Source organism: Coturnix japonica, chromosome 1 (genome assembly GCF_001577835.2).
Source record: "Coturnix japonica isolate 7356 chromosome 1, Coturnix japonica 2.1, whole genome shotgun sequence".
Lineage (NCBI taxonomy): Eukaryota > Metazoa > Chordata > Aves > Galliformes > Phasianidae > Coturnix > Coturnix japonica.
In genome coordinates this window covers 69392119-69527287 of record NC_029516.1, presented here as the reverse complement: position 1 = coordinate 69527287, position 135169 = coordinate 69392119, and the positions used below count along the sequence as shown (strand labels likewise).

The 135169-nt window shown below is 49.1% G+C and overlaps 11 protein-coding genes and 1 long non-coding RNA gene across 37 annotated transcripts in view; 5 read left to right on the top strand and 7 right to left on the bottom strand.

The window, feature by feature from the left end:
- Positions 1-2802, bottom strand: part of P3H3 (prolyl 3-hydroxylase 3) — an 8326-nt gene extending 5524 nt beyond the window's left edge. The window contains exons 1-5 of one of the 2 annotated variants that reach the window (XM_015872804.2): positions 2329-2802; positions 1912-2064; positions 1386-1575; positions 1130-1261; positions 248-381 (exon numbers count right to left, since the gene is read on the bottom strand). In XM_015872804.2, coding sequence (XP_015728290.1) covers positions 248-381; positions 1130-1261; positions 1386-1575; positions 1912-2064; positions 2329-2748 — 1029 coding nt within the window. In that variant the 5' untranslated portion in view covers positions 2749-2802. The remainder of the gene's footprint in view (positions 1-247; positions 382-1129; positions 1262-1385; positions 1576-1911; positions 2065-2328) is intronic. The other variant, XM_015872797.2, reaches the window with a different exon arrangement.
- Positions 2803-3921: 1119 nt separating this feature from the next.
- GPR162 (G protein-coupled receptor 162) lies at positions 3922-10177 on the bottom strand. Of its 3 annotated transcripts, XM_032447020.1 has the most exons (6): positions 8960-9531; positions 8729-8863; positions 6683-8425; positions 5633-5822; positions 4956-5107; positions 3922-4793 (listed from the first exon to the last, which is right to left on the bottom strand). In XM_032447020.1, exons 3-6 carry the CDS (start codon positions 7517-7519, stop codon positions 4266-4268), a joined length of 1707 nt encoding a protein of 568 aa, XP_032302911.1. In that variant the 5' UTR covers positions 7520-8425; positions 8729-8863; positions 8960-9531; the 3' UTR covers positions 3922-4265. The 3 variants fall into 3 exon arrangements, with proteins under 3 accessions (XP_032302911.1, XP_015728325.1, XP_015728336.1); XM_015872839.2 differs by lacking the exons at positions 8729-8863; positions 8960-9531 and adding an exon at positions 9987-10177; XM_015872850.2 differs by having other exon boundaries at positions 8729-9531.
- A 3905-nt stretch (positions 10178-14082) lies between these two features.
- Positions 14083-23046, bottom strand: LOC107318700 (T-cell surface glycoprotein CD4-like). The gene is made up of 10 exons (XM_015872856.2): positions 22566-23046; positions 18493-18624; positions 17643-17816; positions 17414-17557; positions 16902-17177; positions 16147-16509; positions 15791-16033; positions 15586-15704; positions 15271-15338; positions 14083-14451 (listed from the first exon to the last, which is right to left on the bottom strand). Exons 2-10 carry the CDS (start codon positions 18551-18553, stop codon positions 14436-14438), a joined length of 1464 nt encoding a protein of 487 aa, XP_015728342.1. The 5' UTR covers positions 18554-18624; positions 22566-23046; the 3' UTR covers positions 14083-14435.
- A 4089-nt stretch (positions 23047-27135) lies between these two features.
- Positions 27136-32648, bottom strand: LAG3 (lymphocyte activating 3). Its single transcript, XM_015872870.2, has 8 exons — positions 31201-32648; positions 30864-31035; positions 30511-30737; positions 30034-30291; positions 29579-29872; positions 29167-29457; positions 28766-28881; positions 27136-27790 (listed from the first exon to the last, which is right to left on the bottom strand). The coding sequence occupies exons 1-8, from the start codon at positions 31247-31249 to the stop codon at positions 27683-27685; spliced, it is 1515 nt and encodes a 504-aa protein (XP_015728356.1). The 5' UTR covers positions 31250-32648; the 3' UTR covers positions 27136-27682.
- Positions 32649-39872: 7224 nt separating this feature from the next.
- PTMS (parathymosin) lies at positions 39873-43251 on the bottom strand. Its single transcript, XM_015872882.2, has 5 exons — positions 43010-43251; positions 42396-42467; positions 41621-41702; positions 41391-41455; positions 39873-40862 (listed from the first exon to the last, which is right to left on the bottom strand). Exons 1-5 carry the CDS (start codon positions 43055-43057, stop codon positions 40812-40814), a joined length of 318 nt encoding a protein of 105 aa, XP_015728368.1. The 5' UTR covers positions 43058-43251; the 3' UTR covers positions 39873-40811.
- Positions 43252-45711: 2460 nt separating this feature from the next.
- On the top strand, positions 45712-51646 carry MLF2 (myeloid leukemia factor 2). Of its 2 annotated transcripts, XR_001557457.2 has the most exons (9): positions 45713-45866; positions 46005-46080; positions 47574-47700; positions 47783-47818; positions 48743-48796; positions 49504-49629; positions 49973-50132; positions 50219-50459; positions 51050-51646. XR_001557457.2 is itself a non-coding variant. In XM_015872898.2 (8 exons), the coding sequence occupies exons 2-8, from the start codon at positions 46031-46033 to the stop codon at positions 50395-50397; spliced, it is 732 nt and encodes a 243-aa protein (XP_015728384.1). In that variant the 5' UTR covers positions 45712-45866; positions 46005-46030; the 3' UTR covers positions 50398-50818. The 2 variants fall into 2 exon arrangements, 1 of the variants encoding a protein (XP_015728384.1); XM_015872898.2 differs by lacking the exon at positions 51050-51646 and having other exon boundaries at positions 45712-45866; positions 50219-50818.
- Positions 51647-55990: 4344 nt separating this feature from the next.
- Positions 55991-59110, bottom strand: COPS7A (COP9 signalosome subunit 7A). Of its 5 annotated transcripts, none has more exons than XM_015872958.2 (8): positions 58852-59110; positions 58672-58747; positions 58180-58268; positions 57902-58104; positions 57331-57436; positions 56882-57033; positions 56541-56606; positions 55991-56270 (listed from the first exon to the last, which is right to left on the bottom strand). In XM_015872958.2, the coding sequence occupies exons 1-7, from the start codon at positions 59011-59013 to the stop codon at positions 56567-56569; spliced, it is 828 nt and encodes a 275-aa protein (XP_015728444.1). In that variant the 5' UTR covers positions 59014-59110; the 3' UTR covers positions 55991-56270; positions 56541-56566. The 5 variants fall into 5 exon arrangements, with proteins under 5 accessions (XP_015728444.1, XP_015728464.1, XP_015728453.1 ...); XM_015872978.2 differs by having other exon boundaries at positions 55991-56221; XM_015872967.2 differs by having other exon boundaries at positions 56549-56606.
- A 4595-nt stretch (positions 59111-63705) lies between these two features.
- Positions 63706-76027, top strand: PIANP (PILR alpha associated neural protein). 3 transcript variants are annotated; one of them, XM_015872934.2, is made up of 7 exons: positions 63706-63876; positions 64150-64290; positions 70320-70389; positions 70497-71059; positions 71375-71456; positions 71589-71816; positions 71995-76027. In XM_015872934.2, the coding sequence occupies exons 3-7, from the start codon at positions 70373-70375 to the stop codon at positions 72014-72016; spliced, it is 912 nt and encodes a 303-aa protein (XP_015728420.1). In that variant the 5' UTR covers positions 63706-63876; positions 64150-64290; positions 70320-70372; the 3' UTR covers positions 72017-76027. The 3 variants fall into 3 exon arrangements, with proteins under 3 accessions (XP_015728420.1, XP_015728396.1, XP_015728404.1); XM_015872910.2 differs by having other exon boundaries at positions 63708-63876; positions 70494-71059; XM_015872918.2 differs by lacking the exon at positions 63706-63876 and having other exon boundaries at positions 63977-64290; positions 70494-71059.
- Positions 76028-91154: 15127 nt separating this feature from the next.
- Positions 91155-113626, top strand: ZNF384 (zinc finger protein 384). Of its 15 annotated transcripts, none has more exons than XM_015873006.2 (12): positions 91155-91402; positions 91758-91806; positions 92665-92824; positions 95522-95588; positions 95720-95960; positions 96296-96626; positions 99881-99958; positions 107041-107265; positions 107911-108093; positions 108908-108986; positions 109775-109933; positions 110084-113626. In XM_015873006.2, the coding sequence occupies exons 3-12, from the start codon at positions 92772-92774 to the stop codon at positions 110357-110359; spliced, it is 1692 nt and encodes a 563-aa protein (XP_015728492.1). In that variant the 5' UTR covers positions 91155-91402; positions 91758-91806; positions 92665-92771; the 3' UTR covers positions 110360-113626. The 15 variants fall into 15 exon arrangements, with proteins under 15 accessions (XP_015728492.1, XP_015728509.1, XP_015728559.1 ...); XM_015873023.2 differs by having other exon boundaries at positions 92635-92824; XM_015872998.2 differs by having other exon boundaries at positions 91384-91458.
- On the bottom strand, positions 113146-118246 carry LOC107318846. The gene is made up of 2 exons (XR_001557538.2): positions 118101-118246; positions 113146-116737 (listed from the first exon to the last, which is right to left on the bottom strand). It is a non-coding gene; the product is annotated as an uncharacterized LOC107318846 (long non-coding RNA).
- A 9-nt stretch (positions 118247-118255) lies between these two features.
- Positions 118256-127724, top strand: ING4 (inhibitor of growth family member 4). 2 transcript variants are annotated; one of them, XR_001557528.1, is made up of 9 exons: positions 118256-118358; positions 124595-124666; positions 124851-125017; positions 125194-125308; positions 125614-125722; positions 126040-126187; positions 126564-126625; positions 126854-127027; positions 127121-127724. XR_001557528.1 is itself a non-coding variant. In XM_015873120.1 (8 exons), exons 1-8 carry the CDS (start codon positions 118322-118324, stop codon positions 126891-126893), a joined length of 750 nt encoding a protein of 249 aa, XP_015728606.1. In that variant the 5' UTR covers positions 118256-118321; the 3' UTR covers positions 126894-127724. The 2 variants fall into 2 exon arrangements, 1 of the variants encoding a protein (XP_015728606.1); XM_015873120.1 differs by having other exon boundaries at positions 126854-127724.
- Positions 127725-134721: 6997 nt separating this feature from the next.
- ACRBP (acrosin binding protein) overlaps positions 134722-135169 on the top strand; it is a 13923-nt gene continuing 13475 nt past the window's right edge. Inside the window, exon 1 of the mRNA XM_015873147.2 lies at positions 134722-135169. This exon is cut by the window's right edge and continues 560 nt beyond it. The gene's annotated coding sequence lies outside the window, so the exon portion shown is untranslated.

The window sequence follows — 135169 nt, the reverse complement described above, 5'->3', positions numbered from 1 at the left end:
CAAACCTATCAATGTCCAGGGCAGAAATCTTCCCCAACACACAACCCTGTGCCATGAGAACCAATTCTGCCCCAGAAGAACCCTGCCTGGTATACACTATAAGAAAACTCAGCTTCCACTTTCTTCATTCCTGAGCTTGGAACACATCCATTGTAAATCACATTTCCTTTTGTGTTTGCTGGATCTGTAACCCTGTTGTGTGGGACAGGGAAGGGACCAGAAAGTACAGACCTGGGGTTATAACTACCTCTCTTGCTGTGACAGCTGTATCTTCTCCAAGTTCTGCACGGTACTGTTTCATTTTCTCCAGTACTGGCTCATCCGTGGGATAGAAGAGCAAGTAGGAAGCAGCACATTCAGCAGCCAGAGCCTGGTTCCCAACTTGGGAAGGAACAAAACAGAACAAACAGGTATGACTCTGAAAGACTCGGTGTTAGCAGCAGAAGCACACTGACCAGCAGCAGCTGATCCTGGTCAGAATCTGGCAGTAGGAGGCCTGACACCGAGTGCACATCAATCCCTGCCCAGCTGTGCCCAGCTCTACCAGTAGGCAGAAAATATAGGGAATGCAGTGCACAAAGAATAGGCTCGCCTCCTGTATTTAGTGGAAGCTCATTTAGAGGAGTCAGGAGGGAGTGTAAGTGTCCAAGAGCTGAAGGACAAGCGACAGAATGACCAATGTCATGGTAAGCACCAGTTCAGTTAGAAGAGGCAGGGCTGACTTAGAAAGAGCATCACTGTTGACTTGAGATGCATTCACACGCTCTAGATAAGACATAGAAGTCTGATCTGGGGCCATGTACTGAAAATGAACGAGTAAAACATACAGCATGGACAGCTGCAGAGAGGACTCGAAATGAAGAGTGCTGTAGGAAAGATTTGTCCACACACAGTAGAAACAGCCACATTACCAATGCTGCACATGGATACTGAAGTAAAGCATGAGACCCTTCCCAAGCAAGCAAGCAAAGGGTGGTTCTGGGCAGAGCAGGGTAGATGGGAACAGAAGGAGAGCAGAGGCAGAACTCAGGTGAGTGTGCCATTTCTCCATGACGTGCTGCCCTCCAAGAAGTAAGTGGAAAGTTAAGGGGTGCCACAGCATCACCCACTGGTTTGTAGTTCTGCTCACCTTGATCATATGCAAACTGCAGTAAATCGAGATGAGATGGTATGAAATCTTCTATGGCAGAAATCCACCCTGGCTTTGTGGCAATTTCCAGGACGCACTGCTGCCTGCACTTCAACACCTGAATATAATGGGCTGCAAGAAAGAGAGGCATGAAAGCCAGTAGCTCCAACAGCCAGACAGGAGCACTGGAAGATGAGGCAAGTCCACTGTAGGAAGAATGGCTTTCTTACCCATCCCTCTGGGCCTCTAACACTACCTGCAATAGCTTCATACAGGCCAGGCTGCAAATCCTCCTCCTCCTCCTCTTCATCCTCCAGTGGCCCTTCACACAGAGCACGACACTCTTCAAGTGCTGACAGTGCCTCTCTGAGTGACTCCTCCAGTTTGTCCACAGCCTGCAGGTACTCATCCGCATTGTAATGCTGCATACCAGCCTCATATGCTTCCTGCAGAAGACAGATCCAGGCTTCTCATTAGTGCTGGTGACACCAAAGGACTCCCTGAGACTGAGTCACTCCCAGGATGGTGCTGACACCTAGGGGCCCGCCTGGATCACAAACAGCCCACCATGCAGTAATAGCTATTCCACTGGACTGGGGCCAAATGTACTTCTCCAAAGCCCCACAGCTTACAAATACTGTCACCACACAATGTCTGTGTCATAACTGCACACACATCTCGTCTCAAGCCATGGACCTCGTGTGGGATCAGATCAGGGCCGCACACTGGTCCCTACAGTGTGGTATGAAATGCTGATGCCTGGTTCTGCATCAGACCCTCACCCAGTGCGGTGCGGCCTCTAGATCTCGAAAATTGTCCGACTTCACCCCGGACATACGCCGGTATTTCTCTATGTCCTCACGCATCTGGAGGTGTTGGGGATTGGCCACAAAGAACGTGTGAGCAGCAGACACCGCCTGGTCCAGTTTCTTCAGCTGCAGAGACAAAAAGGTTGTGCACATCACTCCAGCTTCTCCTCGGGCCCACCCCTCTGCACAGCAGCTCCCACTGACCTCAGTGACAGTGGCACCAGGCTGTCACCCACGTTTGCCCACACTGCGAGACACCCTGTGTTGCCCTCCCACAGTGTGCAGGGTGCTGGGCATCTCCACCCCGCTCCCCAAGCCCGGCTGCGGCACCACCTATTCCCTATACCCTATACCCTATACCCTATTCCCTATTCCCTAGGGCAGGCCCACCTGGAAGAAGGCCACCTGGAGGTAGTTGTAGGGCTCTCTCCGCTCGAAGTCCCTCTGGATGACAAGGCTGGCGCGGTGCGCGGAGGGCGCCGCTCCCAGCCGGCTCCCCATGCAGTGCTGCAGGCAGTCTGCGCGCTGCAGCACCCGGTCGAACAGGGCGGCTTCCCAGGGCCCGTTGGCCGGCGGTGCGCCGAGGAAGGCGGCCTCTCGGAGGCAGGCAGCCCTGCAGGCTCGGCGGGCCGCCCGCAGCCCCGCGTAGCTGTGCAGGGCTCGCTGCAGCAGCTCGGCCGCCCGCCCCCAGTCCCGGGCGAAGTAAGCCCGCACGCCGTCGGCGTACAGCAGGTCGTAGGGCACCAGGCGGCCCGAGGCCGAGGACGTGGCGGCGGGGAGGAGGAAGAGCAGGCAGACGAGCGAGGCCATCGCCGAGCGGGAGGAGGAGCGGGACGCCGCGGGGGTCTGCGGGCGGGTGGAGGCACTGGAGGCCCTGGCTGGACACACCCAGGGGGCCGGGCGGGGAGCGGGCTGCGGCGCTGCGGGACGGGGAACGGGGCAGGGCACCGTGCTGGGCTCGCATCGTGCTTGTGGTAGCCGAGAGCCGGCCGTCGCAGAGCTGCGGCTTCCCACTCGTGTCAGGCCCCGGGAGCGGTGCTGCAGACTTGCCCGCTCTGCGAGGACCAACCCCGAGCTGGGCCCGTGCTGCCAGCAGTGCCCTGACACGGCCTGCAGCCGTTCTGTGTCCGCGCATCCACCAGGCTATGGGGTAACCGCTAACCCTTCCTTCAAGGACCTCGGCCCTCTGACAGAAAGGCACTGGAGAGGTCATGGGGTATTGATCAGAATCTCTGAAGGACACACATCGACCTGTTACAGTTCAGAAGCTGCCATTGTGTAGTGGAGTGCTTGGCTGGTGAAAGACAACACACCTGTCACAGTGTCTCCGATGCAGCCATCCCATTCACTTGTGGCTGCAGCTACAACCAGCATGAGGAAGAAGTCTCGTCTCCAACATCCCACCACACTTCTCTTCCAAGAGTTTTGTGTCTAGAAGGAGCTTGATTTAGCCCTCACTGTTCCCAGCTTTGGTGCTGTGGAAGCCTGGAGCCCTGCCATATGGAGGATCTGGCAGCTTTTTTGAGCTGGCTGCCGCCTGGCTGAGAAGTTTGGCTACAGTGTTTTGTGCAAAGTCATCAAGTTTGCACTGGAATCAACAGATGGCACCAGTGGAAACACTACCTTATGAGTCAGGGTCTTTCAGGAGAGGATTTAAGTTTTCAAAACAACGCTGTTTCAAAACTCACAGAGGCTGCTCCTGTTTAGTTGTAGGCAGCCTAGGTCTGCATTGCAATGGAGAGGGAATCTTTTCACTCCCTCTCCCAGTGATGACTCTTCAGTATGAGTGCTGTACCCTCCCATGGGCTGCAGGGCATCTGCTGCCTCCCGGATACACTAACAAGAGAGGAAGCGTGCCTCGCACATTTGGCATTTCCCTTCCAGAAGCCAGTGAAATTCATTAAACATCGGGCCATAGAATAATTTTTGTTTCCATAGAAACAAAATTATTACTAATATATTATTTTAAAAACAGACACACGGTTGACACTCCAAATATAGAACTTTAATACCATTCCGTGCTTGCCTCGTCTCTTAGGGCAGAGTGAAAGCAAAGGTGGAGTTCACAAATGGACAAGACTGCCAAGGGTGCCAAGTGGCCATTGCAGTGGTGGGTGTTTGTAACCTGAGGGCAGGCACAGGCTGTCCGTGTCCGTGGAGCTCCATTCGATCTGCCGCACTTCTCTTACCATGGGGTGCCATGTTTCCTGCCTGCTGGCGAGAAAGATGAACATGTCAATTAGTCATCAAGGTCCCGGGATAAGGAGAAGGTTTGAAGTTTTATTTAAAAATCATGATGGCACTGAATGTTTTTCTGACACTGTCTCTCATAGTTTGGGATCCTGGAGGGCCTGTGCCTCACAGGCCTCAGGGGTCCTGTCACGTGGAGCCTGCCCCTCATCCTGCAGACGCCAGGCCTCGCTGCCAGCCAAAGAGCACCACCGTGGCCGATCAGTGCTCTCCTCCTCCCTGCTGCCGAGTGAGAGGCGGCGATCACGGCACGCTGCAAGTGGGAGACGGGAGTGCCGTGGGCTGCAGACTGGGGTGGGCTGTGGCGTCTCATCGATGAATGTGGTGATCTCATCTCGGAAGAAGCAGGCGCTGGAGCTGGACCCCCGGGGCACCAGCCCGCCCTCTAAAAACTGCCGAAGGGATGTCAGCTCATCTTCTGGAAGCTGCCGGCGGTGCTGGTAGTCGTGCAGCTGAGGTGGCAGGAATCCAGGGCCTCCAGGCTTGCGGAGGGTGGAAATGCGGATGTCATCAGATGAAGACCACTTGTGTAGGAAGGATGGAGCAGAGCGGTGGGCGGAGAAGATGTTAGTCTCATCATGTGACATCCTTCGTGAGATAGGGACCTGTGTGATGGAGAAGAAGGCAGGAGATGAAAGACTTGGCGCAAAGACAGGCCAGAAGGGGAGTATTTGAGGCCTGATGAGAGAAGAGTCTAAAGGACAAACATAGGAGACAGACAGAGAATGAAGTAGGTTATGGGTCTGCACTACTGGCTCTCAGCTCACCTGCAGATAATGCACCTTGTCCTGGGGCAACAACATATGGTGCATTGGTAGCAGTTTGATGTCCCGAGAGTCCCGCTTCACAGCTGCAGCACCGTTGGCATCAAATCTCACTTTGCAGATCCTGCCATCCCCATAATCATCACACACACCATCTGTTGGCAAAGAGGAGTACGGCAGTCTGAAGGTGAACATTATCAGTACACACGAATGCCATTCTAACACCTGACTGTGCCACCCTACTTGCAGCTATCAGGACTGATGTCTGAACGAGGACCTCTACTTTCTGCTTCCAGCAGAATGGACACGGAGACCACCTCATTTCATCTGTCTCACTTTGGAATCTTTCCCTGCCATGACTTGAATCTTTGGGCCAGCTGGTTGGCTTGAGGGCTGCTGTGTCTTTCACTATGGTTTGACAGCTACATGTCACTCACATCTACTGCACGTATTTTTGGGGATGCTAGTGAGTGCTAAGGCAGCAAGTAAATGTCAGAGCCTTCTCCAGAATACATTTTCTCACAGTTGTTGCCTTTAGGCTCTAACACAAATCCCATATACCCACCCATCTCTCTCCCAGTGCCCTTATGTCCTTTTCCCAAAGGAGGCAACTTTCTCCTCTGTAGTCTTTTGAGAATGGGGTTACTGATAAGGTGACTGAGGGGTGGTGAGGGCCTTACCATCATCTCCATCTTCCTCAGACATGATAGCCACACACTGCTCCCAGATGGTGCGGAGATCTGCTCGGTAGCGCTCGCAGGACCAGATAAAAGAGGGGAGAAGCAGAGTCTGCACCATGGAGCACCAGAGCACAGCCAGGACCATCCAAGTGGGCGCCGTGTCATAGCGCAGGCTAAAAAAGCTCACAACCTTTGAGAGAGAAGGGAGAAACAAGATTGTGAAAGAAGACAGGCATGTAGATAAAAGGAGGGGGAAAACAGGAGTCACCTCTGTAGTAGAATATAATCTGTCATTAAAGGGCTTGTCAAGTTAGTACGCATACGCCTTTGAAGAAAACGTTCCTGGGTTTCTGCAGGTTTGCTGGAGCATACTCTGAGCTGTGATCTCTCTAATACGAGACTTGGTGTTAGCATCCCTTCTTCCCTATGCTAAGAGCTTGAGCTAAATAGGCACAAACAAAGGACACAGCCACAGGAAAAAAAACAAACAAACAAACAAAAAACAAGAGAAAAAGATAAAATCCTGTGACTAAGCCTCTGTTCTCTTAATGGTTCCTATTGAGAACTTCCTCCGCTCTCCAGTTTTGCAGGGAATAAACCCGCCAGTGAAAACCTGAATGCTGACTGCAAACATAGCAGAAGGAAAATAAACCTCTCTGCACCAGCTTTTAAAGCTGGTGCATCGGATTTCCAGAAACAAATTGGAATAAAAGCAATCTCATCCTTTTTACCAAGGTAAATTCCCCGGTACATTTACAGAATGATTTCCTCTCTGGTCTCCTATAGGCCGCTTAAAACTCTCACAGTGGCTTTAGCTGTGGTGTGGTATATATTCCCCAGGCTCAGACTTGTCTTAAATAAATGTTCCTGTGGAAGGGTGAGAGAACTACTGCAACCTTTTTCAAACTGTCCCTCTGAATAGCACAGATTCAGATATGGTGACGCTTTGGCTGGTGGATGGAAGATGGAGTTTCTTCTTTCAAACCTGAGAGAAATGGAAATCTGGTTTAACTACATATTGTGAAGGGAAAGGAAGAACCTGCTGCTTACCAAGATGGGCACCCCCGTGAGCGTGTCGTACAGGAAGACAATTGCGCTGATGAGGTTGGTCATCTGCAAGGAGGTCTTGGCTGACTCGGAACCATCCAGCGAGGACCTCCTTTTGCCTCGTACATCCTCCACCACGATGGCTGGCACATTGAAAGTGTTGTGTGCTGATGAGCAGGACGATGCTTCCTCTGGCCTCTGATGGCAGCACTGCCGTCGCCTTCTGTGCGCCCACAGGGTCTGGTAGAAGGTGATCCCTACGCACACCAAGCCCATGACGATTCCTCCAAGGAGCAGGAGGCTAAAGCAGACGCCAAAGCCCAGACCTATCTTGCTGACAATGAACTGGCAGCCACGAGCGTAGTACCGCTCGCCGTTGTTGTGCCAGCCAATGGAGGGCAGGGTGGAGAGGATGAATGATACCATCCAGATCCCCATGACTGCATGCAGAGCCTGCTTCTTGGCATTGCTCAGCCGGTAGTTGACTGGCCACCTCACCATCCACATTCGGTGGTAGGAAAGGGAGGCCACAGTAAAGCAGGTGGCCAGCGCCAGGGTGTAGTATGTAGACACAAAGACCTTACAGATGCTCTCATTCCAGTCATAGTTAGAGGACTCACGCCGCAGCTGCACCACAGCGTACGTAGTGAGGGGCACTGCTGCCATGAGGATGTGAGTCCCAGCAAGGAAGCACAGCAGCAGCTCCAGGGGCTTGTGTTTCTGTTGCTTGGCCGTGATGCTGAGGATAATCCAAGAGTTGGCCAGCAGGGCTAACATCCCACATGCCAGCCACCACAGTGAATTGTTGTGCAAGGTGGACTCTGATTCAGAGTCCCCCATGCTGTCCCCCTGCTAGGCTGCACCTTCTTCCTGCCTCTGGGTTACTGTAAGAGAATGAATGAGACTTCGCACTGGGGGAACCACGTCCCTCCTCATCTGCTGCTGTGCTGATGCAAGGCGTATGCACACTGCAGGACCTCCTCAAGGCATTATCATCAGGCACGAGGCAGAACAGCCTGCATCTCTGTCTCACTCCCAGTCCTCCCTTTTCCTTTTGTTCGTTTATATTACTTACACTTGATCTCTTTCTCCTGTTTTTTTCTGTTGTTCTCTTTCCTTTTCTTTCTTCCACCTCCTTTCTTTCTCATGAAAGCTTGCCAGCGCTTCTTCCCTCAGTCTCTCATGCTCACTTTTTCTTTTCCTCCCCATCTATTTCATTCCTTTCCTCCACTCTTCCCCCCCCAAAAAAGGCTCTCCTTACTCTGTGTGCTTCCCAGACACCTTCTGTCTGAGGGAACACCTTCTCCAGGGACTGGTGAAGGCCTCAAACAAAACAAGGGCTGCTGGGGCTCCAAAGAGTTTGACAGCAGCAGGCACCTTTAGCCCAGTGGCTAATAGAGAGTGTCAGAGAAAACAGGAAGCAGGACAAAGGTCCCACAGAAATAGTGGGAATGGTGCATGCACGATGGTGTAAAACCCTTCAGTAAATGGTACACCTGTGGCCAGATGCCTGCTAAGTCAGTCAGAGAGCCATCAACAGGGTGAGGAGAAGGATTCCGAGAGCTCCCTAAGGAAGCCCCTGTGGCACTCTCACTGCATTGTCTGTTTCGCTGCCCTCCAGGGCTCAGTGTGCTTTTTCAAGCTTCCCTGTGAAGCGAAGGGCAGAGCTGACGAACAATGAGGAGATGGCAGGGAGGGGGCAATCCTTTACAAAGGTTCCCTTGGAGATTCAGGGTATGAGGTTCCCTGTAGAAGAAAGAAAAGAGAAAAAGTAATTTAAGATCATACTATCTCCTCAAATCTCCCTTTCTCTCCTTGCTCACACAAACACGCTGTCACGATTTAAGCTCTGCAGAGCTCTCCCCCTTGCCTTTCAGAGAACAGAGGGCCCAGATTGGTGCCAGTCCCTCAGCTGAGACTGGCTGCCAGACACTGTGCTCCCTGCTATTCCAGTCTTAGGCTCCCCACCCAAAACATTAATAATGCCATTCTTATAACCGACGGCCCTATCTGTGCAGCTCCCTGCCGTTCCAGTTTTGCTCTCCTCACACATCTCTCACTCCTGATGTACAGCTCCCAAATCCACGCCAGTCTTTAGATCTCCACTCTCCTCTGGCAGCAGCTGTCCCATCCCACCGAGGGTTGCAATCTGTGGCTCCAGCACCTCGCTGCAGTCCCGTGGCCCTAAAGCACAAGTTTCCTGGCCATCACACTTCAAGTTTCTGTAGAACCAGCCTCATTGTCCGGAGCCCAGTTGTAGGTGGCCCTGTGACTGCTCACCTCTGCCTGCAACTCCAGTGCTGCCAGCTCAGCCTCTCTCCTGCCTTCACCTATGGGGTATGCCCACGCAGTGTGCTCTAGGAACAAAGGCCTGCTCTGCACCTTGTCCTATACAGTGCAAACCCAGTCTGCCTGTGGGTGGATCAGTGCCTGAAGCCCAAACAGTGGCTCAATTCCCACCCTTCTCATCCTTCTGGGTCAATGCATTTCTTCAGCCTCTGGACCGACTGAGGCTTTTATTCCTTTTCTCCCTGCTCACAGCAGGTTGTTGTGGCTGGCTCTGAGCTGCTCCCACTTCATCCCATCCCATCTTTTCCCCCTAAAAACTACCGGAGTGGCAGTGAGGCCTGTGCCCTTTGCGTGCAGTTTGGATGTCGGCCAGCCCTGATAATCCCCGGGGAAGGAATCTTCCTGCAGTCTCTCCATCTGCTGCCCTTCCCACAAAGCTTGCTCCAGTGGCCCACGCTGTTCCTGGATGAGGAAGGAGCCCTCCGGCTCCTGCTGGCTCGGGGGCCCTACACCGCTCGGAGCCGTGGTCCTCCAGCATCCGTAGAGCCTCTTAGGATGCGCTGCCGAATGGCCGGCTCTGTAAGCCCACCCTGCCCCGACCAGAGCCGCTAGCTCCACACCGCCCTTCAGCCAAGTCTCTGAGCAGGGGGAGCCGGACTGCGGGGAGAGGGAAACTCGTGGGGCTGTGATTCGGGGAGGGCGAGGCGGGGGGTCTGCGGGATGAGGGGGAAGGGGGGAGAGGGGGGGGTGGAATAATTGATGGGAAGCGCGGCGAAAATCGGAGCGACGGGAGCCAGGTGCCCCCGCCACCTTCTCCTTCGCCCCCCGCCCGGCAGCCCGAGCTCTGCAGCGGCCGGAGGGGCGGAAGGGCAGGTCGGGCGGCCCCGAGCCGGGCCGGGCCGGGCCGTGGCAGCCGCGGGGCCGCGGGGCGCTGCCGTGCCCGGCACCGTTGCCTCGCGCGGGGGCCGAGGGCGGCGGCGACGCGGAGGCGACGGCGGGCAGCCGGGACTCGTCTTACCTCTCGCCGGAGCAAGCGCTGCCATGGCGACGGGCGCCCCGCGCGGCCGTGCGCGCCGCTGCCCGCCTGTGCCGCCCCCGGCCCCGGCCGCCGCTGCGGACGCCGCATGCAGGCGGCACGGCCCCGCGCTCCGGCCATCCGCCAGGCGGGGCGACGGCGAGGGGCGAGGGGCGGGGAGCCGGCAGCGGGAGCTCCGCCGGGCCGAGCAGCCAGGGGGCGGGACGGGACGGGCGGCGCGGCAGCCGCCGCCCCAACCACGGCCCCTCCCGGCGGCCGCCGAGTTGGGCGTGCGGGGCGCCGGCCGGGCCCGGGGCCGCTCTGCCCCTCGCCTACGGGGTGCGCCGCGCTGCCCCGCGTAGCCGCCCCGAGGAGCGAGAGCCGGGCAGCGGGGCTACAGGCGGCGGGCTGCCAGCCCGAGAGGAACAGGGCGCCGGGACGAACGGCAGGCAGCCCTGGATGGGCTGAGCCGCGGCTGCGGGGATGGCACCCGCTCCGACGGGCTGCAGAGCGGTCCCGCCAGCGGGGAGACGGGAGCGGCGCTGGGAGGAGCGGTTCGGTAGTGCCGAAAGGGCACGGCGCTCTGCTGCCGCCTCCTCTCGGGATGGCGGCTGGGCCGGGATGTCCTCGCTACTCCACGGGTACCTCTGCTTCCCCGCTCAGTGCCGTGCTGCGGAACGGGCTGTACCGGCACCGCCTCGCCCTGCTCCTTTCGGGAATGGAGGTATCCCACAGCCCCGTACCTCCAGCAGCGCTGGGCGGGCTGGAGCCCGTGTTTGTGGGTTCGAGGCAGCTGCGTTACAACCTTCCTTTGGATCAGGAACCTGTGGGCAGTTTAGGTGAATTGAACTGGCAAGGTGGACATGCAGAGGGATTGCTGAGGAAGATGTGTGGTCACAGTGCTGGTCTTTGGCAGGAAGGCACAGTTATGGCCTCCTCCATCATTCCTTCTGCACTGCTATCATTTGAGGGAGGTTTATGCCTCAAAGTGAGGTCTGCACCCATAAACGCAAACACATATGCAGCTCCAACTGTCACTTCTATGAATTATTTAATGTACTAACTTCCACGTTACCATCCACTTCTGATTCAGAAGTTAAGTCTCCCCAGCACATTGTTGCCTATCTGTGTGGGTGAGCAGGTTCTCCCATATTACAACAGCAGCTCCATCTTCCGACGCACTCTGCCCTGCCTTCGTGCCTCACTCCCCTCTGGTGACAGCATCCCACAGCCTAGCGGGGCCATTGTAGGTCTAGGTTTAGCTCATTGACCGCAGGTTCAGCTAATCCCGTGCTCAGAGCCTTGGCATGAGCTCAGCCCAAGGTTTGCAGAGCAATGCTGCTGGCAGCTTTCCTGGCATCCCTTCTGGCTCTGCTAGCGGGGTGTGGTTAATGGCTAATGGCAACCCAGCCAAGTAGATCCATGAGCATATTGGTCCTGAAAAGACAGCAACCGCAGTGTCAATTTGTCATACCCAAACCTTAGGTTCTATTTCCAGCGCTGCACGAAAAGATTTAGTGAGATTTCTCTGATAATTCATCTGCAAAATGGGCAAGTGCTTATTAGCTCATCCCAGGAGACAGGAGACCTTGTCTAACACTGGTCATGAGCTGCACAGAAATACTAAAGGGCTCGCGGATGTGAAAACCAGGACTCAGACTTGTGGATGCTTGTTCACAGATGGATGCTTTCCCTCAGGCAGCCGGGTGCGTTCTGAAAGATGCTTCCCTCTGTAACAGATGTAAATATTTGGATGTGATATTGTCCTTGAGAAAAGGAAATTCCGGGGCAGGCTGCTGAGCTACATGGTTGTTCTGAAGCTGTTTGCTGTTCTGCAGAGGTGTCTCCATCCTCCTGCTCCCCTTCTCTTCCTCTTGTTCTTGTCCTCTCTTTTTTACTGACCCTATTTTCATCCCTCCTGGCCTCAGTGATACTCCAGGGCACAGACTTCATCTCCGTAAGGGATGTAAAGATGTCATTTTAGAATGTAATTGTGCTACTTTTTTAGAATTACTGAACGCCCCACAGAGAAGATAACTAGGAGCTCTGGAGCCATTAGTCTGCCATGTCAGGAGGGAGCTGAAATGATTTCTTTGCTTTGGATTTGCAGCACAGAATTACAACAGGCATTTTACTACCTGTTTTCCCAGCTCGACCAAACATGTCTGACCTCTGGAGCCTGAACCAGGCAAGAAGACACCTTATCCCTTCTGATGCCCTGCCAACTGCCGGCCTCTGCCACCAGCCCTTAGTCTGCTGTTCTCTGATTTTTCAGACCTACAGGACTTCCACGCTGGCTACAAAGCAAAGAGGCTCAAGAGCACAGCTTCCTCCCTTCTAGAGCTTGGGAACATGGATGGAAACACACACGGGGTCGTTTGGCTCTGAATGCCGGATTGATGCGAGGCTGCTTTGCTGCAGAGCCTGCGGGGAGCATGAGTCACAGGGACTGCCTCGGCAGATCGGGGCTGACAGCATCCTCCCAGCAGCAGCCTCACACTGCGGTCAAGGGCAGAAACAAGCTGGGAAGCAGAGTGGGGGGGCTTGGGGAGGTTGGGGCCTGTGCTGGGGTTGCTCCAACTGAGCTGGGTTTGTGGGCTGTACTCAGGCGAGTCAAAGCCTCTTTGTCAACACAGATCTGTGGGTCCTGATAGGGACCTGAGGTTGGAGCTGTGTCCCAAGGACTGGAACTTTAGTGCTTCTGCAGTCCAGAAACATGGGAAGCAGCAGTGACAGAAACACCACGACATGGGGGAAAGCCAACGCTTCTTCATTTTTTCCAACCTCTTGCTTTCTGTGAGGTTCCCACACTACTGCAAAGGGCACCGTTGTCGTTTTGTAAGTGTTGCCATATGACTTTCTGAGTCCTGCCATCATCTCAGGGCTGCTGTACTGAGCTGTCACCACTTGTCCTTGTGTTTGTCACTTTGAAGGGCTGTGAATCTCTGTAGCTAGCACTGCTCCACTGCATAGTGTAGACATTCCCTTGTCACACCTACCTTCTGAGGAGGATGAGTGCACAAGAAAGGGGACCAGGTAGGAAGGGTGGGATAGGGCCTCTTGGCTTCTCATCTCTGAAACCATCTAGCTTCCATGCCATATAAGAGCATAAGGTATATCTGCATTGACTAAAATGTTCTGTGCAACTTCACTAAAAATATTTCAAGGTCCCTTCCAATCCCTGACATTCTGTGAGTCTGTAATTCTGTGATCCATTCTAATCTGCTCTGAACCTTCACTCTACCTTGAAGACCACCGTGAAGCTTTCAACCTTCAGATAGAAAGCAAAGCTCCTTCAAGGCTTGGGAGGAGCAGTGGCTGCTACAGCTGTGTCACAGCCCAGGGGCGACCAGTGGTTGTGGTGGGTTTCAAACAGCAAGGGGGATGGATGGGCTTCCTACCAGCTCACAGGTGCTGTCTTGGCCGTTGTCACCACCTGTTTCTTTTAGTGCCTACTACCATGCCATGCTGAAAGGGCTGTGACAGAGAAACCCTCTTCTCTAGCACCAGGTGTCCTGCAGCATGTCTCTGCTACAAAAGCCATTTCTACAGTATTGCATCTGTTTTTGCCTCTCCTCAGCAAGCCCAGACCAATTAGCAACCCTGGATTATGGTCAGTGACAGCTGTGGGACCTTAAGGCCTCTATGACCCATCTCTAGCAGAAAGGAGAATAACTTACATAAACACTTACATAAACACAAGATTTCTGAGCATTTTTGTTCTCTTAGGAAATTTCTCCCCTTTCGCAAGCCTACCTCCTACATCAACATTCACATCTTCTTAAAGCCCTATTTTCCAGAACTTATGGGTATCCTGAACTGCTTTACTGACAAAATGAGTCCTGAATTTATCCCATTGCTTGTGATGTTTTCTTTGTGCATTGGTTTGTTGCAGGTGAGATGAAGGCTACACGCTGTGGTGTGGGGGCTTGAGGGTTCTGTGGGGATGCTGCAGGAAGGGTGTCAAGGGGAGAAGAGGGATAGTGAATTAAGGAAAATTAAGGGACACAGAGCAGAGATTCTACATAGTAGGGGGAAAGGCAGAAGTGAAGATTTGAGCCAGAAGAAAGTGCCTCATAAAGAAAAATAAAAAGTCTAATTTGCAAAAAAACCCAAAAATCTGAAGAAATTTATTGTAGCTCCAGTGGGTAGAAGAAGTGTATAACATCACAAAGGAGGTAAAATTAAGTGCATGAGCAAAATACAAGCATTATATATATATATATATATACTATTCAGTGTCTCTCATTACAGAGCTGGGGCTCAATAATAACCTGTAAGAGTTTCTTGTCTTGTCCATTGGCTCCTCTCCAGACAGCATCCCTCTGTGGCATTACGCTGAGAGAATGATGAAGGCGTAAAGAATTATATCAAACAGGAGAAAGGGAGGTGGGTTCACAGAGCACTATGGGCTGGCAGGTGTTTGTTTAGGCTCAGGCTCAGTCTGCAAAGCTACTTATACATCCGGCTGCAAGAGAAAACATTACATTAGCACCAGGAGTACAGAGATGATACCTTGAAGCCAGACGGCTCATTGTACTTTGCCCAGTGTAGATAAGGACCACACTCCCTTCTGCAGTTTGGGGTCAAGTGATTACTTTTGCATCTACATGGCTGTTTACATTTCAGTTACACTGAGATGCTTGCTTGATAAGGAGAACGGTTGGGCTGAATGATCTTTTAGGTCTTTGCCAACCTTGGTTATTCTATGATTCTATGAACTGCATCATCACTTGTATTGCTCAGATTTGTCTTGCTATGTGTTTATGTAGTTGTATGGGCTTGTCCTTCTTATGCGGATTTTTTTCTAACCTTGAAAAAAAGTCAGTGAAAATTAGGTGAATTTTTCACCATGTTACGATAATCAACTTTTCCCTGCTCATACACATCCTAACTATGGAGCAGTATTTGCCATTTACTCACTGAAACCTCAGCAACAGAGACAAAAACAGGTGATACTCATCAGTTTGCCACTATCACCAGTTAAAATCAAGCAGAAGTCAAATTCTGTATCCATCAATTTATTGAACTACTTCATGTTATTATTTATTCTGTTGTGGGCTCTCCACTTCCAATGATAGTACTACCATGAGTTTGGAGCATAACGGGAAATTCATAAAATATAGCTCATAACTCATCAACGTCACAAGAGCTGAAAACACTGAAATGCAGTTTCAGTGTAGGCAGCAAGTGGGATCATGCTCCATTTCTTCCCACTCAACCATCCAGCTCCCCTATCTTGAAGGCGAAGTACTTGCTCATTCTGGCTGTCCTCATTACCACTTACCGGTGACACTGACATGTCTTATTTTCCAGCAAGTGTTGTTTTGCTTGTGCAATCCTTCTTGCCCGTTTCTACCAAGAGAGAAGGGATAAATAATGATTAAATTGTTTACACTTAGAATGCGTCCCTGTGATGGAGTAGTGAAGTACTTGCTGACATAGCTACTATCTGCAGACTGTTGATCTCTAACCATTTGCTTTAAGCGTAAGGACTGACCTACTATCTATTCTGTCCCATTCACAGACTGAAAATCAAGCTTCTCCTATGGTCTAGGAAGACTGTCACCTCTCCACCTTTCATGGACACGAGGATACTCACCCTTCTCCGCTGCCAGCTCATACCGGTGATTATGCACACGCATGCAAGGCCAATCACCAACACACCGGCTCCAATAATTGCTCCAATTACTACATAGCTATTCCAAACATGAGCTTCCTCTGTGGAAAGAGAAAAGCATTCAAAGGCAGATAGAGAATGTCAAGGCTTTTGTGTGGAGGTAGGGATGTGATGTTAATTTCCATACCCACGGTATAATTAAGGCTGATCTTTCTGTTATTGTCTTCAATGAGGTGACAGTTCCACAGTCCTGGAGCAGTGACGCTCACCTCCACTTTTGTTTCATGCTCTTTTGACTTCTTGTTTTCCGTCTGAGTCCCATTCACACGTTCCCAGAGCAAGTGAGCTTTGGATGGCAGGGGACCAGATACTTGGCAGAGCAGGGTCATCTTGCCCCCTCTGGAGAGTGGCCCAGCAGGGTTAGCAGAGACTGGAAAGATAAGAAAATGTCACATGAGTGAGAGGATGGGAAGATGGGTCCATCCATACTCTTGTGGTGTCCAGATTTCTGCAGCTCCTCATCCGTTGATCCCTTTCTCTCACCTTGCATTACCACTAGTGCTCTCACGCTCTGCATTCTTCTACTGTTGATCTCCAGCAGGCACTGGTACTGCCCAGAGTGATTTAACTGGACTTTGGGGATTTTAACTTCTATAGTACTGCCAGTTTTCTGTTCGGGTATCTCAAACCAAATGTGGTTGCTTTTTTTAGTTTTATGCAGCTCTCGACGTGTTGTGACATTGAAATCAAGCAGCTCATGAACGGCTGTATTTCCCTGTGATTCCCAAATCAGTTTTCCCGTGAAACCTTCTTTCCATTCTATCTTCCTGAAGTTCAGATGCCATGACAAGATCACAGGGTTGCCAACAGTAGTGTACATTATTTCCGAGTGCTCCTCCCCAAAACCTGAATTTAGAAGAGACAAGAACACACAAGCAGGGAAATCTGTGGATTCTCTGAGTGTACCTTTGGTCTTGTGCTCAGTTGAGAGGCCTCGGAGAAAAGCCACAGGGGGGGATAAGCAGTTAGGGACTGAGAATTGGTTTAAAGAGGCAAAACTCTCAAGCTCACCAGAGCTGAGAAGAAGAGACCCTAAGGAGAGGGTGATCTTTTAGGGCCAGCCTGGAGAAGAAAATGGGAAGAAGTGTGAGACAGAGCTCAAGCAGCAGAGCAATCCAGCTGCAGGGTTCCCTGGAACACCGTTATGTGAATGGTGAAAAATGAAATCATGGCTCATGAGCTGGAGGATGTACTGGTTACAGAGTCTGTGTGCAAGCTGTGTTTCTGTTGTCACTTACCTAATACCTTCACATCAAAGGAGATGTTCCGATTAATTGATGGAGAGTCTGAATAAACGTGACATATCCAGGTTCCACTGTCCGTAGCCTTCAGTTGCTTTAGCCTTAGTATGTACTTTTGAGGGGCCTCCTTTGGCAAAATTTCTGTTGTCACTATTTTATTGCTAACGTTAAACAATGTGATGCTGAGATGGGGCTGTGAGTATGATGAATTCTGCATTAAAGTAAGCTCGAGGTCTTCATTTGTGAGGAAGTGTCCATTTGAAGAGTCTGTCACTGTGAAGAGAAAAAAACTAGCCGGTAAATCAACTCCTGTTTCCACAAATGGGAGAAAAGTGTCACAGCAAAGAGGGTACAGAGGCCCTGTGCTCTGGTGATACAAGGGAAATGAGCTGTGATAAATCAGACCAGAAGCAATGGCATCTGGATAAGGAGTTCCATCAGAGTTGTTTCTTGGACCTTTTCTCCTCTCCCCTCACCTCCTTGTGGCTACAATCCCTCCAGGTACTCACATTTAAATACATGCAGTGAAATACTGACTATGGGAGATGGACATGCACAGGTATAGATGCCAGCGTCGTCCAGGCTCAAGCCTGACACCTTCAGCTGTTCACTGTTCGAGATCAGTTCCGATCGATGAGTCATTGGAGCTTTGCCTTTTGAAAAAATAAGCTTGTTTAGGAGGGAAGGAATTTCTCAGCTATACACTGAGGAGAAGGGGTGTCCACTTGGAAGCCTTACCTTTAAGAATCCGTGTTCTAGAAAAGCTTATAATAGTAGAAGAAACTTCTTTATACTTGTACTTCCAAGTACAGGTCACATCTTTGTGATGATTTATGCCTTTACAGCTCAGGATCACCTCCTTTCCTGCAACTCCAGTCTGTTGTTCTTGCTGAGCCATAATGGGGGTCAGACCTAGAAGTCAAATGCCCCCAAATGCCCATGATTATGGCAGATTTACCAAGACAGTTTTATTGAAACAACCTTTTTCCCCACTGAACATGATTCTGTTGTCCTGCTGGTAACAAAGGCAGGACTACGTGTGTCATTCCTCATTCACTCCTTGATCAGGACTTGAGGCAGCACTGTCAAATTTGGTTACCTCTTCCTCCAAATTTTACACAAAGAAAGACTGAAAGCCCAGGGAAACAGGAGGATACAGGACAAAGGATATGAAAAGGAGAAAGGAGAAAGGGAAAAGGAGGAAAAGGAAGGGGTGTAGGAAGGGCAATACAATATTCTCATGGTTTTTTTTCTGTTTGAGAAATGCAGACTTGGCATTATTCAGCCAGTTTCCATTCTTGTAAAAAGTTCACTAAAATGTCCACCAATTGTTGCAATATTAGCAATCAAACTGAACAAGCTGATAACATCACATTTGTAATGGCAAACCTACAGATTCACCCTTAGTAATAGGAGGTGACAACCATTATTAAAAGTTAGTAATTAAAAATATATATTAAAAAATGGAATATTTCAGATGATAAATTATGAGGAGCCTAGAAACACCTAAAATGTTGTGAGGCTTTGGGGAAGGTTGTAAACATTAGCAAGATTCAGTGCTGCTTTTCCAGCACAGCTGAAAACTCACCCAGCTGCAGAACCGAGATGACCACGAGCACACTGCTCACCACTGCTCCACACCTCTCCATCTCCAAGGGAACGCTCTTCCCTGCTGCAAACTGAGGGGCTGGGAATGCTGTCGGTACCAAGGGATGCTAACCTGGAAGACCCAAATGCTCTATTAATAACGGTTGGTGTAGTTTTAGAATCACCCCAAACTGTAACCAGGAGGTTAGAATGGAGAAATCCATAGATGCCCTCCCATCTAAGTCTTTCTGTGTGATAAAGGCCATCTTTAGGGCTCTTCATAGCATTACAGGCAAACTTAGGTTGTAAGGTGGGAAGGGCAAAGCTGAAAATGATTCTAGATGCAAGCGCAGAGCCAGGCAGAGTGCTAGAGTTGCACGGTCTGACAGAGAAAGTGGTGTAAAGAATCACAATGGGACTGAAATCAAAAGGGATATGATAATAACTTAATACTACATATGCAGTATGTGCATTATTATATATATAATATATTCCAATGAGGATACTTTAATATTGAAATTAATGTAAATGATCAGAGCACATGAGACAATGAAAGAGTAGATTAAAGCATCAGTGTTATGTTTACACGTAGATCAGGTCAGCATGGCTGACAAGCTGACAGCTTAACAGCTGAAAAATGCAGCTGCAAGAGCAAGACAGCGGCCGTGTGCACCATCAGAAGAGAAATACATGGCAAAGGCATAGTCAGAGATGATCTGCAGCTTGCCTTGTGCAAAACTAACAACACAAAAAATCGTGCTGGCCCCAGGAAATATTGGCATGAGCCATTTTGTGTGTGGGGAAAAAAAAAAAGCAAAATGAAGGAGCCAGTGCATGCAATTGGACATCATTTCCCACCAGATGCAGTGGCAGTGATCAAGCAGCTATGCTACATAATAACGAGAGGGGCAACAACTAGGCATCTGTATGCATCTCACTAGGAAGAAACATCTATAACTGAGACCTGGCACAGGGCCCTGGGAAAGATCAATATCACCCTGAGACGATGGAAGAAACGTAAGCTCTGCCGTGAATAGTCACATCACCTGTCCAAGTGAGGCCAGAAGGATAAGCCAGCCACCACCCAGTAGTGATATCTACAGATTAACAGTCTCAATGCTGGGCTTCAAATATTCTGAATCTTTATACTAATATTGGAGGGGATAGAATAGATATAAATCAGCCAAATTGCCATCACACCATCATTTTTTACTGCCTGTGAATCTCTGTTTTCCTGTTTCCTGTTGGTATCAGTATGTTCTTCAACCTCTTGCTATCTAACAGGAGAGCAAAACCACACAACTAAAGTGTCGTGGTACCAGTGAACTGCTGACCTTGTGCAGTTTAGGAGCTGCAGGTTGATGCACCTTTCATATGCTGTTCTGTTGTTTCTTATTGTGGTTTCATGCATTTTTCACTCCATTCCTTTTTCATTCAGACTGATCTTCCTATGTCTGTGGCAGATCTCTGTATCATGATCATGACCACCTACATGTTACGAGTCATTGGGGAAAACAGGTTGCCTCCACCTAGAATCTCTTTCATACACTTCCTGTCTCCTTTCTGCTTTTCATTCATGCCGCTTCTTGTTTTTCCTCTGTCTTTCAGCCTCCTGTGACCTTCCAGGTCAGAATGTGGGCAATGATATTCAGAAGTTTACAGATCTCATTGAGTAAGATTGCTACGTCAACTTAGGCAGTGGTTCTTGTCAGCTAATGCTGATAGCAGACCCACAGCTTCCTTACAGGCTTACAGCTCTATCTTTTGGTTGTACTCAAAAATTAAGCAGCGTCAGGGAACATCCCTGGGCACTGGGACACACTCATCAGCCATGTTAAACTGATAGAACATTTCCTGACATCTCTTTGGTCCAGGACAACTCTCCTGCCAAGCAACTCCCAGGATCCATATAAGTGTTAGGATGGGACAGGAACCACTCCCATTAGGCAGCTGTCACATAGCCAGTTCATTTTGGAGGTTAAGCAAGTTTAATAGCCCAGACCATCTCACGCCAGTCAGCCTCTGTGCCAGAAACAGTCTGGGCACACTTGATTTATTAGCGCGCCTGGTCTTCACAGGAGGAGCGGGGCTGCCATCCAAGTGCACATTGATTTCCATTTCATTTTAACTTCCCCCTCTTACTAAACTGCTTTAATTTCCTTCTTAACTCCTTTGAACGATTGTTCTCTCCCATGGGGGTGGGCAGAAGAGAGCTGTGGCAGCAAGTGGCATCACCCAGGGATGACCAAGGACAAGGCCTGCAGGACCAACACTGGCCCAGAAGGCACATGCTCCTGTAGATCCTCACAGGGTGGTTGGCTGCAGGCAGCTTGACACAGGAGGAAACTGAAATCAAAAACAGAGCCCAGAAACCACTCCTCCTGCAGAGCAGGCTATCTCCCATCTCACTGCATTCGTGCACTGCTTTCATGCCGTGCGGTTTCCTTGTTTTCTGCTCTCGCTCTTGCTTGTGGCTGTGCTTTTGATCTCGCAGCAGCAGCAGTGTGCTCGGTGGGGCAAGGAGAACTGGGCAGGAAGGCCTGGGCTGCTCACATCAGGGCTGCCACACCTCAGCCTTGGCTGTTGTCCCCCATTTTTTCTCTGCAGCTGCTTCTGGGCAAGGGCCAAGGGATGCAGCTGCCCCCCGTGGCACGATGCAGCACAGTCCATGCCTTGCTTTCCCCTCGAGCACTCCGGCTGTTCACCAGCCCCTGAGACATGTTGTCACCCTCCACAGCTGCTCCCAGAGAGACATGATGGCGCACGGTCAGCCATCAGCTCCTGAGAGAGAAGAGCCACCTCCAGGACGGAGTTGTGTGCCATGTGGGTGCAATCCAAGTTCCCTTCTGCCACAGAGTCATTGCAATCTGTCTGTGCATCTCAACCCTCACAAATACCACTAGAAATGACTCTATCTCTGCAGCCTAGCCAGTTCCCTGATGGCTTCTGAACCATTGCAACCATTTCAGGGGAAGCCAAGGACTTTCTGTGTGCGACAGGCATTTCAGCATACACTTTCTGAGCTTCCCCCTTCTAACTAGCCCCTCTTTTTTCCTTCTAGGCCTACTATTTTTGTCTCTGTGAGCAATCCTGCACCCCAGCAATCCACAGTTAAAGTCCATGGATGCCTCTCTAGGAGGCTGTGACTAGCAAACAGCACCAAGATGTCCTCTGATGACAGGCCCTTCATTGTGCTCTCAAGCCATGTGCACATGGGATGTGCTTCAGGTATCATTAATCAGCTGCTGAAGTAAGAACACTGAGATCTGACATGAAATGCTCTTGATTTGCAGTCTGCACTGGAAAAGGGCCTACATAAGTATGGGTAACATGCTGCAGCCATCTTGGGCAGCCATCTTTGTGAAACACTGGGGAGGATACAGAAAAGGCTTGTGAACTGAGTTGAGAATAACGCACACGAGGGACTTAACAGGAGTGCTTATTTTATAGTGGTGAACATTAAGAAGTAACCCAAGCTCAACCTTAATGTACCACGTAGGGGAACAATTGGGGTGGCTGAAAAAGGCTGAACAGAATTCACCGTGTGAAAGACGAAAAATTCACCCAGCAATGAAACTGCAGGTTTTACCAGTACAGCAGTGTATGAAAAGGCTAAGGTTTGCAGGTGTCCTTAAACTGAAAGGATTCCTCTTGGTGCATGAAATTCTGCTTACCCTGCCCTCAGCTAGTGGGTCAGGCTGCATTTGCAGCCTGTGTTGCGCAGTGAGTCAGTCAGCCGACATAGTTAGAACAGACCCACTGATCTTCTAGTAGCTCTTTTGCCCCCTTTCCAAGGAAGAATCCAGACTGAAGAACGCTTCTTAGTTATAAATAAAAGGCCTCCAAAACTTGCCCAGCCAGAAGTATTCTCAAGGAAAACATTGCAATCAAGTTTTGCATCAGGACTTTAAGTGGGTTGAAACCTATCTGTCCCTCAGCCTGTCCAAAACAGCAACTTGTGTCAAATCGGAAGGTTTGTGACAACATTAAAAGAAGCCAACACAACAAAACCAGCTTGACCTCTTTTTTTGTTTCTTTGTTTCTCAGAGAAAGACAGAAAGAAAGTTTCCTTACCTCTTTTCCTCCCTCTGTGTTTCTGTCTCCTTGTGTTTGTCACCTGCTGTAAGTGATCTAACGCAGCTCTAACTGAAGGAAGAGAAGAATGAAGCTGATGTTAGAAAGCTGCTCAACAGATGTCGGTCGGCCTTTGTGTCTCCTCCTCTCCAACTGGAACGTCAGCACGGTCTTGCTGCCAGTCCAGGCTGCTGCAATCTCTGAGCTTCTCTCAGTAGATGGTGATGGTCCAAATGCACGCGATCTCAATGCTGGATGTGAACAGAAAGGAAGACCATAATGGAAGGCTATATATAGTGACGCCTGGGAAGAATGAGTGTGAGAGAGAGCCTATTGGCCATTCGGCGGCTGCTGGGAGGCTGTAAGAGAATCGAAACTTAAAAGCAAGCGTTGGAAACCTGTTATGATCTACTGTCAAAGAAAGTCTGCAAATTAATATGTTAGCTGAGCAGATCCAGACTATTCCCAGGCCTCTAACAAGCTGTAAGAGCAAGCTGACCTCCATTTCCTAGCACGTCTTGCTGCTATGAGGAGCCACTTCTGAGGAGTGGGCTGCGGTCCTGCCCCCAGGGCTGTTCGGGGTGGCAACAAGGCTGTGCCTCCAGTTCAGATGGGCCTTGACCACCAGGCCCAGCAGTTTAGAAATGACCATGATTAGGGCCACAGTTAAGGGGAAGCCCCTGAAGCAGTGAGGGTCATCTGTGCAGAGTATGGCTGAGATTTGGTGTGAGATGAGAATATTTTCTTCATCTTTATTCTCTCAGGTAACCTCTACCACTACCGCATCTCAGCTGTTTCCCCTCTCTGTAGAGTGTAGGAGGGGGCTTTTGTGGTTTTGCACCCACATTCGGTATCTTTCTCTCTGAATCCCAGCCTCAGCCAAGGTGACGGAAACCCACTGAGCCCCAGACACAGCTGAGATTTCATCTCTGTACCACCCACTCTTCTCCTCCAAGCAGCCACTTGCCCCTTTGTCTGGAGGACGGGTTGAGAGACACAGAATCAAGCTTTCAAGGAGCAGGTTCAGAAAAACCCTGGCTTGTTTTTGAACAGTTGGTTTATGTCACTGAAAATGCCAACCTGCAATAGCTGAATGGGCCCAGCTTCCAAAACACATTTGGATTTGCTGCAGATTTGCAAGGAGAAACAGGGCTGTTGGGCCTGAGGTGACGAGGCTGCAGGCCCCTCACAGACCTGTTCTTAGTGCAGGGATTGCTCAAAGCTGCTGCAGTGACACAGTGTACAGCCCCTGTCTATCTTGCAAGTGCCTCTAGGATTAGGGGTCACAGCATGCGGTGGCTTGCTTGTATCACTTTCATCCAAGCATCTCAAAGCACTTTGCATGCATTAATTAAACATCAGAATCCAGGAGCGATGAATAGTATCAGTCAGGCAGGCTTTCTTCTAACTGTAATATTTCTCATAAATATTTAACTAGTTTTTAAATTCCACGCAGGCCTGGATCTCACCTTGCTGCCACAGTTGTTGCACTGCATCCGCGGGGAAACTTATTCAGTATCGCACACCAGTCTGGTGACAGATTGGCTTCAAAGATGGGGAGCTTTCTCTTTGCAGTAGAATATCTTCTACCTGTTGAGCTCCTTGAGGGACTTTTCTGCATCCAGACATGGAGAACTAAGAACAAGAAGCAGCCCTCTGGAGAGGAGGCCTGGTGCTTTGCCCCAACAGAGTTATACACCTCAGGAAGAAGCAAGGCTCCTGGATGCTGATGGGGGGAGATCTCTGTCAGCAGGCACTCTGACAAAGCTTAAGCGGGTAAAAGTGAACTCTCCCAACAGATAGTACAAAGGTTGGTGTGCTGATGATGGTGAGAGATCAGAAAGTCTCCAGAGATGTTCTCCACGAGTAAGAGGTCGTGCTAAAGAGGTCATGTGAGGGATGTCCAGTCTGATGGAGAAAGAACAGCCAGATGTGGTAGGATGTCGGAGATGGCCTGGTAATGCTGAGGGACAGAAGGACTGCTGTCAACTGTGTGTCACTGAAAATGAGAAAGACTATAGTGAGCTTAGACATTAACAAGCTACTGTTTTGACATGCCAGAAATGCAACTGGCAGGAGAGAGCTGGCTGCAAGAGCTTTTAAGAATGTGCATAGGGCTGGTCTTTCTTACTGTGTTCACCAATGGACTTGGGAAAAAGAACTGGAGAGAAGCTGGTAATCTGTGATACACAACTGGAGGGCTCTAATCAGTACAAAGAGGGGTCTGGTACATAACAAGTGGGGTGCAATTCAGTGATATAAGCTCTAAAGTGACTCTTCTGAGTAGTAACGATGAGTTTTTGCTTTAAGTCCCTCAGCAAAGAACGTGGGTTTATTAACCAGTCACTGGGTAGCTGACGTGACTGCACAAAAGGATCCAACCCATGATGGACGTACCTGGTATTGCAAGCCTGGTGCAGGAAGGGGGGAACGGCACCGTGCTTGGGCACTAGATGGCAGCATAAACCCGGGCCATGGGAGCAGCTACATCCATCCCACGGCCCCTGTCGATTCTGGAGCACAGGTGATGAAGACTCAAAGTTATCATGCAGCCGGGGCAGGCTGACTTTGGTTGTGAAGTGTCCAAGGACTACAGAATGCTGGGCAGGAGGGTCGTGGTGGGCTGGCTGGTGCTCAGTAGAGCTAGAGCTACCTGTTGGTAGCTTGGTTTGAGGGAACCTTGGAAGACAAATGGACGACCCCAGATGTTTTGACTTTATCCACGACTACATGGGAGTGTTGAAGGAATCCAAGCGGAGTAGTGAGACATGGATTGTACGTCTGATTACAGCAATCAGTTCTTGGTGAGGATTCATGAAGCAAGAGTAATTGGGTTACTGTAGAAAGTCGAGTGCTTGGCTTGAGTTTTGCATCTTCAAAGCGTTCTCAACTTTTCCTTTCCCCCATGGAGCTGTAAGGTTACCCAGGGCAATGAGCTGACCCTGTGCAGTAGCAAGCAAGAAAGCCTTGATGTGTTCCCAGAGCCAGCTCAAGGATGAGAAGCAAGGAGTGGAACCAAGCTGCTAGTTGTTAAAGGCAACAGGGAGCCCATCGCCACCAAAATCAAAGCATGAGTTACGAGTGTTCTAGGGGGTAAGCAGAAAAAGGCCCAGCGTACACGTAACTTGAAGCTATTTAAGTGTATCAGGATACTTGAGAATGACCAGGACTTCAGAGCCATCTAAGAAAACTGTGCTCATCGGTATTAGGAAGGGCAACGAAATTCAGCACCACTGTTGTTAAAGTCACATAGCTAAAGGGAAAATATTAACTGCATAAACACACCTTGGCTTTGGCCAAAGATTAAATAATCACAGCATTTATTCAATATATTACCCTCAATATTCTGCAAGAATGAGAGCTGTGCAAAATCACAAGTTGGGCAAAGCTGAAAACAATCAAATCTGAAAGCAAGAAAATCATGTGAAATAACAAAACTGGACAAATTCAGTAACAGCAAAAGTCACGGCTAAAGGCAAGGCTTGGTGCGTCTAATGGTACTAACTATCCTCAGATAAAGATCCTTGACAGAAGGGAATGGGAAAATAGAAAAAAAGGAAACGCAATAAGAAGCTATAGGTGAAGGACCAGCCAAAAAACTGTGAGTCCCTCTCCTTCCAGTCTTTGTGGTGTGAGAAAAGAAAACAGAAGATACAGCGAGAAACTTTGAATTGAAAACTGTTAATGAGGAACTTTTTCTCCTGCTAAAGAGGAACTTAAATATTCACCATTTGTGAGCTGGGATGTGCTCCTCAGAGTTAACTGGGCTTTTCTCAATCAGTGTGTGTGAAGCTCCTGGGGCAGGTGAGTGCCACACAGTGAGAAGGCTCCCTCAGTTACCTGCAGAGATAATGAAAAGCTGGCCTGGTAGTGAAGTCCTCTAATCAAGGCAAGAAAATCTAACTACATAAATACTCAGAGCTTAAGTATTGTGCTGATGCCTCCTTGCTGGAGCAGCCACATCCCAGTAACCCAGATGAGAGAAGCTATGTGTGAAACTCTGTAAAAGTGAGCCTTTCCTCTGGAGTGGTATACAATGACTACTCCAGAAGTACCACAGTCCTCTTCCATGACCATATAATAAATATATAAATAATAAATAATCAGGTGAAAACTAAACGTATTAAGGATTGTGGGAAATGGGACTTGGCGGACTCACTCCTACATATATTAAGTGCATCACAAGTCTGAGGAGAGTGTTAGAAAGCCCTAGCATCAATGAGAGATCTATCAGGAAAATCTGAGAAATAAGAGAAGGAATAAATAAATCAACAAACAGGAAGAGCCAGACAAGGGGAAAAAAAACAACACAATGAAAACAATACCAAAAGACACTGAATCACAGCAAAAATGAGAGGCTGAATCTGCAATTCTTTCTTCTCTAGTGGCACTTAATTTCCCCTTTCCCCCCATCAAAAATTCAGATATTAACAGTCAACTTCAGCAAAGCCAAACTGAAAGAGAAAGAAAAGGCAGCACAGTCCTTAGAAGCTGCTTCATGCAGGCTGAGATATGCCCAGCACCATCAGGAGGCAGCCTGTACAAAAACACGAAGGGACCAGAGTTTTTTTAATGGACATTTATTTTACATTCTCAAACGATTTTCCAATAAAATAAAATGCTCAAAATGTGTAATATGTGCAGTCCTCTGTAGGATCCCCTCTACCACTGAACGAGTGCAGGAGCAGGGCAGTGCAGGGAGCAGGAGGAGAAACTGGGCAGGGGGAGGAAACACCAACTGGTTGTCAGGGAGCCGGGCTCTGGCTGCCTCCTGCATTAGAGTGCCCAGCAGAGAAAGGCTGGTGGAGAAGGCAGTAAGGAGGGGCAAGAGCTGGCAGAGAAAAGTGAAACTGAAGCAGGCAGTGGCTGCTGGCTCAAATACTTCCAGCAGCTCCAAAGCATCTGTGCTACCTGCCCCCTTATTTCAGTGGTGGCTTTCATCTTGTATTGGCATGCAATTCCCAGCCCTTCTGCAGGCGCAGATCTCCTATGGCCTCCTGAAATGCTCACACCGTCCCTAGACCCTCCTCAGAGGTCTGCATGTGCCCGTCTCTCTTCAGCACAGCACACAGAGCTTCATCCTCCCATGCAGACCAGGCCTGATGCCCCTGCTCCGATCAGCACTCAGTCTGCTGGTTTGTCTCTTTCTGGTTCTCTTCCATCTCCTTTGGCAGAGTGACTGCAACTATCCGTTCAAGTGCTGGGAAGGAAGCTGGCAGACGTGCCTGAAAGAGAAGAAAGGGGCAGCGTTAGGTGTTGGAGGGATGTAGACTGGCACAGTTTGGGGCTTCTCCCTTCCATGGGAGACACAGTCCTACTGCTCTCCACCACAAGGCTCCCATTCCCTCCTAGAGCCAGGGAAGACACACCTGATCATTGTAAGTGTGATCTCACCTAAGGGGAAGGGACTGGGATTTCGCTGGCAGGTTTCTACCGGCCTGTATAGAAACAGCAAGTATAGATCTTCAAAGATCAGCTGTAGCACCAGTTGTTAATGGCATAGAGTGTATGGAAGTGCTGATGTGTGTTGATGAGCCATGTTTGGATAATCCAAAACTGATGAGCCGTGTTTGGAAGAATTAAATGTCACCTAAGACCCAGACATTTCAGTAGAATGGGATAAGGAGATGAAAGATGGTGAGTGAAACCAAACAGTACCTACTGTACATTGGTGGGTTCAGGAGAACAGAACAGGAATGCCTACTGTGTTGGCAAGAGCTAAGGAAGGGATATCTGTGAGCCGCCGGTGTTTGACCAATGCAAGAAGAACAAATGTAGTATTAGAGGATGCCAGAAAAGAGAGGGAGAGAAAGAGAAGATATATATACAAAAGCCTGGAGGTTCACCCGCCTCTACTGCAGTGTGTCTTGATCTCTGTGAGAGTGAACAAAGAGCTTTTCAAGGCTGGGCTGCAGATGTCCCCTAGGAGTTCTGACTTCCCCTTGGATGTTCCTGACACGTACCCAGTCACCAAACAAACCCTGCCTCTCTCCAGACCTGATACCCGCTGTATGACTTTCACCACACATCCGTGCACTTTCAGCACCACAGCCAGGTCCTCATTCCATAGATTTCTCCTTTCATCCTCCAGCTGCTCTGTCCTTGAGACACTTCATTGCTGGCTTTAGGGTACCCAGGGGAAGGTCAGATAAGGGGTGATGTAGAGGAAAACTAACAGAAATGGCATGATGGACACTTACCCTTTTTTGCATCCCCAGAGCCAGAACACAGACCATAAGCAGGAAGATGAGGGTGAGCATGAGCCCAAAAGTAACCTGACCACTGAAGATGGTGGGAGGGCTGGAGACATGGGCACCTATGAGGAAGAACCGCAGTTAGGAAGGAGGCAAAGGTTTATTTTGCACTGGAGCAAGGCTGGACTGCACAAATAGAGGCAAAGTGGAAAAGTATGAAGGGAACTGGAACAGAAAAGTATGAAGGGAACTGGATGGAGCAACAGGGAGAACTGATGAGAGCTAAGACAAGAGGACAATAAGATGGGAATCAGTCAAAGGTGGGTTGAGACCGAGAGAAGAAGTGATCAAGGGAACTGAGCAGGGTGAGAAGAAGGGGCTGGTTTCAGATGTGCGGGAGACGGTACCTGTGATCTGCAGTCCATATTCCACTGCTCCTAGTCTTCCTTCTGGGCCATATACACTGCATTCCCAGATGCCCACATCCTTTTGTGACACTTGGGGTATTTCCAAGGTAGGGCCAGTCTGGACTCGGCTGTCCTTCAGGTTGTGGGAGGTGGCCACAGTCAACTTTTTGTCAGCAGAGGCAGAACTGAGGCGCTTCCACTGGAAATGTTCATGTCCCTGGGGGTGCGTAAGGCTGCAGGTGAGCAGCAAATGAGATCCCTCGGAAACTGGTCCTTGGATGCCTGGGGTGACTGCAGCAAAGGAGAAAGCCACCCTCAGGAAAGTCAACAGGCAAATCCACATCTCTTCCTAAACCCTCCTTTTTCTATTACGCCCCTCAGGGATGATAAACCTGCCTGTCTTTTTTCTCACCTGTTATCACTGCCAAGGTCATGTCCCTTCTGAGCATCTTGTTGTCAACAGTGACAGCACAGCTATATCGCCCTGCATCACCCAGCCCCACCACAGGGAGATGAAGGGGGAAGCTTCTGTTGCTCTGGTTCTGCAAGATGCTCCAGTTCTGCAAGTGTCCTCCTGCAAAGCGGCTCCAATGGGCTTTCACCACATGGATCCCAAAGGCACTGGGCAGGTGGTTCAGGGTGCATGGCAGGTCAGCTGCAGAGCCAGCTGCAGCATAGACCACAGGGTTGGTTGGGCCGTCAAAACCTGAATGAGAGAGAGAGCACAGTTTGGAGTGGTGGCTGGAAAGAGTGCCATCTGGGGAATGAGGACAGGATGAGAGCTGGGAAGCTGTAGCTACCGGGGTTGGCCACACCAAAGGAAGCAACTCAGGGATGCTGGAGCAGCAACACAGAGGCTGAACTCACCTAGAATTTGCAGGTTGTGTGTGGCAGAAACGATCTCATTGTCGGCGTATCTGAGCTGGCAGTGCCAGGATCCTGAGTCACTCACGGTGGGACGGTGGATGTAGAAAGCCCCATGCATGGAGCAGGAGGCCCCAGAGGTGAGGACTGGGTGTCCATTGTGGAACCAGCATGTCTCCATCAGACGGGCATGGTGGCTAGAGTTGCAGCTCAGCAAAAGTGGCTCATTTTCTACCACAGGTCTGGCTGGACTGAGTTTTACTGCAATTAAAAAGAAAGAAGGAAGGTGAAGGCTAAACAGAGAAGGACTGCCAAGCCCACCTTCTGCCCCAGCTTTGTCCTTCCGGCAGCCCTCTCCTGATCTGAGAGCGAAGAGCAGGAAGCTGAGGGCTTTCAGGGGGCTGCTGCCTATACAACAACCCTACCCATACAGCCTCCTAAAATCAAGGTGGTTCTCCAGGGTTTTCCACCTTCTCCTACCTGTAACTACACCCAGCTCCACCCGGCAGCTCCGGATCTCCTTGTTGTAGAACACCTGTGCTTCATACAGACCCGCATCGTCACTCCTGACCGGGTTGATGCACAGGGAGAAGTTGCCGTTGCGTAAGGCAGAGTCCAGGACGGATACCCGTGGCCTCATGGGCAGAGCCGTCTTCCGCAGGCCTGAGTACTCCACCTCCAGCACTACGTGCAGATCCTGGGGGGCACTGGGACAGGGACAAGGCAGTGCTGGTTAGCAGGGAGCAAAGGCCAGATCAAGGGCTGAGGCAGGAAAGAGGATGTGGGAAAGCACCACCCCTCAAGAAGACAGAAGTGTGTTTGCCTGAGCCTACCTTGCCCCATGCCGCTTCCAGAGCACAGATGTCCTCTCAGACAGCTGTTTCCTACCCTTCCCGTGCTTCCTGGGACTCAGGTAGCAGGGCAGCAGAGCTGAACTCCCCTCTCTGGCCCAGACCTTCTGCCCTCTGTTTTCCACCTCTGCTGCTCCCGGTAGGATGCTGCCTGCTGTAATGAGACAAAGGGCTGAGCAAAGGGTGGGGATCACAAAGTAGAGGTTGAAATCCAGCCATTCTGCGGTGAGGACGAAGGGCTTAAATAATGTGGAGGGGACAAACACCCAGGCCCAGACCACCCAGCTTCTCTGCCCTCCCTGCACTCAGTCCCTCTTACCATTGACAGCCAGCAGAGTGAGGAATAGCAGCAGGGGCATCGGCCTCATGGTGGCCTCCAGGAGAAGTGAGACTGGGTCTGCGGTCCGAAGCTTTCAGAGATCAGCAAAAATAGGGTGCAGTCAAGCAGGTGTTGGAGTGGGTGGGTGAACCAAGTGAAGGCCAGCTGGACTTGCTTGCTTCCTTGCTCTGTCTCTCTTTCTGATCAAAGTGGTTCCCTCTACACCCTTATACTGTAGGTGGGCAGCTAATTTCCTCATATCACTAAGAAGATGCGTCACGACCAAGAAACAGGCGTAGGGCTGAGGCATGTGAGGGCAGAGCTGAAGCCAGTGAGAGAGAGGAGGGAGGGACCAGAGTCACTGCTCTAAGCATCTTTTAGTGGAAATTCTTTGGGTCGCTGTTGTTTTTCTTACAAGTTTTGCTTCTACACAGAGAATGGAAAAAGTAGAGAAGACACTTCCCAGCAAGTGCTCTTCATGTTTGTCTTTCATCTCTTTGCCTTTTTTGGTTTGATCTTTCCGCCTCTCACAGCTTATTTCTAATTGTTTCAGGGCTTTTCAGAAGGTGTAATTATTTCTTTTCCTGATGGTTTCCCCTTCCTTATCCTGTTCTGGGCTTTATTTTTCCACTGGTCAGTTTGAAGGCAGGCTGAGCAAAGGGTCTATGGTGAGTTACATGTCCTCAGGGGCAGTCTGTGAGCAAGCTGAGGTGGACCAAAACAAGACAAGGTCATCCATGTGGAAGTGGCAGTAGCAAAAGTGCCCAGGAGAAGTGCCCAGGACTGAAGAGGAGGGGCTGCAAGCTGTGACACTGCGTGGAGAAGACATCCTTTTCCAGGACAGATGTGGAAAACCCACCTGTGCTGGTGCACTGAGGGGACTTGCTCAGGCTCCTACGCTGGGAGAGCACATTTCCACTTAGCTGCCTCACCCCAGGCCCCCTTTTACCTCAGAGAATCCCCACTGTCATGGCTCACACTTTCCAGCAGCCCACTGGCTCTGACTCTTTCGGACTTAATCACCCTTTTGTGTGGGGTGTCAGGCACCCGAGTCCCTCAGCTGGGTGGGCTGTGGCTTTTCCTGGGGCTAGAGGAAGGGAGGTGATGCAGGGTGGCTGCCTCGCTGCTGTGGGATCCTTGCTTACTTTCTAGCTTCCCTCAGCCAGGTGGTGCGGGTGGAAGATAAAAGAGACCCAGTGGTGTGCCTCACTGAAGCAGCAACCTGTTGTGGTGACAGCTCTCACCACTGCTGTCATACACAGCTCTTCTGTCCTCTGAGGAATGCGATCAGTGTATGGGAACTGGGCACAACCTTGTGATCCCTGGGGGAAGATCTGGCAGCCCTTCACACCCTACATGTTACACAGCCCATGGGATTACATGGGAGAGGAGGGGAATCACAGAAACACAGAATGACCCGGACTGGAAGGGACCTCAAGGATCGTGTAGTTCCAACCCCCCTGCCTGGCAGGGCCACCAAACATACACCTTTACTAGATCAGGTTGCCCAGGGCCCCGTCCAACCTGGCCTTGAACACCTCCAAGGACGGGGCATCCACAACCTCCCTGGGCAGCCTGTTCCAGGGCCTCACCACTCTCCTAGTGAAGAACTTCCCCCTAACATCCAACCTAAATCTTCCCTCCTTCAACTTGGATCCATTTCCCCTAGTCCTGCTATTATCAGCCCTTTCGAAGAGAGAAGCTGGGGGCGAACCTGTGATGGTTGAGGGGAAGTGTGTTTTCCTCCTGCTCGAGAAAAGCTGTTTGTGGTGTCCATGCAGAAAGCATCAACACCTCTTTCCCCCAAGTCAGCAGTGTGAGGATGGTATGAGTGCGTGGGTGAGGATGAGAGCGTGCAAGTAGATGGAACTATGGCAGGTTCACGTGCAGCTCCGCAGCCCAGTGCCACCTGGTACCCCTGCCCTGTCTGTATGCCTCTGGGTGTGCTGAGCTCCATGCTCACCCTCCATCTCATCCTACTTTTCACTCCCAGACTCTGCTTCTTCCTCATACCCTGATCCCCCAAAACACCCTCAGCTGAAGCCATGCCTCTGCTCTAGAAAATGCTTCTTTCTGGTAGGAGCCAGCAAAGCATGCTGGTGCTGCTGCCATTTCCCAATAGGCAGCCACAAGGGCTGATGGAGAGCCCTGGAGAGTGGCAGCAGCTGTCTGGTACTGGAGGGGGGCATTATTATGCTGAGCAGGCACGTTGTGAAACGAAGGTTTTGAAGGCACCGTTTTACTCAGCATCAGACTATCTTCAACAAAGACACAGATGACGTTTCACAGATGTTGTTTCTCCCTAACGACCCATTTGAAATGCTGACTTGACTCCCTTGGGTGGCATTTTCGTCATCTCCCAGAACAGGACCTCACAGCAGAAATGACAATGACTGGAGCCAGTTCAGCTCAAGAGTGCCTTCCGAGAACTGCCTGCATGGGTGCCCTGCAGCCTGACCAGCAAAGGGATGGACAGGGGAGGGTGTGGGAAGCCCACAGGAATAAGAGCTGCGACTGCAACAGCCCAGAATGTGGGGCATAGACACCCAGCTCACTAAGTACTCCTCTGTCTGCCTTAGGCATTAACGGGCTTCAGCCAGGTTCTGAGCTTACCCGCAGTCACCTTACACACAACCTTCATACATTGCTTTTCTTGTCTCACTTGGTATATTGCACGGCTGCAAACTGCCTGTATGTTTGGTGCCCCTGCTAGGCAGGGGGGTTGGAATTACATGATCCTTGAGGTCCCTTCCAACCCAGGTCATTCTGTGATTCTGTGATTCTGTGATTCTGTGCCTGTACCATGTAAAATAAGAATAGAAAACACTATTCTGCAGTATCATCGGCTTAGTCTTGCTGAAGGAATTTTCCGTTGCATTTCCAGATTTCTGTAAGATCGTGTTTTTCTCTGAGTGATTCCGCTTTTGCATTTTATTCCCCATAGCACCAAGTCTGAGGCTAGTCATAATTTTCTGCTTTGTGTTGGCTTTCTGGGGTGATCTGTAGTTTATCTATAGATTTTATTTGATCTAAGACATCATATTGCAACTTGATCACTGGGCTATCAACTACATGAGTGGAGATCAGACAGTCTGAGTGTTCAACAAAGGAGCTCATCCTGATTATTGTCTGCCCAGAGCTAAAGCAAACACAGTGAGCAGGAAGAAGTCCCCCACTAATAAGAGATAACCAACACCTCTGAGCGGAGAAGGACAGGTCAGGCAGAGTTCCTGATGTGAGCAAAGGCTGTCAGGCTGATTGGTGCTAAGCAGACAGGCAGTCACTTGCACAGGCTGGGATTAAAACTGGAAGACTTCTGACCCTAAGGTAGAGGCATGCAAAGCAGCCTACCCTGCCCCAAAAGGCTATGGTGATTTCTACCAAGGTGCCAACCCTGAGCAGTGTTGGGTACCAAATGAGGTACTTTCTCCAGTAGCAAGAATATTCCATCTGGCCAGCATTAACTGTGAAGTATATAAACCTGTTCTCTTTCTGAAAGCCTCCAGATCCCTCCTGGAGGAGAGATGGGATGCTGCTGTATCAACTTTGGACACCCGCAGCTACCTGTTGAGATGATAACGGGTACCAGTATCTTGGCCAATATCTAATGAAGGGATATTTTTGATGCTGCAGGATGTGGTTTTGCAACACAGACAGTGATGGGGTCATCTACAAAACTCCCTCCACTAATCTAGGTTGCATTTTGACTCACTTCTCATTATGAAGTTCATACCTTGCTTTTAATCCAGCAGAAGTACATTCTGTAGCCTCCCAAACATCCCAGGGCTGCAGTGAGTTTTCTTTAGAACAAAAATGTGTCCCAGTGCATACAAGAAAAGGGAACTATGAGGACTGGACAGGGCACAGGGGGTGTCTGGCTCTAGGATTAGTCACACATGCCCTGAGGAACTGTGAAAAAGTAGATTTGGGCTTGTGCTTTCCTTCAACAAAACATTATGGCAAGAGTACATGAACATGTTTATGGTACAACGGAGCTCTGGAAGGTGCAGGTAAACTCCACTTATTCATAAAGAACATGCTTTTTTGCTTGCATTCTTAGAAGGAAAGCTAGCGATGAAACAAAATATGAGGTACTAAAAGAGCATGTGATATTATGAAAAACAGTTTGAAGAGGAATACAATCTCTGGGAAGATTCACGTGGATGGTAGCACATCAAGGAGCCCCAGAATATGATTAAGAGAATAAAGTCTTTGGTTTGGTGACCTCCAATCATTTTGCTTTGGACAGCGCTAGGGAGAGAGATGGTGCGTCTTTAAACCGAAAGATGAAAGGAAAGATGGCATCACCTGTTTCTGTAACACCACGTTTATGCTGGATTAACACGATCGTGTGATAGACTGAAATTCAGAGTGTGGTGGCAGCTGAGCTGGTTTTTCCATTTCTTCTCTATTTGGCATCTGATGACAATTAACCACCTGCATTGTCTTGTAAGGCTGCTTCTACTACTGCGCTAAGACCAAAAAAAAAGCAGAATCAAACAAATCCATTTGTTAGTCACAGAATCCTGAAGGATTCACATCGGGAGGGACCTCCATGTGTCACCATTCCAGCTCTGTGCTCCCAGAAGGTAACTCCAAAATTAAATCAGGTTGCACAGGGCCTTGCCCAGGAGAACCTGAACATTTCCAAGCAGGAGGATTTTCCATCATCTCTGAGAATCTGTTCCACTGCTGAAACAACCTTACAGGAGTGAAGTTCATTTGTCACAAATTGTATTTGCTGTTGCCTGTCTTTTCTCTGTACCCCTGTGAGAAGACTGAGGCAGTGTCTTCTCTATAGTGTCTTCTACCCTTTAGGTAGAAGCAGACAACAGGAGTATAACAGGAGTATAAATGAGTTCAGAGGCTAAGTAGTATGTGGAGGATCCATTTCTCACTGGCTTTTGAATATAGTGGCCTGAGTATGACCACCAGCTCAAGATGTCCTTAGCCCTAGTCTACAGGAGGTCCCTATATATGCCTTTTCTCTCATTGCTCTCCTTCGGGATTGCATATTGCCCATAGGTGTAGCAGAGCACTAGGCTGATCCAATACATCCATTTGCATGCTCTTACATTTCCAGACTATCTTTCTTATTTTCCCTCCGTGATGAGAGCATGTGAAAAACAGGCAGGCTCTCTACTCTGATAGATGAGCTTATGCTCATCAAGCAGGGGAATATAACTGCTGAGCTGAGGTGTGTAATCTGGAGGGAGATGGAAGGGGTGGTGGTATGTGCACATGGGGACTTTCCCTTGGGTTTAGCAGGGCTCTGCTGTTTTTTCCCTAACTACAGGTGGTCAGAGGGCTCACTTGTTCCAAGCCTGAAGGAGCTTTAAGGGTTGCTCTTTTTTGATGTTTTTAACTACCCCAATGCGTCGCTTAAAAGCTTCAAATAAAAGTCACTCTGAAAGACTGGGTGACTGCTCTTCGTCTTTCGGTCAAGAATAGACCGACTTGTGCGACGTGATGCCACCAGGGGGCACTTCAGACGGGAAAGATGAAGCCCCGTGCTTGCAGGACTCCGGTCCCTCTCTAATGAACCCGTTTGAAAGGCTTGGGGAAAGCAATAGAAGGTGCACCCTCAAAACCGAAACAGAAATCAGTTCAAGCTACATCTGGTTGTGTTGCCTGTTACCTTCGAATGGTGCTTTGTATCGAGTACAAGCATAGATCTTGAAAGAAGAGCCTGTGTGCCCAGAAGAGCCCAGATAGAATCTTGAGCCCAGATTGAATCTTGCTGGGGGCCCCCTTGGAGGCTTCAGTGATGACAGCACATACAGCACTGAGATATTCTTCTGCATAGCACTGTATTCCTGTTCTAAGATGGCAAAGTCTGCTCATTGTGTTTGCATTCGTAGCGAGGTGTGGCTAAGCTTCCAGGGAAACAAAAAAACAAAAGCAAAAAACAAAGGTTTGACATTCACACAGTGTAAAATGAATTGCTGGGATACCTGGGAAAGACTTCCAGCTGGGATGTAGAGTCTTTTCTTCTGGAGCGGCCTGAAATAGGAAAGCATCCTCTTCTGCTTCTGATGGGAAATACCTTCCATAAGAGCAAAGCTGTATTTGATGACACCAGTCTTGGTCCTGCCCTGCTACGACCTTTGCTTACTAACACCCTGGGTCTTCCCTCACCCTTGTGACCGTCCATGTTTTGCTACAACAGTAAGAGCTCCCCAGGTAATAAGTCCCAAACCTGTCCATTGAGAGGCAATGCTCCAGTACTGTCCTTCTGCAACGTGTCCCCAGTCTGAGCCCACACACGGAAACACAGAATTCGTCCCTAAGAAAACGCACAGGCTGACTCAGCCACAAATGTATCTTTGACTCCACTCTTGAAATAAGGGAGAAGTGGGAGGGAAAAGTACACGGGCTTCTTAAGGATCTGGAAAGGCGAGCTGCATTAGTTTCCCATCTGGCATATGGGAATTGACTGAGAAACGTGACTACTAATCAGAGGGCCTAAAAAGGCCCCTTATCTCAGAGAAACACAGTTGAAAAGCAGTAATGACCTCTAGAGCTATGGAGGCATCTTACCCAAACCCAGCACACTGTGGTGTGTATGCAGCCAGTCCATGCCCACAACCACTGGGCCTTGTCTCCTTTAGCAAGACACACCTTCCATGTATCACCTGAGCTACAGGCAGAGCAACCAACCATCGCAACAAGAAAAGGGCCATTGACACCAAACATCTAGAGAGCCCTAACAACACTGTCATCAGGGCAAGAAAGCTGCTTACAGAGTTGCCTCCTGACAGCAAAACCTCTTTCGTATGAAACCACTAAGGACTTCACTGCAGGCATATTAGAAACTAAGGTCTGGTCTGCAATTGCACTTGGCCCAGCGGTAAGGCCTGACCAAAAGACAAGTCCACCTGGTGTGCATTCCTGCACAGCCAGCCTCCTGCAGACTAATCCCAGTGTGTGCTGACTTCTAGTGTGACCTTTGGACAGCTTTGAGGGAGCTCTGCCCCCAGCTGATCAGGCTTGACAGATGGTGGCAGGAATTAACTGAAATGAGCAGAGGATTAGCGCGGAGCTGAGAAAGGTGGCTCAGGTCTCTGGATGTTATCACTGCTGCTGAGGAATCAGTGGGAAAGATGGGCTTACCTTGTTGGTGCCAGCATGATACCACCACTGATTTTACTGAACTAGGCTCAATGGTGAAAGGCTTCTCTGTGTCCTGAAGCATTTCCCTCAGAGGAAGTGGGGAATGGCTGCTTACTTCAGGGTGATGGGATGGATAGAGCCAGAGATGCTGCTGTTGTACTCATGTGGAAAGCAGGGTCCTCTCCCACTTTCTCACCTGCACAAGCACTCCTCACTACTCAAACGATGGCACCGCTGCTGGGAAGATGCGTGGAAATTGGAAGGGGCTTTAGTAGAGGTTGGATTATCCTCTAATTATCTCTATTTGGTACCAAACAGTAGAAGTCGACTGGTCAGCGAAACCTGAGGTGAATCCTGAAGACTTGCTCCAACGTGAAAGTGTTTTGAAATGAGCAGGGACTGGAATCTCTCAGTCTTTTTTTAAATGGAGCAATAGTAGGAACGTAAAATTGCACAAGTGTGGTTAAATGATACGTGCGGGTTGAATCAGCACATTCATCACAGTGCCCAGGGCGAGTGGGAGCAGGGAGAGGCACTGCAAGTCAGCCTGATGCAAGAGCTACCTGCTTTGGAAATGCTGCTCGCTGGGGAGATGGCCAAAATGGAGGTGGCTGCAGCTGCTGAGCAATCCATGCAACAGGATGGAGCTGCACAAACACAGCCCGTGCAGGTATGACAGCAAAGCACCCAAACACAGAGCCCAGCGTATGGCTTCAGCTGGAGATGGGGCTGTCCCAGAGACCTGTATAGGTGGGAAGAGGGTTGGCAGCAGCTGTGCCATTTGCACCATATCCTTGTCGTTCTGCGTGCCAGTCCTGCAGCCAAACAGGGACGTTTGGAGATGACAATGGCTGCCTTGCATCTCCAGAGACCAGTGGCTGTTTGTACTGCCACTGTCTCATCTGTTGCTGTCATTGGGCACGCACAAAGCCGCTGATGCACAGACAAAAGTTGGTATTATTTACAGCTCCCAGGCTCGGTCACTCATTGTGCGACTGCCAAAACCGGGAGTTTAGAAAGGAAAAAAACAGTAACAGCAACTTTAAAGGTCTCCAAAGATAAAAGACAATTATTTGACAGATCTCTCCCAGGCAGCAGGTGGGACAAAGAACCGAAGCTCTCGCTCTCTAAACACTTCCCTTTCATTCTGTGACTGCTGCTGCACAGGTCACGCTCGATGCCAGCTGGGGCAGGGATGCTGCAGATCCCGCACACAGCAGGCACAGCTTAGGCTCCATTTCTGAGCCACCATCATCCTGTACAGAGGCTCTGTTTGTTCCCAGAGCCTCGTGACAGCCCCAGAGCTTTACCTTAACGTTTGTCGCGCATCCTCACTGCGAGTGCCTGGCAGATGGAGCCGTGTGAGAGGGAGGGAGCAGAAGCCACACATGCTGATCTGCAGCAAGCAGGTGCCATTTAAATAACTCTCACAGGTTTCTAACTGTCTTTCTTCTATCCACCAGCTGCTATCCAAGCCATCCTGGTTTTTCTCTCCACAGACCGACTTGTACTGACCGGAGCATAACCTAAGACAGACACAACCATCCACACAAGCTATCTGAAATATTTTTTAAACGCTTTTTATTTACAGTGCTAAGTTGAAAACAATATATATATTTATATCTATAATCCTCGTGATGTCTGTGCCGTAGAAAATGCTGTGGCTACATTGCCTTTAATTTACAAAAAACAAAATGGTCGCGAGAGAATCTCAACAGAAAAAAATGGAAGTTTGGTCCCCAATTTATTTCTCTCTTGATTCGTTTTAAAAAAGCCTCCAAATTAAAAAAAATAGATCTATGCCGTTCAGATGAAATTCGTATATAAAAACAACCCTTAGCTTCTGAAAAATTCACGAGGGTCAGCTTGCTGTCTGTCATGTAAACTTGGAAAACAAAAGAAGCTTAAGATAAATCCCATCTCTGCATACGGTTTAACAGAACCATTATTTGCTTGTAATATTCTTTTTTACTCATCTCTCGGGGTTCAGTGGGAAAGCAGATGAGAGGAGGCCTAGGACTGGAAAAATGCACCATGAGATCTGTGCCCGCAGCCTCTTGGACTCAGGGAGAACATCTGAGTGACAGCAGGTCCCGGGAGCAGAAGCTGTCAAGAATCTCAGTCATGTTAAGTGAAAAGGGAGGGGTGAGTGAAAAGGAATGAGAGGTGCTTGCCGTGTGAACAGCCAGTCGTATAGGCCTGGCAAGGTTACGCATTGGGCCATGATGGAAAATGATGAGATTCTTGAGGGGAGAGGTTCATTTGTATGTGGGGCACAGCTGGAAGGATGTGGGGAGGTGGGATAATTTCAGGTGGGGAACGTCACAGATGGGCTGGATCTTTGGACGGGAAGGAAACTGCTGTATTCCCTGTTTGAGAGCTTTTCTAACCTTTCCTCATCTGAGATTGTGTGAAGCCAGAGGCTAATGGACAGTGCAAGCACAGGCTGGAATGGAGGAGGAGAGATGGACGGAACAGAGGAAATGGGAGGGGAGGACTCAAGCGGAGGACCCATTTTCTGTCTTCTGCCTCTTTGGATCCACTTCATCCTGAGTATGACAAAGAGAAGGAAAATAAAGTTACCAGCAATCGCTGCACCAGCATATCCAATTCTTACTGCTGCTCTTTCCTCCACGCCAAAATCCACTTAGCCACCCTAAATCCATTCCTCTTGGAAGTACTTTGAGTGTCTGATGACTGCTTTGTTGACAATGGTTAAGACACGGACAGTTTCTTTTGCAGCAGCATCTGCACTGCTGCATTCAGGAGGGCAGAGCAAGCACAGGCTTACACCACTTCACACAGACCCTGAGACCTGGCCTGCAGCCCAGATATTACATGTTTTAAAGCAGGGTCATCACCCCGCACTTTGGCTGGCCCCGGATCCCACCAAAAACCCATGAAGCTTTATGGTTCCTTTGCCACATCAGGTTTGTTTACTCATCTGCTGCTGAAACAGCAATGAGATGCAAAGATGAACTAAGAAACTCAGCAGCAGCAGCATCCTCATGGACTTCATCTGCACACAGTGTGGTCATCTTGTTCCTTCTCACTGCCCTCACCCACACACCACTCACCTCCTCCTCCTCTGCAGATCGTTTTTCTGCATGGCCGTCCTGCTCTTGCCCGTTCTCATCTCCTTCTAAGCACAAGCAAGAGCAGAAATTACAAGTTAATTAAAGTAGCACTTAAGGAAATAAATCTCACAGTCAAAGAGCACGGAGAAGGAACTTCCCCTTATTGTTTATTTCCCCCAAATCTGCCCTTCCTGCAAACCCCCCATTCTTCCTATACTAATCATACCCACCATCATCCTCATCACCACCTTCTTCTTCATCCACATCCTCAGGATTCTCTTCCTCATCCTCTTCAGCTCCATTCTCCTCATCCTAAGCAAAACAAATCAGAGCAGAAACTTATTGTCAGGATGATGTCCCCACATGCTCTTTGCTGCAAGAGCGAGAACATCCCTGCCACCCCAGCCTCCAGCTGCAAGCACACACCAAGCAAGCGATCTCTGCACTGCTACTCGGCCCCTGTCCCTCCCACATCAGCTGTCCCACGCTGCCAAACCCTCCTCCCCTCTTGCCTCCTTGACACAACCAAACGCCCTGTTCCCTCCTCACCGCCGTGAACCTGTGACATGCATGAATTCGTATCACCACACGCTGCTGCCACCTAATTCCAACAACAGAAACATCTTTCTGGTTACAAGCTAACAACAGCTGGTGTCCATCTACTCCAGACCAATCTGTGCATCTCCTTGCGGCTCCCTCAGCCCGAGCTCCTCAAGCACTGGGGATACCCGAGGAGATGCAGCGCCGCATCCCCTTGCTGCCACCTCCTGACTTCCATCTGCCCTGTCTCCGATCTCCTCTTTGATCCTCCCGCTCATAGCACTCACTACACCGAGTTCAAGCCTCGTTCTCTACTATTACCCTTAGTCTCGTCCATCTGCCACCCTCCCTCCGAAGCCTCGCTGCTCACTTCTCTTCCTCTGCCTCCCTTCACTCTCACTTCCCGCAGCGACTTGAGCCGACGACCCTTCCCGAAGCCTTCGAAGGGCTCACTCCACACCTCACCTCTACTATCTCCTTCTTCTTTTCTTTGTGGACCGCTTTCTCCTCTAGTTTCTCCTTCTTCTCCTTCATTTCCTATACGCAAGATGGGGAAAAAAAAACACAACAAAACATGGCAGCGCTCAGCGGCCAGAAACGGAGCGGTGTGAGACAAAGAGGGCTCGGGACAGGAGGGGCGGACGGCACACGGCGGGCAGCCCGTCTCTCGCCATCAGGCAGAGCAACCCGGCTGGAGGCACGCCTCGGGGCCGGGCAGGGCGGCTCCGGTCCAGGGGGCGGCCCTCTAGCGCCGAGCCTCCCGCCCCCGGCCTCCTCCCGCCGTTGCGGGGCGGCAGGTTGTCGGCGCGGCTCCGTCCGTCCCGCTGCCCCCTTTGTGCTCCGGTTCGGTCGGCTGGCCGCTTTTTGAGCCGCCCCTAGAGCACAGCGGAGCCGCCCCTAGAGCACAGCGGAGCCCCCGCGCCGCTCCGCCCCCCCCTTCCCGCCACCCCGCCGAGCGGGATCCCGCGCGCGGGCCCCTGCGCCCCCCGCCCCCGCTGCCCATTGGCGGAGGGGCCGCGCGCCCCCCTGGCGGCCGGGCGGTCGGGGCCGTGGGAGGGGGCGGCCGGTGCCGGGCTCACCTTGGCGCTCAGCTCCGCCGGAGCCTCCTCGACGCGTTTCTCCGACATCGTGGCACGGGCAGCGCGGGGCGGCGGGGACACCCCGAGGAGGAGAGAGAAGGGGGGGGCGGAGGGAAGGTCGGCACGAGGCGGGAGCTCCGAGTCCCAGCGGTCCGGCCGCACGGATCCCGCCCCGGGGCCAAAGTGCCTGGGTCCGCCGCGATGGGGGATACGGCGGCGGAGGGGATTTATACCGCGCCGGGTGACGAGGGAAGGAGGGACCTGGCGAAGGGAGGGGAGAGGGCGGAGGAGGGAGGGAGGGAGGGAGGGAGGCGGAGGGCGGCCGTCGGCGGAGCGGGCCCCGAGAACAATGTGCGGGCGGCGCGGAGCGCGGCCAGTCCGCCTGGCTGCGGGCACACGGCCGGACACGGGGCGGACGGTGGGGGGACGGCGCGGCGGTGCCTGAGGGCCGGGCCGCACTAACAGAGCCCAGAGGTGCGAGGGAGGAGCCGCCCCAGCACGGGGCAGCACGGCGGGGCAGCGTCTGTCGGGCAGCGTGGGCACGGCCCGGCTCGTGCCGCTCCCGCCTGGAATTTTCCACTGTGCTGCCGCCCTCCCCCTGGAAGCGCTGCCAGCCCCGGCTCCTCCCCGCCGCGTCCCGCCGCCACGGGGCCCCAACGCACGGTGGGGGTGGGGCGGGAGGGAAGGAGGGAGGCTGTTTTTCCCGCGCTGTGCGGGCTGGGGGCGGGGCCGGGCGCAGCGCCGCGCGCAAAGCGGGGGGGGAGGGGCGGGCGGCGAGTCCCGCTTCCCCATATAAGGAGGGACAGAGGGCGGCCGTGCGATTGGGCCATTCAAATGAGAGGTTTGCCTGGCAACAGGCTTCCTATTGGTTCTCGGGGGGAGGCTCCGCGCGGGGGAGGGGGCGCTGTAAGAAGAGGGGAGGGCACGTGGGGATACGGGCGCGGCGCGACGACGGCGATGCCGCCATCCGCACGGCGCGGTGATGGCGGGTATCGGGAGCCGTGCAACAGCGCCACCTGCCGGGCAGTGTGGGTAACGCTGTGCTGAGAGCAGAGAGAGGGAATTTCTGGAGCTGAGCTCAAAAACAGGAGGAAAAAAGAAGTTGGTGGATGTTGTCATGGTGTGCTGCTCCTTGGTAGAGATGTGTGACTCACTGCTGTGCTGTGCTGTGCACCAATCCAGCATTTCTGGCTTTATCTTTCCTCAACTGCTGCGCACGCAAAGCTGCTCCATCACATGCTGTACCATAGACCTATCCGTGCTAATACACCAGCAGGCCTCAACGCGAGGTCCTTGAGGAGAAAAAGCAAAGACTATATTTGGTGATGATACTGTTGCCCAAAGAGTCGTGTTGACACAGGCAACGCCCTCAGATGCAAATACACAAGCGGCTGTTTATGAGAGGAAAGTATGTTTCCAACCACCTGTGAAAGGGGCCATTGGGTTCGGTCTGTGACCTCTTCCTTCCCCCTGTGGGTGCTCCAGTTCTCAGGGCTCACAGTATCACAGAATGACCCGGGTTGGAAGGGACTTCAAGGATCATGTAGTTCCAACCCCCCTGCCTGGCAGGGCCACCAAACATACACCTTTACTAGATCAGGCTGCCCAGGGCCCCGTCCAACCTGGTCTTGAACACCTCCAAGGACGGGGCATCCACAACCTCCCTGGGCAGCCTGTTCCAGGGCTCAGTCTTGCTTCTTCCTATTCACACTGTATCCTCGTTGCAGCTTCTACTCCGATCAGTAGATTGTGAACTTTGGCCGCATACCTGTATCCTTCTGTTTTAAACATAGCGTTTATTTACCCACGCCACGTGATATTCAGTTTGCTTTGAAAACGCTGTGGTTGCCCCTTTGGCTGAGTGCGCAGCTAACAGCGCTGGGGACGTTAGGGGGAGGGATGCTGAATGGCAGCGAGTCAGCAGCAGAAGGTGGAGCTCAGGGCAGTGGCATCACTCCTCGCTTCCATTTTGCCCTTGGCTCAGCCTCTCCTCTTCCCCCATTCTCCTCTGCCTGGACTGCTTTAAAAAAGGAAGGGAGGCAGTGTGGGTAATGGCTTTGATTTATGACAGATTCTGCGTTTCTAACAAGGGGGAGCTTGTCTGTGTTGCTGGGGCTTCAGCCACCAGTGAGCCAGATTTGCTTAACTGGTAACATTGCTGGTAACATAGGTTACATAGGTTACATAGGTTACATATAGGTTACAGTGTGCACTCCTGCTCTGTGTTGGGGAGGCAGTAATGCCTGATGCTGTGTATGGAAGCAGCTTTAGGAGCCCTGCCATGTCTGGGGGTGGGATGGCTGCTGGGATCCGTGGAAAGCAGGTCATTTTATCGCAGCCTTGCTCCCAGTCCCATAAATAACGCTTCCATTCTTGCTCTCTCCCTGCCCGTCTGCACACACCCAATGCACCACGTGCCCGCCCAGGGTTGAACACGCCGAGCAGGAAACGCTTTTCCATGCTGGAACAGTCAGACGTGTGACTGAGGCTCACGGAGGGGGGCAGTGATGCCTTGGTGGTGTTGGCAGCGGCTCCGGGTGAGTGTCGGTGCCCACGGGTGCGCTGTGAGCTGGCGGCCCGCTGCCATAGAGCAGCATAGCGGCGCTCGGGCCGCACTGACCGCCAGGGGGCGCTGTGCCCCGACACGGGCCCGAGCGCCGCTTCCTGCCCGGCGAGAGCGCACCGACACACGGCGCTGTGCGCGCATGCGCGGGGCGAGCCGGCTGGAGCGGAAGGGGTGAGCGGGCTGCGAGCCGCCATGGGAGCACGGGAGTGAGCGGCCCGTGTGTGCATCCTTCTGCTCTTCGTCTTCTTCCTGCCGTCTGCCCCTCGGCACCGCACGGAGAAGGGGCACAAGGTGGGGGCGAGCCTGGGGCCGGGGGGGGTGGTAGTGGTGGTGGTGGGGAGGTGAGGTGCGGGTCTGGGGGCGGCCGCCTTTGCGACGTGCGGCCTGCTCAGCGCTTCAACCTCCATCCCTCCATCCCTCCCTCCTTAGAGCCCGCCCCCGGCCAGGGCAGCAGCATGTTCCGGTTGATGAGGGACGGCGAGCCCGAGGATCCCATGTTCGCTATGTGAGTCGGCTCGAGGGGCCGGGGCGCTGCGGCACGGCCTGCACGGAGGGGAGGGGGGTCATGGGGGGATGGGAGCGGCCTGTTTCGTGCCAGCCGAACCACTGTGGCTTTGAGGACACATTGAATAAAGTAGGCCAAATACACTGTGAGTGTGTGAGGAAAGCAGCGCTGGAGCGCCCGACCTTTTGTATGTTTGGTGGCCCTGTGTATGTTTGGTGGCCCTGCCAGGCAGGGGGGTTGGAACTACATGATCCTTGAGGTCCCTTCCAACCTGGGTCATTCTGTGATTCTGTGTGATTCTGTGACCTTTAGCTGTGCTTAAGGATTGCTGCGTATAACGAGTAAGGTTTGATAACATCATCTGTGCCTGTTCGTTTCTACCCCGCCGAAGAATTCATTAGTGGAGCTGGAGGAGGCTGCTGAGGGAGCTGTCACGTTGTGAGGGACTAAATGAGGAGAATTCTAGGCGTTTTAAAACACAAGCCTGAAAACCTGATGTGGGTCCCAATGATGCTTTGCTTTGGGGTTCCTCTTACTGGTTGCTTTTATTTCTATCCCCTGCTCAGAAATGGGTTGCAACTGATGAGAGGTGGCGGTTGTTGCCAAAGCAGTTAAGGACAAGAGTGTTATATGGTAGGAGTTTGTATGAAGTGTGGCACTGCTATACATTAGTTACAATTAATATATGTAGGAAAACAAAGCCCTGCTCTTGCTTATAAAGTTGATTATAAGAATGTTATCAACCATAAACCAATGAGTAGGAGAGGAGACCTGGAAGTCTCAGTCACAGAGTGAGTGTACAGTTCTCACTGATGTGGCAGCTATGAGTCTCGCTTTTATTATGCAAAGTATTCCCAGCAGAAACAGGAAAGTATTGGGTTGTGCTCGGTGCTTTTGTGATCTCAGGAAATTACGTGCTGCTCAGGTTGTTTGTGCTCTGGAGGGATGAATGCAGAACTACCAGATGTGCAGAGAAATGCTGTGATGCTTCTCAGGCTCTTTAGCGTGGCTGCTGTTATTTGGGACTGTCCCTGTTCTACTTTTTCCCTCCTTGCTTCTCCAGCGTGTACAAGTATGTCCTTAAAGCAGAGGCTGCTAATGCAAAGAGTTTTGATGGCTCAAGAGGAAATGAGTATGAGATGATGGTAGCGCTTGGACTGCAGATCTTTTACCTTGTAGAGCAGTGAGGTTTTGGAGCTTGGCTCAAAAGTATTAGTGGGAACAGAGCATGGAGCTGGTGCTGAATAGACATTAGTTAGTGTGTAAGAGAGGTTCTGTGGCATAATACTTTCAGTCACAAGAGAAGAAATGGGATCCAGCCCTAAGGATTAGCATACGCAACACTGTGTGTGTTCTTGAGCTTCTGGATTTTCAGCTTAGAAAATACAGTCACAGTTGCATAAGAGAAACTCCGAGTCAGAATGTGTGTATTATACAGGACTCAGTGTTCTGTCATCCTTTTCTCACCACTGTTCTCTCAATCTTTCCCAAAGGGACCCTTTTGCTATCCACCGGCAGCACATGAACCGCATGCTTTCTGGAAGCTTTGGCTTTGGCCCGTTGCTTGGTATCACTGATGGGACCACGCCTGGGGCTCGCCAGGCTGGCCGTAGGATGCAGGTAAGAGAGGGGCTCTGAGGAGTATCTGGTGTTTGGCTGTTGCAAGATCATCGTTTATTCTGTTTTTCTGTTGTCTCAACAGGCGGGAGCTGTTTCACCCTTTGGGATGCTGGGCATGGTAAGTCCTCTGTTTTTCAGTGTCAAGTTTGAAGATAACTGGTTCCTCCTGCACTGCTATTCCTGAGTTGTATGGTTTTAGACCTTCCACTTCTCCTCATACTTCAGTGTAGTCTGTGGAGCTGTTTTAGAGGAGTCCATTTATACGGGCACCTTGAACAGAGGAGATCCATAAAGCTGTTACAGCATGGTATTTCATAGGAATTGAGATAGGTGATATCTAGGAAGAACGGAGGGTCTCTTAACCTCATGTGTCTAAGAAGAAGCTGTGGATCTGTTTGGAGATTGTTGTGAAACTGTGATGACACATGGAAAAGACTCGGCCGTCATTAGGCAGAGGCGGTAATTGAACTTCCTTTGAAAATGGTTGCAGAATGAAAAGCTAAAAGAGTAATTCAAGAGAACAGAATTGGAGTGAGAATTGCTGGATGTGTGGGAAAATGTTGTTCCTGGAGCTTGTTGATCTCAGTTATCTATTGTAGTAATACAGGGGAAATAAGTTATTCCAGATCCAGCAGCTTTAGGTGCCTTGCTCTGCGGGATTGACTCAATGAAGCATCCTGGAATCATTCTAGTTCAGAAAAGGATTAATAATACAAACAGTTGGACTTCAAAGGGTAATAACATTGCGTGTGAGTTCTGGTCTGCTCTAAACGAGAACAAGAAGCCACTTGAAGAAGGGAAAAAGGAATCAGTGCCTTTAAACTGACACAGTAATTTTGTTTACATATTGCACAATTAATCTGTCAGACCTGCTGGCTGAGTACACTAACTGCAGCCTTTAGCTCTGCCAGATTAAAAACAGTCACGTTTTTAACGTCTGCTTTCCCTATAGGGAGAGTAAGAAAAGTTTGCAGACAGGCTGTTGTAATTCTTTTCTCCCATATCCATCCAAATTGACTCTTCCTGTGCTCTTTTCTCTTAGGCAGGTGGCTTTATAGACATGTTTGGCATGATGAACGACATGATTGGGAACATGGTAAGAACCTTCAATAAATTAATCTGTGTTAAGGAGGGAAGTACTGATGGTGCTTCTACCATCCTCTCTGTTGTCTGCTGTCCTGTTGTGCTGGCTGTGATCAAGCTGTTAGGGTGGTGAAGCTTTAACGTCCTTCTGAGCAGGATGGAGTGACAGAGATGTTGTTCCTGGGGCGCGCCTGCTGAATGCAGGGGGGAGAGATGGAATAGGATGGAAGTATGAGAGTAGACCTCTGCAGGAAACAAGAGTTGTCCTCCAAAAAGATGGACTGATTGGTGCTTGTACTTGCAGAACCACAGAATGGTTGGGATTGGAAGGGATCTCTGAATGTCACTGGGTGTACAAAATGCTAAAGCAGGGACACCTAGAGCAGGATGCCCAGGCCCACATCCAGGTGGTTGAAGGTCTCCAAGGAGGAGACTCCACAACTCCTTTAGGCAGCCTGTCCTGGTGCACAGTAAGTGTGTGCTTCCTGATGTTTAGAGAGAACCTCCTGTATTCCAGTCTGTGCTCTTGGCCTCTGGTCCTGAAGCAAGGCACCACGGAGCAGAGCCTGGTTCCATCTTCACTGCACCCTCCCTCCAGGGTGAATGCAGCATAGATACTTAAATAATTCTCTCCTGCTTTGTTGTATGGAGAGAGAAGTGGCTGTTATCTCTTCTTCCCTCTCTTTTCTGCATTATGCCATTACCCGTTTTCTTTTGCAGGAGCACATGACAAGTGGTGCAAACTGTCAGACATTTACCTCTTCAACTGTCATCTCCTATTCCAACATGGGTGATGGGCCCAAAGTCTATCAGGAGACCTCAGAGATGCGCTCAGCACCTGGTGGGGTAAGGAGGAGGCCACGGTGTGTCATCCCAGCAGGACGCTGCTGGTTTTGCTGGGGAAGGCTAGGATTTCACTAGTGGCTAAGTGTTGGCCACCCACAGCATTTCTGCTTTGCAGTCAGTTGTGAATTGAGGAATGTGTTGTGAGTCACTGAACCATGCTGAGCACCCCTGAGAGGAGATGAAAAGTGCCAGCTGGAAAGGAAGTCTTTTTTTCCCTCATTATTATGTTGGACTCGACGGACTGGTGGCAAGCGCAGCATGACTGAAGTACTGTAGGCAAGAACCAGCGTCTAATTGGGTTGGGGCAATGAATTAAAATGTTGATTCTCAAATCTACCCTCAGATCCGTGAGACTAGGAGGACCGTGAGGGACTCAGACAGTGGCTTGGAACAAATGTCTATTGGACACCATATCAGGGAGAGAGCGCACATCATGCAGCGATCCCGGAACCATCGTACAGGTGACCAAGAAGAAAGGCAGGACTACATCAATATGGATGAAAGTGAGTACTGTCCTGTCTTGCATCTCAGCAAACCCAGCTGCCACTTCCCACCTTATCCCTGGCTGAGCTTGTTCTTCCTGACACAGGTGATGCAGCTGCGTTTGATGATGAGTGGAGGCGAGAGACATCCCGCTTCCGGCCTCAGCGAGGGCTGGAATACCGGCGTCATGAAGGCGGCAGCAGCCGCCGGGCTGAAGGGACTCGTCTTGCAATCCAGGGCCCTGAGGATTCTCCCTCCAGACAGTCCCGTCGATATGACTGGTGAATGCAGAGCAGACCTTGTGGGGGGTGCAACGTGGTCACCCCCAAATCTACCTACACGCTCCTGTAAGTCCTAACACGGCTCTTTATTCGTTCTCCGTTGCCTGGCTGGCTCTCAGCCATATGGGTTTTCTTTTCATTGCCCCAGTCTTGCTTATTTTGAAATGTGGGTTGGAAGCGTGTGTTCTCACTTAATGTAAAGAGCAGAGGAAGATGGATGTCTTGAAGAAATACTGAGTGGGAAGGTTGAAGCTGTTCAAGTTGTCACCAAGAAAAATATGTGATGTCAGCCTTAGGTGATGGTTGAAATGGTATGAGGTGAGGTAGGATCGCAATCCATAGAGGATTCCACATTATCACTGTGTAGAACCTAGAGACTTTTTCCTGTCAGTCCAGTATGAAATAAAAACAAGTGCTGCTTTCTGGCCTGTGTTTTGAGGGTTCATTTGGGTATGGTCTGGAACTTGACATTTGGGATTTCTTCTTATTATTGTTAAATCTTACCTGTCTTCAATGCTGCTTTCTAATGCAGCCATCTGAGGTTGGACTTGATCTTTGAGGTCTTTTCCAACCTGAGTAATTCTATGATTCTAATTCTATGATTCTAATCACTTGTTGCTCTTTTTATCTTCTCTCTTTATTTCCCTTCCTTCCAGGTACAGACAGTGAAACTCTGAAGCTCCTTCAAAGCACCACTCGGACCCTTCTCAAATTTAGTATTAACCTCCCTGCCACTTAAGAATTGAAACAAAACAACTAATCTTCTGCATTGCCTTTTTTTATTATTTTCTGCCCCATTTTGGGTGCTGCAGTGGTTCATGGAGAATCTCACTAATGTGCAAGGAACACATTAATCGCCCGTTCCCTTTCTGCTCTCCTTTGGTTCTGTTCTTTCTGCCACTAGTGGTGGGCATGAGGAGCTGCCGCCTTTGCTGCTTCTGTCTTTTCCACTCTTACTGTGGTGGGTTGGGCTGGTTATGAAGTTTGTGTTTAGTCCCCTGTGAAAGAGATGAGGGAATCCTGCTAGACCCCTGTGTTAGTCCCCTCACCGGGACAAAGGCTTCTATTCCCCTCCTGAATTCTTGGTACAGCTATGGAGTAGCTGAAGGGTGTGTTTGAGAGAGGTGAGGAGCAGAACGAAAGCTGGACAGCTTGTGCCCTCCCCTCCATCTCTTGGGTTGGCTCCTCCACTTTTTTAATTTGTGAAACTTGTAACTAGATGTTTACTGAATAAAGAAACAAACTGTAAAGAACTTTTGGGTCCAGTTTGATCTGCTGATCTAATCCTGTCTGCTGTGGAATCAAGTCGCTTTTGTATCGTTAGGAAATTGCTGAGGAGAAACTTGGAGTCTAATTGTAACTCTTCCATAAAGGCTTTTCATGTGAGAATATGAGCTAATGCTCAGTGACAAGGTGGAAATTGGGAAAGGTGACCCAGCAAGCCACCATTTGCAAAGATACCCTTTAATTGCTGTGGTTTCACTGTATGTTTGACGGGGATTGGTTGGTCTTTCTTGCTGCCTGGCCATCCAGCCGTACTTTTATAGCAGACAGGTGAGGGTGTCCAAAAATCACACACGCTAATTGGAGGAAAGCTACTGCAATAACAACCCTATAACCCCCCTTCAAAGCCACGAGCCATTCATTCTTTTCCTAGAGATGTCCTTGGTTCTCATGCCGTTTATCCTGCTCCACAGCTGCTGCTCTGGGAAGTCCTTATCTTGATCCGTGGCTGCTGCTCTGTAAAATCCTTCTTGTACTGCAACACACTGCTATGTAAACCATAAATTCACTTGGAACAGAGCAAAGGAAATGAGTGCATGACTTACACTTGAAAGCAGCGTGCCAGGATTCTACCATGCATTTCCACGTTGTCCATCTGGGAGCTAACAGGAACAGGGATCTTGCTGAGTACTGGTTGTTTTCTCCTGAAAACCCAATGTGTAATCTGGTGCTTAAAGCTTTGTGTGGAGTGTATATGAATTCTACCATCCAAAGATGCATGGGGCAGAGTCTTGGCTTATGGCTGGCTCTTTCCCCATTTCCATAGCCTGTTCTGTCCCATAGCAGGCCCCAGCACAGTCTTGTTCTTCAGGTGGCTATTTACCAAGGCCTCCACGGCTGGGGGGCAGTTGGAGAAGTCTTCAGCATCCATTGAGGTGATGAGAGGAAACTTGATTGCGACAGTGAAGTAGGTGTTGGAAGGGTGCAAGCTACCTGCTCTCTGGAAGTGGCTGGAGTTGCTAGAGATATCATGGCCTCGGTAGGCCTCGAAGTGGGCAAGGCCAAAGAAATAGCTACACACTGAGGGAGGCTGAGTGGAAGATGAGTCTTCTTGGGGTTGCCAGGCCTTGATGGAGGGTTTCCTGGCAGCTCTGGACCTGAAGATACATTGAACTCAGGCTCACCGAGCCTGCCTGGCTTTGCTTGATGGGAGCCAGCTTTCTGACAGCAGAGGGCTCTTTAACCCCGCAGGAAAGGAGCAGCTTCTCGCTGATGGAGCTGGAAACTGATGGAGCAGTGGTTGTTGAGGCATAAGGACACTCTCCTGCTACTCCAAAACTGGGATGGGACGTCCCCAAACGGGATCTGGAAAGCAGGCACGGGGATGAGAGGCAGCTCTTGAGGAGCCAAACTGCACGATTAAATTGCTCCCATCAGGCTTTTACACTCCATGAATCAGAAGGAGCGCAGGCTGGCAGGGTGCGAGACTGCAGGGGAGGGTGAGAAGGGGAGGGAGAAAACGGGTGACCTAACAGATGCTTCGGCACAGGGAGGACAAAAGGCAGAGCTGCAGGAAACAGAGCTGTCTGTAGGCGCTGTGTTCTGTGGAGCAAGGGTAGAATGGGAGCGCAAAATCCCATAGGCAAACACGGCTCCCGCAGTGTGGACTTGAGCATTGGAGCAGTTATATAAGTATATCAACTTCAGGCTTGGGGGCAGCGTTCCTGAAAGAGTCATGGGGATGATCAAATGAACCAGGCTTTGGTTGGCACCTGAGAAGTATGAACACAGGACAGTGGCACTGCCACAGCAGGAAGGGCTCACGCATGGTCACCAGGAGCCTCCTGCTCATTCTATACCTATGGTACGAGCTGTCCTGTATTCTGTTCTTGCTCCCATGTTCTAAAGCCATTGCTAAATGCTTCAGAGGTCAATGCAGGGAATCCCAGAGGAAACAGGGCAAAGTCTCCCCTCAAACATATCCCCTTGATCACAAGGGGCTGCAGTTTCACTTGTGCCTTGGAGCTGCTTTTAATCCGCGCACACATGCTGCAGTAATTGTGCACGTTGTGTTACCCATCCAGAGTTCACAGCTCTTAATTCCAGCTGACACCCGGGTGCCAAACAAACCCATCTCAGCATGAATGTGGCTGCACATTGCACACAACTGCAGCTCAACGAGGCTGGCACTCTGCATGCAGGGCTGGCAGAATTCCTGCTGCTGGAGCAGGGGCTGGCACAGCTCACACTCATCTCCTGCAGCCCCCTGAGCCTCATTCCTTTGCATTGTTCATAGAATCATAGAATTACCCAGGTTGGAAAAGACCTTGACGATAATCAAGTCCAACAGCAGTCTAACCAGCACCCTAACTCTAAAAACCCTACACTAAATCATATCCCTGAGTACCACATCCAAACGGCTCTTAAACACATCCAGGGATGGCGATTCAACCACCTCTCTGGGGAGCCTATTCCAGTACCTAACTACCTTTTCTGTAAAGAAGTTCTTCCTAATATCCAACCTAAACTTGCCCTGGCACAACTTGAGGCCATTTCCCCTCATCCTGTTGTTACTGTACCGAGGGCTTCTCCTTTCCTTGGGAGATTACAGGGTTAAAAACACAAAGAAGACATTTAAAATTAAAATGAAAACTTAGAATAATAACGCTCAGCACTTATCTCGCCCTTGCCATCTTCAAAGTGATTTACAAATGTTAACTAATTAATTAATTTCCACATTTCTCCCTGACTCTAATTCAAAGTCAAGGATGAAGCGATGATCTTTGCGGCTGACACCAAGCTGTGAGACAGTATATGGAGAGGGGCTACCAGAAGTAAGTGGACAGACTCTTTAGCAGGGTCTGCTGTAACAGGACAAGGCAAAATGGTTTAATAATAAAAGAGAGGAGATTTAGGTTGGATATAAGGAAGATGCTTTGTACAATGAGCGGCAAGGCACAAGAACAGGTTGCTCAGAGCTTTGGTGGAAGCCCCATCCCTGCAAACATGCAAGGTCAGGCTAGACCAGATTTTGAGTAAGCTGACCTAGCTGTAGATGTCCCTGTTCATTGCAGAGGAGTTAGACTAGATAACCTTCAAAGGTCCCTTCCAGCTCAAAAGATCCTGATTCACCTGCTGTTCCCCTTCAGAGCCCGTTCTCCTCCCTCACTAGGTTCACTGCACAGTGGCTTTACAAGTGGCTCCTCTTCCAAAGGACACGTGATTGCTACCTTAGCGCTTGCCAGGTAGCATTTCTACTGATAACATTTCTCCCAGACTTGCCCTTCCCAGAGGTGGGCAAATGTGATGCATGCAGTCATCACCGCATCTCCCAGACATTTGCAAACGCAGGGAGCGCAGCGACCTTCCTCGCTGAAACAAACAGCTGAAGGTGATGTTATGCAGGAGGAGGGAGGCTCAAAATAATTTAAACAAAAGCAGAAAGCATAGTCACAACCCCTCGCTGTGTCTTATGGAAAACAGGACTCATCAAGTAAACTCGCTACTGCTGCCAATTAGCCAGACCTCTCTAAGAATGCTGAGACAAACCTGATGTAGGTGCCCGCAATCTGCTACCGTAGGCAGATTTGCCCCTCCTGCCTGGAAAAACATCACGCCACAACTCTTACTTGGTACGTCTGGGCCAGCTGCCTTGGTGCAGGGGGGTCACGAATCCAGAGAGGTCTGGGGCTGCCCCTAAGGGAGCACCTGGCCAGGGACAGACATCACCCAGGAGCAGCTGGCGTGTCTTGCCTGGCACAGCTCTGACTGTCGCCTTGCTACCACTACAAGAACGGCCTCAGCCCCTCCACTGCCACACGCCCTTAACAAGTCTTGCTCTCCCCTGTACTGCCTCCTCTACTGCCCTAGCTCCAGCTCTCCTAGATTTGCACAGGGAAACGACCCAGACAATCATTCATCCAAGCCAATGAACTGGGGAAGTCCCACCTATGCAGACAAAGTTCAGTGTTATTCTGTTGTTACACTAATTTTTGGGTGGTTTACTCAGGCACAAAAACCCAGGTTCAGGGAATTCAAACCTCAGCACAGGCAGAGCTGAGTGGGTGTAGGAGTCACAGTGTCAGTTTAGATCAGCTTACCCAGCCACAGAGCCGTCATGCAGTGTGACACGCACAGCTGGCTGCCTCTGCTCCAAGCCAGTCTCACAGATGCATCCTCTGATGAACGTGATGGCTTTATTCCGGGTACCTCACAGCAGACAAGTTTGCTGGATATATATTTAATCAGCCAGACTCTTGGTGCCATCGAAGAACAGGTTGAGCAATGCCAAAGGGCTCTCATTATCGTGGCTTATTTTAAGATGTCTAAGAATCAGTATATGAGGTAAAGAGACAGCAACAAAGGAGCACGAGTTTGTATAGATATGTCCATAGATCTATATTTTTATTGTTTATATATTTATTTATAATATATTTATATTCTTTTAAAAGAATCCCTTCAAAAAACTACCCTCCCACCTAGCAAAACAAAGATTAAACAATCCAAGATGGCAGCTGCATCCTGGAACGAGGTGTCCCAGGGGTCTCAGAGAGCCAAAATGATTGCTGAGCACCAGTGCACTCTTCCCAAGCTTCTGTGATGCCCTACAGATGCAAAGGTGACAGACGGACTGTTATGACTCTATAAATTGACCTGTCAAAAGGCGGGGAGAGAGAAAGAAATGGGATTGTGGTGATGGAACCTTGAGGGGTAGGGGAAAACAGCAATGCATTCAACTGGAAGCTTAGAGTGTGAAATGTCATGATTAAAAGGTGGGAAGCACTGCCCAGAAAGGAAGTGAAGAAGACAGAAAAGAGTACATGCAGGAGAATTAGTTGGCAAGACAGATCTCAGAGATGAGCTCAGAAGCATCACACTTAGTAGATGGAGGGGTAGCAAGAGTCCCAAGTCTCTTCCTCTCACCCTCCCACCTGTGAAGGGAGATCCAACTAGTTTGATTTAGACCAAATCTTCGCACTGCCCCGGAGCCTGCGGAGAGAGGAAGAAGTTTTAGACTGGACACTAAACTTCATCTCTGACTTCCTTTTCTAAGCGTACACAGAGAACAGCTGGCATTCAGGGAAGGCTTATGAACTGTGCTTCAGATCAAGAGCTGCACCCCCTGAATTAGCCAGAGGTGGAGGTCAGCTTGGACCATTCCAGGCCTGGGGTGTAGACCCCTGCAGTGACCTCAGTGCTACAAAACAGAACTCCCCTCAACACACATTAGGCAGTGGCTACGTTTGTTTGCCACCATTCCTCACCCTTTGGCTTTGGAAGTCTTCTTGCTGGTCTGGCGCTGGTTGGTGCCAGGGGCAGGTTCCCTGAGCTCTGTGAGGTGCTGTTCTGGGTCTTGAGAGGTGGCTGCTGCAGCAGCTGCTGTTGTCACTTTAATTGTCTTCTTCAGATTCGCCACCTGCAACAGCAGTAAAACAAGAACCAAGGAATTTCTCAAGTTATTATCTTTTTTTCCTCCTCCCTTTTATTTTGTCCAGAGCTTTGCACTGCTGAGAAGTGCTTAAGTGACTCCCAATTCTTCCTCAAGCATAACTACCCCGGAGGGTTTCAGCCTAGGGTAATGCCTTAGCCCTATATAGTATATATACTATACTATAGCCCTCGAACAAGGGCTATAGTAACAACAGGGTATTGGTTCCACTCTTTCTTTAAGCAAGGGGTAATGCCTCCTCCTCTCCCTCTTCAGCCCACTCACCTCACTCTCTATCTGCTGCTTAAGTGCCAGCTGTTGTTCTTTGTGTTGGTTGGCTCGGCTAACCTGTTCTTCAATGCCAGACAAGACAACCTCGCAGCCCTGGCACCTGTAGAGAAAATGTTAAGCTGAACAGGACAGGTAATTGGTACTGCAGGGAAAGAAACATGAAGATGACTGGTTGAACTGTAAAGACCAATAAAACCTGGAAGGTAACAGCTACTCTAGGCAGGGTAGGCACAGGGGTGGCAGTCCAAAGCAATAATGTAGTGACATTATTACCTAGGAGGGAGACACATAACAAAGCGGCACTAGGTTAAGAGCTACAGATGTATACTCAGAAAGACTCTTGCCAGCAGCTGGAGCTGGATGCAAAAACTGCTGCTCCTTTCCTCACCCCTCCAATGTGGAAGAACGTTGGATAGTGGAAACTATTTTCCACTGCCATTTGGGAAAGGAGACAGAGGTCACTTTGCTACGCTGCCCCCCAGCAACACACAAAGGATGATCTGGTGAAGCCCCTGACCACTCCTGCAACCTTTGAAGGTGTTAGTATGGGCGGCTTCCTCCTCACCACTCCTGCAATGTGCGGGTGATGGTGCTTAGCTCCTCCCTCCGGATGTCCCTCCCAATGCTGTAATCCACCTCCAGGCGTTGGTTCCGCTGATCCAAGCTCCCTCGCAGCACATCTGCATACACCGCCTCGATCACGAGGTCCTCTAGCTGCCGGACGTTCTTCAGCTGTAACTGCTCCAGCAGCACCGAATAGGGGATGCACTGCAGAGACATGATGGTAACTAACACAAGGTAAACTCAGAAGAAGGAAAACTAGAGGTAAAATAGGGGCATTACCTTGATCTTTGCAGCCAGAGTGACGACCGACAGGTGCCTCAGTTTGTTCTTCTGAGCCTCTGTCAGGGGAGGGAGGTTTGCTGCTTCAGCTGTTGCCAAAGGGAAGGACGGGGCATTAGAATTTATACCTCATGTTCTATTTCCCAGTCCCGCAACGGAAGCATTTGCCCCAGTCCCATTTCTCAGAACTGCATCACAACGGCTCCCAAAGTGATGCTTTGTCTTAGCAGGCCGTCACCATTAATCCACAGCTCAAAGGACCTTCACTGAGCAGCCTCTCCTCCGTTTGAAGCCACCTCCCCAAGCTGTCCCACACCTTATTTATGGAGACCTCTACATCCCAATGAATCCCCCAGTCCTCCCCCCACCCCTCGCAAACACCATTGCCCAGATGTTTTTGGACCCCTCCATGGCCTCCTCGGCCTCACGCCCAAACCCAACCTCGCTCCCAGCTCTGCGGCTTAGGGCACGATTCCCCAAGCCCGACCTCACCCAGGTAGTCGGCGTAGGTGCCGTAGGCGAAGATGGTGAGCAGGTGGAAGACAGGAGAGAACTCGGAGTCGGCCAGCTGCGGGACAGAAGGCGAGTCAGGCCACACCGCGGCCCAGGCCCAGCCGCGGGCAGGGCAGGGCAGGGCACACGGCACAGGGCAGGGCACAGGGCAGGGCTCACCTCGCGTACGGCCGGCATATCCAGCAGCTCCCCGAAGACGTAGATACCCGGGGCCTCCAGCACCTGATGGATGAGGCTGGCGAGCGCGGCGCCGCGGGCGGCCTTGGCCAGCAGCAGGAACTGCTCCTGGCTCTGCCCCGTCACCTTCCCCTCGGCCGCCATCCCGCTGCCGGGCACTCGGCCCCGCCGCGCTGGCGTCCCGCAGGCCCCGGCCCCGCCACCGGGCGCCACCTCCAGCCCGCCCCGAGCCCTCTCCTCTATGGCGGCGCCGTCGCAGCCCGCCCGCTTCCGGGTGTGACGCCGGGCGGGCAGAGTTTGGGGCGCCCCCTGTCGGAGGAGGACTGCGCGGTGCAGCGGGCAGCTCACGGTCCTGGCCCGGGGTTGCCGTCCCGTCCCGGCCCCGCTGGGCTCCTCGGAGCTCGGGGCCGGGCTGGAGCTCGGTCTGTACGCTGAGGCTGCCGGCGTGAGGGGAGCGGCGCTGGGAGGGCCGAGGTGGAAGGCTGAGTTATAATGGTGGCGGCCCCGCCGCTCGGCTGGAGGTCACTCGCCGCTCACAGTATCGCTGTGGCTGGGGCTGTGGGGAAGGGCTGTGATAGATAGCGAGGCCTGCGGTGCTCCTTACGGCGGAATGAAGGAGGAGAAGGGCTGACAAGGTGAAGCAGGGCAGCATCAGTGCAAGGTACAACCACCACCTTCCTGCCTTCACCTCCCTGTCCGTGTGCTTCACCACGCCCTGACACCTGACGCACCCACCTACAGCGGGGCAGGTTGTGTTCTGACCAGGTCTAAGTGTAGCCCTGCTGCTCTGTAGCATGTCTTGCTCTCTCCCCCACCCCCTCACCAGCTCCTTCCATCTCAGTTTTATCTCCCTATCGATCTGTTTCTCTCACACTCTCTGACACGCTTGCTGCCTTTCATTATTAGTTCGATAAAGCGAAGCAGCCCGAGCATCCCAGCTGCAGCAGCCTCCCTCTGCACCGACCCCGGGTCTTGTGTGCTCTTTGCTGGGTCACCACAGTGTTTCTTCTCTTTTGTCCTGCACGGAGCTAAAATAAGGGCAAGGAATGAATCACTACCCGAGCTCCCTTAATGAGAAGGCCATCATCATCTCTGAATATGCAACCACTCGTGTGAGCGCACGGTGTCTTGCCCATAACTTAGCAAAGTCTTTGTTCATCCTTAGATGCAAAATCAAACTGGCTTGTCAAAACGCTGCCAATATTTTGATCTCTAGCCCTTCCCCAAACATAGTCCAGATCTGTGATGATTTTTCACAACTCTATGCCACAGAGTCCTGGGCAAAAAGCTTGTAAGGACGAGGGAGGATGGGGCAAATCTCTTTGCCAGACAACGTGATGGGGAAAGTTTTTAACCACGTAACTTGTACTAGGTTAACACACAGGGTGGTAAGACCTGTGCCTAGTTACATCTAGGGCAGCCTCACACCTATTGCTCACAAAGGAGTTTAAGAGGACGGTGCCTGCGCAGTAACTCTTATTCCCATGTACTCTCACAGCCCTCGGGAATTTGCAGATCAGGACAGACAGCCTCCAGTCATGATTCTCCAGCAGAGAAAGGACCTTTCACATCACATGGTGGCTCGTGTCTGCAATAAGGCATTCTCCAGCGACCGGCTCTTGTTTATTCTCTGCCAGAATACCTGCTATGCTTTTCTCCAGGAAGGAAGTCGTGCTGTAGTCAGGTCGTGTCTCTTTCTGCTTTTTGATAAGTTAAACAGGTTGACCTCCTTAAATCACTGAGATCTGCGGCCTTCAGGTCATCTTTGATTCAAAGTTATTTTTAAAGCATGAATTTCAGCATTGCCCAGGTCACAGAGTGGCCTGATCATCTCCCTTCTTCTCCTAAGTCTTGTCTTTGCACGGCCAGGCACTTCTACAGCATTGTCCACAGGGATTGTGCTGTTTGTTTGTTTGTTTTCTGTCTGATTCCTTTGAAGATCACCTTTTTATTTTCAGCACTGAAAGTTGTTCACTGTAGACGTGGTCTTATCTATTTCATGGCCATCTTTTCCTTTTCATTGCTCTCATCTGGCTTACAGGAAGTTTTATGAGAGTGACCTCCTTAGCAGTGCAACAGGTCATTCTGCACTGGCCCTACCCTCGTTATTTTTAGCACTAACAATATTTGTGTCTTCAGCAAACTGTGTCAGAATAAAACATGGCTGCTCACCAAGCGCTGAATTAAATGGTGACTCACTCTGGACCCAGGACTCATACCTGGACATCTGCATCAGAAACTGTCGCTCATTGGGGGGCTTCCAAGGATGGGCCTTTTGCATTTGGTTCAACACAGTTCCATTTAATCTCCTTCTCTGTTAATGTTGTGTAATGCTGTTTTTTCCTCACCAGATTGTTTTGGGATATTAATGCTACCAGAAGCCTAAATAGATCTGAGCCATCACCTATTCCAAATAAACCTGAAGGCACATCAAAGACTAACAAGAACAAAAAAGAAGTTTATGCAGCAAGATCAGTCTCCTTCAAATCAGGCTGATTGGCATTAGCTGGAGAATCTCATATCAGCTCTTCTCTTGCTTTGCCTAGAAATTTTCAGGTCTTCTGTTTGCTCTTTACAAATACCAGCCTCGCTCCTCTCCAGTCTTCTGGGACATCTCTGAAATTCCAGAACTTATTAACAAGTTGGGTTTTTTTGAACAACAGAGCTGAGGAACCTGGCTTCTCCAAGGATTCATTGCCTGTGTGTTCTATACTTGCCTTGCTTTCAGCCAAGGTACCCTGATGACACCCTTCCTGCAATGTGCCACAGCTGCGAGTCCTTTCCCCTCGCCTGCAGCCAATGCCTTGGGCTCCTCCTTCACCATTCGCAAGCACACGCAGCTTCCTCAGTATTTTCGGCTTAATTTGTTTCAGCCTGCTGCCCAGACTGCTCTGACCAGCAGGGTTTTGCCCAGCAGCATGGCCGTGAGGTCTCCTCCAGCACAGTCACCAGCAGCCTCTCTGTCTGACTGCTGGTTCTCTCTCATACAACTTAGTGGAGCTTATTTACCTTTCAGACTCTGCTTCATTTGTCAAGCCCAGCTGAACGCGGCCCATGGCAACTGATAGATGAGCAGATGGACTGATGGACAGCAGAGCAACCGCAGGAGCCTCACTGCCCTCAGGACACAAAGCTAAATCAGAGCAGCAGAAGTCCACTTGGCCTCAGGACTGGTGTAAATAATGTCTATGTGATGACTGTGCCAGGCAGGAATAACGGCCTTACATCTTTCTAGGTGTGATAATGCAGAAGGTACGTTATCGATCCTGGTCCAAATCTTGGCCAAATACACAGCAGAGGGAGTGCTCAGATTTCTGTCTTTATTTCATCATCACATCACCTTCACTCGACCACCCTCAGAATAACACTTCTTGTGTGGTATGTCTCTCATCTTCCCTTTTCCACAGCCATCCACCTGCACCTCCAGCAGCCCACCCAACCCCCGCTCTTCACTTAAATGTCCCTGTTGTTCCTTGCTGCTGCTTTTCCTTTCAGCCCATCCCAAGTGCCTCCTTTTGCCATCCTGCATCTTCATACCCATGCTCCCAAGGCAGCGTGCCTTTCCCTTTATGTCAGGTGAGAGTGATGTAAGCATGACATCAGCCCCTGCGCCTGCTGCTCCCATCGCCTCAATGCCTTTCCTGACTTCTCTCACCCCTCCCAGGGTTTCCTTGATCCCTGCAGCATCCTCTTCCTCCTCTTTCCCTTTCCAGCCTCTGGCTCTTTCACTTCCTTCTGCAGTTTTGCTCTTCAGGGGGATTTTCAGTGTTTATGTCATTTGGATTTTCGCCCTTTAACTGACCTTTCCCTGCTTGAATTTTCTCAACTGTTTTGTGCTTCCCAATTATTCTAAACACATTCATCATCATTTGAAAAGGTCAGGAGGAGCCCGGCTGGCTGAAGTAGCCCCTTCCAGAGCTTTCTGCCCTTGGCTCCCCCTGGACCCCAACCATGATGAGTCTCCAGGCAGCACAGTCCTGCCCTGCCCTGTCCTCTTGCCATCCCATGCACAGTCACTGTCTCAAATGTGAAAATCCCATGGATGCTCCCATACGCTTACAAAAGCCCTTACAGGTGTCGGAACTCATGGAGGGCCTGATGTACAGCAGCAACCCCAGAGCACTAAGGTCTGTCAGAAGGTGGCAGAGCCTGTTCCAGGCAACACACTGTGCTTGGTACTGAGTGCCCATCGGTCACCTGTGTGTCCGTGCCTGGTGCTGTGGCAGGTTGCTTCATAGAGCAGCACCGTCTGTGCTATTTCCTCTTTTATCAGGGTCACTGACAGCCTTTCCTCATCACTTCATGATGAAAAGTTTGATTGTTTCTGAGGATCTGAGGAAATTGCTTTCTGGCTCCCTCATATTTCAGACCCCGGAGTGGAAGCTGCCTTGATGCCTCCGACTTTCATCTCCCTCCCAGGGCTGCTCGGCGGCCGCCTCCTGATTTGCCCTATGGCTGCCGATGGTGCTGATGGTGGAGGGCGAATCTCCCTGCAAAACACGCGGCCCCCTCCGAGGCACATAATCTTTTTTTCTCTCATTTCACTGTCACGTCCCTGCCACCTCCAGACGCATCCATCGATCCCCAGCAGTGACAGCTCGGGTACCTGCGGGGCGATCCCGTGGCTGGAGCAGACCCCGCTCTGCTCCCACGGCACCCAGCGTCCCACTCGGCCCACGCGTGGGCGCCTCGGCTCTGCCCGTGGGGCTCTCCCGGTCCCACTCCAGCCAAGGCCCCGGGCCCGGAGCTGGGCGACACGGGGACGCGGGGCGAGGGAACGAGGAACGGAGGCGGCGGGGGCGCGGCGGGGAGGGGGATCCCGAGGGGTCCCCGAGGCCGGAGCCGTCCGGGGGAGGCGTTCGCTCTGCCGAGGGAAGCGGCGGGTCCCTTGGAGACACCTCTCTCCATAGCAACCCAATCGCTTCCTGGGAAGATCCCGAAATAACCGACACGACGGGAGCGGCGCGGAGCGGGCAGCGGCGGCGGAGCGGCAGCGGCACCGGGCAGGTCCGGAGGGGCGGCCGGGGAGGGCGGGGAGGGAGCGGCGGTGCCCCCGCAATCCCGGCACCGGGGCTCCGGGCGGCGGGGCCCCCCCGGCGGGCGCCCCTCGGACTGCAGCAGGCTCGAGGGCGACGGTGCCGGCCCGCGGCCGTGCCAGCAGCCATGGGGTTAACGGGAGGCAGCGAGCGAGAGAGACGGAGACGGAGAGAGAGAAAGAGGGGCTGGACCAGCGCTCGGCAGCTGTTTATTTCAAGGCATCTCTCGCTCCCTCTCCCTCAGCCAGGGCTCAGCCTCGCCGAACCTTCCTTCTCCTCCTCTCCTTCTTTCGTCCTGACCATGAGCGGCAGCGGCGGCAGCGGCCGTGCCCCTCCGGCCCTCAGCCCCGCCGCCCCGGCTGCGCCCCGCCCGGCTCCCCGCAAGGTAAGTTCGCTCCGGGCTCGGGCACGGCGTGGGGACGGGGCCGCAGGGCGAGGGGAGGGCGGTGTGCGCCCGTCCACGAATCCTCCCTCCCCGTCTCCTTCCCCGTGTCCTTTCTCCCCTCGTCTTTCCCCTCTCCCCATCGAGGTGCCCGTCCCCTCCCAGCCGGCTGTCTTTCCCCGCCGTTCCTCCTTCTCCTCTCCGGGCTGGAGGTACCGGGAGGCCGGGAGGGAGCGGGCACAGCCGCCGCGTTGCTGCCTCTCGCCCTCCAGCTCCGGGCTCCATCACAGACCTGTTGTGCTGGAGCACCGGAGCCTGCGCTGAGACAGACGACTTCAGCCTAATTGGCGTAGCTGGAGAGAAGAAACGGGGAGGTCAATCCCTCCTCCGGAACGGCCAGGGGTGCGTCGTGCCACAGAGAGCGACTTGGATGGGGAGACGGCACCTGGAATACTCGGATGCCCGAGAACAGTAGGAAGCTGGGAGGCAGGAGATTGGCAGACTCATGACATGTATTGCAGGCAGGCACTAGATGGCAGGGGACCGGCATCCTAGAGTGCTGGCTGGAATGGGGCCATGCTCACAGTTCCCAAATGCAGGAAGACTTGAGCTCGGAGGAGCGCTGCCAGGGATATCCGTAGTGAATCCTGTTCCCTAGATACCGAGGTGTCCAAATGCACTGGCGCCGTCATTCTCCACCCCTGGATTGTGCCCTAGCCCATCATTTCCATGCCTAGCCCACTGGTGCTTGCACCCAGCAGTGGTACGCCCGCCAGCTGGCACTGAGCACTGCAGGACCTGCACTGACACTGGGTGAGCCCACGGGCCCATCGGTGAGGCTGGCTGTACCATGGTGCTGCCATCAGCCCATGCCCTGTCAGGCAGCAGGCAGAGCAGCCTGCCAGGAGCCACCACGTTCAGACTGCCAGCCCTGAGGTCAGCTTGCTCTGTGAGCCATCATTCCCAGCCACATGCACACGGGAACTCCCTCCCCAGATGGGCTCAGCTTCTCCCATGGCTGGGCACCAGTACTTGGCCTCACACCTCCAGCGGTCTGAGCTCCTTCAGGTGCAGCGGTTGCCTCCTCAGGGCAGCTGACCTGGAATCCTTCCTTTTCCCTGTTCCCTCCCAGAAGGATGCAGAATCCCTTCTCACCAGCACTGAGGCTCCTGCTTGCTGCTACCAAAACAACAATGATTGCAGCTCTGCATCTTGGACCGCAAGCTCCAGGATGCTCACAGCCATTGAGAAAAACATAGATGCGAGATGCTCATTGCACAAGTGGTGTTGCAGCACCTCACTGCCAGTGTCCCGACTCTCTCCACTCAACGCCCAGAGGTGGTTGCTGGGCTCCACAGTCCCATAGTGCCGTCACCTATCAGTAGCTATCACCATAGTCCTGGGTGCTGGCTAGGAGTTACAAATACCAGCCTGCGTTCTGCCTCCATGAGCAGGGCTGGGTCCCCCTCAGGTTTGTTTTGATTTTTTATTGCCGTTCCAAGTGGGATCGTTGCTGTGGGGGAGCTGAGCAGAGAGAGGATTTGCATGAAGCTCTCGGTGCTGCAGGGTTGCTAATGGCGAGTGCTATTTCAGCTGCTAGCAAGTTTCATAATCTTGGCCCAGCTCTGGTGGATGTTCTGCTCCTCGGGGTTGTAAACCTCTCTTTCCTTTTCTCCTGTCCCTCCCCTCGCTACCCAAAGTGGTCGGCAATTTTGTTGTTCCACTGGAATATATCCGTCATGTGAGGTCATCGCTGCATAAGTAGAGGTGATTGATTGCTTAGGTCGCAGGGCCCCATCCCATATTGGGCTTTGAATACCGGGTTGGAGACCTTAACCGGAGAGCGGTGTGGGGTGCGGAGAGGCACGGTGATGCATTCCCGACAGATTGAGTGGCTGAGCAAACAGACTGCTGCATTCGGAACTAGCTGGAGCGCTTGGAGAGCAGACAGCTCCATTCCTAGAGGCACAGTAGCACAGCAGTCGAGCCCGAGATGCTACAAAAATACAGATAGATCATCGTCTGCCAGCAGAGCCAGGCAGGAGTGGGCGCAGCTCCCTTCCCATCCTCACATGGAGGAGGCTGCCCGCTCGTCACCAGCACGTCCTGCGTGTGCTCGGCCTCACCCAGCATCCCTGGTCAGAGCAGATCTCTGCTCAGCACTGAGAGATTCTCAGATTTTAGGGCCAGGGGACCATTTTGATCATCCAGTCTGATCTACGGTGCAGCACAGGCCAGAGAATTTCACCAGTTTCCTGTGTCAAGCCCATAGCCTCTGGTACAACTACAGCATCTCTATGAGAAATACATGTAAATGCTTCAGGCAGCAGGGAGTTCACCAGCTCTCAGGTAAACCGTTCTAGTATGTGACCCTCTTTATTAATAGTATCGTTCCTCATAGGAATTTGTCAAACTTCAGTATTTTGTAACGGAAGGAGACAGATTGCATTTGATGCGAGGAAGCTACCGCACGGGTATTGCTGCACGTGGCTGGCACCTCCACTCTTCTATTCCAGTGAGAGCTTTTATATTTGAGTAGGCTTTTTCCTAGGGACTACTGCGTACCACAGTTCTGGATGTGGAGGAGTTGCCCATAGCAAATCCCAGGGCTTCACCCAAGCATGGTGGCATCTGGATTCCAGAGCTCAGGAGTCATATCTGCGGTTCAGCCTGTGCTCCCTGCTCAGAGCTGGCATGCAGCGTGCTGTGCTCCCAGGCACTAGTTAGACTGCACATTCCCAGCTCCCTGGGTGAGCTGCCACGTGTGTTGTGGGGCAGAGCTGCTGAGGTCTGCTCTCACATCCCAGCTGCAGTGGTTGTGGGCTTCAGGAGATACACAGAGGGAGGATGTTTGGCTGTGTCACTGGCTTAGGGGAGCAGCAGCAGGATTTGGGCTTCCAACCTGCAAATTCACTCCGAGCTACTCCTAGCCCCAGATACACAATCTGACCCCGTAGCAAGGTCTGTACGCAATAGCAACGAGCGATGTAATTCTTACTCCTTGCTTCCAAGCACCGAGATTCACAAACTGAGCTCATTGAAATGCCCTGGGGAAATAGCTTTGTCATTCACACTCTGTCATCTGTGCATAACAGGACGCTGGAACGCTATGCTGAAGGCCCTGTACCTAGAGTGGAAGCACACGGGTCCATCTCTCTGCCCTGGAAGCAGCCCTATTCATTTTTATCACAATTAGTCCTGGGAGATAGCTGAAAGCAGGAACTGTGCCAGGTGGTGCTGGTGCAGAAATCCAGCCTCCCTGGCACACAACGGCCACTGAATGGTGTGAGGTACAAAGACACTGGGATTTGTATCTTCAGGCAGGAAAAGCATTCAAGCCCCCTTCTTCTCCCCAAAGATCTACTATTCTTTTCAGCAGCAGGATAGGAACTGATTCAAGGGCATTTGCTGTGCTTGCCCTGAAGCGTAGCAGTGTCTGTCCTCAGGACACAACTCTCCCTGTCAGCAGCTCAACGCAGAATGCCCCAGACGTGCTTTATCTGCTGCTGTGCAGGTACACTGCTGGGAGATCCATGCCCTGCTCTCAGCACCAGCGCTGAGTGCATAGGAGAGTCCAGCTCTTGCTGGCTGGCATTTCAGCATGAATTCCTTCCCCTTTGCTCTCACGTGGGAGAAATGCTGGTGCTCCTTCATCAAACATGCCTGCTGTGCTGGTTCCAGGACACACACTTGAGTCTCTGGCCTCAATATAATGAACAGAACAGGATGCACTGACTGGCAGCAACTGACATCGTCTCAGTCTTGCACTCCTCTGGAGCTGCCTTTGGGGTAGGGCATAAGAAGTCACTTGCTTTTCACTGTCTGCAGCAGGATCTGTGCACAGAAGTGCCTTAGGTTTGAGCTTCACACCCAGTTTCCAGCCATCACCATCACTGCAGTGTGTGCGGGTCTCACCCCCTGCCCTCAGGTCTGGTAACAGCCACAGCCTGCTTCCTAGGGCTGAAATTTAGGTTTTCAGGTGCAAAAGCAAGAACAGTTTGGGTCTGTAGGGTACTACAGGGATCCCTATTTGCAGGCTTCAGATTCTGGGAATGCTTGGTGCTTCTCCTGGAGTTCGCTGACACAGGCAGTACGGAGAGGTCTCTACTGCAAGACTGGAGCAGGGTGATTCGTGCCAATGAGCAAGCAAAGCATGGCGAGTGGGAGGGAACACAGGCCCGTGCTCTGCCCCATGTCCTGACGTAGCTCTCCCAGGAGGAACGCTGGCACTTAGGTGTGTCCACTCTGCCCTGTGGGACTAGCATGGATGTTCACCTCCAGCTGGAGAGGATTTCCACTTCTGCAATGGCACTACCCATATTCACATCTTCAACCTGATGCCAGTGCTGCAGCTTGTAATGCCATGAACAGTGTGGCTTTTCACCCCAAAGGAACAGCTGTCTACTCCCAGACATGGCATCCTAAAGGCATCCCAGTGGTTTGCGTGTACCCTGGCCTGAAGATTCACAAAGAGAGAGATTCCTGATGTTTGGAATTCCCTCCCTTTCCCAAGTCCAAAGGAAATTCTGCCTCAGATTTCCTTGCCAGATACGATCCTCCACAGCATCATGATCACCATCCAGATGGCCAAGATCTCGCTAGCATGAGGGAGTCTCTAGCTATGGAAGGAACTTGCTCCATTCTGCTGCTTCTCCGCAGAGCTGCATTTTAACGAGCCCCCTCTAAGGCTTAGAGATTCAGGAGCAAAGTACAAAGAAACGCTGAGAATAGCTTCTCTTTTGTCCTCATCTTCATCTCTGGATCTCTCCAGAGACAGATCTTGCCCCGGAGGGAAGGGCAGGGCACATTAGCCGACAATTCCTTTTTTTTTCATGTGAACTTTGTTTAAATATTTAACAGAAAGAAACTAAAAATATCCCGGGTTAATGCAGCAGGAACCAGACAGCTGCTCGCTTCTTAGGTGTTCTTCCTCCCAGCCCCTCTCTTCAGGTACACACGGTGGGGTGAAAGCCCCCAGCCCAGCGAGGAAGGCTGCGGGAGGAAGGCATCCAGCTCGGGGGGGGCTGCGGTGCAGGGCTGCCAGGGACCAAGAAGGGGAACGGCCGCGGCTCCGTGGGAGCTGCAGGGTGCAGTGCGGCGGGCGCAGGGCTGGAGATGCTCAGCCTCGTCGATGACTCGTTCCCATGGCCAAGCACTCTCTTTTCTCCATCCTACAGCCGCAGGAGGGCACAAATGGGGGCTGTCAGTGCTCGTGCTTCCCCTTTCACAATGAAGGGACAAATTGAATGTCGTGAATGATTTTTCCTGCGTGTGTCCTGCGGGGTGAAGCCTGAGTCAGGTACATAACAGCTCACTGGGGAAGGGCCGGCGCTGCGCCAGGCGTTGAAAGGAAGAGACAAGCGGCATGAAGGGCAGGCGGCCGGGCCGATGCCGAAACACATCCAGGTGCTGTGCCCTGGCTGCGCTGCTCCCAGCGGATGGGTGACCGGCAATGGGAGAGCTGGGGGAGGGAGGGGCGCTTGGACAAGGAGTGTAGAAAGGTAATCCCGTTTAGCTAAGAGAAAAGTAAATACTAAATATTTGATAGGCATATTTTTGCACTTAAGTTCTTTGCTAACGCCGGACTTTTCTCGCTGATTCACTCTCTCTTTCCCAGTCTTCCTGGTTTATCACTTGTGCACTTCCCCTCTCGCTCCCTCACCCCGGCACACAATGAAGAGGCTCCTTTTTAATAAATGGATTACACGCTCCACACTATAAATAAACACGAGAATTAAGATTCCAACTTGTTCTGGCGATAAGCAAACAAAGGCACTGGAGCCCCCCCTCGGCCCTCAGACAGGAGAGTCTCCTGGGAGGCTGCGCACGCGTCTCTCCACGTGTGCTCAGGAGTCAGCTCACTGCTCCCCGGTGCATGTTCCTGTGGGTTGGGGAGCAGTCCTGCGATGGATATACCTGCATGTGCTGCCATTGCTCTGCCCCACAGGGGGTTGGGGTTTGCACCAGTGCGGAGCAGAGAGCGACGGACACGAGGTGAGGGTGCAACTTAACCTCTCTCTCTTTCCTTCCAGTGAACAGCATGAGGCAGGACCTCGCCGCGTGACGAGGTGTTGCTGCATCTGTAATGGACTCTGGTGCCTGGTAGGTTCACAGCCCCTGTGATACGGGAAGGAGATAGGTGCATGTGCAGCGGGCCTTCCTAGTGGGAGAGACAACTGGATAACACGGTCTTCCTCCTCCCACAGCAGGATGCCTCTCCTGGTCTCCTCCATCCACTCCCTGCAGCTATGGCACTTCCTCCTCCTGGTTTCAGCCATTCCTCCACCTGCCGTCTGGTCTCTCCGCCCTCGTGGCCCTATGGCTGCCCGGCCTCTCTGTGCCCGACGCAGCCCCTCAGCTCTCCGGCCCATATGCATCTGGGACAGGACCTCGTTGCCAGAGTGGGATTCACGCCTTGCCACGCCACGCCAGCGGGTCCTGATCCCCCGAGGAGGGGACCTGCGCCACACCGTGCGGCTGAGACGCCAAGCAGCAGGAGCCAGGCCTGCCACCCCCTCTGGCTTTGAGGATGGCATGCCCTCCTCCCAGTACCCCTGGGCCATAGTGTGGGGTCCCACAGTGTCAGATGAGGATGGAGGGGATGCCAACTCGGCCAACCCTGGCTTCCCACCATTGGGTTACACCTTTGTCTCACCACGCGGGATGGCGACGGCACAGCCCAACTCCCACTCGCTGCTGCACAACGCGGGGCTCAACCTCCGTGAGACCCCAGCCACCCTGCGGCCCTTCCTGTTTGGGCCCCGGGGTGAAGGTAGGCTGCCTATTGCTTCTCCCGGCCTGGTTCCTGCCTACAACCATAGAATCATGGGGTATCCCATGTTGGAAGGGACCTACAATTATCACCACATCCCACTCCTGGCCCCATGCAGGACCATTCCAAAATTCTATGGAATTCTGAAAGTGTTGTCCAATCACTCCTTAAACTCCAGCAACCTGGGACCGTTCCCATTGCCCCAAGGGGCCTGTTCTAGTGCCTGACCACTCTCTGGTGAAGAACCTTTTCCTAACCCCCAATCTGACCTACTCTGGTGTCTGCCACACTGCCATTGTCCCCTTTGTCTTGCAGGAGTGGACCCTCAGCTCTATGTCACGATCACCATCTCTATAATCATTGTCCTGGTTGCCACTGGGATCATATTCAAGTTCTGGTAAGTGGTGCTTGGTATTCATGGACGTTGTTTTGTGACGGTGCTCTGAGACTACAGACTTGGGCACTGAAGAATGTGTTGAACCCCTGGATGCAAGGGGCACTTATTGTCTTGCTGCTCTTCTCTCCCAAGCTGGGACCGTAATCAGAAGCGCCGGCGCCATTCTGGGCAGCAGAGCGGCGGGAGGCAGCAGGACAGCCAGCAGCCCCTCACAGACCTGTCCCCTACCGCCATCAGCATCCTGGGGCCCTACAGTGATTCCCTAGCACCCACTCCTGAAGCAGAGGAACCCAGGCAGGGGCAGGAGGGTGTGGAGAAGCTGGGGGGCCATGGGAAAAGCACCGCCTTCCAGCTCAACCGGTGAGTCCAGCAGGGAGCAGTGGGTGGCAGGCACAGAGCAGAAGGGTGAGGATGAGCAGGGCAGGTTGACCCTCCAAGGAGGGCTCGTGTGAGAAAAGAGCACTGTCTGGTTAGCGGGGCTCCGGGGCAGCTCAAGTGCCCACCTCTAATTCTTTTCCGATTCCCTTTTCCCCCCCAGAATTCCACTGGTGAACCTGTGATGCAGATGGGAGAAGCAGAGCTGGCTCCCCCACCCTCCTGCCACAGCGGGGAGCCCACGCTTCTGCCACCTCTGCTACCCCAGGAACAAAACAATCTCCTTGTGCCACGGCCCGCTGCCACAGTTGTTAACTAACTCCACCAGGATGTGCCTGGGCAAATGGACGAGCTGGGCCTCGCTAGCATCCTGCCTCCATGCAGGATGGGACGTGGAGCGAGTGGGACGTGGGAGGGGAGGCAGCTGTTGGTTTTGTGAAGTCATAGCCTGCCCTGCCTTTCTCTTTGCACACACACACGCGCTTTCCAACCTCTGCGACTCTCCCACCAGTGCATGCCTGACGAAGGGGTAGGTGAGGTGGAAAAGCGTCCCTCCTGTCCCCACGGGCCCAAGCCCCTCTGTGTGTCCTTTCCCGTGTCGTGTGCTTTGATGTGAACGTCTGGAGTTCAGTGGCTGCAGCTTCACCTCTGGGCTGGGGATCAGGTGATGGCAGGTCCTCCTGTTCCCAAGCCGTGGCCTTCCTGAGGGTCGCAAGGTGAATCTTGGGAAGAAGAGGTTCACACAGCACCTGACCCTCTCAGCTATCCATTTCCTTGAAGGAAGCATTACCCTACCTTTGATATTTGCATCTTCCCATTTTCTTTCTGCCTCACACTCCCCTGTTTTCTGTCTTCAGCTTGTATCTTCCTTCATCTCTCAGTCCTCAGTGTTTCTATTTCTTTCTCTGTGCTCTTCCTCCCCTCTTCTCTTGCCAGTTAAGGTTGGAAAAAGTTCCGTTCCCTTCCCAAATGTTTAGATCCCTTGGAAGTCTCCTTGCTACCCCATTCTACTCCCTCAGTCTCCTTCATCAAGGTTTTATCTCTACTCTGTGGTGATATTCTTCAGAAAATCAGAGGTGAAGTCTCCTGGGCATTTAGCAAGAGTCCTGTCCATTGAGATCCTGCTGAAGCAGCAGAAGTGTGACAAGCGGATACAGCTGTGCGTGAGGAGTGTGAGCTTTGGTGGGCTGCGGTAGGGAATTGCTTTCTGACACGCCGCAGGTAATGAGCAGCAGAGATGTCTCTGTTTTCTTGGGATGGAAAAAAGCAATTCAGAGAGCTTTGGAGGGTTGGTGTGCGCTACTAGGAGGTCTCTCTTGGAATGCCTTGAGATGGGAGAACCCCAAAGCAATGTTTGCCAATAGCATGAGAGAGGGGTACCTATATGCAGGCAGACATGGGATGCCAACATCCCTGAGCATACATTGTTATCAGCTATTGTTGCCCTCCCCTGGCTTCTGTGGACACCTTCAAATAAATTCACAGACCCACAAAGCAGCCACTGAACTGCAGATTGATGCAGATTTGGGTAAGGTTGCCCCAAGAGCACAGAAAAACCTTCAGCTGCTGGACTGATGTGTCCAGAGACAGGAACTCGGCCACCATTTTAAGGCTGTAATGCACCACACAAGGTCTCTGACAAAAAGTTATCTGTTATCTCTGAGAATAGGAAATGGCCTTTCCCCCTTTATCTCTGTAGTAAAAGTATATTCTCGACAGGGCAAAGCACAGGGAGTTTTCCCACGGGGCCTGATTCTGCCCATTTACCCAGCTGAACGACTGGTGATCTCAGGTCCCACCTGGCTCACTGTGAAGGACATTTAAATGAGAGGGTAACTTACAATAAACTCCATGGAAAACAGTAGAGATTTGGAGAAAATGACAGGTCAAATAAAATTATCGGCTTATTAGAAGCACAGAATGGCTGAAAGATGTAGGTGGAAAAGGACTCTGGAGGTCTCTAATCTAAGCACAGGCTGAGTCTCCGCTCTCAGCAGTGGATATTATTGCTTCACTGTAAATCAATCTATTACTGAGCTTTTTCTTTACCGAGGCCCCTCTCGAGGCTTTAGTGGGCATTTCAAGCTGCGGACGGACAAACAATGGAGCAAGTGGCTCTTCCTGCCCACTGCCCCACTCCCATCACCCCTGAGTGCAGGTCAGGGCTGTTCCCCCTCCTGCTGGAATAAGTAGAGATGGAGAGGGACGTCTGCGTGCAGCCTGCAAAGGGCTGCATCAGTTATTCCCGGCAGTTTACAATATAATGCCTTCAACTTGTTTAAGTAATCTTGCAGACCAGGCTAATTAGATTGCTCTTTGATCAATAGCGCTTGTTGAAACAAGGCCAGAGTTTAGACTCTACCACTTCAAGGGCTGTCCTTGGACTTTCCACATGCTGTGTCTGAGAGAAAGCCTGTGAGAAAGTGGCGGGGCACTGCAGAAGGGGCGGTGAAAACCTTTTCCAACTCTTGCTGCAGGAAAGCCCCGTGCTCTGCTGGCCATGCTTTGTAAACTCTGCAAACACATCAGATTTCAGTGTTTTGTTTCGTTTCCCTTTAATGTGTCTGTTCCTATTCAAAGTATCTCCAAGGAATGAAACCTTTCATGGATGCTGTGGTAAGACTGAAGCTGGAAAGTGCTGTAGAGAAAGCTCTTACAATAACAGAAGCTTGGAAACTCTGAATGTCTTTTCCAACACCGACTGTTCTAGCCAAACATGTTTTTATCATGATCATTCACTCACATTAAACAGGCTAAACATGGGAAAAACCTTCACCATCCTTCCAACATACAAAGCATTCAAAATGTGTTCGGATACATAGGCTTCTTCCAGTCAATAAATAATCTCACTGGATCTGTTTTCTCCGTGACTGGAGCCTTACAAACCACCCTCCCCTGTGCAGAATGGAGCCTGCCACCTCACCTGATCCCAGGTAACGTTCTGTGAGATGCCCACACAGACCAGTTGACACCGCCAAGCATAAGGCCAGAGCAGAGGCCAGCACCCTCTCAGTCACAATCTGACAGGTTTCCCTATCTTCCGAGTGACTGGAGGAAAAAGATATGGGTTGAATTTTGTCCAGTGGAAATTTCACATAGAGAAATGTGTGCGGAGAAAACTACTGGAAAAGTTTGTTGATTTGGGCTGAGCCTGTCTGATATTTCTGGTCCATTAGATGGAAATGCCTGGGTGGGCTGGGCAGCTGCGTCCCTGTGGAACTCTTCAAGGGACATGCTTTTGCTAACAAAAGGCCTTGTGGTCTTCCTTCTGGGGGAAGGAGGAAGGGCTCAAGGCACAATCCTTCCCCTCTGCCCTGTATAGTGTTGGAGCAAGACCCCAACTCTCTTCACCCAACAGAGTGAGGTGACCACTTGGCCAAATCCTGCTTGAGCTTTCCCATCTGGTTGGTGATGTCTGGTTGATGAGGGAACAGAGCTCAGCCATGTGTTTCTACAGCTCTCCTCCAGTGTGACTTACAGCAACGCACCCAGCCCAGTGTCACAGCTCCAGAGAGGGCTATCTACCTCTTCCTCTGCGGCACCGAAGTGCCCTTGTAAATTTGGCCCTTCGCACCCTTTCCTGCTAAGGAAAAATGCTTGGAAAGGAGCTGTTTGCTCACCTCCCACACGTCCTCATATGAAAACGCCACCATCTTCAGATTGGTCTGAGTAGAACTGTGGTTTTGACTTTTCTCTCTCAAAACCCACACCCATGGCGCAGCCTTATAGCCAAGTCCTGCAGCACAAAAGCCCTGGACCAAACTCCAGCTACCTGACCATACCCCAGCTATGTCTCGCTATATCCTAGCCCTACCTTGGCAAGACAATAGAGGGGGGCCCTTCTTTCACCAGCTGCCAGCCCTCTGTTCCTCCTTTCCTGTTGTTTTCCCCCTCTCACTGTTTCCCTGCTCCTGTCCTGTACCAGAGTCTCCCTCCAGGTTCTGCTCCCCTCCCGCTGTTTTGCTCTCCCACTCTGCTCTCGTTCTCTCTCTGCCATTTGGTCTCGTTCTGCTGCAGCTCCCACCCTCCCTTTGCTCTTCCTCCTGCTTTCCGCTCGGTCTCGCTCCCCCTCCCCTGCCCTTGTGCGCTGTGATATATATTTTTGTAGGATTTCTCTTCTCCTTGTGGTGAAATACTCAATTCTTGTGGGATGTTAGTTTCAACATTTTTAAATAAACCTTTACAAAATACCGCAAGCAGAGCTCCTGCTGCTGTGGAAGAGGCCGTGATGTCAGGGGTGGGAAGAGAGGAATTTCACCCTGGACACTGATAGAACTGGAGCTTAGTTATCTGCCGTCCTGTGCCCTCCTCCAGGGAGCGGGCAGAGTGATTTGCTTCTGCATCCATCTCACTTGGCTTCCTCATGGCCAAAAAGGTCTTCCAGCCTTTCTTCCAGCTTTCCCCACGAGCCGGCCCTGCTGGGGGGAGGCTGTGGGGGCCCTGCACATCCACTTCTCAGCCCTGAGTGACTGCTTTCGTGGCGGAGCTGCTACCTCCCAGCCACTTTCTGGGGCTGCTTGTCACACACGGGTTTATGCTGAGAGCCAGGGTGGCGGTGAGAGGTGAGAGAAGCTGGAGAGACAGAGAGATGCAGGAGCAGAAGCCTCCCTCTCTCTGTTCCCTGCGGCTGCCTCCGCAATTTCTATTTACAGCCCTGCTGCCTCCCCTCCTGGCCACAGTGCTGCTGCTGCTGTTGCTGGTTTCCAGGGCTGCACTGTAATTAAGCATCCTCGTCTCTTGCAACTCCCCCACTTCGTCAGCTCCAGTGCTGATCAGTGCTACAGTGGGCAAGGAAGGGGTACCGGAGACCACAGCGGTGCTGGTGGCACCTCCAGAGGGCTGCCGTGGCATCACAGCGCAGTGATGAGGGCTGCCCCACCCGGGCCTGTGGGAGGCTGATAGCACCTCTTTCTATCACCGAGCTGAGGGGTGGGAGGAGGCTGTCCCTTAGCCCTGCTGCTTTCGGTGACTGATCGCTGGCTCTGGAGGCCGATCAGCTCTCACCCTCTGTGTATGGAGACCGTGGGGCTGAGAAGGTTGAAGAAATGTTGCTGGAGAGGCGGCAGATTCTCACTATGCTGACATTAAAGGCTCATGCTCATTGGTGCAGTGAAATGGCTTGCACAAACCTTGGCTGCTTCCAGCCAGAGCTTCAGCCCTTCCTGTTGGCTTCTCTGTCAGCAGATGCTTTTTTCCCCACTGACCTCTGCAGAGGCTGCAGGTGCTCAGTGGGTCCTTCCCCTTTCTTCACCAGGAGCAGCTCCAGGAGCTGACCCATTTTTGGCTGGTTTCTTGAAGCACCGGCTCCTCAGTCTGGTCCCGTCTCACCACCATTTCCCACTGTGCGGCTTTTGCCCACTTCACACTCTGAATTTCCACCCTCTCAGCCTGCTCCCAGCTCTGCCTCCTCCCCTCGCATCCCCATTCTTGTTGCTCACTTCTAGGGGGCTGGAAAGGTGTGTTGCATGCTAAACAAAAGCTGGTGGAGACTCGAGGAAGGGATATGATCGATCCAATAAATCACAGAAGAACACCTAAAAACTGCACAGTTACATCAAGACACATGAAAAGCCCCTCAGCAAGAGGTCAAAACCCAAGCACAAGGTATTGCTGACCACTGTGATTTCTTGGGAAAAGAGAGTATTGCAGAAACACATTATGAAAACAGCTCCCAAAGCTGGGATTCCCTCCAGCTGAATGCCTTCAATAACCTGCAATAAATTCCCCCATAATGTAAAAAGTAAAAGAAAGAAAATTCAGGCAAAAGGCTGCTGGTGGTGCCTGTCCATGTAAGGGTTTTGGCAGTGAGCTAGAGTACTTGCTTCCCTGCTCAAGGAACATTTCCACATCTGGGACTGGGAGTTAGGCCTACATGTGCCCTGCACTGCTCATCCCTATGGGGCTGTCATGCTGCTTTTCACTTTGTGTGCCCTCATAGTGCACCCTTGAAGCAGCCAGCCCCGCACTATGGACATAGGAGTCATGGAGGTAAAGCACCTGTGGAGTTTTGGGCATCCTGTGCTCCTCTAACCCATGGTATGGACCAGGAATGGTGGCAAAAGGTATCTCCATGCAGTGCTAAAGGGATGCGGCTGTTCTGATGGCAATTTAATAGGGAGTAATGCACAAATTAAAATTGCCTTGAAGAATCACCCTGAAACAAGAGACCACATATTTCAGTGTCATGTAAAGGAGCTGAGTAGTTCCTTTGGTTTACTCCTGCTTTGATCCTCAGAGGCAGAATTGAATCTTTATTGAGGGCTGCTGTGTCTCCCAGTGCACATTGCACTTGGTGAATAATAGACCATTCAGTGACGCATTCCACATTGATCCAAAGCCCAGCTTTCTCAGAGAGTGACCAGAATGCAAGCAAAACCATCTTCAACTTCAGATCAATCCCCACAAGGGATTTGGCAGGGTGATAAATGACAGTCTCTGCTCCGGGGACTTGTCCTGCATCCCTGTCAGAGCTCTGGCGGCAGGAGAGCAGTCGCTGCAGGGCAGCCAGCCTAGCTCCAAGCCCAGGCTTTGTCAATGGCTGGATGTAGCATGGAGGTTCATCTAACAAGCAAGCAAATGAGCCTGGGGTGACTTGATTTCTAAATGTCAGAGGACCATAGCTTGATGCCTACTGGTCACAGCTGCTGTGCAGCCTGGCTGAGGGGCTGGTTAGTTTCCCAGGAGAATGCCTGGACGGGAAGTCGTGATTCTTTCAAGTATCATCTGAGCCTCCAAAAAGTGACAAAGAAAGTAGGAGTTTTCTGAGCCCTCACTAAACAAAGAGATGTGGTGAGTGTCCTCTGCTGGTGTCTGGGAACAGGTCTAGCCAGCCTCATGCACAACAGGATTTGGAGGAGGTGGTAGAAAGGTGTTATTCCCTCCTTTACAATGAAATTTCTAGTGCATCAGGTGTTGGGATCTTCATGGTAAAGCTGAGGACAAAAAGATTGATCTATAGCTAGTTTCTTGCAGCTCCTCATACTGGCCAGCTTGCTTGTGGCTGCCTCAAAAGCATCATGCAATAAATCTGAGTGCAGCAGAAGAGAGGGGAGATCTTATCTCAGGAGTTTATACAGAATGGGCAAAGAACCCCTTGAGAGCAGCCCTGTGGAGAAGGACTTGGGGGTCCTGGTAGACAAGAAGCTGAACATGAGCCAGCAGCGTGTGCTTGCAGCCCAGAAGGGCAACTGTGTGCTGGGGGTGGCCAGCAGGGAGAGGGAGGTGACTGTCCCCCTCTGCTCAGCTCTTGTGAGGCCCCACCTGCAGTACTGTGTCCAGGCCTGGGGCCCCCAGCACAATAAAGGTGCAGAGCTCTTGGAATGAATCCAGAGGAGGAACACTAGGATGATCAGAGGGCTGCAGCACCTCTCCTATGAAGAAAGGTTGAGGGAACTGGACTTGTTCAGATTGGAAAAGAGAAGGCTGTGGGAAGACCTCATTGTGGCCTTCCAATACTCAAAGGGAACATATAAACAGGAAGGGGAACGGCTGTGATAGTGGTGGATAGTGATAGGACAAAGGGGAATAGTTTTAAACTGAGACAGGGGAGGTTTAGGTTAGATATGAGGAGGCGGTTTTTCACTCAGAGGGTGGTGACACACTGGAACAGGTTGCCCAAGGAGGCTGTGGATGCCCCATCCCTGCAGGCATTCAAGGCCAGGCTGGATGTGGCTCTGGGCAGCCTGGTCTGCTGACTTTGAAGCCACTGTTTAGCGCTGACCCAGCTCCCCTAAGCTCTGCAGTTATCTCAGGAGCAGCTTTTCCAGCCCCGCATCCATTTTGCAGGTTTAAAAATTTCAGTTCTCCTGACGTTCCCTCCAAAGGATGATGCACTCCCATATTGTTTCCTTTTGTTGCTGTATCCATTTCTTGACGTTAATTATTTGGCCATCATTTTGCAGGAAATGAGGTGGAGGCATATCAGGGCACTTAGAGGGGTACTAGGAACTAAAGTATAGGGGCTGTGCTTAGAACATGCACAGCCACAGAGATCACCAATGATGATGCTGTCAGTGTCTGCCCTTGGGCTCACAGAGCTGGTATTTTGATCTCTGGGCTTTACAGCTTAAAATGCAAGAGTGGTAGTACCTGAAGTGGGGTGTGCCGAGAAGGGGAGTCTCTCAAACTCAGTTATGAATACAACAGAAAGTCCAGGGAGAATAATGACACGTGAGAAAAACATTCTGCAAAGAACAAGCCAAGGATGTAAAAATGAAGAAGCGAGTAGTGGCATGATGGATGCACATCATCCTGTACACCAGAGGGGCAATTGTCTGCTGGAGAAGCAGTGCACTCACATGCAGTGATAATGTGAATCCAGGCATCTGCCAGGTTGGTGACTGAAGGAGTAGGCCAGCATTTCCCAACTTCTGAGCCGGCTGTGCATCCTTGATGGTTGCAGCCATTTGTTCTCTTCTTCTGTGATAATTGTATGTCATTTCTCTATATGGTTCACTGCACAAATGACTTCATGTACTCGCCCGAGCTGTGCTTTGTTGTATTTTGTTTAAATATGCAAAATTGTATGCAACTCCATGTGACATCTTATGCAAATTACTTCTTGTGTTACTGTGCATATTTGAAATTAATTTGAGTGTGATCACAACTCTGGCTGTGAAGCCCCTGTTTAGGCTGAGCTCTCCCCAGACTGCACTGATCCCTGCAGTTATCTCAAGAGCAGCAGCCTGAGCCTCTCCCGCCTGCCGCAGCCTGGATCCAGAGGTGACATCCATGGGGGTGATGCGGCATGGATCAAGGTCATGTTCCAGATCTCTGCCAGTCACAGCAGTCAGAGGGAGAGGATTTAATGGGAAGCTGGGACTCCAGACTCACGTCCCAGAAGAGCCCACAAACATACATTCACAGAGAACAATTTGCAGTCCCCACAGAGCCAAGCTAGACTCTGGGCAGCAATCTGCCATCCAGCAGCTCAGTAGCTCAGTAAAATGTCATAAGGCATCTGGGCTTAGAAAAAAACACCGGTGTTACAACATCGAGAATTAGCTTCCTTTCTGGAAGAGCTTGCTTCTTAATGATCTGCCCTTTATGACAGTGAATCTGCAGACAGAGGCAAAATGCTGTACGTACAGGTGCCTCATATTCTTAAAAAGATCAGATTCCATCAAAACCAAACAACTAAACAAATCAGCCATAACAAAGGCAGCAATACAATATCTACACTAATCTCTAAGCACATACAAGCCATTTCAGCAACATTCCCTGCGCTAATTTTTCCCCCTTTTTTTTTTTTTTTTTCCAATTCTGCCTGGCTATGAGTCAGCAGCCAGGCTCGAAACCCCTAACTTTCATCACTGAGGAAGATGCAGACATCACTCCAGCAGTGCCTTAATCTTCTACCAAAAAGCAGAAAACACAGTCAATCACAGATTTTGCTCTAACTCCCATTTTACCCTGGGCTTGTACATAACCCCCTGTGACCTACAGTGAAATACTTCATGCAAGGCTTTCTGCTGTGGGCAATTGGCCACAGACGGGTGGCTAGGAGCTGCATGCCATGTCCAGGACTGCTGATGTCCAGAGCTGGCAGCAACGCAAGGATGCTCCAAGGCAGATGCTGCTGCTTGATGCAAGACCCAGCGGCACATCCAGTCCCAAGAGATCTGGTCTCATCTTTCTCCCTGGCAGCTGCTCCTGGGGCATCCCCTGCTCTCATCTCTGGTGCCGTGTTTGTCTCATCACTGTCCATACTGCCCTGCCTGGAAAATGGGTGAAGCGTGGGCCTTAACTCAGCCTGTGTACAAAGTCTCCATTAATAAACTGAAGACAGTGGAGGAGATGGCCTCAAAAGCATTGCAATGTGGACGAGCCTTCTTGTGCTCATCAGAAATCCCATTGGATCTGCAAGACACCCAGCTGTCACCCAAGGCAACTGGCCCTGGGCCTATCTGTCACTTACTATTTGCTCTTATTTCCACCCCAGCTCTCCATGTGCTATAGGCAGTCATGCCATCTCTGGGATGTGTATCCTGCACTCCCTGGGTAACTACAGCAGTACAGCTCTCTCTGTAGCCTCCACTGGGCACCATCCCTACCACCCCCAGCAGCTGGCACCAGCTCCAGGCAAGCCCCAGGCGTCCAACTTGGCTTGTGCTGCATGAAGAGCAAAGACATTATGAAAATGTCCTGCAATCCCATAAGAAGAGGAGGCTGGCAGAGATCTCCTGGCCTGTGGCAGGCAGCCCCATCATCTACTCCTGCTCAGGGACTCCCAGTCTCCAAGCAAGCTCAGACTCCTGGCCCCAGCACTGCTGTTGCAGAGGCTGTGCCAGCTCCTTGCACCATCAGGTGTGAAGCTTCTAATTCCTAGCCTCAGTGTACTCATGGCCCAACCTGTAATAATTCATTCTTGTGCCAGCACTGTCCTTAAGCTTAAATTCAATGACAAAGCCCTTTGTTAACACAGAGTTAATGTTGCTTGGTGATAGCTCATTCCTTCCCAGAACATTGAGTTCATCAGAACGCAAACTGGTGGAAAAACAGGACATTCAGAGTTAAGATGCATGCCCAGGCTACCTTCATGCTGCTCCTCTGAGCTGCCAGCCCTCCAGTTGCATTCACTTATTAAGTACAAAGCCCTCTGCCACAGTGAAGGTGCACAGGTTGGGGGGGGTGCCAGACCCCTGGGGATATGCCAGGGGCCATGAGACACCCAGGCACACAGCCAAGGGCTTCCAAAGACAGGGGGAGATGGCAGGTGATTAGGATGTCCTAGGGCAAAGATATCGCCAGGCACTTTCCACTCTCAGGCCAGTATTACAGCAAGTCACAGAGGTGCAGGACGCCCCAGTTGCTGCTGCCATTTTCAGTTCATCTTCCTCTCACCCGTTAAGCCATTAGTGCTTTAGAAAACCCAACTGTTTAAATAAGCTTATTGCAGTAATTGCTGTTGGGTATGCACATGTTAAGCAGTGTGCTGCAGGAGAGGAGGCTCAGCTTGAAGAGCAGCTAACTATCAGGTCCTGCTTTGACAGGGCTCTGTGGCCTTCTGTCCCACCAGGCTTTGTGCTGGACTCCTGATTTCTAGTAGTCAAGCAGTATTTCTTAAATCTATTGCCTAGTTTCTCTAGGATATATATATTTTTTGTTATTATTAATTATTATTATTATTTAGCCATGCTGACTTTCTGCAGGACCTCTCTTTTTCTTAGAACAGTTCCTTTGCATCCGCATGCATGCATGCATGCAATTACCTGCAGCTGTTGGGAACCAGTGTGGGAAAGCTGGAGCTTTCATCTGACAGGCCTGGAAGGCTCCGGTCCAGAAGGAGTGAGGGAATTGAGCGCAGAGCAATTTCTTAGGTGGCAGCTGCTCCCCAGACAGAGCCAAGGGCTCCTGTGACAGATGCTCACTCTGCCAGTAAGACTGGAAAACAGCCCCAGGTGACCACGCAGCTGAAGGAGTCCCTGGAAAACATGAGAAACCTTGCTAAAATGAGCCCAAGCCATGATGCAAAAGAGTTTCTAGGAACAGCTGCCTTGAAGGTGTGGAGATAGTAATTGCAGCCCACCTGGGAGGAGTTGCTCAGCCTGCTAGGCAGGAGGCACCTGTCCTGGAAGGCACCTGCCTGCTACAGGGCCCGACTCACCCAGACTGGCCTGAGGACCCACTGTTGTGTCCCTGCAGCCCACACTCCTCTGGGCAGGGAGCTGTAACTCTTGGATTCTCTAAATCTGTCAGGTCCTGCTTCCTGTAGGGACCTGTAACCTCCTACCATGTGACTACACACTTTGGCTGCTAAGGACAAATAAGCATCCAGGTATGAGATGTGGATTGAGAAAGGATGGAAAGCTTGCAAGATGTGCTGTGACTAGGTAACACTACTGCTTCTGAGCTTAGCTTTTTGGGAAATACACCACAATGAGGAGGAAATAATCCTGGGAGATAACCTGTCTGTGGTACAATGAGAAGAAGCAAGGCAGCTGATGAGTTTTCCCACATGATGTTGTGAACACATGTGAAAAACTACTTCCTCAAACACAGTGCTTACCTGACACTTGGGAGCCCTGCCCAAGGGATGCGCTCCAGACATTAGGAAACCTTCAGAAGAGTTGAGACGGCATCTGAAACATAAATAGCCACTCAGAGTGATGCAGCCCAAATGTGTTGGTCTGAAAGCCTCTTGCTGTGTCAGAATCTGCAATGAATTTCAGAGGCACTCCTGGCATAGATGTGATGCTTCACTGATACTACAGCCTGTAAAAGTATTTACAGACCATCCCTCTGAGCTTTTGGTGCTTACTTGAGGGGTTACTGGCAGCTCTGGAATCTTAATAGCAGACTGCTTGTTCGCTTCTGCATTTCACTCGCTCACTATTTGTGGGAATACAAGAGCCTCAAATGCTGCAACTATTGTGTTTCACTTTTTCACTTCTGCATTTTATTCTTTTCCCTCCCTTCCCTTCAGACTGCCACGACCCCAGATGCCTTTCTCTTAATACTCTCTCTCATGCCTTCCAGGCAGCAACAGAGTGTATGAATTAGCTTCCTACCCAGGGTATATTTCAAACCTGAAAAGAACTCTATGATGTCAATTCATCAGGAAGATCACATCAAGCCCATCTAACTTTACTCTCTGACAGGGTAACAGGCCTGGTGTACTGGGGGGACACAGTAGATGTGATAGGTTTTGATTTTGAGACTTCTGATACAGAGGAAGGCATGAATCTCATAAACAAAATAGGGAAATACATATATTTGGAACTGCTAAAAGATGAATGAAATTGTCAAAAAAGTGTTTATAGTTGGTTCAAGAACACTGTACCATTGGAGTGAAAATGCATTTCTAATGGGGCCTCTGAAATCAGCAGATTCATTTTCATTGGTGAAGGCTCGAGCTGCCTGGATGGAAAAGCTTTTTAACTCTCTGGCTGTAAAGTGCTGGACTAGATTGGCCAAGGGAGTCTTGTCACTGGAGGCTGTTGAGAACAGGTTCAACAAATATCTGTCAGGGATGAGCCGTGCTTACTTAATCTTGTCCCTGGGTCATGATGATGAATTAGATCATTGCTTGAGGTCTCACCCCAGTTTCATTTCCTTCAATTAAATTAAGCAGACCTCAGAAACCACTGACAGAAACAAGCTGTAGCAAGCTCTTCTCACTGCCTCCTCACAAGCCACGTGTTAGTCCAACACTAACCTTGTCCAGGTGTAAACCATCAGCCACTTTCCTGATGCTGAAAACCCAAAGATGAAACTGTAGTGTCTTCTGTCCGTACAGGCACGTCACACACTGAGTTCAGAGGGGCTTTTCTGTACCTCTCCAGAGAACTGAACCTTTTTTAAGATCCTGGGGGTTTAAACTTCCTTCCTCAGATGGCTTCTGGGAGAGGATGTCATGTGGAATAGACACCAATTCTGCATTAAGAGTATCAGGCTGGGGACTGATCTCTTACCCTTGAAAGAAAAACTCTGGGGTAGGAGTAGTCCTCTGCACAGCTAAAGAAGCCAACCTCTCTGCATCCCCTCACTGGGCGGGCAGGAGAGGCACAGAGGCAGACTCTATTACTGCAGCTCCTCTGCACCACTGTCAGCTCTGAGCCTGCTTCTGACAAATTGTAAACACCATCCTCAATAAGATTCACGTAACAATCTTTTTAAGGCTGTTGTCTTTGTGGCCACGTCACATCTGTGCTTCATAATCACCTCATGAGTGATGAATGCACACAGATCAGTCTTTTCTTCTGTCATTTCTAGCCACTGAATTTCCCTACACAAGAAAAATTCTTGTTAGTAGGAGCAAAGAATAGGGCCTCACTGTCTGTGAGTAATTCCTCTAAATGCATTTAATCAGCAAACTTCCTTTTCATGCTGCTTTTTTTTTTTGCTGAGCTAGAGCCATTACTGCAAACAGAATTATTCCCAAGGCCAGTAACATTGCTCCATGGTGGCAGTTCCCTTTTGACTCAACACATCACCTCCTTTTCCCCGGTGTTTTACTAGCCTAAAATGCTCCTAACCACTCCTGTCATTTCAGCTCATGTCCACCTTCCTGTACTGTAGCAAATGCCATACTGAAATCCAGCTAGATTGGTTCTACCAAGTTCCTTTTTTTCATCCAGGTAAAAGAAAGGAGGTATAAAGAAAAAGATCAGGTTAAGGGCACATATTGCTTTTGTTGATAAAGCCATCCTGTATTTGATTCCATTTTCCACTTACTGCTGTAGCATTAATTTTGTTTTCCTTCTGTAATTTGTTCTTAACCTTACACTCTATTAGGACTAAGCTAATGGGTTTGCAGAGGCCCTGAGTACTTTGTTTTCTCTCTTCCTCAGATATAGCTCCCCTTTTCCAGTCCTGGCATACTTACCTTGAACTTGATGGATCTGCTGCAAATCTTTGCTCCCCAAACTGCAGTTTCCTTGCCAGTTCTGTAAAATCACAAATACAGAGGAGAGCTGGTGAGTTCTGGTCTTGATTCTTCTGAGTTTTGCTTCTGCCCTGATACAACTTACTGTTCTCCACTGTCTCTCCTCCCACCTTCCTCCTGGTGTGAGGAGGGCATCAGCCAAGCACCCACAATTGTGCTCTCATGCAATATTGTTTTGAATGACATTCTGTGACTGCTGCTGTTCAGAAGAATATGGATGTCACAGTTCAGGGTGTCATCCCCAAACTAAACAGGTCCTGCTGCTAGAAGATGTGCCTGTACTTGGAAGAGAAGGAAGATGGGTTGAGTAGAGCTACGAAGGGTAGCTGGAGAAGAGGTGTTTGTGCACCAGGGCTTTGCTGATGCCAGTGCTGCTGTCAACACAGATGCATTTCCACAGGGTCAAACAAGCATATGACCCTTCTGGCTTGTAGCATTATGAAGACACTGAACATTTGCTCATGGCAAATCAGCAGCACAGATCAAATCACAAAAATTCAAGCAGGAAGGAGTTTCCAGAAGCGTATAATCCAATCCCCTGCTCACAGTGGGACAACTGTCAAGCCAAATCGGGCTGCTCAGGGCTTTTCTCCCCATATTTTGAACATCTCCAAGAGTGGAGATTTTGCAGCCTTTGTAGGCACTTGTTCCACTGCTTTAGCACTCTCAAGGGGGAGAGGTTTTCTGTTCAGAATTTCCCCTGTTGCAACTTGCATTCTTCGTTTCTTGTCCTTTCACCGTGCTGCCTCCTGAGTCTGGCTCCATCTTCTCTGCAGCTTTCCCTTAAGTAGGGCCAGGCAGCAATTGGACGCCCCTTTGGCCTTCTCTCAGCTCCCTCAGCCTTATCTCTGTGCACTGTGTGCTTCAGCCCTCCATTGTGGAGCCCTTTAACAGGATGTGCTACAGTTTGTTAACATGCATCTTGCAACCTCAGCACACACCTTCCAGATGCGGCCTCACACATCTCACATGGATAGGAATTATAGTTTCCCTTCATCTGCTGGATATACTTCTGCTAATGCAGCCTAGGTTACAGGGATCTGTCATGCGTGAAAAGCTTCCTATGGGAATGTATTCAAAATACTTGAAACTTTTTGAGGCGATCTAATAAAAATAACTTTGATTTAAGCCTGTGGAGGTTATTGCCACAGAGAAGCTATCACCACGCTGGAACAGGTTTTGCCTGTGCATGTCTGGTATGCTTTGGCTGTGGCCATGCCACTGAGATCCCCCTTAGGCACTGCTGATGTGATTGTGGTTGTTCTCTTGTGCTGAAGGTACTCAGGCACAGCCTTTCTGCCATTCTTGACGTGTCCAGCAATTCCTTTTCCTCCCTCCAAATTATGGGACTTATATTCATGACATACTGGCCAGGAAGTTTGGTAAATAATTGCCTTTACCATAGTGGCCAAACAAAATCTGTCTGTGGCTAAGGTTGATGAATTCCAGGAGAGCCCTGAGTTACCAAGTTCCTGCTCAAGGGACCCTGGTGTCCCCAGCTCTAGAGCAACCTGCTTCCTTCAGAAAAAAATGAAGCACATTGCTATTGTGTGTGCTTTAAGTTCCAAAGTACATCCCAGATGTGTGGTTTCTATTCCTTGTCCCTGCAAGCATGTGCAGGATAATGCTACAACTCAGTTACTTGAACCTTACAACACTAACTAGAGAAGCTACCAAGCAGGGAAAGATGCAATCTATTTCCACGCAGTGGAAAGAAAGCCAGAAATGACGTGCTGAAATGCTCTCTGGTGTGCGCTGCCAGGGGAATTAATCAGCCGATTGCCAAAGAGATGGCAGCTCTCTGAAAGAGTGAGGACAGCATGCCTTGCTGAGAAATGTACTCACTGGCTTCTGAGTACAAAACAGTGGCTTTGGAATAAACTTAATGTCGTCCCACAAGCAGATGAAAATTTGGGCAAGAATGAGCAGCCTCCATCCTTAGAATGGATGTCACCATGTCACAGATCTTTCCAAGCCCATTTGTCCATCAATGAATTCAAGCAGCAAGAGAGGTAAATTATAGAACACATCAGGCCAGGTCTGCCAGCCCAGCAGGACCCCATTGTGCAGCCTAACACTTGTATTGATGGGGTGGCCACTGTGACCAGCACAGTTAATAGGCAGGCAGAAGACAAACACAGAGCATACAGTAGTGCCACAAGCAGGTAATCTGCAGTGACTATGGAAGGTCCAGAGGTAGGTGTTTCTTTTGTTAGAGTGGTGAGAAAGGAGGGGGCAGAAGACATCAGCAAAGCAGAAAAAAGAAGAGCTGAGATGGGAACATGACAAACAGATGTGACTGAGGAGGGGGTAATGGGAGATGGAGCAGGCGGGCAGTGTAGAGTTGTGTTTGCCTCTCTTCTGGGTCAAAGCTGAGTTGAAAAGTTTGTTACAAGGGTTGTGAGAAAGCAACTGCTGTCGCAGCTTTTGTCTCAGATGCCTTTCTCCACAGTTTCTTTTCCCAGTTTGTCATGAGCTCATGGAGAGAAGGTTTAGATTGGATGTCAGGGGGAAGTTCTTCTCAGTGAGAGTGGTGAGCTGCTGGAACAGGCTGCCCAGAGAGGCTGTGAATTTTCTGTTCCTGGAGGTGTTCAAAGCCAGGTTGGATGGGGCCCTGGGCAGTCCAGTCTAGTACCAAACCTGGAGATTGGAGGTCCTTCCTGTGGTAGGGGTGTTGGAACTTGATGATCCATGTGGTCATATCCAACCCAAGCCATCCTATAATTCTGTAAGCCAGTTCCTCAGAGGAAGTGGGGTGCTCAGCTCTGCTGTGTGCCCTCCCTCATGTCTGAGGCCCCCTTGCCTACACCTACCATCTCCTTCTAGGTCTTGCCTCCTTCCTGTAGTTTCTTGTACGTCTTTTCTTGTTTGTTGTCCTGCCCAGTAACCACCAGCTCCTCTTAGTCGCCCTGTTCCCAGTCACCAGCCTGGCCTTGTGTCAGGTGAACCTACAGCTGGTGTGCTGCCACATCCCCTTGCATAGCACCTGGTCCTCCTAAGGACAAGACATCACATAGGTGGAGGCTGTATCAAATCTATCCCTATGCAGGCTCTGGGAGGCTCCGCTGCTCTTACTGAGCTGCTTGCAGCAGTTCCACCTGGGTTTTCAACCAGCACCATCCTCAGGCTAGCCCACCTGGTAGGTGTTATGAAACACCAGCAGCTCTAAGGACAAGCACGTGGGACATGAGCACACCTCATCAGGGAGAGCCATGAGATGGAGGCCAGGATGCTTTCTTGTGGTGCTTAGAAGGAACAAGGACAGGCAGGATAAGTACAGGGGGGGGCAGCCAATAGTTTGGGATGAAGGTGAAGAGATCAGGTGTGCTCTCCAGAGAAATACACCTCTGTTTCTTTTACTTTGTCTTCTAAGGAGATAAGAGAAATCAAGTGCCTGTGACAGATGTTAGTCACGCTGCTTCACGTGCTGCTAAAAGGTGCTTGGCAGTGCTGGGGGAGGGAAGCCTGAAACTCCATGCACAGCAAAGGAAAATTAACCACCTTGTCCCACTCCTCATGGTAATTATGGCTTTATCTCACCTGGTGTAGGACACCTTGACTAGTTCTCCCAGCTACCCAGGCAAGGCCAGCTTTTTCTCTAAGACCCTCAGGTTAATTTCTTTCTAGGGAAGGAAGAGAGCAGAGAGGCTACAAGGGGCTTTGGGGCAAAGGAGAGGCACGAGAGATATCAGCGTCAGCCCAAAGTTCCTCTTCTGAGACATAAGATTGTATTAATTTGCTGCGTTGCAGAATGGGAAATGTCACCTTCAGAGGTGATCTGACAATCACAAAAGTAAATTACACGGAGGAAAAAAAAAATAAATAAAAGAGATGAGCGCCTGTGAATATTCATGAGCAAGTCAAAACCCCCCAAATTAACAAGGAAATTAATTTCCAAACTGATTAGTCTGCCAACTCTTTTTATTTAAATACATCAACAATTGCCCTCATGTGACTGCTGCTGAGAACAGAGCTAATCCTGGCTCCTCGCAAGAGTAAGTTCTGCATTGCCTGGGATGACCATTGTCCCAGCACCTTCTTGGGAGAGGCAGCTACCTCTCAGCCACCAGGTTTCCTTTAGGCAGCGCTACGGATGTTGTGGTTTCATGATCACCCTGGCCAACCTAAATGCTGCCTGCTACAACCCTGTGCTCCCTGGTCCCACCCTCTTACTCATGCTGGCCCTGTAAAGCTGTTTCAGCACACCAAGCTGGCACAAATCTCATACAATTAAGAAACAAAAAAAGCTTTTTCTTAAGTCAGAGCACTGAAACAGCTCAGCCAGATGCCTGGCAAGCACTAACATAGGTGAGAAGGGAACATAATTTAACCCGAAAGGAGGCTCCAGAACCAAAGTCAGTCCTGCTGCACACAGTGGAATGAAGTAGGTTATATCCTAAAGTCTCTTAGCACCTGAATCACAAGAGTTTAGGGCAGGGCTGCAAAAGCTTGGTTTCATAACTGTGTGGGGTCCAGCCTCACGGCTCATCACACAGAATCACAGAATGACCCGGGTTGGAAGGGAACTCAAGGATCATGTAGTTCCAACCCTAACCTTGAAGGATGCGCTGCTGCCTTGCACACAGCAGAAGGGGGTTATCCTGCCTCCTTTAAGCCCGGCCTTGCCCTTCTATCAGCTATCGATGTGGCTGATGCTGTCGGGCATTAAATCGCCGTGCTGCAGGGCGGGCTGTGTGCCAGCGTGTCAGCGCCACGAGCCCGGGGCCGTGCCAGAGCCGGCCCGCAGGGCGGCAGGCGGCCTCACCCGGGCACGGCGGGGCAGGGCGGGGAGACGCCCGGCGCCAGCAGGGCCGGCCGGGACGGAGGTAGGTGAGGGCGTGCGGCCGGGAGGCGGGACGGTTCATGAATATTCATCATCCTCATGAATATTCACGAGGGCCGCGCTCCCGCACGTCACTCGGTGCGGCCTCCCGTGCCGGAAGCGCTGTGTGCGCCGTGCCGTGCAGCGCGGCTCCACGCCGCCGAGCCTCCCGCCCTCCCCGCACTCGGGCTCGCCGGGAGCCGCCACCTCCGGGCTCGCACCGCCGGGAGCTGGAGCCGGAGCGGGCTGTTTGTGAAGAGCAGCCGCGGCTGGATGACGCCGTTCCGCTCCGCTCGGCGCCCCGGAAGAGCTGAGTTGGGCTCCGCCTCCTGATCCGGAAGCGCCTGGCCGCTCCTCTTTCCGGTGAGGAGGCCGCCGCCGGAGTCGGGGTTGGGGTCGCCGCTGGGGGGTGGTGCTCGGTAATGCGGCGGGAGCGGGGCCGGGGGGGAACGGGGAAGCGGCACTTCCGGCGTCCAGGCGCTCCGGAAGCGGAAACGGCGGCGGGCCGCCCGTCCGTCCGCTCGCCACTCTGTCTGTCCGTCCGTGCCGGTGGCGGGGCCCCGCGGGGGGAGGTGGGTGCGGGCAGCTCTGATCCCGGGCGGTGCCCGCGGGGAGCCCCGCGCCGCACATGGCACGGCCCCGGGAGGCTGCGAGCCACGGGCGGCCCGCGTCATGGGGGCCTCCCAGCAGCACCGTAACCCTGGCGGTTTGTTTGCAGAGACGGCCCTGGAAGGAGGAGCGATGCAAGAGGAGGGAGAGTGAGAGGGGTAAGTAAGCGGAGCCCGAGGAACGGCCGGGGGCGCGTAGAGCTGGAGGGATACGGGAGGAATGAGGGACCGGGGTGGGAGACGGGACGGCCACCGGGATGGGGCCGGTGGGTGCTGGGCGCTTCCATGCCGGGTAGTGGCTTCTGCCTGCGGTGGTGGCTGCCCCCGTGTCGGGTATGGCACCGGTGCTGCTGAAGCTGTGGCATGCGGGCTGGGGGCTGGGGCTTAGGGTATACCTGTTCTCTTTGGGGGTGTTGTTGATGCACATCTGCATGTCCTTGTTCTAAAGGTGTAGCAGTGCTTGAACTTGCTGGTACTGAGGAACTTAGGGGAGGCACTTTGGCGTTTGGTCCCATATCATGTGTGGCCTTCAGCATCTGTAGTATATTGCAGTGATGGAGCCCAAAAGCTCGCTCTTACTGGCCAAAGATACTGGGCAGACACAGAATGACAATTTAAATAAGCGTTTTGTCAAATTTAGGCTCTACTCTGCATATAGATAAATGCCGAGTATCTGGAGAATAAAGGAAACTATATTAACGTCAATCTCTAAAAGTCTTCATATCCAACCTTGATTATACCTTCCAGAAACACAGCCTCTGCCTCACCATTTACTTGCACGTGCTTTTTATCTGTGTGGTTATGATTAAAGTGATGACCTGCTAAGAAGTATAAGCCCAGCCCATTAAGTATGTGATTTCGTGAAGTTCTCTGAGATATAAACTTAAGATCCCTTGTCCCTTCTGAGTTCTCCGGTTCACACAGTTGTTTATTTGGTGCATGTACATTTGTGGCTTGTACACAGAAGGTGTTTTTGGTTTATATCAGGAGGGTACATTGACATCTGTCTGATACTAGACTGGTGAATAGGAAGAAGGTCCCATCTCTGGCCCGTTTGTGGAAGCTGGGATGATGAAGGCACTGCAGTGGGAACGTGCTGTGGTACAGGGTTGAAGCTCCAGCCCATGTGGGATAGTTATAGAGCAATTGGAAGGGTTGCGTGCAGAGTTCTGGTAAAGTAAGTGTGAGTGGTGTTAAAGCGGGGGCTATGAATAGGGGTGCATGTTTTCAAAATGTCCTTTAGCCAAAAAGCGGGATAGGGGAGGGGATGTTAGAATGGTAGTTTGGTAGAGTAATCTTATCTTTGTTTTCTCCCTTTGGAAGATTGGCTTGCTAGTGAGATTGCATGAAAGCTTTGACTCTTCCGCTGTTTCTCCTTTTCCTTCACATTCTTGTAACTTCATTACACCTCAGTCTTTCAAGCTGAGTCTTTTGAGTCCCAGTATCTGCTCAAGCATCAACGCTGCTGGATGGCAAGAAGGATTCTTAGAGAGTTTAGTGTAAACAGTGTCATCATCTTTTGAGAGTCAACTTCTTCGATTGGTTTTTGTGTTGTTTTGTTTGTTTGTTTGACGTGTGGGCTTTTTTGTTTGTTTTATACCCAAACATTTTGCAAACTAAAAGAACAAAAGTTGGGTGCTTTGTGTCGGTCTGGCTGGAACTAGATAGAAACGGGAGGCCTCTGAGTGCCTCCGTCTGCACTCATTTGGATTTTACAGTCTGAAGATGGAGGTGCCTTTCATGCTTTATTCTCCTTAAGTAAGAAAGCTGTTGTGAGAGTTTTGAGATTGATGTCTTTGCATTTGGCTGCTGAAGTTTACAGTTGAGTCTGAGGGATTCAAGACTCAACAATTAAGAAGTTTATTATAAAAGTGTATGTGATTATTATATGAGACTTTGTTTTACATAATCAGGTTTGCTTAGGGCTGGCTTTTTTTTCTTCTTTACGTGGAAGCTGAGCAAATAGGGGCTTACTTATTTAAAACAACAACCACGAAACCCCTGTACATTCCAACCAAAGAAACCTCTTGATTCAGGTGGTGCTCAGTTGCCAAGGAAGGCCTTATCCTCTACACATATTTTTTTCTTTCTGTGGAAGCAAACAGTCATGTTGTTAGGTGTTATATACATAGAGCCTTGCTGTTGGCAGAATACGTAGTTAATTTCTCTCAGAAGAAAGGTACGTGCCCCATTGGATTCTGATTGAATTGCTGCAATGTAAATCCAGAGTAATTCAGTCAGGCAGCTAGCAATCTGTCTGCATGCCACCGATGCAAGGTAAATAAATCATCCTTAAGTGTGTTTATTGGTTGATTTGTAGTGAGTGAGTGAGGCAGGAATACTTGGCTTTGCTGTTGCATGAGCAATTCATAAAAACAAAATTAACAGGTAATTTGGTTCATTTAAATACTGCTTCTCTACATAGAGGGAAATTATCTTTGCGTTTTGGCTCATCCACAGCAATTCCACATGTATTTATTCTGTCCTAATGTACTTCTGGAAAGTGTTTCATGCTTCTTGGGGCATGTTCCTTAGCTTATCTGATGATGGAGATAGGTCCTTCAGAAACAATATTTACTCGTTAATTAGTCTATTGCCCCATCATAACAGAAATAGGACTGGTACAATTTGCAGATAGCTGCAAACCTGCAGTGTTTGCTTTACATCTGGCAGAGCAAGCTGCTTGATAATGTTCTTTGAGCACAGTTTTTATTGCGTTTACGTTACCTGCCAATTTTGTCACGTTTGTTCAGAAATAGGCACATCTACTTTAGAAAATCTTGTTTTGTGAATCTCTTAGTTTTTCAATAGCATCTACAGAGCATTGCAAATGTCTCTTGATAATGATATTACACAGAGGAATGACAGGATTAGAATAGAAAGGATAGTAAAATAGATTATTTCAGCTAGGTGAGCCTAAAGAGATTAAGCCTCTGTCCTCAAAGGACTGTTTTCTGGCATCTAACTTGTCCGTAGAGAGCTGAGATTGAGCAGCGGGCACTTGGCTGGGGATGGAATCCTACGTGTTCTTGTCCTAGAGGTAGGACTGTGATGAGCAATAGGGAGCCCTGACACAATACCTCTTGGAAATATGGTGTCTCAGAAGCAGAGTAGTCAGGTTGTTTCCCTGCTCTGTGGTCTTGCTGGGTGAGAGAGGTGGATCTTGTCTGTCAGGATGGAGTGATGTTTCCGGTTTTCTTATAAGAGTGGGGCTGGAGTGGTCAGAGCAGAGAGCAGCAGGAAGTTAGGAGCCTTGAGTTTTACTGCTTGGTCTTCTGTGGCTGTCTGTTACCTTGGGCAAGTCTGTTTCCCTTTCTTTGCCTGTCCTTCTTTCTGTATAACATACCGCTAATGTGCCCTTGCTGCATCTGGATCCTTACTGAGCTGGGGTGGAGGGCCAGGCAGGGTCCAGAATTTTCACTGCTTGTGGGATCAGGATGGCTGCGACAGTGACAAATGGTTTTCAGCTGTATTTGCCAGGTTGCACGTGCACATCTTTTATGCCATGTACTTGGGTGGATGGTAGTTGGGGAATATTAGAGGTGTTTTGGGTCAGGTGTAGTCATTATTATTTTTATTTTGCATGGAACACTGCTAGGCAAAAGGTGTGGGCCTAAGTCTGTGGGAGTAGCAGATAACTTTTCCCCTGAAAATAACAGGATTTGAGTAGATAGCTCAAATGTGGGGAGCAACTGCTTAAGTGAGAAAGGGGAGATTAAGGAACTGTCCCAGCATTAGACTGAGGCAGTTCCCTGTTGGAGTCATTTTGGGTTTAATATTCCTTTTGTGTGTGTGTGTGTGCGTCTGTCTCTGTCTTCCTTTTCCTCCATTCCTCTTCCCTTCCCCATTCCTGTTCCCCCCTGTGCCCAGCTAGGATGGAAGAATCTCATTTCAACTCCTCTCCGTACTTCTGGCCAGCAGTGCCGACCGTCTCGGGACAGGTAAGATCTTTGTCTTCCACCCCATTAGAAGTTGGTGAATGATGCATGTTTCTGTTGTTTTTCTTGCTCAGCCAACTGCTGGGAGAGGCTGTACCCCAGTATTCTAAAATCTGTTCTTCCCACCTGTTTAGATTGACAACACCATGTTTATCAACAAGATGAAGGAGCAGCTTTTGCCCACGGAGAAGGGCTGCAGCCTTGCTCCCCCCCACTACCCTGCCTTGCTGACAGTGCCCACCTCAGTGGCTCTACCCACTGGCATTGCAATGGACTCTGACACCAAACCGGAGCAGCTGACACCACACAGCCAAGCCCCTGTGACTCAGAACATCACTGTGGTGCCAGTGCAGTCTGCTGGGCTCATGACGGCAGGTAGGGAACTCTGCAACAGGAGGATGCCAGGATGTGTGTAGCACAGGATTCCAAAGGATCCTCTTGGTACTATAGATTATCCCAAGCATTTTTGATAGTGTAGACTGCCTTGGCCCTAAGCATTGTTTCACTGTGAATCTCTAGGAACTTAGTCTATTCATCTATCCTCTGTACTGAGGTTTGACTTTAACTGCAAAGACTGAGAATGTTTTGGAGAGGTTAAGATGCTCTTCTTTTTTAAACGTGTTTAAATGTAGATGCATAAAGCTTACTTCTGTGGGATGAGGAGATAATTAGAAATGTTATAGGTGACCTGCATCTTTGTTTGTTTTTAGGTCCTGGTCTCGTGATAACTTCTCCGTCGGGCTCCCTGGTGACCACAGCCTCCTCTGCACAAACCTTTCCCATCTCAGCTCCCATGATCGTCTCCGCATTACCCCCTGGCTCCCAGGCAGCCCTCCAGGTGGTGCCTGATCTGACCAAGAAGGGGACAACCACCCTCTCTGAAGGTGGGGGGGGGGGCGGGGGTGGGGGAGTTGCCCCCAAACCGCCTCGGGGCCGGAAGAAGAAACGATTGCAGGAATCGGGGCTGCCAGAGATGAGTGACCCCTTTGTGCTGTCGAACGAGGACGATGAGGACCAGCACAAGGATGGCAAGACATACAGGTGGGGAGCAGGGTTAAACCATGATTGTGACATTGCATGGGGATGGGGCTATATTCAGCTCTTTGGAGGATTACATGGGGGTGGGAGAGTTCTTTACCTCTTCCTTGTAGAGTCCCTGAATAGAGAAACTCTCAGCTGCAGAGAGAATTGAGTTTTCTTGGTAATTTAGAATGTTTGTAAGCTGGTGGATTGACCCCAAACTAAGCATCTCCTTCAGAGTGGACAACCTCAGTTTCCTAAACATATGAATGTTAGTGTTGCTCAGTTAGTTAATGTTAGCTCTTCCAGAGGCTGAGCCATATCCTTGATGCTGCAGCTGGGTAGTATAGCTGGCATACTGCAGAGTGCAGTACTGTCTGGTGCACCCGGAGCCCTTCTGGTGTGGCTGAGAGCCCTGGTGTACCTGAATGCCCCTGAATGAGGACTCCAGTCTGTCCAGCATAAAATTCTCTGTATTGGAGGAACACAGCTGGAAGTGAATCATGGTGATAGAATCTGTTCCTGTGTGCACTGCCCCATGTGCTGTCTTCCTGTTTCAGCATTCCCAATAAAACAGGAAAAAAAGTCCTGTTCTGAATTAGATGTAAGGGTGTTTCTGAGCCCAAAGATTATTTGATAGGAGGGGAGAGCGTTCTGAGCCTTGAGGTTGAGTTTCTGAGCTTGGAGGGATGTGGCTAAAAGAACTTCTACAAGTAAGTGCTGGGAAAGGGAGAGAGGTTAACTAGGGGGAAGTACTTAAAGCAGAGGGCAATGAGGAGCATGACGTTTTTGAGAAGGTGGGAACTGAACAGAGCAGGGGAGTGCTCGGGTGGGAATGTGATGGTCAGTGTTGGTTGGGAAGCAGGAGCAAGTATGGGTATTTAGTGATGTGTGTCTCTAAGGTTCTGAGGGCTGGTTAAGGTCAGTGAATCAAAATAGTAGCCAGATAAAAGCAGAAGTACGTGATTTGTAGCTCATCTCACTTCCCTACTATGTGCCCATGAAACAAACATGTTTCCCTTCTATCATTCTAGGCCCTCTTTTTTTCTTGGTACCAATTTAGTTATGTTTCTGGAATTAAGTCATAAGAATATGAAGGCAGCTCCACAGGATCTAAGCGTCCATCCCAGACTCTGTTTCATTTTTTAACTCCAGCGTTTTAAAAATGTTTACACTTTAAAATCAATACAGTTAAATGGCTCCAAAACTAGAACTTGGAACAGTGCTGTTCTTCCCTTACCCAATGTCCCAGTTTTTCCACTTTGAAAATACAATCAGCGTATGGTAAAGAGGGGTGGGAGTGTTAGGTAGCTTACTATTTTTAAGTCCACCATTTACTTTGGGCCTTAGCCACAATTCCACACTACTCAAGCTGCTTACAGTCTGGGTTGCTAATTAAGCTGTTAGATATGTATTTACAGGGGGCACAATTGGCAGTGAACGTTAGAATTAAAGCTGAACCAAAGCTTTAATTATAGCTCCTTGTTTACATGTAAGTTCGGGGGAAAAAAAATGCCAATGACCATGTGGAATGACTCAAACTTCATGAACACCCATAGTCTCTGTAAGTGATCGTGAAAAAGACTTTGCAGGAAAAGAGTGATACAACTGTTGCGGATCAGCCCATTGAATGTAGCAATGCCTGCCCCAGCAAATGGGAGGTGTTTTGCTGCCATCTTTGGAAGTGAGTTAGTCTGCTGTGGCAGTGGTGTAACAATCCTCTATGACTAGGGTTTTCTTTGTAGGAAAAGGTGTGGAGCTTTTACTGATTAGGCTGTTGCATGCAGATCTTGTGCATCTAGCCTTAGGATTAGTCTGGCAAGAATCCTTGTTGCTCTGCGTTGTGATATTAGAAGAGTGCTTGTATCTGCAGGGGACAAGCATTTAAACCAGTTCTGTGAAGCATTTTCCGTCATGAATAATGTCATTTCCAACTTGTCTGGATTCACTGTCAGCTCTTAGTTGATGTCCCCTGACATCCTGGTAGAATTGTTTGGTCTTTTTGGTTCAGTTCATAAGTTTTCTCTGTCAAACAATTCTCGGAATAGTTTGATCTTGCATTTACTAGGGGAAGAAAGCTCGGCACTTATAAGCTTAATATAAGTGTTGCTTTATGATGACTAGGGCAAACACTGTTTTTTGTCTGGGATGGTTTTGTAGGCTCTGCTTTCAAACAGAGGACACAAGTAGAAAAGTTGTAGGCATGAGAAGGACCTTGCTACTACACTGTAATCATAGAGCTCTCTGTTTCCCATTTTCATTGGTGAGTTTCTTTACCCTGACCAGACTATTTGTCTCCACAGAAGAACTAAATAGGCTCTGACCTCTCTGTGTTTATATGAGGCTGTACTGTGTGTGTGCTCTCTATGCTGTGATAAGCGTCTTCTAGATTAGTGCTGAAGGGCCAAGCTTGCTTTTCCTTCAGTCACACCCCTCATTTCTGCTTCAGGAGGGAATCTGTGCTCAGTGTTGGCAGGAGCCTCCCCCTCTAGTGGGCGCAATGGCAGGTGGAAGAAGGCAGTGCTCAATTCAGAAGCAGGGACTAGAGGGAGGTATGGCTAGAGGTTGGAGCTGATTGAAGTCTGGAAGCTTGATAAGGAGGAGATGGGAATCAGAAAGGAGGAGAGAGGAAAGAGCCTCACAGACTAGAGGATGTGATTGAGAGCCTTTTCACAAGGTTAGAGAAAAGCTAGGGAGGGTCAAGGCTGAAACAGGAAGAAAGAAGCAGATTTGTGAGGAGCTGGAAAATGAAGGAGATACCTCGAATTAAAAGAACAGATGGGGAAAAGAGCATGAGATGTGGACAGACAAATAGAAGTGTGGGGGAGAGGAGATAAATGTTAATGAACAGGGAAGAGCCATGGCAACTGAGGAGGCTGGGGCATGTGGGAAAAGAGCCTGGGACTGGGTCTTGGTGCAGGAGAGACAGGATTTTGCAATAAGGTGGAAGGCTGGGGGCAAAGGAGAAAAAGAGATTGAAGTATGGGGCAGAAAGTTTGACCACATTCCCTCCAAAGCCTAGAAATATTAAATCCAGTATTCCTAAATTTTGCCATATTTCTGCTGTCGGCACTAGTCAGTATATGACCTCCTCTGGCAAAGAGCCTCACCCCCCTCCAATGCTAGAAAAAGACACCAAACTGCTATAATATCATTTATTGTCCTAGCTGTGGTGGCAGAGTCTGTGCAGAGGTTCATAAGATTGCTGTTGACCAATGTGGGTGTCAGCGTGATGCCACATGTTGGAATTTCTGTTTGCTTTTTTTAACAAGTAGTTCCGTGAGCAGCGGAACTAATGAAGCCTGGTTTCCAGCGTCTCTCTCCTGTGTGGATTCTCTGATGTCTAATCAAGGGTGAGCTCACTAGCCTTTCCCTCAGCAGGGGGCTCCAAGAGGGTCTCTTACCTTTTCCAGCTGCATATTTTTGTGACACTTATGATTTCAAATTTCTTACCCCTTTTTCGGATTTGGTTAAAATTGGCTTATGCTTTCAAAGTTCTGAGGAGGACAGGTGCACATGTACTTCTATATATACATACACTGTTTGTACTGTAAGCTTTGCTTTGTATACGAGTACTGTGTTTGAAGGTTAGAAATGGTAATTAAGACTTACCATGTGTCTCAGGATATAGTAAGGTGAAAACCTGGATTATGGTAAGTTCTTTCCCTTCTGTTACGGTGTCATAACTACATGCTTGCATGTGCATGTGTGTTCTCATTGTAGTTCATCATAGTGCAAAGTTAAAAGAACGGGAAGGGTTCTGTAGTCACAAGTTTTAATTTTAGTACATTTTGCTTGTTAGTGGATTGATTGTGTGCAGGGGAATGAGGGACTCAGTTACTGTTCCAGCTGGAGAGAGAGAGAGAGAGAGAGCATCAAAACTGTTATGTCACGCATCTTTCTGCCCAGTCACACCTTAATTTGATCCTGTTGAGCCAATGCACTTTCCTACCATCCTTGTTTATGTGTTTACAGTTGTAGCGTACTCGATAGCCTGTCAGAGTCCTGAATATTTACTTAGGAAAAAGGAACAATATAAAAATCAAAATGACATGGGGTTGCGGAGTTGAGAAGGATGATTTGAGGAATTGACTGCTAACATGAAGAACTTGTAGGCTGTTTGTCTCTGCCACCGGTTTAGTAGTGTATCTTATGCCATGGTTCAGGCCACATTGTGCAAATACAAGTTAGGTCTCGTTTTCAGTGGATTTACATTTGCTGCAGGCTAGAACTGTCTGTAGACCATTACCCTGAAATAATTAACATCTGCTGTTCCCCAAACCATAATCCCTTCTCAAGTGTCTGAATAGACCTCTGTTACGTGTTGCATCCTTTTTTGCTTTGCAGAAGCATAGTATCTTACGGCTACAGTGCAGAAATCTTACAGGGACTGTGGTTTAAATGTATCTGCTGTCAAGTTCCTTTAAAGGAAAGTCAGCATTTGCAGATATTGGGTTAGCACTTGGAGTTAGTGAGTATTTCTTCCTAGTTGTTTTTTCATTCCTGTCTTCTGTCACTTCCTACTGTTAGGAAAAAAGAAGTGGATGCTGTGGGGACAGATGAGCGTGTATGGAACGCTGATACTTCTGTGGGGGTCCAACAGAGGAGTGATTCTGCCTTCTGTGGTTGGAATTGCACTTGCTTGACAAGGCTAATGCTGTACACATCACAATGGTGATGAAGAATCCTGACCACCTGCTTGTTAGATATCTATCTGTGCAACATAATAAGGATGCAGTTCAGTTGAAGCAGTTAATAAAGCTGTATCAGAATATGTGACTGCATTGCAGAGCCACATTATGGTGACACAGATGACCTTACTGCTGTTTCCAAATTTATTGGTGTTTCTTATGGGGCTTTTGTTCTTCTAATTTAGCATTGGATATTATCATGTTCCTAGGAGACACCTTATTGTATTTTGTTGCTTTGCTAGTTGTTTATTCTAATGGTTACTGATTTCAGAAATCGATCGAGGTCTTAAGCCTAATCTTGTTCAGTGGCTTTAGAGGTCAACAGAAAATCTTTTGACAGTTTGCAGATAGAAATAATTGCTGGAAGATAGTCGTGTTTGTTTTTTAAGAAAAGACTAAGTTGTATGTGGCTGTTAAACTTGAGCTGTTGAAGCACAATGTGGTTTTAATACAGCCCAATGGGAATCTTTGTTTCTTTGTTAATACAGTGTGGCCTCTCCAGCAGAGTCAGGGATTGAGACCTAGATGTTCAGACACGATTTAAAACAATAATGTAGGCCTGGATAGAATTTGAGTCAGGAGTTGGACTCTAAGATCCTTCTGGTGGGTCTATTCCAACTTGGAATATTAAGTGATTCTAGGAAGTGTCCTCTTGGCTGCGGTTGAACATTTTTAATCTGAAGAATAAGTGATGTGAGTAATGAGGAAACAGTATCCTGGAGAGCAATGCAGAAGACTTCTAGAAATGAAATGACATCATTTGAGTTCCCAGTGTGAGGCTCTGACGAAAGGAGGCAGTTGCTGGAAGCATAAATACCAAGGTATTTAAAGGAAGACAGGCAATTTGTGAAGCAAGCTGAAATGCTACAGAATTCTGGGTCTGATCATTTTCCTAAGATCATATGGAAAAACAGACAAAATGCAGGAATTTCTTCTGAGTCTGAGGACTGGAGAAATGCTGTATGATGAGAGCATTTAAAACTAGTAACTGCTTTGCCAGGACAGCGGTGCATGTTTGTTTTCTGTAGTCTTACCATGATACCGAGCAGTGGAGGGTCTATAAAGATCTCTGTGTAATTGGCAGATCTGATAGTATGCGTGTCAATAGTGTAAACTAGCAAATGGACATAGGAGTGAAGTTGTCATAAGCTTGCATTTGGCTTTCATATACTTTTATTTAGGTCTTATACATGTTTCCTAGCTGTGTATCTCAAATATTCTATCTCCTTCCCCTTGCCTCGTGCAAGATATTAGTGAGGAAAAGTTTAATTCAGCTTTAAAATATTGGATAATTTGAAGGCTAAATCAGCATTTCTTATGCACTGTGCATCCATTATTATGCTATGATTGCATTAGTTACTTCATTAACTCTGCATTGCAAAGACAGTACATTTCTTTCCTTTCTAAATATCTGTTGACTCAGAAAGCCTCAACTTAACAAGTTTAACTTCGAACCTCTCTGATCTGTTGTTTTAAATCATTATTGTTTTTGACTTGTGATCTAGCTTATATTTGAAGTCTATTCTAAGACCAATCTCAGTAGGAAATTGATTTCTGAAAGCCATGTAAAAGCTTACAGTTTTCACAACCGTGACACCAATTAATTAAGCACTTGATTGAAAAAGGCTGTTAATCCACGTTAGGCGGATTTTACTACGAGCTGATATTTCAGATGGTATTTTATCTCATAACAGCATCTGATGAATGAGGCGAAACATTCTATGAAAAGTAGTAGCAACACGGCACTGTGTGCCTCAGAGTTGTAGACTAGCTCCTATAAGCATAATTTAGTTTGTGACTCATCGTGATGACTTTCATACGGGAGCAGAATTAGAATTATACATCCAACTTCTACTGGCATATTTCGTGATTTTTTTAGAGGGTCTTAGTCTTACCATGCAAGTATTCTTTTCATGTCTCACTTTATTTCTATAAATTCCCTTTAAAAAGAAAAGACTATAGACACTGAAAGGTGTCACTTCTGTTCCCTAGTATACTGATGAGTATAAAGCTAAGTATTTATATGGAGAAATGCACCTCTGCGTTATTAAGAGTTTATTCTCCGAGGCTAAATTTGCAGAGCCATAACAAAACAGTCGTAGGATATTTTGTTATGCACTCAGTGGGAATATTGCATTCATTTCTGTCACTTGCTTTCAGAATACAGTGCAAGTAGTAGTAGTACAGAAGCACAATGGGGAGAAAAGATTACGAATGCATATGAACAAAAGCGATGAATTATTTCATATAGCGCTGTGTCCATGCAAACAGCACTCCCTACTTTTCCTCTTCCCAGCAAGGAGAATTTCAACGAAGTAGAACAATGAAACACTGCAAGTGTCAGTTGCGATGTCCTCATTACCCATATAGATTTAACTTTTTTTTTCCTGAATCCATATTTACCCACCAGAGGACTGACTGCGTCTTCCCCTTTAATATTAGATGTAGTCTGAGGCAAAATGCAAAGCCCTTAATTAAATAGATCATTTGTTTCCATGAAAATGCCTGCAACCGCATAATGCAAAACTAAAATGCAGCTGCCTGCTGTATTTCAGCGCCTCTTCAGCTCATAAGGCTCATGAATTCGTTAATGCTATGACATGACATTCTTGCCCTCTCCAGGCTGATGCTGGTTGGATTGTGGGAAAATGGGTCCATATATATGAAATATATTTTCATATCGTTTTAAAAACAGTTCGGATACCTCTACAGCTGCTAAATGCGGACATGTGAGGTTTTGTTTGTTTCATCTTCGAGGGGTTTTGGGTGGCTTCTTATTTGCTTCTTTTTTGTGTGGCTGTGGGGTCTCTTGGTTTTGTTGTTTTTCTTCACACTGAGATTCATCTTCCATTCTCATGCAGTTTCCAGGGAGGTTTTGAAATCCTTTATTTGCATGTTTATTGTCAAAATGGAGGAGAACATCGTTTCTCTGCATCAAAATTTATTCTAGGGAATTTCTGACCTGAAGGCAGATACCTGACAAAGCAAATAAGTAAAGGAGTTGCTGTGCAGATGTCTTGGATAGTACACTAGTTGGCTTTAAGTCATTAGACACTTAATGAGTGGGGGTGCTCAGACATAGTAAAGTTTATTAATTTTCTTTTTCAAGAAAGAAGAGGTTGTTTAACATATGTGGTTATATGCAGCAGAGAAGAGATCAGTTCCCAGGACTGTATGTACACTATAGCTAAATGTCTAGAAATTACTACACTTGGATGGGAACTCTAAAAATAGCAATGGTAGGAGCCAAGTGATTGAGAACATAATGCAGCCTCTGAATGTTGTTGCAAAGATGTATTATTCTCATGGTTGAAACGGTCCCGTTTCTTCTCAGGTTTTTCTGACTTGTATTGTTAGCTGTTGTATCTTAGAATACTTTTCTTTGCTGTATAAACCAAACCCATAATGATTTACACTTTTTTTCCCCTAGGCAGATTTAAATGGATACTAACCAAGCTGTCTTTTAACCTTTCCTCCAAGCCTAGATAGACTGGGCTCAGTGAATCTTTACTGTGAGATAGATTTTCCACACACAGTGATCCTTAAGTTGTCTGGATATTTCAGTAGTTGATGAGTATTTGGTCTTCAGCATTAAGTATGCTGTTGCAAGAACAGTCTCACAATTCATATCTACAGATATAATACCTGCTGTTCCTCTTTGATTCAATTAGCCATATTAGCACAGTGTCTCACTGGAAGCTTGTTCTCAATTGAACGATTCCTCATTTGAGTAATAATGCAAAGCAGAATTCAACTGAGAGTGCTGACAATAAGCATCCACTGAAAAGGAGCTTGATAAAGTCATGCATGAGGTTATGGCTTAATTCCTTGCATTAGCAAGGTACTGGACTTGGAGCTTGGAGATACTTTTCAGTTCAGTGTTCACTTCAAAGTCCTTTTTAGCATTGCTGCTTTCAGCAATACAATTCTCATTCTCTAAATATGACTTGATAATTGTAAAGCACCTATGCTGTCTTCAATTCTAGCTTTAAATGTTTCATGAGCGAACTGGACAAGTGTTTAGAGATCCTTAGGTTTGTAAACCTAAACCTGCTTTTTCTAAAAAGTGATCTTGATGTTCTTTCTTGCTCCTTGCATTTCTAATAAACTTAGGGATAAATGGTCAGATCGCTTTTATTTGTTGATGCTAGAAAAGATGGTTGCATGTATGTGAGAGAGGAGTTATATAAGAATTTGTTTAACTTATGTGTTGTGTTCAGTTGTGTAGTTAGAAGAAGTAAGAGAAAGATAAAGGCAGAAAATATGGGAACAACTGTGAGATGATAATGCATTTAAAGAAACGGTGATATATAAGAAAAATGTTATGGCAGATGTGTGGTAGAGTGCTCATTGGGGAGGAGGCATGGCTTCCAGTTAAATGGCTCAGAATCAAGCTGTGGCTTGGAAGGGCCTGTGAAACCTAAGGTAGGTTCTGGATAAATGTTGCCTACGTTAGGTGTGCTAATTAGACCACATTCATCATAAAGGCATCTGGCTCCAACATAAATAGCCACAGTAGTAAATGTAATGATGTATTCTCCTAGGAGGAGGAGAAATTCTTGAGTGTAGGAAGGAGCAGGATAAGCTCTCTGTTGTTAGTAATAGCTGCAGAGACATTTGTCACTGAGGAATTCCTAGACAAAAACGTAATTAACACACCACAGCAGGTTGAACAGAGGTCTTCTATGTGGGATTTTTCCCTCAGGTGTGACTCTGGAAGTTCCAAGTGCAGGTTCCATTTTGTCTTGTTTAACTGAGAAGTCTGCAAGTAGAAAAAGCTTCAGTTCAGAGAAACCTTAACTCTGCCACTTGTTGGCGTGCGCTTTTGAGGGAAGATAAAAACTCCAGTAACTTGAATGTGGTCTCTAGCTCTCTGTCACTTTATTAACCATGAACTCTTTTACCATCTTTAATTTTATGAGTACAGTCTTCTCTTAACCTGGTATTATGGTGGAGGAATGGTTATTAACACCAGCATCCTTTAGAGGTAGTTACCCACTGCTTCTCCCTATTCAAAGAGTCTGTGTTATCAAACATGCTTCTGATTATTGTGGGAACAGATGGGTCCAAACTCCCAGACAAAACATTTCAAAACATCGCTAAGATAGAAATGGTGAAAGCCAATTAGACCAGTGAAATATCTGATCTAATATGCAGAGCATCTTTTGAGACTCACTAGGAAGGCAGCACTGTTGTTACTTTCAGCATTGTCTTCATAAATGTGTCTTCTCCAAAAATGAGAGCAGAATTAAATGGTTTTGTCATTATTGCTTTTGCAGACTTTGCAGTACATGGAATTAGCTTTTATAATGAGGATGAACCTTGACTTGGAATTTTCAGGTTTTCCAACTTTTTTGGCCGAAATAAATAATAGATGAACAAAATGTTTTTTGTCTGGGAGTTGTTGTTCCTGTCCCCTTCAGATTGCTGTTGGAAAACTTCCAAAATGCTGCCCTGTCTTCCTTGTAAGCAGTATAAATTAATCTCTTTGATTCTCCCAAGACCTCCACCTGTCTGACTGCAAAGTATAGTTTGGTCTCTTCTGCCAGTTCCTAGCTTAAGTTCCTTTGGGACTGGAGCACTTGCAGCTGAGCACAATGTCCCAGGTGTAACCTCCCCAGAACCATGTAGTAAGAAAATATCCCATTATTCACTCAGTGTGGATCGGCCCTTCCAGTTAGAGTTGGTAGATATTGGGGCTTGCCCCTGTATGACGCTGTCTCTTCCCCTCACCCCGGTCCCAGGTGCCGGATGTGTTCGCTGACCTTCTACTCCAAGTCAGAGATGCAGATCCACTCCAAGTCCCATACGGAGACAAAGCCACACAAGTGTCCTCACTGCTCCAAGAGCTTCGCCAACAGCTCCTACCTGGCCCAGCACATTCGCATCCACTCAGGGGCCAAGCCCTACACGTGCAGCTACTGCCAGAAGGCCTTCCGCCAGCTCTCCCACCTGCAGCAGCACACACGGTAAGGGCCAGAGGAGGCTGGGGGCCTTCTGCACTGCATGTTGTTGTCATCCCAGCATGCTGTGAATGAGCATCCTCAGTGGGTGACTTATGTGGGGAGACCTTGCTGATTTCCATGGGCTGGTCACGTCTCAGACACAACCAACCAGCAGTCGTGGTGTCTGACACGCTAAGACCTGTTGCTTGCTGTGAGGGGCTGGGTGTGCGCGGAAGTTAACGTTGCTTACTCTGAGGGGTGTCTGCAATGGAACAACATCACCTAAAAAAGGTAGGGCTGGTTTTGCCAGCAGTAGAGTGCACATAGGAGTGTTCCCTGTCACCCCAGCATAGTTCTGCCAAGCAACTCAGTTCAGGCTTGCAGCCCCCTGTTATTTCAGCCATGGGCTTCCCACACACAGCTGTGCCAATGCCCCTCAGTCCAAACTCTATAGTTTCTCTCTCTGGATCCTTCCCCGGTGCGGACAGACCACGGGCTCTTGAATCCAAGGGGAGCACGGTTTGAGGCTGAGCAAGCTCATGCTGTATTTGGAGTTCCTCTGTGTAGCAGATAGTGGTGCTGTCCCACCCCCTTTGTGCCCTCATTCCGTCAGCACTAGCCAGATGGCGGTCGTGTCCAACTGCTGCTGCTCCTCCTCCTCTTCGGCAGGATCCACTCCAAGCTCCACACGGCGATTGTCAAGCCGCACAAGTGTCCTCACTGCTCCAAGAGCTTCGCCAACACATCCTACCTGGCCCAGCACCTCCGCATCCACTCGGGGGCCAAGCCCTACACCTGCCGCTACTGCCAGAAGGCCTTCCGCCAGCTCTCCCACCTGCAGCAGCACACACGGTAAGGGCCAGAGGAGGCTGGGGGCCTGGCCCTGGCCCCCCCGCGCTGCCGGCATGCACCTGTGGAGCACACGCGCGCCAAGCATGCGGGGGGCGGGCGGGGGATGCGACCGGCTGCACACACTGAAGGAGGTGGCCCAGCAGAGTGGACGGAATGGAGACCGCGCAGGAGACACTGACCACGGCAGGGCAGAAGTGGGCATGTGCTGTCCCTGGGGATCCTTGGTCTGGCACCGTGGGGGGTAACAGAGAGAGAGCAATAGAGTGAGAGGCATTGGCCATAGGGGATCTCAGCCCGGTTCTTTGGGGGTTGGACTGAGTGTGTGGAAGCTTGTCCTGGCATTGCAGGGGGACAGGGACGTGAACATATTTCCTTGATAATATAAGGGGAGAACTTTTGGAGTGTGTATCCTGAGAAGGAGCAGAGCTACTTTCTTGATACTGTGGAAGCAGGAGAATGGATTCCTCTTGGTTCTCCTGAGCTTTTGAGGCAGGGAGCCTGGGCACCCAGACTCCTAACCACCTGTTCTTAGGTGGCCCACATGCCAAGCTGGCCACCCATTCATAAAGTCTTACTCCTCAGTCCTACTCACATTCTGAACTCTGCTTGACTGCATGTGTTTTTTTTAACTTCTATCTGGACACAGGAGCTGAGCAGAGCTCTCTTTGTCCAGATAGAACAGCAGCTGGAGGCAGCATCATCCCTACCCTCGCTCTCCTGGGTGGCTGTGAGATTTGATCACGGCATCAGGCCCTGGCAGTCTGCCTTGCCTGTCTATTCACTGCTTCCCGTTTGTGCTCTTCCTCCTTGACAGTATCCACACTGGGGACCGACCCTACAAATGCGCTCACCCTGGTTGTGAAAAGGCTTTCACGCAGCTTTCCAACCTGCAGGTAAGAGGCCGGGCATGCCCTGCTTAACAGTGTGGGTGGCAAATACAGCTGTCAAGCGGGAGGAGGTGGAGAAATTGGGGCAGCTGGGAGGAGAGTGAAAGTACAAAAATGCTATTGAAGTGCTGGTTAAGGAAGAGATTCATAGCTCTTGTGGCACTAGTGACCCAAATAAGTCACAAAAACAGTTGCATCCTGTAAAATTATGAGCTTGGCTTGAGTGTGGTGAGACCTTAGTAACATTCTTCCCATCTGTTCAGCAGATTTCTAACATAGCTGGGGTGATACATTGTCTAAATGTTATGAGTGGAATAAAATCTCAGTATCTGATTTCTTTGTTGTTGTTTTACAATGGAGTTAATGTAAAAATAGAGATTTAGGGAAGCAAAGGTAGTATGTCCTGTTGCAGTATTGTGGAGGAAGGGAACTATGAAAAATGCCTGTGATCAGTTAAGGAAGATCTTGCTTTGACAGTTGATAGACATGAGGAGTCAGTGTGAAGAGAGGCAGGAGAGAAGGGCAGGAAAAGACTTAAAGAGCTTCACTGAGACCAAGAAGATGGATGTTGTGGAGAATTAGGAGTCTGCTCTTCAAGTGTGTACAAGGGCTGGAGTGAAAAGTACGATGTCCTGTGATAGGAGCTAGGTGTACCTCACTCAGCATATTGGGTCCTGTGGGACTCAAAGCCTAGTTGAAAGGGAGTGTTAGAGGTAAAGCCATCTCCAGTATTAATATTAATTTCTTTCTTTGCACTTGCTTTCTCTTTCCTCTGCCCTGCTGCCATCCCCCAGTCCCACAGACGGCAGCACAACAAAGACAAACCTTTCAAGTGCCACAACTGCCACCGTGCATACACAGATGCTGCCTCGCTGGAGGTACACCTGGCTACACACACGGTGAAACATGCCAAGGTCTATACCTGCTCCATCTGCAGCCGGGCCTACACCTCGGTGAGTGTTGGCTCCTTGAGAGGTATCAGAAGTGGGAACTCCCTGGGGAGTAGGTCTTGTGGAAGCAGTGCCATGAGCTATTGTATCCCTCCCTGTTCCTGTGTTTTTCATGAGTCGTCCCCATCTAACACCGTGTTCTTCCCCTTGCAGGAGACGTACCTGATGAAGCACATGCGGAAACACAACATCCCTGATCCACAGCAGCAGGTGGTTCAGGCCCAAGCCCAGGCCTCTCAGCAGCAGCAGCACTTCCAGCCACAGGGAGGTGGGGCAGCAGGGGGCCCTTCTGGAGACACTAACCAACCCAATCCTCCCCCTCAGTGCTCCTTTGACCTGACTCCTTACAAGACTTCAGAGCATCACAAGGACATCTGCCTCACTGTCAGCACCAGCGCCATCCAAGTGGAGCACCTCTCCAGCTCCTAGAGAGACCTCAAACCAGGGAGCAGAAAGCCTCTTGTGCATAGCCTGCGCCCAGGGGCACCGCTTGTGTGGTGGCCCTCCTCGTGCAACAGTCTCCGGCCTCTCCTCCTGCAACAGCCTCTTCTGGCCGTGTAACCCTGTTCATGGCAGCCCCTTGAATAACAGCCTTTATCAAGGGGGTGCTCTTTCTGTGCAACAGCCTGCCTGGTAGGAGGATGCTTCCTTGTGCAAGAGCCCCTTTCCTGTGCTGGGATCACTTCCTCATGCAAAAGCCCCTCCTTTAAAACCCAAAGAAAGGCCTCTGTTTTGCCTTCTCTCACTGTAGGATGCGTATGAAGGGGTGGGGAGGTGTTGAGACATGCATGGTGAATGGAATGGAGTCCTAGTATGTACAGGGGCTTGGACACGCTTTCAGTGAGCCACAGAAGAATGTGGCAGGGTTCACAGCTGGATGGTTTTTTTTGTTGCTTTTTTTGAGGATTTCCTTGAGTGTCTAAGAGGGAAATATCCATTCCTGTTCCTCCTGCTTGTGAAAGGGAGTAGGGGTCGATCACCTGCCCCCAGGACTGGATGGGAGAAACCTCCCCAGTGGAAAGTGAGACCAGTGTGGGGGAGAGGTGAGGCATGTTCTCTGGGCTGGACAGGTGCCTACACTGCCTGGGGGCTATGGAGTATTGCACTCTTTCTTCTCCCCTAGTGGTGGAGAGCAATAGAGAGGAGTCTATTGGAACTGGCTGCTGCCTCTCCCCGCTATCTGAGCAGCGTAATGGCCAAGGCCCCATAGGAACGTGGGTTCCTGCTCGTTGCTCTTCCTGCCCGTTGTGGATGATGTCCTAGCAGCTTGTACTTCTCCTCTCCCTCCTGCTTCCCCCCCAACCTCCTCAGAAAAGCCTGCAGGCATCAACAACAAACCAAAAAGCAATGGAGGGGAGGGTGAGAGACTGCCAAAATAATCATCGCCCTTCTCTCTACTCCCTTTCCCGCAAGGTGGAACAACAGCAGTTCTGACTCACGCCCCTGTCCTGCCCCGTTTCCTAAAGGGAAGGAGGAGGAGGAGTAGACCAGTCTTTCAAGGAGCCGGCGGGTGGTAGGGAAAGGCTAGCTTCTCTGCTCAGCTCTCACCAGAGTGCTCTCTCAGGCTCCTCTTGCCAAGACGGGCTGGACTCACATGGCAGTGGTGGCCTCTTCTGGACCCTGATCATGGGAGAGAATCCCCAAAAGGACAGTGGAGAGAAAGGGATGAAGATCCCCACAGAGAGACCAATCTAAAGAGAACGGGGAGCCAACAAGAATAAACTGAAGGCCCCGTGAATTTATATATATATACATATATATATATATAAATATCTATTCCCCACCCCCAGCCCGCTCTGTCCTTGCTGTAACTGTTTCTATCTCTGTGTTTATAAAACGCATTATCCTGGCAAATTTTTATTTTCAATCTTCGTTTGTTTTTCCCTCTCTCTTTGTCTTCGCTTCTCCTTCCCTTTTGGTTTGTTTGATTTATTTTATTTTATTTTATTATTTTTTGGTCCACATGACTCCTGGTCTTGTGTATCGCTTCTTAGTTTCTTTGGATCGTGGAGGCTGACTCAAATGAGAAGGCAAGGGAAAAAAAAAAGCATGTGTTGGGATTTAAAATACCCACTCAAAGCCTATAGTTTCAGATTTCTGTACCAACAACCAGAAGGAGCTTTTTTTTTTTTTTTTTTTTTTTTTTAAATCACCTTGTGTAGAAATAAACTGGTGTAAAAGGCTCCTCAGAGGTGCTGCTGCAAGCACCCTGCCCCTGTGCCGTGTGTTTCTTCCCCACGCACCAGACTGCAGCGCGAGCATCTTGCTGCTGCAAGCATCGAGCACCGTGAGTAATGCATCCCTGTCTTCAGGCAGCCTTGTGGTTTGCGCTGTGAAAGTTGGAGCTCTGCACCTGTGTAGCCTGTGGCAGAGAGTTGCTTCTCTGTGCTTAGTCAGCAGGCTTGGCTGCAAGTGGATGAAGAGTTTTTTTGTAGGTTCACAGGTCAGGCTAGAAGAGGCTACCTGACTCCTAAATTTTACTGGTGACGTTTCAACCTATTTATCCTGCACTGAGCCTCGATAGCTAAGGTGTATTTTAAGTGCATATTCACAGAATGTATTGGCTTGATTTTGAGGCACGGGGATACAGCAAATCCCTTCCATTAGTAACCTGTTGCAAGGGCTTTGTGTTCTTGCTCTTTGAATATCGTAAGTTTGGTTTCTCTTGGATTTCGTTGCCTTTGGCTTCCAGTTCAGATCCATCTCACAGATTTAGAGAACCTTAGAGCTTCCTCCTCTGACCTGGTATTTAAACACTAACATCTCTCAATCTACTTTTTACAAGCTAAGTAGAGGGAACTCCTTCAGTCTTCCACTATAAGGGATTTCCTCTTGCCTGTGAATTATTCTTGTCAATTGTTTTCTATATCTTTTAAAAGCATTCATTTCTGAATTAAGTGTTCAATCTCCAGTGCCATGGACAAGGTTGCCCTTCCCTTTGCCTTAAGTCTGCAGAGGATTGCATTTTCTCTTTTCTCCAGCATTATACAGGAGCTCACGTTAGCTGCTTATCTGGTGCAGTTCCTGGATCATCAGAAATCTCAGCTTCCCGTGGTAGTCTTTTCTCCTTTCTATAGAGATAGTTCAAGTTCTTATTTCCTGCTTGTTTGATGTCAGACTGTCTCTCAGTCCATTTTGTTTGACCTGGCTTGCAGTGGTCCATGTCACAAGCCACTTTGCCAGTTTTGTTACCCACAAACTGTATCAGTTGTTGCTTTTTTTTTTTTTTTTTTTACTTTCAGATCCATCTGACCTACACTAACTTGAAAAGCATCATTCAGTGCAACTTTTTATTAGCTGCTTTTCGAGACTTGCAGGCTAGAAGGCATTTCTTAATCCTCTTAGTATGTGATTATGTACAGTAAATCTTCTTGACTTATGGTGCTAGGTCAATGCCTTATGAAAAGTTAAGTATGTTGCACCTATGCAGTCCCCTTTGTTAAACCAAACATATAATGATGTCATCAAAGAATGAAACCAGGATTTCGTTTACTTTTGCTTTTTTTCTCCTTTGGACTGTAGGTTTCATTCTTCACTCGTTCTTTCATTCTTCATCTCAACAGCTTTTCCATTATTTTGCCTCAGACTGATTATGACACCGAGTCCTTTCGTTTGCACTTTGGGAATGCTGTCATGTGTCTTACAGTATTTCTCTAATACCCCACATTTCATTAAAATTGGACTTGTTGGGCTTGAGAGCTCGTTGGTCACCCCTTCTAGGACTGGTTCTTTACTGACTTAAAAATATGTGTCCCCAGCAGATGCTGTCTTCATTTTTTGATACTACGGTACTGAAAGAAGTTGCTATTTTCATGCCACTGCCACGTTCTTTTTCTTTCCAAGTACTGGATTTGAAGTATTTGTTGACTGATTTCCTTGAAGTATTTGTTGACTGATTTCCTTATTGCCTGTCCCTAGCAATTTAAATATTTTTATTTAGCATGGATCAGTACTATCAGTAATATTTCTTTGTTTGCTTTTTATTTAAAAACAAACAACAACCAAAACCAACAAAAACAAATGAAAGCTCCAAAATTCCTTTCTTTTATTAGTAGTTTTGCTTGCCACAAATCTTTCCTTACTATTTTTTTTTTGTATCTATCTAATAATATTATCTTGTTGTCTGGCCTTCCCCTTTTCCACGTGTTGTATTTTGGCCTTTTATCTATTTTTTCCCCCTTGTTTCAGTTGTTTTTATTGCTCACAGACTCTCTCACTGAATCCAGAACAAGCTTTTACCCAAAGCTTTGTGGAACTGGGACTTTTGGGCCACATAATAATTTTTTAATTAAAGAATAGTTTTCATTCACATTTTCCTGCCTTACATGTTTGTTTGTTTTTCCTCACAGACAGTTCAGTTCACAAGCTTTCTTACCTTGGAAATTTGCTTTGTGAAGCCCAGACTCTGCTGCATACATTTATTAATGCCTGCGGCTCTCCTCCACATGCCCATATGAAATTGACAGAAACTGACAGAATTGCCAGTTTGCACTCATGTGTCTTGTATGCATCACGTTGAAGTCTGAGAAATCGACTTGTTTTGGGTGCAGTGACTGGTATTAAGAAAATTAACTTTGAAAATGGGAAGGATGTTCGGCTGACCTCTTGAATTCCTTGGAGAATGTCTTGCAAGTTGAAATTACTTGCAGTGCTGTGAGGTTTTTTTGTTGTTGTTTTGTTTGTTTTGTGTTAAAGGTGCTAGAGATCACCTACCCTCGTTTGATGCATTGTTTTCCTATGTCTTCTAGTTTTCTTATGTCTTCTATCCTTCCTCGTCTTGGAATCTATTACCAAGCCACGGGGATGTCTGTGTATTTAAGGCTGTACAATTCTTTTGTTACCAATTATTTCAAAGGTACTGCTTGTGGTTGTGCAGTTTGCTGCTGTTTCTGTAACTTTTACTATCACATAGGAAGAAACTGGCTTTTATTAAGGTGCTTTCCCGTTGAGTTTCAGAAGTGACACTTTATTCCTGGACCTTTTTTTTCCCTCCCTCCCTCCCTCCTCCAGTCAGTTGAATTTCTTATTTCTGTTTACACCAGCAACGGGAGTCTGGGTAGAAATAATGGAAAATACTTTATTCTCATTGTCACCTAGTTTTTATCAGGTCTTCCTCTTTGAATTGTTGAGGCTGTTTAATGTATTCTGAGTGCCTCAGGGTAACTGAAAAAGTGTAGTAGCTACATGCAGGATGCAAAACATAACATCCATACACGGTTAGCCACTATAAAGAGGAAGCCTCAAGTTTCAGAGTGCAGCTTTGTCAGCTTTGTATTCTCAAGCTGACAGCATTTCAATTATTTAACTTCTACTTGCAGGAATGGGATATTCTCTAGCAAGATCCTGTGGTCCTTCCTCTTCAGCTTCCTGAAATCTTTCTGTCTTCTTCAATCCATTCGTTTCCATGTCTGTACCCAAGAAATATTGACTCTGGAGTTCTGTGTTTGCATCTTGAGTCTTTGCTGGAATGTAGCAGCACTCCTTGTCCTTTGCTGAATCAGTTGTCACTTCTTAGCTGGATTTTGCAAATTCTCATTGCTTTAAAAGGAAACATCATGTAGGCTGGAAATCATTTAGAAAAGTCACCCACAAGATGGTAATGAAATCTCAGCCATGACTAATGATAGTATTGCTGGTTTGTAATTCAGATAAATCTTCAAGAAAGATTTAAGACTTGCACAATTTAAAGCCCCGTGGTTGATAAATCATGTTCCTTATTTTGCTGGTTTTCACTGCCATTCTCTTCTACTTTTTTTTTCTGTTTTTTTTTTTGTTGTTGTTTTTTTTCCCTTCTCATAAGGTCTTATTATGCCTTTGTTCAGTACGTTGAAGTCTTCTACTATCAAAAATCTTTTTCTTTTCTAATGAGTTACAGGCCTGTGATCGAGCTGCTGTGTTCATCTTCCCGGTAAGGCTTGGCTCCATCATGTAGCACTTACCTGTTGCCTTTCTTTTGCTTTACAAAAGGACAAGGTCAAGTCATACTTAGATGCAAGTCTTGCTATATTAGTCCTGGACCATTATCTTGAAGTACCAAACCTACATTGCCACAAAAGAATATGTAATTCTTTTAGTAAGATCTTTTTCATTCAGTTAAATCACATTCTGTTAATGTTTCCTTTCTTAGCTGAGTGTAACCCAAGTAGGTTACACTCTGATTTGCCAAGTCAGCATTAGGTCAACTTGCTTCTAAGCAATGTAGATGATCCCTCATATTTTTCAAATACTTTTCAAATGAAGGTATTTACTGGTCTTCTGGAACACACTCAAGCTCCAAAGTTGGTTTGCAAGGAAAGCCTATTGTTTCCATTTGCTTGCCAGATAATTCTTTCAAAATTCTTGATTGTGAGTTTCTAGCTATGCAAATTCTAGGATGTTTTATGGGTGGAACTAAGCATCTTCATAAAGTTCATTGGCAATAGGTAATAATTCATTACTTCATAGATTTGTCTACATCATCCAATTTTCTTCATAATATAGAATATAACTAGGAGATTCTGCCTGTCTTCTATATTTTTATCAATTATTTTATCATCTTTATATCAAACAAAAGGATATATATCTTGTCTAGGATTTTGCAGGTAATGTACCCGAAAGCTGCCCAAGTTTACTAGTACAGTTCTGAACATAGAATGACATTTTTTTGTACATTTCGTTAACTACATGATAGGTACCTGTCCAATCGTCATTTCAGGTACAACAGATGAAATTTGTGTGCATGGTTTCTTGTTTCTGTATAGTAGAACACCAAAGTACTCAAGAGATGTAGTGACTTGGTCCAACAAACATTTCGATTTCATGTAGTGTCTATGTAATGAATGGAAAAAAAAAAAAAAAACTGCAAGAAATCATGACACCAAAGAACTAGAGTCTATGCCTAGTTTTGCTGCTCAATTAGGATATGTTTTTGGATCGCGGACATGGCTATAGATTGGGGCATGCGGCATCCTCTTTCATATGCAAAGCTGATTAACAGCGTGTGGGGAAAGTGCTCCATATCTACTGATGTTTGTGAGAATGAAGTGTGGGGGGGGGGGGGGGAAGAACTAGTCTTTCCTGCAGAGGAAATACAGAGCAGGGACCTCCAAGAAGAGTTAAATGTGTACCTTTAAGGCAAAAAAGGGAATTAAGTGACCGAACTTTGAAATTGTAGGCTGCCTGCTGTGTGTACATAATGATCACTCTCAAGCACTGACCTTCATCTTGTGGTCCCTGGATGACATTTAAGAGGTCTGTAAGGTAACTGAAAAACTGGAGGCTTATAATTTAGGCAGGTGTCTAGGTTTCCAAGGGAAAATATGCAGGCATCTGTAGATCAATAAAGGCTGAGAACCACTAGTGTTCAGTAGGCTGTTTAGCTTCCCTCTGTGAGCTGTGCAGGCCTTCTGTGAGTACAGTCAGATCCTCTGTCAGATTAGGTTACCATGTTAGCAATAGGATGTAGTTGAAATGGTAAACTGTCCTGTAAGGAGGATGGTAATAACCCTCGGGACTAAGCATGTGTTACAGTTACTCAACTATCAATGTGTGAGACTGGGTGGGGGATAGCAGTGGTTGATCTTGTGCCTTGAACCTATTCCAGCCAGGGAAGCATCTTCATGTAAAAAAATTACCTGTGTTAGACATAGAATGGCTTAGGTTGAAAGAGATCTTAAGGATCACTGAGCTCCAACCCACCTGCTGCAGGCAGGGTTGCCACGCACCAGCTCATGCTGCCCAAGGTCCCATTGAACCTGGCCCTGAATACCTCCAGGGATGAGGCACCCACAGCTTCTCTGGGCAGCATATGCCTCACCACCCTCTGAGGAAATAATTGCTTCTTAACATCTATTTTTCTCCTATTCTACTTTAAAACCATTTCCCCTCGTCCTACCACTATAAGCCCATCTAAGAAGTTGCTCTCCCTCCTGTTTTTAAGCTCCTTCTGAGTACCGGGAGGCTGCAGTGAGGTGTCCCTGGAGCATCCTCATCTCCAAACAAAACAAGTCCAAATCCTCAACCCTTTCATCATAGCAGGGAGAGCTCTGAGCATCCTCATGGCCTCCTCGGGACCTGCTCCAAAAGCTTTTAAGTCAGCTCCACACAGATGCTTTTAGGGGAGCGACCTCTGGTAAGCACCAAGCGATGAGGGTCGGTTCTCCAAGCACGGAGGAGGATGACACGCGTTTACCTCTGGTGGCGAAAGGTCGGTACGGGCCGTTCCCATCCCCGTGGGGCAGCCCCGAGCACAGCGCTCCGCCGACATAGAGCAGACATAGAGGCAGCCCCGGCTGTGCCAAATGGCGACGGCAACGGAGCGGAAGCGAATGGGAGAGAGCTGCTTCCGGTAGAGGGGGGGGAAGGCGCCGGTGTCCGGCTCCTGGCGGAAGCGCCGGTGTGTGGGGGCCCAAGATGGCGGCGGGGATGTACCTGGAGCACTACCTGGACAGTAAGAGCTGCCGGGGCGGGGCCGAGGGCCGCGGCTGAGGACGGACAGGCGGACCGTGCCTCGGGGCGGGGACTGAGCCCTGCTGGGCGCTAACCGGACCGCGGCTGCCCCGAGCACCACGGGCGGCAGCGTTGTCCGGTTGCCCGGCGTCTGGCTGAGAGGCTTCCTAGAGCTGTGGGGGCTGCCGGCCGCGCTCCATCCCTCCCTCCCTCTCTCCCTCCTTCCTTCTTTCCCTCGTTGCTGCTTAGAAACGGCGGCAGGAGCTACGGCTGCTGGCCGGGGCAAGGCTCGGCGGAGCTGACTCGGGAGCCCGGCCCTGCTCCGCGTTATCCGGCTTGTCCTGGAGGAGCTGCCGGCTGCTGTGGCTTCGGGAGCCTTCCTGGGTCCGGTGGTGGAATGAAGCCGAGGGCAACTAATCTGCCTGCGGTTAGATATAGTTACTGAAGCTGCCTTCGCTGATATTTTAAAAAATACAGCCTTATTTTGGTGGTGAAAGAGCTCTGTAAACGGTGGTGGTGTTGGTAATGCTAATAGAGCCTTTGTACGATATTGCACGCCTTTAAGTTGTGTATAACTTTATCAAAGTGGTAGGAATGCCGCCTTGCAACACTGAGGCCCGGGTTCGAATCCCCCCTGTGGCGCAAGTGGTAGCAGTGCCGCTTTGCTACACAGGAGGCTCGAATCCCGGGGGTTGGACTCGATGATCTCTAAGGTCCCTTCCAACCTGCACCAGACTGTGAGACTGTGTGATACTGTGAAATTATGCCCCTCCCAAAGGATGGGGAGGATGAAACTTAGAATATATGTATATTCCTCCAGCCTCTTCCCCCCCCACCACCACCACCCCGTGTTCTTCAACAAGTCAACTGATTGGATTGGAGGAGTTGCTCTTGAAGGAATGTATTCATGAGTTAAGATCAGGTCACCTCTTTGGTGACTGCAGTTTTCACATTGTCTGATTTGGTGTCAGCACTGGAGATGGAAAAGTTTGGTGTATTCCAGCATGATATTCCTGGTATGTAGCTTTTATTTCAGTCTACTTGGCCAAGTTACATCTCTTGCCATCTGTTGGCATATACTTGGAAGCGCTGGAGCATGGTTCTTCAGGAATTGTCTGAACTTGATTCTTCCAGCACAGAGCTGCTGTGTGGGGATGGAACTGCAGTGTTGTGATGAGCAGGAACCTATTGTGAACTAAGGAAGGTCAAGAACCACAAAAAGTTAGGTTTAACCATGAAAAGCTGAAGAGATACTGGTGGTGAGAAAGCAAGAATATTGATTTAGGAGCTGTGAAGAAGGAGAATGCAAAAAGCAGGAAGAAACGTTGGACAAGAGGACAAAGATAGCTGGTAGATGGGAGGATGGGGGCTGGGTGAGAGAGGAAAGGAGATGAATGAAGAGGAAGCGCGTGGGGGATGCAGTGTTTCCTTACTGTGGGGAGCACAAGTGTATATTAAGAGCTGCAGAGATGAAGTAGTGAAAGACTGAGTTTTACAACCAGTAGACAGGGATGAGAAAGATTCGGTACTGAGTGTAGTGATGTATGACAGGCACGTTAATAGGGTTTATCTGTCACTTTCCCTAAATGTATTACTTGACATAAGACTAGATAGAATGTATCAGGAGTTAGACTGTTGTCTTACTGTCCTAGCGGTCTGTTCCTTCTCAAACGGATTATTCTTCCCTTAAATTGGGTGAACGTTTGTAGTTAGAGAAGTAGACTTGAAGAATGCACATAGGGACAACTGAAATCTACCTTGACCAGATAGTTCTGACTTGTGTGAATCTGGAGCAGTTTTAGGCATCTCAAGAAGCGTGTTTGCAATGACATGGCCCTGATCTCCTTATCTTAGTTTTCCATTCCATTCATGAGGGAAGCAGGCTATTCCATAGCAGTGTTGTGAGAAAGCATTCTCGTGTCATAATAATGAGCACCTGGGAAAGCTGATTGCCTGGGTGGGTTTCAGGTGCTAAGAAAGAAACACAACTCCAGTTTGGGGATATGCCCTCCCCAATGCAGCGTGTGGCCATATCCTTCAGTTCCTGCTTCTCAATCTTCTCACATTATACTTCAGATGCACACATCTCTTAATAAATGGTTTCTACGTTAAACATTGTTTTAGTTTAGCATGCAGAAAGATGCCTTTCACCTTTCTGAGTCTTTGGATTAGTTGCATCTGTGATGCAGCACATATGGTCTGTGGAAAATTACAAACGATCTCATGAAAGGGAGAGGATTTGGTGATTCATAGGCATCGCTTGTTTCTGTGTGAAAGCTACTGGCACGACCCACGCTCAGCTAATACTTTTATTACTGTTAATGGCTGGTTGGTTTAAAAATAGATTTCGTTGTTGACTGGTAATTTTTCCAGAGCTCACACAAAATGGTTTTACAAGACAAAACATTCTGCGTTTTCTCTGTGTTTCGTCGCTTTACCAAAAGCAAATCTGGTGCAACCATTTTGTCATACAGCCCTGTTATCTCTTTGGTGGTGCCCTTGGAGATCTGTGACAGGCTGGGAATGCCTGGAGTGTATCAAGTCTGATTTGATGTGCCAGTCTTCCATATCCTGCAAACTTCTGAAATTGAGGTAGATCTTTAATATAGGGATTAAGTTCCCTTGTGTGAGAGTATCAGTGCTGCCTGCTGTCTTGGTCGTGGATTCTTTCTTCAGGAAAGATCTCTTTAGAAGTGTGGACACTCACAGTACAAACCCATTATCTGGCACTGCTGAAAGGCGTACAGTGAGGGGATGAAGGACAGCAAGTTACTAAGTTGTATAATTCCATGGGCTCATGGGCTGGCTTATTGTGGGTGTGAATTAACATCTCAGCTCAGTAGCTGAAGTTTAAATGCCAGTTGCCTACACTGACAACTCTTCACGTGTTATTTTTATTGATCTGTTTTCTGTTTTGTTTTAATTTGAGGGAAGGAAGGTGGTGATGGATTCTAATGGTTGGAGAATGAAAGTTAAGGGGCTGTGTGGTTCTTTTGGGAAATGATAGTGTGGTTGCTTATATGTGGTGAGATGAGAACAGGAATGGTGGAGGGAATGGAGTGCTGGAGTCTCCTTCTCTGGAGATATTCAAGACCCACCTGGACGCCTACCTGTGTGACATGGTGTAGGGAGCCTGCTTTGGCAGGGGGGTTGGACTCGATGATCTCTAGAGGTCCCTTCCAACCCCTACAATTCTGTGATTCTGTGAATAGCAAAGGGAGAGGATGAAGGATGAGAGAAGAATAGAGATGATGAAGGGAAAAGGACCTGGGAAAGAGAAAGAAATAGAAAGTTTTAACTTGTAATAGAGAAGGAAAACAAGGTAAGGAAAGGAAGGGGAGGCAAAAACTTGGAGATGTGTGCTGATGCATAGGATAATTGTGCTGTGGCAGGAATGCAGGGTGCACTGGGGGCTGTGCATTGCTCTCTGTGATCTGTGTAAATGAGTGAACTTGCAGTAGTGAGAGTCCATGCTTTCCTATAGTCTCCATCCAGGTTCTGGAATACCTATATAAGGTCCCCCTTGAACCTTCTCTTCTCCATTCTGAAGCCCCAACTCTCCCTATAGGGAAGATGCTCCAGCCTTCTGATCATCTTTGTGGCACTTCTCTGGACCTGTTTAATGTCCTTTTTGTATTGGGGCCCCCAGAGCTGGACACAGTACTGCAGGTGGGGTCTGGTGAGAGCAGAGCAGAGGGGCACAATTGCCTCTCTTGACCTGCTGGTTGCACTTCTCTTGATGCAACGCAGGATATGGACAGAAAGCGTGCATTTCTAGCTCATGTTGAGTCACCAACCAACACATCCAAATCCCTCTCCTCAGATCTGCTCTCAAACTGTTCTCCACCCAGCCCATATCAGTATTTGGGATTGCCCTTACCCAGATGCAGGACCTTGCACTCAGCCATATTGAACTTCATGAGGTTGGCATGGGCCCACCTCTCAAACCTGTCCGGGTCCCTCTGAATGGCATCCCTTCCCTCTAGCACGTCAACTACACCACTCAGTTTCGTGTCATCTGCAAATTTGATGAAGACGCACTTGATCCCACTGTCCATGTTGCCTTCACAGATATTAAATAGAATTAGACCCAGCACTGATTCCTGAGGAACGTCACTCATCATTGGTCTCACTTGGATGTTGAGCCATTGACCTCAACTCTCTAAGGGTGACCATCCAGCCAATTCCTAATCCAGTGGGTGATCCATTTATCAAATCCATTTCTCTTCAGTTTGGTGACCAGGATGTCATGCAGGACGGGATCAAATGCTTTGTGCAAGTCCAGATAGATGACATCAGTTGCTCTTTCTTTATCCGCTGACATCATAACTCAATCGTGAAAGGCCACCAAGACATCTATATTTTATGGGACTATTGAAGTGTTGCCAAGCAATTTCAGTAGGTGTTCAGACCACTGGTAAATACTGCAATGAAGAGCATTTATTTATTTATTACTAGTATTTTTGTCTCTAAGAACAGATAAGATCCTTTGGGTTAAGCTGCAGAGAGAAGAAAGCTTCCCCATACACAGGTAAACTACCTGCCATAGGAGTTGCTCAGTTAAAACTTGTTTAGCCGCAGCTTTGTCTTGTAGAGCTGAAAGGAGAAAGGACGCTTTCCAGATGAGGGCACGTACTGGTGTGTGTGACAGCTGGAGGCACTTTTTGTTTGTCTTTTTCTTTCTTTTTGCTGCAGAAACCAGGGCATGATTCCTTTCAAGTTCTCAAACAGCAGCAAAGTCCTGTCCGAGTTTCTCTTGCGGTTGGTGCATCGGTGTGAAATTTAGCCGTAACCTCATTTAGGGTTGTTCTGTCCAGAGCACAGCATCCCACCCACCGGTTTTTGTGCTACTGTATCCTCTGTATCTGACTGTTTCTAGCCCTGCTGGGGGAAAGCGGTACGGGATGGAACGTGTGCTTTTATGAGCTCATTTTTAGAGCAGAAAAAGGAAATTACATCGATCTCTTTTTAAAAACTACCAGGTCAGGCATTCAGATGGTCTGGGATTTGGGCATATTTGGCGTCCTGTGCACACAACAAGAACAAATGCTGTTTTTCTCTCTAGGATTCTGGAGGAGAGGAGGGAAAAATAGTGTGTTGCTGCATGACCATGTTGCGTTTGCTGTGCAAATGGAAAGGTTTGCAGTCAGTAAATAATAACAGCACCGACTTGCAAGATTATTATTATTTAGTTGTCTATTAGGTGTAAGGGTGACAACAGTCAAGCTTGGACTTCAGGTTAATGTGGTGACAGTCGGTCTCAGTTTGATTAGACAGGCACGGCAAAATAAGAATCATTTTGATCAGCTCTGTCGGCTGAGCATCTGGTGATGACTAGGGGCTGAGTAGCGCGGTGTGCTGGAAATTAATTGGCTATCAGCTTCATGTTGCTTGTTCAGAGCTGTACCAATGGTTTGTTATTCACAATGTGTAGCATCCTTCCACGTGCAGGACAGACCATACTGAGGTCTTGGCGTAGAAGGCAGAACAAGGAGCAGGGGGTTAAGGCTGCAGTTTGCTGTTCCATCCTGTTTCAGAGCTGTTCTTTGGTTCTGCAAAGTCTCCTATTTCTGTCTGTTAAAATAAGTAATAAACCGGGCTCACTTTTCAGTAAATTAGCATTTGATCAGCTTTAGTTTTGACATCTCCTCATAGAAATAACAAAACGGCATTATTTACCAGCTGTTGTGCTGTTCTTTATTTTGTTTATTAGTGAAGTGAGTTCTTGGATGGATACACAGCATTAGAATGACTGACTGCATTACAAGTTCTGCTTTACTGCGTATTTTAATTCGTGCCTTTGCATGGCAGTTTTCTGTTAACTGATAGAGTGGTGAGGCCCTGGAACAGGCTGCCCAGGGAGGCTGTGGATGCCCCGTCCTTGGAGGTGTTCAAGGCCAGGTTGGACGGGGCCCTGGGCAACCTGATCTAGTAAATGTGTATGTTTGGTGGCCCTGCCAGGCAGGGGGGTTGGAACTACATGATCCTTGAGGTCCCTTCCAACCCGGGTCATTCTGTGATCTGGTTCTATGGAATTGCACTCCTGTCTTAAATGCATCAAGTTTTTAGAGTCTTTCTCCTTTATGGTTGACAGCAACTGGAGGCACGTTAGTGTAAACTAGGAGAGGGTTCTGTGAATCACTGGACTGGTGTACATGTTAGTACTGTTTAACTTAGCTTTGTTTTGACACTGTGGACAGGGACTTGAATTCTGGACATATTCTCCTTTCCCTGCAGGTATTGAGAATCTGCCTTTTGAACTGCAGAGAAACTTCCAGCTTATGCGAGATCTGGATCAGAGAACAGAAGGTGAGGATTAGAGATGGTTTCTGTGATGGGAAAGGAATTGTGCAGCCTGGATGGCTTTTCTTCCTTTGCTTTCATCACTGGGACCTCGGGGAAAAGCAGGAAACCTGCAGTTTTCTTAACAGAAGGCACTATAGTGCCTATGTATGTACATGTATTTATGTGTTCAATGGTCAACTTGTTTCAGACCTCAAATCGGAGATTGATAAGTTGGCCACGGAGTATATCAGCAATGCACGGACTTTGTCGTCAGAGGAAAAACTGGGGCTTCTCAAGCAAATCCAGGAGGCCTACGGGAAATGCAAAGAATTTGGGGATGACAAGGTTCAGCTGGCTATGCAGACCTATGAGATGGTATGAAGGGAAGTGTCTAGTGATTGTTTCATGAAAGGCTGTGCTGAAGACCCTGATCTCTCTCTTTCAACCCTCACCCACTCTTGCTTTCCCTCTCTTAGAGCAAGCCCTGTACCCTGTCCTCTTTGCTGTCTTGGGCTCTGTTCTGTGGTAACTCCTGATCACTGTCTTTGCAGGTTGATAAGCACATCCGACGGCTGGACACAGATCTTGCTCGCTTTGAAGCAGACCTGAAGGAGAAGCAGATAGAATCGAGTGACTATGACAGTTCTTCCAGCAAGGGCAAGAAGAGTGAGTACCACCACTGGGCTGCAGATTGATACAGGAGGCAGCCAAGTGACTGTGGAAGTGGTGGGGATGAAGGCAGGCACTGAAGTGGTACAGACTGTTACGCTGGAATCTGAAGGACAGGTAAAAAGATGGTGACCAGGGCTCTTCTTGTGTGAGCGTATTCAAGGCCACTAGATAAAATTAAGCTGAAGTGCGTGGCCCAGAGTTCTGAAGTAGGAGTGCATTTTGGTGCTGAAGAGGTTGTTACTGTCGGGTGTCTATTTTGACAGGATGGGATATGCAATAACTTTTTCTCTTGTTGCCAGAGGGCCGAGCCCAAAAAGAGAAGAAAGCTGCACGTGCACGCTCTAAAGGGAAGAATTCTGATGAAGAGGCACCAAAGACTGCCCAAAAGAAATTAAAGCTTGTCCGCACGTAAGCATTTAAGACGCTTGGGGGAATGAGGAGCAGCACTACAAATCAGACTAAGAGAGACTTAGCCAGGCTTCCCTATGAAGAGTTTAATCCCCACCCAGACCAGATGTTGTATATTTCTCCCTGGAAAGAAAGGAGGGAGACCTTTTAGTTTTTTTCAAGGGATTGTGGTGTGAAGGGGAAGACAGATCACTCTAGTGGATGTGGATGTATGTACTTAAAAAGGAGGAGTGGCAGTCTCTGGCAAGCAAGGGCATTGTAATGGGAGATATGATGCTAGTTGATTTACTGACCTGATTTATTTCTCTTTCCTGTAGTAGCACAGAATATGGGATGCCTTCAGTCACATTTGGAAATGTGCACCCTTCAGATGTATTGGATATGCCTGTGGACCCCAATGAGCCTACTTACTGCCTCTGCCACCAGGTCTCCTATGGGGAGATGATTGGCTGCGACAACCCAGATGTAAGAGCCTGTAGTTGATGGATGTGGGGGAGAAGGGAATGGAGAGTCTTGTGCTGCTTGGGTGGGGCCTGATATAGAGGCAGTGACAGTAGCAGGGCTCAGCTGGGAAGAGCAGTGGACTGGCCGGTTAAGTGCAGTTTTCTTTGGGGTTTTCCCTAATACGACTGATATTTTCTTTGCCCTGTACTCAGCAAGGGAGAATTCTGCTTATGAACAACGTGTAGGTTGGGTGTGAGACTGTTTCCCAGCAGATCCCATTAGGGTTGCTACTAGTGATTTCAGAATTCGTGATTAAGCATTGGGAAGTTTCAGCAGACCATAAACAATGATTTCAAGAGAGAACTGCTTTTTAACTGAGTGCTCTCCACCTCAACAGTGCTCCATCGAATGGTTTCATTTTGCCTGTGTGGGTCTGACAACAAAACCAAGAGGAAAATGGTGAGTGAGTGATTAAAACAAACGTTCTGGAGGGCCCATTGGTCTCTGGAAAGAGGAGGTCGTGGGTGACAGAAAATAAGAGATAAATAAATAAAGGAGAAAATAAGACTTTTTCAGAAGGAAAATTTGAATTAAGACTTTGATATCGTGGAAAAGATCCTTTGAAACTGTGATTTCAGTGTTTGTATCAGATCATAAATGCTGGCTTTTTGCTTTCCTTTCTACCAGGTTCTGCCCTCGCTGTTCCCAGGAGAGGAAGAAGAAGTAAAATCCCATGAGCCTTGAATACTGCTGCAGGAGCTCTCTTCCCCCTGCCAGGGCCTCGTCCCAGCTCCCCCAGCCCTTGGGACCTTGGCTAGGGGGAGTCTTGCCCTGTTTGTGGTTTGGGCCATCCCTGGAATGGTGTGTACCCTTGCGGCAGTTCCAGTGTGTCCTGTATCCCTGGCTGCTTCCAAATCCTTAAGGGAGGCCCTCTCTGTGTACTATTCCAAACAGGTCTCTGAACCTCAAAGGGAGTGAATGAGGGCACCAGGGTAGCCACCAGATTCCCAGGGATTCAGGTAGCCCCTGATTTTCCTTGGCTTTCCTTCAGCCTCCTCAGAGTTCATTGCCTACTCTCTGCTGAGAGAACAAGGCTATGGGATGGGGGAAGGAAAGGAGGTAAGTCTTCAGCATTTTAGGTCTTCTATTTTCCTGGATCTTTTTCAGGAGAGAGGGAGTAACCAGGCCACTGCTTAATCTAGTAGCTTGGTTGAGAGACTGAAAACTTTAACGTACTCCCTATCTTTAATCATTCCACTACTTTGTCTGGCATTGAGCAGCCTCTTTTATTGGGGCAAGGAGGAAGAAGGAGAGTTTAGAGCTAGCTTTCTCTCTTACTCCTGGGGTAAACCTGCTGGCCTGGGAAGCACACTGTATGAAGGAAGAAGAATTTCTGGCCATGTGGTGAGAAACGGTTTGATTTAGCCTGTCTTCTGGCTCCAGAATTCTCCCTCCCTTTAGTACAGTGGGGCTTCTCCATTATGTTGATGATGGAAAGCTGAGGGATCCAAAATCCCACTTGTATACTATAGAATTAAATAAAATTCATTCAAACAAATGCTCAGTTTTGTCTTGCTGTCACCTCCAAAGTAAGTAATTGGTCTCTTTCTTAGATCTTTCTCAGCTCAGCTTTTCCACTGATGAATGCAGCACAGCTTTTTTCATGTAATAATACTGAACGTTCTGCCAAGGTCATCCTTTAAAATACATCCAATACACTCGGTCAAAGAATTTCTAAGCTTTCCAGTGTCTGTGGAAAACATCTGCCTCCTTAGTCCCATCCCCACAAATGACAAGATGCTTATTCTCATTTTTGTTGTTTTTTCATCTGTAATCTCTTAAATGAGTGAGGAAGAACAGAGATGACCAGCCCTCGCTATGGCTGTCGGGCAGTACAACTAAGAAAATAAGCCATCGGCACAAAGCTTTTGCATCCAAGAATGTGGACAAGTTTTTTTAGATATCCTGTTAACTTGTTCCCCAGTGAGTCACCTTCACCTTGTACCACTTTGCTGCCAGAAACTCCAGGTACTGTTAATAAAGTAGTGCTGTAATGTTGGCAAGTGAGGAGATGTTCCTTACTGAAGCTGGCCCTTATCAGTTTAATCAGTTCCTAGAATCAGAATTGTTTGAGTTGGAAGGGACCATTAAAGGTCATCTAGTCCAACTCTCCTGCAATTAACGGGGACATCTACAGCTAGATGAGGTTGCTCAAAGCTTTATCCAGCCTGACCTTGCATGTCTCTAAGGACAGAGCTTTCGCCAACTCACTGAGCAACATGTTCCAGTGCATTATTACTACCCTTATTGTACGTAACTTCTTTCTTATTTCCAATCTCCCCTCTTTTAGTTTGAAGCTGCTTTTTGTCCTGTCACAGCAGACCCTGCTAAAGAGTCTGTCCCTTCCTTCTTATAGTCCCTCTTCAAATGTTGAAAGGCTGCTATCAGTTTTCTCTGGGGCCATCTCTTCTCCAGGCTAAACAGCCCCAGCTCTCTCATGCTCTCTCTTTGTAGGGATTCTTTCCATTGAATCGTCCATCAAATCCATAACCACATTATTTGAAGAGAAGGATGTTATGGGGGACTGAGTCAAAGGCCTCAACACAGTCCTGATAGCTGGCTTTAGTGGCTCTTCCATTGTCCGCTGACCAAATGAGTTCTGAACAGAGTAAAGGCAGGATATGATGCAGTTAGAAACTGCATATGTGCCAAGTGCAAGAATGACAAAGGATGGTGGAAGCTTTTGGTGAGATTGGCCTCTGGGTTGTGACAGCCAGCATTAGCTGGAAGCTCTCTGGGAAGTGTGTGCTAGAGGGGTATTGAAAGTGGGAATTTAGACAGAAATATGTGTGAAAACCAAGAATTTGTAAATGGCTTACAATGACAGAAAGGATGTTAAAAACTAACATTGAAAGAAAAGGAATGAAAGCAATAACTGTGCAAAATTCAATCACCAAAAAGGAGAAAATAGTAGAATCAATAGAAGCTAGAAATGACCAAGTACAAAATTGAAGCCATTGGAAACAAAGCCTGCAAGTGACAGGGCTGGAAAAACAAGCAGCTTTTTTTAGAATGTCTTTTGTTTCTGGCGTAATTGAACATGGCACGTGTCCATTACCAACTGCAGATAGCAGAATTGTTTGTAATGAGAGGAGGTGGAAGTGTTCGGAAAATATTTATTATGAGTTGGTGCTGGTGTCATATTGGAATGATATATTTCCCAGGCAAGCAGTGAGGAGGATTTTCAACTCTGTCTATTGGGGAGAACAATGTGAATTTGTAATCTTCAGTGAATAGCATTCGTAGCCCCGTGAAAGCTGCCCCAGGTGCCTGGGATCCAGAACCTGACAGGTTTGAAATGCTGGAAAAGCAGCAGCTCTCTGCTGGACTCGTGGGATGTGTCCAGCAGAGAGGAACTGCCACAAGTCAGCTGGAAGTTACCAGCCTAGGTTTGAAACGGGCAGAACTTATAAGTAAACTGCTGCTCTGTAAAGCAAATGAGAATTCCAGGTCAATAGGAGCGTTTTGACCAGAAGTAGCAAAATCTGTCACAGAATCAGGAAGGTTGGAAAAGACCCATAAGATCACCCAGTCCAACCATCCACCCATCACCAATAGTTCTCACTAAACCATGGCCCTCAACACAATGTTCAAACGTTCCTTGAACACCTCCAGGGTCAGTGCCTCCACCACCTCCCTGGGCAGCCCATTCCACTGCCTGACTTATCTTTCAGAGAAGCAGTGTTTACTGATGTCCAGCCTGAACCTCCCCTGGTGCAGCTGGAAGCCATTCCCTTTAGTCCTATCACCAGTTACATGAGAGAAAAGGCCAACCCCCAGCTTACTACAACCTCTCTTCAGGTAGTTACAGAGAGCAATAAGGTCTCCCCTGCCTCCTCTTGTCCAGGCTGAACAATCCCAGCTCCTTCAGCCGCTCCTCATAAGGCCTGTGCTCCAGACCCCTCACCAGCTTTGTTGCCCTTCTTTGAACACACTCCAGGGCCTCAATGTCTTTCTTGCAGTGAGGGGCCCAAAACTGGACACAGTACTCGAGGTGTGGCCTCACCAGAGCTGAGTACAGGGGGACAATCACTGCCCCGTTCCTGCTGCCAATGCTGTTTCTGATACAAGCCAGGATGCTGTTGGGCTTCTTGGCTTGCTGGGCACATCACTGGCTCAAGTTCAGCTGAGCATCGATCAATGCCCCCAGGTCCAGTTCCTCTACATATTCCAACATACCTGACATGGAACAGGGACACCATTTCTGATACAAGCTGGGATGCATGGGCACACTGCTAGCTGGCCTTCAGCTGACATACCCAGGTCTATTTCTTCTACACAGTCTTGCAGCCACTCTGCCCCGGCATGGCTATCACCTCTGCCAGTTCCCTCAGCTCTCTCGGGTGAGTAAAAATGACCTGATGTTATTTTTTTGAAAGGTCATTTTTAATAGTTACCCATCATGGGAATGATCATTCAGGTAAGTATCCAGAAAGTCTACTTCGTTTTTATTGTAACGCTTCAGAAGGGGAGAAGCTATGTTAGAGTCATCACAAACTCCTTTAAATAGAGCTGGGTAGTCGGCAGATTCATTGCAATAGCAGTCAGCACAACATAACCACCTTCTCAAATGGAGCTGGAGAAATTGCCTCTTGGAGCAATTGGTAATGACATAGTTAATGACTAAAGTCAAAGCTGAGATTCAGTAGCTGGAGCCATGCGGCACTACAAGAGGTAGGACTTCTGTAAGCGCATTTACTAATAAAAATTGGCTATGCACACAAACGACCTGCTTATCTTCTAGCAATGCAATTTTCTTAACAGTGGGCATCATTCCCAGGCAGCAGAGCAAGTGCAGACTTTGGTGGTGTTCACTGAAATTACTGGGGGTGAATTCTTATGAGAAAATGAGTATGTATAAATATACGTATCTGAGAGTTGGAAACACTGTTTAGAAGGGACTCCTGGAGGTCGCCTGGTATCATTTCCCCTACAAAGCCGGGCTGCTGCCAGTCCTCAGGTGGGTGAGGTGTGTGGGTAGCAGGGCAAGCTAGATAGGAAGTGGCTGCTGTGTGGTTCCGAGAAGAAGGTGATGTTGCTGATGAGCTTAGGGCTTGATTCAGATGCTGACCAAATCAGTCAGGAGATCTCAAGCTGACAGCAGAGAAGAAAAATATCTTTACCTGAGAGACAGCTTGCTTCTAATGGCTGAAAATAAGACCAGGTTCTCCCAGGAAGTTTCTCATTGCACAGATGCAACTTATCAGGAGGTGGTAGATGCAAAAAACAATGGGATTGCTCCCCTCCAGCATCTGCAGAGAAGTGGGTGATTCTTACTCCAGGTTCCATAAGGGGACATGAAGGGCATCTCATGCTTTCACCTCAGCCGCAGTGAGTCATCGTGCAAAGTGGCAATGGGATCACTGATGTCTTGTGTCTGCTGGAGCAGGGCAAGACACATTGCTCATGTCCCAGCTGTGGATTGTCTAAGATGATAATCCAAATTGCCAAGTGAACTTGGAACCGGTGGCCTGCACCAAGCAGACTTGGCTGGTTCAGCAGTCTCTGAGCAGTTGTCCTGTATAAATGACTACGGGTGTACTTTTTCCCTGTTGTGTAAGGCCAGAAGAGCTGACAAAGCAAATAGCAACGTGCAATCTCTGACTTCTCTAAAGGAGCAGGAATAAGCAAGAAGGGCTGCAGCACTCTCCTCAAAGGGGCAGTACTGGGGGAAGAGGGACCGTCTTGATCTGGTGTTGAACTTGATGCTCTCAGAAGTGCTGGGGATGGTCTCAAGGGAACAGCAAACACTGAAGCGCAGAACTCTGCTGTGTATCCAAGGAGGATGCCGTGGTGCAAGCTTGGTGCCAAACAGTCCTTGTTGTGTTCTGTCCTCTCCTAATGTTCCAGTGTATAGATCCGGCTCTGATTATTCTTGACTGTCTGATTCAGACTCCTTCCTTATTAACTCCTAACATTCTGCACCAATCTCAGTTCTGCAGTGCTTTAAAGAACACCTTATCCTTGTCAGTGATAGTTCAGATTTCTGGCTAAGGATCTTGCAGAAAGCTTTGCTTGCATAAAATGTGTGCAAAGGGTTTTACTTTTAGGCCCAGGCAGAAACTGGATCTTGTGTTTCTGAGGTTAATAGCACTGCAGTTCCTCCAACTCTGCTGCCTAGTAGTTGCAGTATCAGGAGATTTATCCATGTTTTATCAAACAAAATGCATTTCATTTATAAAAATAGTCAAGGATCTTGATTAATATATGCTAATTTATGTCTATTCTTCTGAATACATTAAGAAAACAAACGTTAGTTTTAAAAAGACATTTTTGCTTGTGTCTTAAGGACAGGCAAACCTAAACACTGAACACTAAGCTCCTACAGCCTGGTTTAAAAGTATTGTGTAAATTGTCCATTTCAGTCTGTTTTTGCAGGTTTGCTTTCTGCACAATTAGATTCTGTACCATTTAATTTCAGTGGATTGGGTCACTGCCATTGAGGGGATAACTCATTCAAAGCAGAAAACCAGGCCGGGAGGAGAACAGGCTGGAATTAGTTTTTACACATCGATGACAAGCATTCAGAAAAAGTGTGAGACCGTGAGATTTCCTTGTTCTGAAGCCTCAACACACTATTCAGTTGCCACAGAAAGATTTAGGTGGGGAGGGACCACTGGAGCTCTGTTGCCCAGCCCCCTGCTCACACCTGGCTGCTGTACTCAGGTTGTTCTGCCCTAAGCCCACCTGCCTATAAGGCCAGGGCAGTTCATTCAAGGTTGTATTATTAGTTCAAGAAACAATTTTTAAATGCTGTTTTTGCAATCAATTAAATACTCAATTTTCTAAATGAGTAAAAAAAAAAAAAAGCTTCATTATTTCCTAATGAAATAAAATGTAAATTAGGTATCGGAATTAATGCATATTATTATTGTATAGTGCTCGTGTAAGTGTGAATAGATTAACGCACCCACTAAGTTAAAACGAGTGCTAATCTTAATGTAAAAGCTATATTTACCAGCATATTTGAATAGCTCTCAGTCAGTGACAGCAAACCTACAGAAATGAAGTACAACTCAGAGTGGAGATTAGGTAACCTGTTATTAAACCCATCTGTATCATTTTGGTTTAATTCACCACGCTGTCTCATGCTTTTGTCTGTGGAGATGCCAGCCCCATTTCTGACCTGGCTCCATGCTCCCCTTTGCCCCAGCAGAGCCAGGGCCCAGGTCAGTGCCAGGCCATCAGCAGCTCACAGAACCACCCCAGCACAGTGGTGGTTGGTCAGGCTTCATCAATGCATCATATCCAGCATATTTCTCTGTTCTCACCTCCATCCTGTGATGTTTTCCATCAGCCTGATCAAGGAAAGGGCATTGTTCTCTGGTAGCAGAGGAGGAAGGGTCTGTGAGCTACGCTCCTGGGCTTTCAGGCATTGCTTCTGTCAGTGGTGTCTGGGGACACAGCAATCAGACAGTGACAGGGAAAACACAGACCGTCTCCCAGTGCTATTGGCAGTACTTGCTGCAGGATGTGCTGTAGGCCTGGGGGTTACAGCCCGCTCCGCTCAGACAAGCACAGGAACATATCTGCAGGAAATGTTATCTTCTGAACACAAGGCTGCGAATCTGCTCCAGGGCATGAATGATAGAGCTTGTAGTGTAACCTTACTGGTGCCAAGATAGCCCTCAGATATCAGGAAATGCTGGAATTAATCTTGCTCTTGTGCTGTACCTTGCAGACAGCTGCAATTGGTGACCCCACAGCAGGGAGCAGCCTCTGCAGCTCTCTGCATTGATGACTCCTGTTCCAAAACGTTTATCCCGTCCTCATCCTTGCCCTGCAGATGAAATAGTCTTTGCAGAAATACACAAGGTGTCTCAGAGCCAGCTGGCACAATCATAGCCAGACAGCTTCCCCTGCACTCACCATCTCCCTGCCTGCTGCACACTGTGCAATGCTGTTCTGTGTGATTGTGGACTGTAAGAACTCCCTGAAGGATTCCTGACGAGCTGAACCGAACCCAGAGTAGCTCACAGAGGTAGGATGGACTCAGCCTCAGAAAGCCTTTATGTACGTGGGAGGCACAAAGCATCCAACCCGCCCTCATATCAAAGCATAGTTTTTCTAAATACTCAGTAGTTCTTCCTAGGATCTGTTACTAAAACATCAACCAAGGGTGATTCCTTTGTCAGCTCTTTCAGCATATTCCTCATGTTTGAGTTCTCAGTGAACATTCAGGGACTCTGGCCCACTCATTCTTGCTTCATTCTATATGCCATAAACAGGAGGTCCAAACAATGGCTCTCATGATAACCCTGTGTAACGTGCCAAATTGCCGTGCTTTCCTCAGTCATGAATTTCCATCAGCCACTGAGGTCAGCACTATATTCCCCCAGGGAGATGTTCAGTTATGGCAGAAGCCAGCCTGGGCTCTGCTGTCACTGCAGAGCAGAGGTGATTCATGAGTCTGGGCAGCTGAAAGTCATAGAAGTGTCTAAAATGCATCTCCAACTCTGCAGTGGAAAAAAGAAGAAATGGGAAAAGCTCGAGCTTTGTTGCCTGTTTTATTGGGAGCGGCAAGAAGCTGCTAGAAAATGTCTCCTGCTCGCTGTGTTTGAAAGATGCTATAAAAGCACCCTAAAACTCAGTGCTGTTGTTAAATGGTTGGACTTCAAGCTTCTTGGAAGTGTTGCCTGTCAATAGGACCTCTTGGAGCAAACTGTAGCTTGTCTCCTGAGCTCTGTGCTGCTGCCAGGTGCCTTTGTAGTGCCTGGCTGCAGTGGTTTGATCTTTCCTGGCAGCTTGTGTGGCCACTTTGTTCGCTGGCAGCTGGTGCCCTGCAAGGGCAGCCAGCGTATCATATCTGCACTTCTCTCTGCAGCTGCTGCACAAAGCAGAGCTTTTTGCATCTTCTGCGATCTGCATTGGAAACCACTTCTTCAGGGGCTACCTGCTGTTTGGGCTGTCCAACACTCTGCTTTGCGTGCAGCTCTCAGATCA

What these genes read in the sequence shown, in the direction of transcription:
- GPR162 (XM_015872839.2), bottom strand. Translation starts at nt 7,519, where the DNA reads ATGGGGGACTCTGAATCAGAGTCCACCTTGCACAACAATTCACTGTGG. An exon ending in TCACGGGGGTGCCCATCTTG is followed by an intron (nt 5,823 to 6,682) that starts GTAAGCAGCAGG and finishes TCTCTCTCAAAG; the next exon opens with GTTGTGAGCTTTTTTAGCCT. An exon ending in ACAAGGTGCATTATCTGCAG is followed by an intron (nt 4,794 to 4,955) that starts GTGAGCTGAGAG and finishes TCCATCACACAG; the next exon opens with GTCCCTATCTCACGAAGGAT.
- LOC107318700 (XM_015872856.2), bottom strand. Translation starts at nt 18,553, where the DNA reads ATGGAGAGGTGTGGAGCAGTGGTGAGCAGTGTGCTCGTGGTCATCTCG. An exon ending in CTTTGATGTGAAGGTATTAG is followed by an intron (nt 16,510 to 16,901) that starts GTAAGTGACAAC and finishes TTCTAAATTCAG; the next exon opens with GTTTTGGGGAGGAGCACTCG. An exon ending in CAGCCTTAATTATACCGTGG is followed by an intron (nt 15,705 to 15,790) that starts GTATGGAAATTA and finishes CTCTTTCCACAG; the next exon opens with AGGAAGCTCATGTTTGGAAT.
- LAG3 (XM_015872870.2), bottom strand. Translation starts at nt 31,249, where the DNA reads ATGAGGCCGATGCCCCTGCTGCTATTCCTCACTCTGCTGGCTGTCAAT. An exon ending in GGAGCTGGGTGTAGTTACAG is followed by an intron (nt 30,292 to 30,510) that starts GTAGGAGAAGGT and finishes TTTTAATTGCAG; the next exon opens with TAAAACTCAGTCCAGCCAGA. An exon ending in GACCTTGGCAGTGATAACAG is followed by an intron (nt 29,458 to 29,578) that starts GTGAGAAAAAAG and finishes CCTTTGCTGCAG; the next exon opens with TCACCCCAGGCATCCAAGGA.
- PTMS (XM_015872882.2), bottom strand. Translation starts at nt 43,057, where the DNA reads ATGTCGGAGAAACGCGTCGAGGAGGCTCCGGCGGAGCTGAGCGCCAAG. An exon ending in CGGCGGAGCTGAGCGCCAAG is followed by an intron (nt 42,468 to 43,009) that starts GTGAGCCCGGCA and finishes TCTTGCGTATAG; the next exon opens with GAAATGAAGGAGAAGAAGGA. An exon ending in AGGTGGTGATGAGGATGATG is followed by an intron (nt 41,456 to 41,620) that starts GTGGGTATGATT and finishes GCTTGTGCTTAG; the next exon opens with AAGGAGATGAGAACGGGCAA.
- MLF2 (XM_015872898.2), top strand. Translation starts at nt 46,031, where the DNA reads ATGTTCCGGTTGATGAGGGACGGCGAGCCCGAGGATCCCATGTTCGCT. An exon ending in CCTTTGGGATGCTGGGCATG is followed by an intron (nt 47,819 to 48,742) that starts GTAAGTCCTCTG and finishes CTTTTCTCTTAG; the next exon opens with GCAGGTGGCTTTATAGACAT. An exon ending in TGCGCTCAGCACCTGGTGGG is followed by an intron (nt 49,630 to 49,972) that starts GTAAGGAGGAGG and finishes ATCTACCCTCAG; the next exon opens with ATCCGTGAGACTAGGAGGAC.
- COPS7A (XM_015872958.2), bottom strand. Translation starts at nt 59,013, where the DNA reads ATGGCGGCCGAGGGGAAGGTGACGGGGCAGAGCCAGGAGCAGTTCCTG. An exon ending in ATATGCCGGCCGTACGCGAG is followed by an intron (nt 58,748 to 58,851) that starts GTGAGCCCTGCC and finishes TCTGTCCCGCAG; the next exon opens with CTGGCCGACTCCGAGTTCTC. An exon ending in AAGACTTCCAAAGCCAAAGG is followed by an intron (nt 56,607 to 56,881) that starts GTGAGGAATGGT and finishes CTCTCTCCGCAG; the next exon opens with GCTCCGGGGCAGTGCGAAGA.
- PIANP (XM_015872910.2), top strand. An exon ending in GGGATCATATTCAAGTTCTG is followed by an intron (nt 71,457 to 71,588) that starts GTAAGTGGTGCT and finishes TTCTCTCCCAAG; the next exon opens with CTGGGACCGTAATCAGAAGC. An exon ending in ACCGCCTTCCAGCTCAACCG is followed by an intron (nt 71,817 to 71,994) that starts GTGAGTCCAGCA and finishes TTTCCCCCCCAG; the next exon opens with AATTCCACTGGTGAACCTGT.
- ZNF384 (XM_015873006.2), top strand. Translation starts at nt 92,772, where the DNA reads ATGTGGGATAGTTATAGAGCAATTGGAAGGGTTGCGTGCAGAGTTCTG. An exon ending in TGCTGGGCTCATGACGGCAG is followed by an intron (nt 95,961 to 96,295) that starts GTAGGGAACTCT and finishes GTTTGTTTTTAG; the next exon opens with GTCCTGGTCTCGTGATAACT. An exon ending in TCTCTGATGTCTAATCAAGG is followed by an intron (nt 99,959 to 107,040) that starts GTGAGCTCACTA and finishes CCCCGGTCCCAG; the next exon opens with GTGCCGGATGTGTTCGCTGA.
- ING4 (XM_015873120.1), top strand. Translation starts at nt 118,322, where the DNA reads ATGGCGGCGGGGATGTACCTGGAGCACTACCTGGACA. An exon ending in TTCCAGCAAGGGCAAGAAGA is followed by an intron (nt 125,309 to 125,613) that starts GTGAGTACCACC and finishes TCTTGTTGCCAG; the next exon opens with AGGGCCGAGCCCAAAAAGAG. An exon ending in AAATTAAAGCTTGTCCGCAC is followed by an intron (nt 125,723 to 126,039) that starts GTAAGCATTTAA and finishes TCTTTCCTGTAG; the next exon opens with TAGCACAGAATATGGGATGC.